The following is a 143,627-nucleotide window of genomic DNA, read 5'->3' as shown; positions in this document are numbered from 1 at the left end:
TGTGCCGCTCCCGTCACTCTGGTTAGGTTGGCATCGAAAAAAACGCTCTCGGGTGCTTTAGAGTGCCGAGTTTATCACCGCGCATGAAGAAATGACCACCTCCAACGTTTGGTTTATGTTTTATAAGCATTTTTAATTTTATTGCTTAAATCGCATTTTCTCGGCGAGCTGAGCGCTTTTTCTGAATTGTGCCGCTCCCGTCACTCTGGTTAGGTTGGCATCGAAAAAAACGCTCTTGGGTGCTTTAGAGTGCCGAGTTTATCACTGCGCATGAAGAAATGACCACCTCCAACGTTTGGTTTATGTTTTATAAGCATGTTTAATTTTATTGCTTAAATCGCATTTTCTCGGCGAGCTGAGCACTTTTTCTGAATTGTGCCGCTCCCGTCACTCCGGTTAGGTTGGCATCAAATAAAACGCTCTCGGGTGCTTTAGAGTGCCGAGTTTATCACTGCGCATGAAGAAATGACCACCTCCAACGTTTGGTTTATGTTTTATAAGCATTTTTAATTTTATTGCTTAAATCGCATTTTCTCGGCGAGCTGAGCACTTTTTCTGAATTGTGCCGCTCCCGTCACTCTGGTTAGGTTGGCATCGAAAAAAACGCTCTCGGGTGCTTTAGAGTGCCGAGTTTATCACTGCGCATGAAGAAATGACCACCTCCAACGTTTGGTTTATGTTTTATAAGCATTTTTAATTTTATTGCTTAAATCGCATTTTCTCGGCGAGCTGAGCACTTTTTCTGAATTGTGCCGCTCCCGTCACTCTGGTTAGGTTGGCATCGAAAAAAACGCTCTCGGGTGCTTTAGAGTGCCGAGTTTATTACTGCGCATTAAGAAATGACCACCTCCAACGTTTGGTTTATGTTTTATAAGCATTTTTAATTTTATTGCTTAAATCGCATTTTCTCGGCGAGCTGAGCACTTTTTCTGAATTGTGCCGCTCCCGTCACTCTGGTTAGGTTGGCATCGAAAAAAACGCTCTCGGGTGCTTTAGAGTGCCGAGTTATTCACTGCGCATGAAGAAATGACCACCTCCAACGTTTGGTTTATGTTTAATAAGCATTTTTAATTTTATTGCTTGAATCGCATTTTCTCGGCGAGCTGAGCACTTTTTCTGAATTGTGCCGCTCCCGTCACTCTGGTTAGGTTGGCATCGAAAAAAACGCTCTCGGGTGCTTTAGAGTGCCGAGTTTATCACTGCGCATGAAGAAATGACCACCTCCAACGTTTGGTTTATGTTTTATAAGCATTTTGAATTTTATTGCTTAAATCGCATTTTCTCGGCGAGCTGAGCACTTTTTCTGAATTGTGCCGCTCCCGTCACTCTGGTTAGGTTGGCATCGAAAAAAACGCTCTCGGGTGCTTTAGAGTGCCGAGTTATTCACTGCGCATGAAGAAATGACCACCTCCAACGTTTGGTTTATGTTTTATAAGCATTTTTAATTTTATTGCTTAAATCGCATTTTCTCGGCGAGCTGAGCACTTTTTCTGAATTGTGCCGCTCCCGTCACTCTGGTTAGGTTGGCATCGAAAAAAACGCTCACGGGTGCTTTAGAGTGCCGAGTTTATTACTGCGCATTAAGAAATGACCACCTCCAACGTTTGGTTTATGTTTTATAAGCATTTTTAATTTTATTGCTTAAATCGCATTTTCTCGGCGAGCTGAGCACTTTTTCTGAATTGTGCCGCTCCCGTCACTCTGGTTAGGTTGGCATCGAAAAAAACGCTCTCGGGTGCTTTAGAGTGCCGAGTTATTCACTGCGCATGAAGAAATGACCACCTCCAACGTTTGGTTTATGTTTTATAAGCATTTTTAATTTTATTGCTTAAATCGCATTTTCTCGGCGAGCTGAGCGCTTTTTCTGAATTGTGCCGCTCCCGTAACTCTGGTTAGGTTGGCATCGAAAAAAACGCTCTCGGGTGCTTTAGAGTGCCGAGTTTATTACTGCGCATTAAGAAATGACCACCTCCAACGTTTGGTTTATGTTTTATAAGCATTTTTAATTTTATTGCTTAAATCGCATTTTCTCGGCGAGCTGAGCACTTTTTCTGAATTGTGCCGCTCCCGTCACTCTGGTTAGGTTGGCATCGAAAAAAACGCTCTCGGGTGCTTTAGAGTGCCGAGTTATTCACTGCGCATGAAGAAATGACCACCTCCAACGTTTGGTTTATGTTTAATAAGCATTTTTAATTTTATTGCTTGAATCGCATTTTCTCGGCGAGCTGAGCACTTTTTCTGAATTGTGCCGCTCCCGTCACTCTGGTTAGGTTGGCATCGAAAAAAACGCTCTCGGGTGCTTTAGAGTGCCGAGTTTATCACTGCGCATGAAGAAATGACCACCTCCAACGTTTGGTTTATGTTTTATAAGCATTTTTAATTTTATTGCTTAAATCGCATTTTCTCGGCGAGCTGAGCACTTTTTCTGAATTGTGCCGCTCCCGTCACTCTGGTTAGGTTGGCATCGAAAAAAACGCTCTCGGGTGCTTTAGAGTGCCGAGTTATTCACTGCGCATGAAGAAATGACCACCTCCAACGTTTGGTTTATGTTTTATAAGCATTTTTAATTTTATTGCTTAAATCGCATTTTCTCGGCGAGCTGAGCACTTTTTCTGAATTGTGCCGCTCCCGTCACTCTGGTTAGGTTGGCATCGAAAAAAACGCTCACGGGTGCTTTAGAGTGCCGAGTTTATTACTGCGCATTAAGAAATGACCACCTCCAACGTTTGGTTTATGTTTTATAAGCATTTTTAATTTTATTGCTTAAATCGCATTTTCTCGGCGAGCTGAGCACTTTTTCTGAATTGTGCCGCTCCCGTCACTCTGGTTAGGTTGGCATCGAAAAAAACGCTCTCGGGTGCTTTAGAGTGCCGAGTTATTCACTGCGCATGAAGAAATGACCACCTCCAACGTTTGGTTTATGTTTTATAAGCATTTTTAATTTTATTGCTTAAATCGCATTTTCTCGGCGAGCTGAGCGCTTTTTCTGAATTGTGCCGCTCCCGTAACTCTGGTTAGGTTGGCATCGAAAAAAACGCTCTCGGGTGCTTTAGAGTGCCGAGTTTATTACTGCGCATTAAGAAATGACCACCTCCAACGTTTGGTTTATGTTTTATAAGCATTTTTAATTTTATTGCTTAAATCGCATTTTCTCGGCGAGCTGAGCACTTTTTCTGAATTGTGCCGCTCCCGTCACTCTGGTTAGGTTGGCATCGAAAAAAACGCTCTCGGGTGCTCTAGAGTGCCGAGTTTATTACTGCGCATTAAGAAATGACCACCTCCAACGTTTGGTTTATGTTTTATAAGCATTTTTAATTTTATTGCTTAAATCGCATTTTCTCGGCGAGCTGAGCACTTTTTCTGAATTGTGCCCCTCCCGTCACTCTGGTTAGGTTGGCATCGAAAAAAACGCTCTCGGGTGCTTTAGAGTGCCGAGTTTATTACTGCGCATTAAGAAATGACCACCTCCAACGTTTGGTTTATGTTTTATAAGCATTTTTAATTTTATTGCTTAAATCGCATTTTCTCGGCGAGCTGAGCACTTTTTCTGAATTGTGCCGCTCCCGTCACTCTGGTTAGGTTGGCATCGAAAAAAACGCTCTCGGGTGCTTTAGAGTGCCGAGTTTATTACTGCGCATTAAGAAATGACCACCTCCAACGTTTGGTTTATGTTTTATAAGCATTTTTAATTTTATTGCTTAAATCGCATTTTCTCGGCGAGCTGAGCACTTTTTCTGAATTGTGCCGCTCCCGTCACTCTGGTTAGGTTGGCATCGAAAAAAACGCTCTCGGGTGCTTTAGAGTGCCGAGTTATTCACTGCGCATGAAGAAATGACCACCTCCAACGTTTGGTTTATGTTTAATAAGCATTTTTAATTTTATTGCTTGAATCGCATTTTCTCGGCGAGCTGAGCACTTTTTCTGAATTGTGCCGCTCCCGTCACTCTGGTTAGGTTGGCATCGAAAAAAACGCTCTCGGGTGCTTTAGAGTGCCGAGTTTATCACTGCGCATGAAGAAATGACCACCTCCAACGTTTGGTTTATGTTTTATAAGCATTTTTAATTTTATTGCTTAAATCGCATTTTCTCGGCGAGCTGAGCACTTTTTCTGAATTGTGCCGCTCCCGTCACTCTGGTTAGGTTGGCATCGAAAAAAACGCTCTCGGGTGCTTTAGAGTGCCGAGTTTATCACTGCGCATGAAGAAATGACCACCTCCAACGTTTGGTTTATGTTTTATAAGCATTTTTAATTTTATTGCTTAAATCGCATTTTCTCGGCGAGCTGAGCGCTTTTTCTGAATTGTGCCGCTCCCGTCACTCTGGTTAGGTTGGCATCGAAAAAAACGCTTTCAGGTGCTTTAGAGTGCCGAGTTATTCACTGCGCATGAAGAAATGACCACCTCCAACGTTTGGTTTATGTTTAATAAGCATTTTTAATTTTATTGCTTAAATCGCATTTTCTCGGCGAGCTGAGCACTTTTTCTGAATTGTGCCGCTCCCGTCACTCTGGTTAGGTTGGCATCGAAAAAAACGCTCTCGGGTGCTTTAGAGTGCCGAGTTTATTACTGCGCATTAAGAAATGACCACCTCCAACGTTTGGTTTATGTTTTATAAGCATTTTTAATTTTATTGCTTAAATCGCATTTTCTCGGCGAGCTGAGCACTTTTTCTGAATTGTGCCGCTCCCGTCACTCTGGTTAGGTTGGCATCGAAAAAAACGCTCTCGGGTGCTTTAGAGTGCCGAGTTTATCACTGCGCATGAAGAAATGACCACCTCCAACGTTTGGTTTATGTTTAATAAGCATTTTTAATTTTATTGCTTAAATCGCATTTTCTCGGCGAGCTGAGCACTTTTTCTGAATTGTGCCGCTCCCGTCACTCTGGTTAGGTTGGCATCGAAAAAAACGCTCTCGGGTGCTTTAGAGTGCCGACTTTATCACTGCGCATGAAGAAATGACCACCTCCAACGTTTGGTTTATGTTTTATAAGCATTTTTAATTTTATTGCTTAAATCGCATTTCCTCGGCGAGCTGAGCACTTTTTCTGAATTGTGCCGCTCCCGTCACTCTGGTTAGGTTGGCATCGAAAAAAACGCTCACGGGTGCTTTAGAGTGCCGAGTTTATTACTGCGCATTAAGAAATGACCACCTCCAACGTTTGGTTTATGTTTTATAAGCATTTTTAATTTTATTGCTTAAATCGCATTTTCTCGGCGAGCTGAGCACTTTTTCTGAATTGTGCCGCTCCCGTCACTCTGGTTAGGTTGGCATCGAAAAAAACGCTCTCGGGTGCTTTAGAGTGCCGAGTTATTCACTGCGCATGAAGAAATGACCACCTCCAACGTTTGGTTTATGTTTTATAAGCATTTTTAATTTTGTTGCTTAAATCGCATTTTCTCGGCGAGCTGAGCACTTTTTCTGAATTGTGCCGCTCCCGTCACTCTGGTTAGGTTGGCATCGAAAAAAACGCTCTCGGGTGCTTTAGAGTGCCGAGTTTATCACTGCGCATGAAGAAATGACCACCTCCAACATTTGGTTTATGTTTTATAAGCATTTTTAATTTTATTGCTTAAATCGCATTTTCTCGGCGAGCTGAGCGCTTTTTCTGAATTGTGCCGCTCCCGTCACTCTGGTTAGGTTGGCATCGAAAAAAACGCTCTCGGGTGCTTTAGAGTGCCGAGTTTATCACTGCGCATGAAGAAATGACCACCTCCAACGTTTGGTTTACGTTTTATAAGCATTTTTAATTTTATTGCTTGAATCGCATTTTCTCGGCGAGCTGAGCGCTTTTTCTGAATTGTGCCGCTCCCGTAACTCTGGTTAGGTTGGCATCGAAAAAAACGCTCTCGGGTGCTTTAGAGTGCCGAGTTTATCACTGCGCATGAAGAAATGACCACTTCCAACGTTTGGTTTATGTTTTATAAGCATTTTTAATTTTATTGCTTAAATCGCATTTTCTCGGCGAGCTGAGCACTTTTTCTGAATTGTGCCGCTCCCGTCACTCTGGTTAGGTTGGCATCGAAAAAAACGCTCTCGGGTGCTCTAGAGTGCCGAGTTTATCACTGCGCATTAAGAAATGACCACCTCCAACGTTTGGTTTATGTTTTATAAGCATTTTTAATTTTATTGCTTAAATCGCATTTTCTCGGCGAGCTGAGCACTTTTTCTGAATTGTGCCGCTCCCGTCACTCTGGTTAGGTTGGCATCGAAAAAAACGCTCTCGGGTGCTTTAGAGTGCCGAGTTTATTACTGCGCATTAAGAAATGACCACCTCCAACGTTTGGTTTATGTTTTATAAGCATTTTTAATTTTATTGCTTAAATCGCATTTTCTCGGCGAGCTGAGCACTTTTTCTGAATTGTGCCGCTCCCGTCACTCTGGTTAGGTTGGCATCGAAAAAAACGCTCTCGGGTGCTTTAGAGTGCCGAGTTATTCACTGCGCATGAAGAAATGACCACCTCCAACGTTTGGTTTATGTTTTATAAGCATTTTTAATTTTATTGCTTAAATCGCATTTTCTCGGCGAGCTGAGCACTTTTTCTGAATTGTGCCGCTCCCGTCACTCTGGTTAGGTTGGCATCGAAAAAAACGCTCTCGGGTGCTTTAGAGTGCCGAGTTTATTACTGCGCATTAAGAAATGACCACCTCCAACGTTTGGTTTATGTTTTATAAGCATTTTTAATTTTATTGCTTAAATCGCATTTTCTCGGCGAGCTGAGCGCTTTTTCTGAATTGTGCCGCTCCCGTCACTCTGGTTAGGTTGGCATCGAAAAAAACGCTCTCGGGTGCTTTAGAGTGCCGAGTTTATCACTGCGCATGAAGAAATGACCACCTCCAACGTTTGGTTTATGTTTTATAAGCATTTTTAATTTTATTGCTTAAATCGCATTTTCTCGGCGAGCTGAGCACTTTTTCTGAATTGTGCCGCTCCCGTCACTCTGGTTAGGTTGGCATCGAAAAAAACGCTCTCGGGTGCTTTAGAGTGCCGAGTTTATCACTGCGCATGAAGAAATGACCACCTCCAACGTTTGGTTTATGTTTTATAAGCATTTTTAATTTTATTGCTTAAATCGCATTTTCTCGGCGAGCTGAGCGCTTTTTCTGAATTGTGCCGCTCCCGTCACTCTGGTTAGGTTGGCATCGAAAAAAACGCTTTCAGGTGCTTTAGAGTGCCGAGTTATTCACTGCGCATGAAGAAATGACCACCTCCAACGTTTGGTTTATGTTTAATAAGCATTTTTAATTTTATTGCTTAAATCGCATTTTCTCGGCGAGCTGAGCACTTTTTCTGAATTGTGCCGCTCCCGTCACTCTGGTTAGGTTGGCATCGAAAAAAACGCTCTCGGGTGCTTTAGAGTGCCGAGTTATTCACTGCGCATGAAGAAATGACCACCTCCAACGTTTGGTTTATGTTTAATAAGCATTTTTAATTTTATTGCTTAAATCGCATTTTCTCGGCGAGCTGAGCACTTTTTCTGAATTGTGCCGCTCCCGTCACTCTGGTTTGGTTGGCATCGAAAAAAACGCTCTCGGGTGCTTTAGAGTGCCGAGTTTATTACTGCGCATTAAGAAATGACCACCTCCAACGTTTGGTTTATGTTTTATAAGCATTTTTAATTTTATTGCTTAAATCGCATTTTCTCGGCGAGCTGAGCACTTTTTCTGAATTGTGCCGCTCCCGTCACTCTGGTTAGGTTGGCATCGAAAAAAACGCTCTCGGGTGCTTTAGAGTGCCGAGTTTATTACTGCGCATTAAGAAATGACCACCTCCAACGTTTGGTTTATGTTTTATAAGCATTTTTAATTTTATTGCTTAAATCGCATTTTCTCGGCGAGCTGAGCACTTTTTCTGAATTGTGCCGCTCCCGTCACTCTGGTTAGGTTGGCATCGAAAAAAACGCTCTCGGGTGCTTTCGAGTGCCGAGTTTATTACTGCGCATTAAGAAATGACCACCTCCAACGTTTGGTTTATGTTTTATAAGCATTTTTAATTTTATTGCTTAAATCGCATTTTCTCGGCGAGCTGAGCACTTTTTCTGAATTGTGCCGCTCCCGTCACTCTGGTTAGGTTGGCATCGAAAAAAACGCTCTCGGGTGCTTTAGAGTGCCGAGTTATTCACTGCGCATGAAGAAATGACCACCTCCAACGTTTGGTTTATGTTTAATAAGCATTTTTAATTTTATTGCTTGAATCGCATTTTCTCGGCGAGCTGAGCACTTTTTCTGAATTGTGCCGCTCCCGTCACTCTGGTTAGGTTGGCATCGAAAAAAACGCTCTCGGGTGCTTTAGAGTGCCGAGTTTATCACTGCGCATGAAGAAATGACCACCTCCAACGTTTGGTTTATGTTTTATAAGCATTTTTAATTTTATTGCTTAAATCGCATTTTCTCGGCGAGCTGAGCACTTTTTCTGAATTGTGCCGCTCCCGTCACTCTGGTTAGGTTGGCATAAAAAAAAACGCTCTCGGGTGCTTTAGAGTGCCGAGTTATTCACTGCGCATGAAGAAATGACCACCTCCAACGTTTGGTTTATGTTTTATAAGCATTTTTAATTTTATTGCTTAAATCGCATTTTCTCGGCGAGCTGAGCACTTTTTCTGAATTGTGCCGCTCCCGTCACTCTGGTTAGGTTGGCATCGAAAAAAACGCTCACGGGTGCTTTAGAGTGCCGAGTTTATTACTGCGCATTAAGAAATGACCACCTCCAACGTTTGGTTTATGTTTTATAAGCATTTTTAATTTTATTGCTTAAATCGCATTTTCTCGGCGAGCTGAGCACTTTTTCTGAATTGTGCCGCTCCCGTCACTCTGGTTAGGTTGGCATCGAAAAAAACGCTCTCGGGTGCTTTAGAGTGCCGAGTTATTCACTGCGCATGAAGAAATGACCACCTCCAACGTTTGGTTTATGTTTTATAAGCATTTTTAATTTTATTGCTTAAATCGCATTTTCTCGGCGAGCTGAGCGCTTTTTCTGAATTGTGCCGCTCCCGTAACTCTGGTTAGGTTGGCATCGAAAAAAACGCTCTCGGGTGCTTTAGAGTGCCGAGTTTATTACTGCGCATTAAGAAATGACCACCTCCAACGTTTGGTTTATGTTTTATAAGCATTTTTAATTTTATTGCTTAAATCGCATTTTCTCGGCGAGCTGAGCACTTTTTCTGAATTGTGCCGCTCCCGTCACTCTGGTTAGGTTGGCATCGAAAAAAACGCTCTCGGGTGCTCTAGAGTGCCGAGTTTATTACTGCGCATTAAGAAATGACCACCTCCAACGTTTGGTTTATGTTTTATAAGCATTTTTAATTTTATTGCTTAAATCGCATTTTCTCGGCGAGCTGAGCACTTTTTCTGAATTGTGCCGCTCCCGTCACTCTGGTTAGGTTGGCATCGAAAAAAACGCTCTCGGGTGCTTTAGAGTGCCGAGTTTATTACTGCGCATTAAGAAATGACCACCTCCAACGTTTGGTTTATGTTTTATAAGCATTTTTAATTTTATTGCTTAAATCGCATTTTCTCGGCGAGCTGAGCACTTTTTCTGAATTGTGCCGCTCCCGTCACTCTGGTTAGGTTGGCATCGAAAAAAACGCTCTCGGGTGCTTTAGAGTGCCGAGTTATTCACTGCGCATGAAGAAATGACCACCTCCAAGGTTTGGTTTATGTTTTATAAGCATTTTTAATTTTATTGCTTAAATCGCATTTTCTCGGCGAGCTGAGCACTTTTTCTGAATTGTGCCGCTCCCGTCACTCTGGTTAGGTTGGCATCGAAAAAAACGCTCTCGGGTGCTTTAGAGTGCCGAGTTTATCACTGCGCATGAAGAAATGACCACCTCCAACGTTTGGTTTATGTTTTATAAGCATTTTTAATTTTATTGCTTAAATCGCATTTTCTCGGCGAGCTGAGCGCTTTTTCTGAATTGTGCCGCTCCCGTCACTCTGGTTAGGTTGGCATCGAAAAAAACGCTCTCGGGTGCTTTAGAGTGCCGAGTTTATTACTGCGCATTAAGAAATGACCACCTCCAACGTTTGGTTTATGTTTTATAAGCATTTTTAATTTTATTGCTTAAATCGCATTTTCTCGGCGAGCTGAGCACTTTTTCTGAATTGTGCCGCTCCCGTCACTCTGGTTAGGTTGGCATCGAAAAAAACGCTCTCGGGTGCTTTAGAGTGCCGAGTTTATTACTGCGCATTGAGAAATGACCACCTCCAACGTTTGGTTTATGTTTTATAAGCATTTTTAATTTTATTGCTTAAACCGCATTTTCTCGGCGAGCTGAGCACTTTTTCTGAATTGTGCCGCTCCCGTCACTCTGGTTAGGTTGGCATCGAAAAAAACGCTCTCGGGTGCTTTAGAGTGCCGAGTTTATTACTGCGCATTAAGAAATGACCACCTCCAACGTTTGGTTTATGTTTTATAAGCATTTTTAATTTTATTGCTTAAATCGCATTTTCTCGGCGAGCTGAGCGCTTTTTCTGAATTGTGCCGCTCCCGTCACTCTGGTTAGGTTGGCATCGAAAAAAACGCTCTCGGGTGCTTTAGAGTGCCGAGTTTATCACTGCGCATGAAGAAATGACCACCTCCAACGTTTGGTTTATGTTTTATAAGCATTTTTAATTTTATTGCTTGAATCGCATTTTCTCGGCGAGCTGAGCGCTTTTTCTGAATTGTGCCGCTCCCGTAACTCTGGTTAGGTTGGCATCGAAAAAAACGCTCTCGGGTGCTTTAGAGTGCCGAGTTTATCACTGCGCATGAAGAAATGACCACTTCCAACGTTTGGTTTATGTTTTATAAGCATTTTTAATTTTATTGCTTAAATCGCATTTTCTCGGCGAGCTGAGCACTTTTTCTGAATTGTGCCGCTCCCGTCACTCTGGTTAGGTTGGCATCGAAAAAAACGCTCTCGGGTGCTCTAGAGTGCCGAGTTTATTACTGCGCATTAAGAAATGACCACCTCCAACGTTTGGTTTATGTTTTATAAGCATTTTTAATTTTATTGCTTAAATCGCATTTTCTCGGCGAGCTGAGCACTTTTTCTGAATTGTGCCGCTCCCGTCACTCTGGTTAGGTTGGCATCGAAAAAAACGCTCTCGGGTGCTTTAGAGTGCCGAGTTTATTACTGCGCATTAAGAAATGACCACCTCCAACGTTTGGTTTATGTTTTATAAGCATTTTTAATTTTATTGCTTAAATCGCATTTTCTCGGCGAGCTGAGCACTTTTTCTGAATTGTGCCGCTCCCGTCACTCTGGTTAGGTTGGCATCGAAAAAAACGCTCTCGGGTGCTTTAGAGTGCCGAGTTATTCACTGCGCATGAAGAAATGACCACCTCCAACGTTTGGTTTATGTTTTATAAGCATTTTTAATTTTATTGCTTAAATCGCATTTTCTCGGCGAGCTGAGCACTTTTTCTGAATTGTGCCGCTCCCGTCACTCTGGTTAGGTTGGCATCGAAAAAAACGCTCTCGGGTGCTTTAGAGTGCCGAGTTTATTACTGCGCATTAAGAAATGACCACCTCCAACGTTTGGTTTATGTTTTATAAGCATTTTTAATTTTATTGCTTAAATCGCATTTTCTCGGCGAGCTGAGCGCTTTTTCTGAATTGTGCCGCTCCCGTCACTCTGGTTAGGTTGGCATCGAAAAAAACGCTCTCGGGTGCTTTAGAGTGCCGAGTTTACCACTGCGCATGAAGAAATGACCACCTCCAACGTTTGGTTTATGTTTTATAAGCATTTTTAATTTTATTGCTTAAATCGAATTTTCTCGGCGAGCTGAGCGCTTTTTCTGAATTGTGCCGCTCCCGTAACTCTGGTTAGGTTGGCATCGAAAAAAACGCTCTCGGGTGCTTTAGAGTGCCGAGTTTATCACTGCGCATGAAGAAATGACCACTTCCAACGTTTGGTTTATGTTTTATAAGCATTTTTAATTTTATTGCTTAAATCGCATTTTCTCGGCGAGCTGAGCACTTTTTCTGAATTGTGCCGCTCCCGTCACTCTGGTTAGGTTGGCATCGAAAAAAACGCTCTCGGGTGCTCTAGAGTGCCGAGTTTATTACTGCGCATTAAGAAATGACCACCTCCAACGTTTGGTTTATGTTTTATAAGCATTTTTAATTTTATTGCTTAAATCGCATTTTCTCGGCGAGCTGAGCACTTTTTCTGAATTGTGCCGCTCCCGTCACTCTGGTTAGGTTGGCATCGAAAAAAACGCTCTCGGGTGCTTTAGAGTGCCGAGTTTATTACTGCGCATTAAGAAATGACCACCTCCAACGTTTGGTTTATGTTTTATAAGCATTTTTAATTTTATTGCTTAAATCGCATTTTCTCGGCGAGCTGAGCACTTTTTCTGAATTGTGCCGCTCCCGTCACTCTGGTTAGGTTGGCATCGAAAAAAACGCTCTCGGGTGCTTTAGAGTGCCGAGTTATTCACCGCGCATGAAGAAATGACCACCTCCAACGTTTGGTTTATGTTTTATAAGCATTTTTAATTTTATTGCTTAAATCGCATTTTCTCGGCGAGCTGAGCACTTTTTCTGAATTGTGCCGCTCCCGTCACTCTGGTTAGGTTGGCATCGAAAAAAACGCTCTCGGGTGCTTTAGAGTGCCGAGTTATTCACTGCGCATGAAGAAATGACCACCTCCAATGTTTGGTTTATGTTTAATAAGCATTTTTAATTTTATTGCTTAAATCGCATTTTCTCGGCGAGCTGAGCGCTTTTTCTGAATTGTGCCGCTCCCGTCACTCTGGTTAGGTTGGCATCGAAAAAAACGCTCTCGGGTGCTTTAGAGTGCCGAGTTATTCACTGCGCATGAAGAAATGACCACCTCCAACGTTTGGTTTATGTTTAATAAGCATTTTTAATTTTATTGCTTAAATCGCATTTTCTCGGCGAGCTGAGCACTTTTTCTGAATTGTGCCGCTCCCGTCACTCTGGTTTGGTTGGCATCGAAAAAAACGCTCTCGGGTGCTTTAGAGTGCCGAGTTTATTACTGCGCATTAAGAAATGACCACCTCCAACGTTTGGTTTATGTTTTATAAGCATTTTTAATTTTATTGCTTAAATCGCATTTTCTCGGCGAGCTGAGCACTTTTTCTGAATTGTGCCGCTCCCGTCACTCTGGTTAGGTTGGCATCGAAAAAAACGCTCTCGGGTGCTTTAGAGTGCCGAGTTTATTACTGCGCATTAAGAAATGACCACCTCCAACGTTTGGTTTATGTTTTATAAGCATTTTTAATTTTATTGCTTAAATCGCATTTTCTCGGCGAGCTGAGCACTTTTTCTGAATTGTGCCGCTCCCGTCACTCTGGTTAGGTTGGCATCGAAAAAAACGCTCTCGGGTGCTTTCGAGTGCCGAGTTTATTACTGCGCATTAAGAAATGACCACCTCCAACGTTTGGTTTATGTTTTATAAGCATTTTTAATTTTATTGCTTAAATCGCATTTTCTCGGCGAGCTGAGCACTTTTTCTGAATTGTGCCGCTCCCGTCACTCTGGTTAGGTTGGCATCGAAAAAAATGCTCTCGGGTGCTTTAGAGTGCCGAGTTATTCACTGCGCATGAAGAAATGACCACCTCCAACGTTTGGTTTATGTTTAATAAGCATTTTTAATTTTATTGCTTGAATCGCATTTTCTCGGCGAGCTGAGCACTTTTTCTGAATTGTGCCGCTCCCGTCACTCTGGTTAGGTTGGCATCGAAAAAAACGCTCTCGGGTGCTTTAGAGTGCCGAGTTTATCACTGCGCATGAAGAAATGACCACCTCCAACGTTTGGTTTATGTTTTATAAGCATTTTTAATTTTATTGCTTAAATCGCATTTTCTCGGCGAGCTGAGCACTTTTTCTGAATTGTGCCGCTCCCGTCACTCTGGTTAGGTTGGCATCGAAAAAAACGCTCTCGGGTGCTTTAGAGTGCCAAGTTTATCACTGCGCATGAAGAAATGACCACCTCCAACGTTTGGTTTATGTTTTATAAGCATTTTTAATTTTATTGCTTAAATCGCATTTTCTCGGCGAGCTGAGCGCTTTTTCTGAATTGTGCCGCTCCCGTCACTCTGGTTAGGTTGGCATCGAAAAAAACGCTCTCGGGTGCTTTAGAGTGCCGAGTTTATTACTGCGCATTAAGAAATGACCACCTCCAACGTTTGGTTTATGTTTTATAAGCATTTTTAATTTTATTGCTTAAATCGCATTTTCTCGGCGAGCTGAGCACTTTTTCTGAATTGTGGCGCTCCCGTCACTCTGGTTAGGTTGGCATCGAAAAAAACGCTCTCGGGTGCTTTAGAGTGCCGAGTTTATTACTGCGCATTAAGAAATGACCACCTCCAACGTTTGGTTTATGTTTTATAAGCATTTTTAATTTTATTGCTTAAATCGCATTTTCTCGGCGAGCTGAGCACTTTTTCTGAATTGTGCCGCTCCCGTCACTCTGGTTAGGTTGGCATCGAAAAAAACGCTATCGGGTGCTTTAGAGTGCCGAGTTATTCACTGCGCATGAAGAAATGACCACCTCCAACGTTTGGTTTATGTTTAATAAGCATTTTTAATTTTATTGCTTAAATCGCATTTTCTCGGCGAGCTGAGCACTTTTTCTGAATTGTGCCGCTCCCGTCACTCTGGTTAGGTTGGCATCGAAAAAAACGCTCTCGGGTGCTTTAGAGTGCCGAGTTTATTACTGCGCATTAAGAAATGACCACCTCCAACGTTTGGTTTATGTTTTATAAGCATTTTTAATTTTATTGCTTAAATCGCATTTTCTCGGCGAGCTGAGCACTTTTTCTGAATTGTGCCGCTCCCGTCACTCTGGTTAGGTTGGCATCGAAAAAAACGCTCTCGGGTGCTTTAGAGTGCCGAGTTATTCACTGCGCATGAAGAAATGACCACCTCCAACGTTTGGTTTATGTTTTATAAGCATTTTTAATTTTATTGCTTAAATCGCATTTTCTCGGCGAGCTGAGCACTTTTTCTGAATTGTGCCGCTCCCTTCACTCTGGTTAGGTTGGCATCGAAAAAAACGCTCTCGGGTGCTTTAGAGTGCCGAGTTATTCACTGCGCATGAAGAAATGACCACCTCCAATGTTTGGTTTATGTTTAATAAGCATTTTTAATTTTATTGCTTAAATCGCATTTTCTCGGCGAGCTGAGCGCTTTTTCTGAATTGTGCCGCTCCCGTCACTCTGGTTAGGTTGGCATCGAAAAAAACGCTCTCGGGTGCTTTAGAGTGCCGAGTTATTCACTGCGCATGAAGAAATGACCACCTCCAACGTTTGGTTTATGTTTAATAAGCATTTTTAATTTTATTGCTTAAATCGCATTTTCTCGGCGAGCTGAGCACTTTTTCTGAATTGTGCCGCTCCCGTCACTCTGGTTTGGTTGGCATCGAAAAAAACGCTCTCGGGTGCTTTAGAGTGCCGAGTTTATTACTGCGCATTAAGAAATGACCACCTCCAACGTTTGGTTTATGTTTTATAAGCATTTTTAATTTTATTGCTTAAATCGCATTTTCTCGGCGAGCTGAGCGCTTTTTCTGAATTGTGCCGCTCCCGTCACTCTGGTTAGGTTGGCATCGAAAAAAACGCTCTCGGGTGCTTTAGAGTGCCGAGTTTATTACTGCGCATTAAGAAATGACCACCTCCAACGTTTGGTTTATGTTTTATAAGCATTTTTAATTTTATTGCTTAAATCGCATTTTCTCGGCGAGCTGAGCACTTTTTCTGAATTGTGCCGCTCCCGTCACTCTGGTTAGGTTGGCATCGAAAAAAACGCTCTCGGGTGCTTTAGAGTGCCGAGTTTATTACTGCGCATTAAGAAATGACCACCTCCAACGTTTGGTTTATGTTTTATAAGCATTTTTAATTTTATTGCTTAAATCGCATTTTCTCGGCGAGCTGAGCACTTTTTCTGAATTGTGCCGCTCCCGTCACTCTGGTTAGGTTGGCATCGAAAAAAACGCTATCGGGTGCTTTAGAGTGCCGAGTTATTCACTGCGCATGAAGAAATGACCACCTCCAACGTTTGGTTTATGTTTAATAAGCATTTTTAATTTTATTGCTTAAATCGCATTTTCTCGGCGAGCTGAGCACTTTTTCTGAATTGTGCCGCTCCCGTCACTCTGGTTAGGTTGGCATCGAAAAAAACGCTCTCGGGTGCTTTAGAGTGCCGAGTTTATTACTGCGCATTAAGAAATGACCACCTCCAACGTTTGGTTTATGTTTTATAAGCATTTTTAATTTTATTGCTTAAATCGCATTTTCTCGGCGAGCTGAGCACTTTTTCTGAATTGTGCCGCTCCCGTCACTCTGGTTAGGTTGGCATCGAAAAAAACGCTCTCGGGTGCTTTAGAGTGCCGAGTTTATTACTGCGCATTAAGAAATGACCACCTCCAACGTTTGGTTTATGTTTTATAAGCATTTTTAATTTTATTGCTTAAATCGCATTTTCTCGGCGAGCTGAGCACTTTTTCTGAATTGTGCCGCTCCCGTCACTCTGGTTAGGTTGGCATCGAAAAAAACGCTCTCGGGTGCTTTCGAGTGCCGAGTTTATTACTGCGCATTAAGAAATGACCACCTCCAACGTTTGGTTTATGTTTTATAAGCATTTTTAATTTTATTGCTTAAATCGCATTTTCTCGGCGAGCTGAGCACTTTTTCTGAATTGTGCCGCTCCCGTCACTCTGGTTAGGTTGGCATCGAAAAAAACGCTCTCGGGTGCTTTAGAGTGCCGAGTTATTCACTGCGCATGAAGAAATGACCACCTCCAACGTTTGGTTTATGTTTAATAAGCATTTTTAATTTTATTGCTTGAATCGCATTTTCTCGGCGAGCTGAGCACTTTTTCTGAATTGTGCCGCTCCCGTCACTCTGGTTAGGTTGGCATCGAAAAAAACGCTCTCGGGTGCTTTAGAGTGCCGAGTTTATCACTGCGCATGAAGAAATGACCACCTCCAACGTTTGGTTTATGTTTTATAAGCATTTTTAATTTTATTGCTTAAATCGCATTTTCTCGGCGAGCTGAGCACTTTTTCTGAATTGTGCCGCTCCCGTCACTCTGGTTAGGTTGGCATCGAAAAAAACGCTCTCGGGTGCTTTAGAGTGCCGAGTTTATCACTGCGCATGAAGAAATGACCACCTCCAACGTTTGGTTTATGTTTTATAAGCATTTTTAATTTTATTGCTTAAATCGCATTTTCTCGGCGAGCTGAGCGCTTTTTCTGAATTGTGCCGCTCCCGTCACTCTGGTTAGGTTGGCATCGAAAAAAACGCTCTCGGGTGCTTTAGAGTGCCGAGTTTATTACTGCGCATTAAGAAATGACCACCTCCAACGTTTGGTTTATGTTTTATAAGCATTTTTAATTTTATTGCTTAAATCGCATTTTCTCGGCGAGCTGAGCACTTTTTCTGAATTGTGCCGCTCCCGTCACTCTGGTTAGGTTGGCATCGAAAAAAACGCTCTCGGGTGCTTTAGAGTGCCGAGTTTATTACTGCGCATTAAGAAATGACCACCTCCAACGTTTGGTTTATGTTTTATAAGCATTTTTAATTTTATTGCTTAAATCGCATTTTCTCGGCGAGCTGAGCACTTTTTCTGAATTGTGCCGCTCCCGTCACTCTGGTTAGGTTGGCATCGAAAAAAACGCTATCGGGTGCTTTAGAGTGCCGAGTTATTCACTGCGCATGAAGAAATGACCACCTCCAACGTTTGGTTTATGTTTAATAAGCATTTTTAATTTTATTGCTTAAATCGCATTTTCTCGGCGAGCTGAGCACTTTTTCTGAATTGTGCCGCTCCCGTCACTCTGGTTAGGTTGGCATCGAAAAAAACGCTCTCGGGTGCTTTAGAGTGCCGAGTTTATTACTGCGCATTAAGAAATGACCACCTCCAACGTTTGGTTTATGTTTTATAAGCATTTTTAATTTTATTGCTTAAATCGCATTTTCTCGGCGAGCTGAGCACTTTTTCTGAATTGTGCCGCTCCCGTCACTCTGGTTAGGTTGGCATCGAAAAAAACGCTCTCGGGTGCTTTAGAGTGCCGAGTTTATTACTGCGCATTAAGAAATGACCACCTCCAACGTTTGGTTTATGTTTTATAAGCATTTTTAATTTTATTGCTTAAATCGCATTTTCTCGGCGAGCTGAGCGCTTTTTCTGAATTGTGCCGCTCCCGTCACTCTGGTTAGGTTGGCATCGAAAAAAACGCTCTCGGGTGCTTTAGAGTGCCGAGTTATTCACTGCGCATGAAGAAATGACCACCTCCAACGTTTGGTTTATGTTTAATAAGCATTTTTAATTTTATTGCTTAAATCGCATTTTCTCGGCGAGCTGAGCACTTTTTCTGAATTGTGCCGCTCCCGTCACTCTGGTTAGGTTGGCATCGAAAAAAACGCCCTCGGGTGCTTTAGAGTGCCGAGTTTATTACTGCGCATTAAGAAATGACCACCTCCAACGTTTGGTTTATGTTTTATAAGCATTTTTAATTTTATTGCTTAAATCGCATTTTCTCGGCGAGCTGAGCGCTTTTTCTGAATTGTGCCGCTCCCGTCACTCTGGTTAGGTTGGCATCGAAAAAAACGCTTTCAGGTGCTTTAGAGTGCCGAGTTATTCACTGCGCATGAAGAAATGACCACCTCCAACGTTTGGTTTATGTTTAATAAGCATTTTTAATTTTATTGCTTAAATCGCATTTTCTCGGCGAGCTGAGCACTTTTTCTGAATTGTGCCGCTCCCGTCACTCTGGTTAGGTTGGCATCGAAAAAAACGCTCTCGGGTGCTTTAGAGTGCCGAGTTTATTACTGCGCATTAAGAAATGACCACCTCCAACGTTTGGTTTATGTTTTATAAGCATTTTTAATTTTATTGCTTAAATCGCATTTTCTCGGCGAGCTGAGCACTTTTTCTGAATTGTGCCGCTCCCGTCACTCTGGTTAGGTTGGCATCGAAAAAAACGCTCTCGGGTGCTTTAGAGTGCCGAGTTTATCACTGCGCATGAAGAAATGACCACCTCCAACGTTTGGTTTATGTTTAATAAGCATTTTTAATTTTATTGCTTAAATCGCATTTTCTCGGCGAGCTGAGCACTTTTTCTGAATTGTGCCGCTCCCGTCACTCTGGTTAGGTTGGCATCGAAAAAAACGCTCTCGGGTGCTTTAGAGTGCCGACTTTATCACTGCGCATGAAGAAATGACCACCTCCAACGTTTGGTTTATGTTTTATAAGCATTTTTAATTTTATTGCTTAAATCGCATTTTCTCGGCGAGCTGAGCACTTTTTCTGAATTGTGCCGCTCCCGTCACTCTGGTTAGGTTGGCATCGAAAAAAACGCTCACGGGTGCTTTAGAGTGCCGAGTTTATTACTGCGCATTAAGAAATGACCACCTCCAACGTTTGGTTTATGTTTTATAAGCATTTTTAATTTTATTGCTTAAATCGCATTTTCTCGGCGAGCTGAGCACTTTTTCTGAATTGTGCCGCTCCCGTCACTCTGGTTAGGTTGGCATCGAAAAAAACGCTCTCGGGTGCTTTAGAGTGCCGAGTTATTCACTGCGCATGAAGAAATGACCACCTCCAACGTTTGGTTTATGTTTTATAAGCATTTTTAATTTTGTTGCTTAAATCGCATTTTCTCGGCGAGCTGAGCACTTTTTCTGAATTGTGCCGCTCCCGTCACTCTGGTTAGGTTGGCATCGAAAAAAACGCTCTCGGGTGCTTTAGAGTGCCGAGTTTATCACTGCGCATGAAGAAATGACCACCTCCAACGTTTGGTTTATGTTTTATAAGCATTTTTAATTTTATTGCTTAAATCGCATTTTCTCGGCGAGCTGAGCACTTTTTCTGAATTGTGCCGCTCCCGTCACTCTGGTTAGGTTGGCATCGAAAAAAACGCTCTCGGGTGCTCTAGAGTGCCGAGTTTATTACTGCGCATTAAGAAATGACCACCTCCAACGTTTGGTTTATGTTTTATAAGCATTTTTAATTTTATTGCTTAAATCGCATTTTCTCGGCGAGCTGAGCACTTTTTCTGAATTGTGCCGCTCCCGTCACTCTGGTTAGGTTGGCATCGAAAAAAACGCTCTCGGGTGCTTTAGAGTGCCGAGTTTATTACTGCGCATTGAGAAATGACCACCTCCAACGTTTGGTTTATGTTTTATAAGCATTTTTAATTTTATTGCTTAAATCGCATTTTCTCGGCGAGCTGAGCACTTTTTCTGAATTGTGCCGCTCCCGTCACTCTGGTTAGGTTGGCATCGAAAAAAACGCTCTCGGGTGCTTTAGAGTGCCGAGTTTATTACTGCGCATTAAGAAATGACCACCTCCAACGTTTGGTTTATGTTTTATAAGCATTTTTAATTTTATTGCTTAAATCGCATTTTCTCGGCGAGCTGAGCGCTTTTTCTGAATTGTGCCGCTCCCGTCACTCTGGTTAGGTTGGCATCGAAAAAAACGCTCTCGGGTGCTTTAGAGTGCCGAGTTTATCACTGCGCATGAAGAAATGACCACCTCCAACGTTTGGTTTATGTTTTATAAGCATTTTTAATTTTATTGCTTAAATCGCATTTTCTCGGCGAGCTGAGCGCTTTTTCTGAATTGTGCCGCTCCCGTAACTCTGGTTAGGTTGGCATCGAAAAAAACGCTCTCGGGTGCTTTAGAGTGCCGAGTTTATCACTGCGCATGAAGAAATGACCACTTCCAACGTTTGGTTTATGTTTTATAAGCATTTTTAATTTTATTGCTTAAATCGCATTTTCTCGGCGAGCTGAGCACTTTTTCTGAATTGTGCCGCTCCCGTCACTCTGGTTAGGTTGGCATCGAAAAAAACGCTCTCGGGTGCTCTAGAGTGCCGAGTTTATTACTGCGCATTAAGAAATGACCACCTCCAACGTTTGGTTTATGTTTTATAAGCATTTTTAATTTTATTGCTTAAATCGCAATTTCTCGGCGAGCTGAGCGCTTTTTCTGAATTGTGCCGCTCCCGTCACTCTGGTTAGGTTGGCATCGAAAAAAACGCTCACGGGTGCTTTAGAGTGCCGAGTTTATTACTGCGCATTAAGAAATGACCACCTCCAACGTTTGGTTTATGTTTTATAAGCATTTTTAATTTTATTGCTTAAATCGCATTTTCTCGGCGAGCTGAGCACTTTTTCTGAATTGTGCCGTCCCGTCACTCTGGTTAGGTTGGCATCGAAAAAAACGCTCACGGGTGCTTTAGAGTGCCGAGTTTATTACTGCGCATTAAGAAATGACCACCTCCAACGTTTGGTTTATGTTTTATAAGCATTTTTAATTTTATTGCTTAAATCGCATTTTCTCGGCGAGCTGAGCACTTTTTCTGAATTGTGCCGCTCCCGTCACTCTGGTTAGGTTGGCATCGAAAAAAACGCTCTCGGGTGCTTTAGAGTGCCGAGTTATTCACTGCGCATGGAGAAATGACCACCTCCAACGTTTGGTTTATGTTTTATAAGCATTTTTAATTTTATTGCTTAAATCGCATTTTCTCGGCGAGCTGAGCACTTTTTCTGAATTGTGCCGCTCCCGTCACTCTGGTTAGGTTGGCATCGAAAAAAACGCTCTCGGGTGCTTTAGAGTGCCGAGTTTATCACTGCGCATGAAGAAATGACCACCTCCAACGTTTGGTTTATGTTTTATAAGCATTTTTAATTTTATTGCTTAAATCGCATTTTCTCGGCGAGCTGAGCGCTTTTTCTGAATTGTGCCGCTCCCGTAACTCTGGTTAGGTTGGCATCGAAAAAAACGCTCTCGGGTGCTTTAGAGTGCCGAGTTTATTACTGCGCATTAGGAAATGACCACCTCCAACGTTTGGTTTATGTTTTATAAGCATTTTTAATTTTATTGCTTAAATCGCATTTTCTCGGCGAGCTGAGCGCTTTTTCTGAATTGTGCCGCTCCCGTCACTCTGGTTAGGTTGGCATCGAAAAAAACGCTCTCGGGTGCTTTAGAGTGCCGAGTTTATTACTGCGCATTAAGAAATGACCACCTCCAACGTTTGGTTTATGTTTTATAAGCATTTTTAATTTTATTGCTTAAATCGCATTTTCTCGGCGAGCTGAGCACTTTTTCTGAATTGTGCCGCTCCCGTCACTCTGGTTAGGTTGGCATCGAAAAAAACGCTCTCGGGTGCTTTAGAGTGCCGAGTTTATCACTGCGCATGAAGAAATGACCACTTCCAACGTTTGGTTTATGTTTTATAAGCATTTTTAATTTTATTGCTTAAATCGCATTTTCTCGGCGAGCTGAGCACTTTTTCTGAATTGTGCCGCTCCCGTCACTCTGGTTAGGTTGGCATCGAAAAAAACGCTCTCGGGTGCTCTAGAGTGCCGAGTTTATTACTGCGCATTAAGAAATGACCACCTCCAACGTTTGGTTTATGTTTTATAAGCATTTTTAATTTTATTGCTTAAATCGCATTTTCTCGGCGAGCTGAGCACTTTTTCTGAATTGTGCCGCTCCCGTCACTCTGGTTAGGTTGGCATCGAAAAAAAACGCTCTCGGGTGCTTTAGAGTGCCGAGTTATTCACTGCGCATGAAGAAATGACCACCTCCAACGTTTGGTTTATGTTTTATAAGCATTTTAAATTTTATTGCTTAAATCGCATTTTCTCGGCGAGCTGAGCACTTTTTCTGAATTGTGCCGCTCCCGTCACTCTGGTTAGGTTGGCATCGAAAAAAACGCTCTCGGGTGCTTTAGAGTGCCGAGTTTATCACTGCGCATGAAGAAATGACCACCTCCAACGTTTGGTTTATGTTTTATAAACATTTTTAATTTTATTGCTTAAATCGCATTTTCTCGGCGAGCTGAGCGCTTTTTCTGAATTGTGCCGCTCCCGTCACTCTGGTTAGGTTGGCATCGAAAAAAACGCTCTCGGGTGCTTTAGAGTGCCGAGTTATTCACTGCGCATGAAGAAATGACCACCTCCAACGTTTGGTTTATGTTTAATAAGCATTTTTAATTTTATTGCTTAAATCGCATTTTCTCGGCGAGCTGAGCGCTTTTTCTGAATTGTGCCGCTCCCGTCACTCTGGTTAGGTTGGCATCGAAAAAAACGCTCTCGGGTGCTTTAGAGTGCCGAGTTATTCACTGCGCATGAAGAAATGACCACCTCCACCGTTTGGTTTATGTTTAATAAGCATTTTTAATTTTATTGCTTAAATCGCATTTTCTCGGCGAGCTGAGCACTTTTTCTGAATTGTGCCGCTCCCGTCACTCTGGTTAGGTTGGCATCGAAAAAAACGCTCTCGGGTGCTTTAGAGTGCCGAGTTTATTACTGCGCATTAAGAAATGACCACCTCCAACGTTTGGTTTATGTTTTATAAGCATTTTTAATTTTATTGCTTAAATCGCATTTTCTCGGCGAGCTGAGCACTTTTTCTGAATTGTGCCGCTCCCGTCACTCTGGTTAGGTTGGCATCGAAAAAAACGCTCTCGGGTGCTTTAGAGTGCCGAGTTTATTACTGCGCATTAAGAAATGACCACCTCCAACGTTTGGTTTATGTTTTATAAGCATTTTTAATTTTATTGCTTAAATCGCATTTTCTCGGCGAGCTGAGCACTTTTTCTGAATTGTGCCGCTCCCGTCACTCTGGTTAGGTTGGCATCGAAAAAAACGCTCTCGGGTGCTTTAGAGTGCCGAGTTTATCACTGCGCATGAAGAAATGACCACTTCCAACGTTTGGTTTATGTTTTATAAGCATTTTTAATTTTATTGCTTAAATCGCATTTTCTCGGCGAGCTGAGCACTTTTTCTGAATTGTGCCGCTCCCGTCACTCTGGTTAGGTTGGCATCGAAAAAAACGCTCTCGGGTGCTCTAGAGTGCCGAGTTTATTACTGCGCATTAAGAAATGACCACCTCCAACGTTTGGTTTATGTTTTATAAGCATTTTTAATTTTATTGCTTAAATCGCATTTTCTCGGCGAGCTGAGCACTTTTTCTGAATTGTGCCGCTCCCGTCACTCTGGTTAGGTTGGCATCGAAAAAAACGCTCTCGGGTGCTTTAGAGTGCCGAGTTATTCACTGCGCATGGAGAAATGACCACCTCCAACGTTTGGTTTATGTTTTATAAGCATTTTTAATTTTATTGCTTAAATCGCATTTTCTCGGCGAGCTGAGCACTTTTTCTGAATTGTGCCGCTCCCGTCACTCTGGTTAGGTTGGCATCGAAAAAAACGCTCTCGGGTGCTTTAGAGTGCCGAGTTTATCACTGCGCATGAAGAAATGACCACCTCCAACGTTTGGTTTATGTTTTATAAGCATTTTTAATTTTATTGCTTAAATCGCATTTTCTCGGCGAGCTGAGCGCTTTTTCTGAATTGTGCCGCTCCCGTAACTCTGGTTAGGTTGGCATCGAAAAAAACGCTCTCGGGTGCTTTAGAGTGCCGAGTTTATTACTGCGCATTAGGAAATGACCACCTCCAACGTTTGGTTTATGTTTTATAAGCATTTTTAATTTTATTGCTTAAATCGCATTTTCTCGGCGGGCTGAGCGCTTTTTCTGAATTGTGCCGCTCCCGTCACTCTGGTTAGGTTGGCATCGAAAAAAACGCTCTCGGGTGCTTTAGAGTGCCGAGTTTATTACTGCGCATTAAGAAATGACCACCTCCAACGTTTGGTTTATGTTTTATAAGCATTTTTAATTTTATTGCTTAAATCGCATTTTCTCGGCGAGCTGAGCACTTTTTCTGAATTGTGCCGCTCCCGTCACTCTGGTTAGGTTGGCATCGAAAAAAACGCTCTCGGGTGCTTTAGAGTGCCGAGTTTATTACTGCGCATTAAGAAATGACCACCTCCAACGTTTGGTTTATGTTTTATAAGCATTTTTAATTTTATTGCTTAAATCGCATTTTCTCGGCGAGCTGAGCACTTTTTCTGAATTGTGCCGCTCCCGTCACTCTGGTTAGGTTGGCATCGAAAAAAACGCTCTCGGGTGCTTTAGAGTGCCGAGTTTATTACTGCGCATTAAGAAATGACCACCTCCAACGTTTGGTTTATGTTTTATAAGCATTTTTAATTTTATTGCTTAAATCGCATTTTCTCGGCGAGCTGAGCACTTTTTCTGAATTGTGCCGCTCCCGTCACTCTGGTTAGGTTGGCATCGAAAAAAACGCTCTCGGGTGCTTTAGAGTGCCGAGTTTATCACTGCGCATGAAGAAATGACCACTTCCAACGTTTGGTTTATGTTTTATAAGCATTTTTAATTTTATTGCTTAAATCGCATTTTCTCGGCGAGCTGAGCACTTTTTCTGAATTGTGCCGCTCCCGTCACTCTGGTTAGGTTGGCATCGAAAAAAACGCTCTCGGGTGCTCTAGAGTGCCGAGTTTATTACTGCGCATTAAGAAATGACCACCTCCAACGTTTGGTTTATGTTTTATAAGCATTTTTAATTTTATTGCTTAAATCGCATTTTCTCGGCGAGCTGAGCACTTTTTCTGAATTGTGCCGCTCCCGTCACTCTGGTTAGGTTGGCATCGAAAAAAACGCTCTCGGGTGCTTTAGAGTGCCGAGTTATTCACTGCGCATGAAGAAATGACCACCTCCAACGTTTGGTTTATGTTTTATAAGCATTTTTAATTTTATTGCTTAAATCGCATTTTCTCGGCGAGCTGAGCACTTTTTCTGAATTGTGCCGCTCCCGTCACTCTGGTTAGGTTGGCATCGAAAAAAACGCTCTCGGGTGCTTTAGAGTGCCGAGTTTATCACTGCGCATGAAGAAATGACCACCTCCAACGTTTGGTTTATGTTTTATAAGCATTTTTAATTTTATTGCTTAAATCGCATTTTCTCGGCGAGCTGAGCGCTTTTTCTGAATTGTGCGGCTCCCGTCACTCTGGTTAGGTTGGCATCGAAAAAAACGCTCTCGGGTGCTTTAGAGTGCCGAGTTATTCACTGCGCATGAAGAAATGACCACCTCCAACGTTTGGTTTATGTTTAATAAGCATTTTTAATTTTATTGCTTAAATCGCATTTTCTCGGCGAGCTGAGCGCTTTTTCTGAATTGTGCCGCTCCCGTAACTCTGGTTAGGTTGGCATCGAAAAAAACGCTCTCGGGTGCTTTAGAGTGCCGAGTTTATCACTGCGCATGAAGAAATGACCACTTCCAACGTTTGGTTTATGTTTTATAAGCATTTTTAATTTTATTGCTTAAATCGCATTTTCTCGGCGAGCTGAGCGCTTTTTCTGAATTGTGCCGCTCCCGTAACTCTGGTTAGGTTGGCATCGAAAAAAACGCTCTCGGGTGCTTTAGAGTGCCGAGTTTATCACTGCGCATGAAGAAATGACCACTTCCAACGTTTGGTTTATGTTTTATAAGCATTTTTAATTTTATTGCTTAAATCGCATTTTCTCGGCGAGCTGAGCACTTTTTCTGAATTGTGCCGCTCCCGTCACTCTGGTTAGGTTGGCATCGAAAAAAACGCTCTCGGGTGCTCTAGAGTGCCGAGTTTATTACTGCGCATTAAGAAATGACCACCTCCAACGTTTGGTTTATGTTTTATAAGCATTTTTAATTTTATTGCTTAAATCGCATTTTCTCGGCGAGCTGAGCACTTTTTCTGAATTTTGCCGCTCCCGTCACTCTGGTTAGGTTGGCATCGAAAAAAACGCTCTCGGGTGCTTTAGAGTGCCGAGTTATTCACTGCGCATGAAGAAATGACCACCTCCAACGTTTGGTTTATGTTTTATAAGCATTTTAAATTTTATTGCTTAAATCGCATTTTCTCGGCGAGCTGAGCACTTTTTCTGAATTGTGCCGCTCCCGTCACTCTGGTTAGGTTGGCATCGAAAAAAACGCTCTCGGGTGCTTTAGAGTGCCGAGTTTATCACTGCGCATGAAGAAATGACCACCTCCAACGTTTGGTTTATGTTTAATAAGCATTTTTAATTTTATTGCTTAAATCGCATTTTCTCGGCGAGCTGAGCACTTTTTCTGAATTGTGCCGCTCCCGTCACTCTGGTTAGGTTGGCATCGAAAAAAACGCTCTCGGGTGCTTTAGAGTGCCGAGTTTATTACTGCGCATTAAGAAATGACCACCTCCAACGTTTGGTTTATGTTTTATAAGCATTTTTAATTTTATTGCTTAAATCGCATTTTCTCGGCGAGCTGAGCACTTTTTCTGAATTGTGCCGCTCCCGTCACTCTGGTTAGGTTGGCATCGAAAAAAACGCTCTCGGGTGCTTTAGAGTGCCGAGTTATTCACTGCGCACGAAGAAATGACCACCTCCAACGTTTGGTTTATGTTTTATAAGCATTTTTAATTTTATTGCTTAAATCGCATTTTCTCGGCGAGCTGAGCACTTTTTCTGAATTGTGCCGCTCCCGTCACTCTGGTTAGGTTGGCATCGAAAAAAACGCTCTCGGGTGCTTTAGAGTGCCGAGTTTATCACTGCGCATGAAGAAATGACCACTTCCAACGTTTGGTTTATGTTTTATAAGCATTTTTAATTTTATTGCTTAAATCGCATTTTCTCGGCGAGCTGAGCACTTTTTCTGAATTGTGCCGCTCCCGTCACTCTGGTTAGGTTGGCATCGAAAAAAACGCTCTCGGGTGCTCTAGAGTGCCGAGTTTATTACTGCGCATTAAGAAATGACCACCTCCAACGTTTGGTTTATGTTTTATAAGCATTTTTAATTTTATTGCTTAAATCGCATTTTCTCGGCGAGCTGAGCACTTTTTCTGAATTGTGCCGCTCCCGTCACTCTGGTTAGGTTGGCATCGAAAAAAACGCTCTCGGGTGCTTTAGAGTGCCGAGTTTATTACTGCGCATTAAGAAATGACCACCTCCAACGTTTGGTTTATGTTTTATAAGCATTTTTAATTTTATTGCTTAAATCGCATTTTCTCGGCGAGCTGAGCACTTTTTCTGAATTGTGCCGCTCCCGTCACTCTGGTTAGGTTGGCATCGAAAAAAACGCTCTCGGGTGCTTTAGAGTGCCGAGTTTATTACTGCGCATTAAGAAATGACCACCTCCAACGTTTGGTTTATGTTTTATAAGCATTTTTAATTTTATTGCTTAAATCGCATTTTCTCGGCGAGCTGAGCGCTTTTTCTGAATTGTGCCGCTCCCGTCACTCTGGTTAGGTTGGCATCGAAAAAAACGCTCTCGGGTGCTTTAGAGTGCCGAGTTTATTACTGCGCATTAAGAAATGACCACCTCCAACGTTTGGTTTATGTTTTATAAGCATTTTTAATTTTATTGCTTAAATCGCATTTTCTCGGCGAGCTGAGCACTTTTTCTGAATTGTGCCGTCCCGTCACTCTGGTTAGGTTGGCATCGAAAAAAACGCTCACGGGTGCTTTCGAGTGCCGAGTTTATTACTGCGCATTAAGAAATGACCACCTCCAACGTTTGGTTTATGTTTTATAAGCATTTTTAATTTTATTGCTTAAATCGCATTTTCTCGGCGAGCTGAGCACTTTTTCTGAATTGTGCCGCTCCCGTCACTCTGGTTAGGTTGGCATCGAAAAAAACGCTCTCGGGTGCTTTAGAGTGCCGAGTTATTCACTGCGCATGGAGAAATGACCACCTCCAACGTTTGGTTTATGTTTTATAAGCATTTTTAATTTTATTGCTTAAATCGCATTTTCTCGGCGAGCTGAGCACTTTTTCTGAATTGTGCCGCTCCCGTCACTCTGGTTAGGTTGGCATCGAAAAAAACGCTCTCGGGTGCTTTAGAGTGCCGAGTTTATCACTGCGCATGAAGAAATGACCACCTCCAACGTTTGGTTTATGTTTTATAAGCATTTTTAATTTTATTGCTTAAATCGCATTTTCTCGGCGAGCTGAGCGCTTTTTCTGAATTGTGCCGCTCCCGTAACTCTGGTTAGGTTGGCATCGAAAAAAACGCTCTCGGGTGCTTTAGAGTGCCGAGTTTATTACTGCGCATTAGGAAATGACCACCTCCAACGTTTGGTTTATGTTTTATAAGCATTTTTAATTTTATTGCTTAAATCGCATTTTCTCGGCGGGCTGAGCGCTTTTTCTGAATTGTGCCGCTCCCGTCACTCTGGTTAGGTTGGCATCGAAAAAAACGCTCTCGGGTGCTTTAGAGTGCCGAGTTTATTACTGCGCATTAAGAAATGACCACCTCCAACGTTTGGTTTATGTTTTATAAGCATTTTTAATTTTATTGCTTAAATCGCATTTTCTCGGCGAGCTGAGCACTTTTTCTGAATTGTGCCGCTCCCGTCACTCTGGTTAGGTTGGCATCGAAAAAAACGCTCTCGGGTGCTTTAGAGTGCCGAGTTTATTACTGCGCATTAAGAAATGACCACCTCCAACGTTTGGTTTATGTTTTATAAGCATTTTTAATTTTATTGCTTAAATCGCATTTTCTCGGCGAGCTGAGCACTTTTTCTGAATTGTGCCGCTCCCGTCACTCTGGTTAGGTTGGCATCGAAAAAAACGCTCTCGGGTGCTTTAGAGTGCCGAGTTTATTACTGCGCATTAAGAAATGACCACCTCCAACGTTTGGTTTATGTTTTATAAGCATTTTTAATTTTATTGCTTAAATCGCATTTTCTCGGCGAGCTGAGCACTTTTTCTGAATTGTGCCGCTCCCGTCACTCTGGTTAGGTTGGCATCGAAAAAAACGCTCTCGGGTGCTTTAGAGTGCCGAGTTTATCACTGCGCATGAAGAAATGACCACTTCCAACGTTTGGTTTATGTTTTATAAGCATTTTTAATTTTATTGCTTAAATCGCATTTTCTCGGCGAGCTGAGCACTTTTTCTGAATTGTGCCGCTCCCGTCACTCTGGTTAGGTTGGCATCGAAAAAAACGCTCTCGGGTGCTCTAGAGTGCCGAGTTTGTTACTGCGCATTAAGAAATGACCACCTCCAACGTTTGGTTTATGTTTTATAAGCATTTTTAATTTTATTGCTTAAATCGCATTTTCTCGGCGAGCTGAGCACTTTTTCTGAATTGTGCCGCTCCCGTCACTCTGGTTAGGTTGGCATCGAAAAAAACGCTCTCGGGTGCTTTAGAGTGCCGAGTTATTCACTGCGCATGAAGAAATGACCACCTCCAACGTTTGGTTTATGTTTTATAAGCATTTTTAATTTTATTGCTTAAATCGCATTTTCTCGGCGAGCTGAGCACTTTTTCTGAATTGTGCCGCTCCCGTCACTCTGGTTAGGTTGGCATCGAAAAAAACGCTCTCGGGTGCTTTAGAGTGCCGAGTTTATCACTGCGCATGAAGAAATGACCACCTCCAACGTTTGGTTTATGTTTTATAAGCATTTTTAATTTTATTGCTTAAATCGCATTTTCTCGGCGAGCTGAGCGCTTTTTCTGAATTGTGCGGCTCCCGTCACTCTGGTTAGGTTGGCATCGAAAAAAACGCTCTCGGGTGCTTTAGAGTGCCGAGTTATTCACTGCGCATGAAGAAATGACCACCTCCAACGTTTGGTTTATGTTTAATAAGCATTTTTAATTTTATTGCTTAAATCGCATTTTCTCGGCGAGCTGAGCGCTTTTTCTGAATTGTGCCGCTCCCGTAACTCTGGTTAGGTTGGCATCGAAAAAAACGCTCTCGGGTGCTTTAGAGTGCCGAGTTTATCACTGCGCATGAAGAAATGACCACTTCCAACGTTTGGTTTATGTTTTATAAGCATTTTTAATTTTATTGCTTAAATCGCATTTTCTCGGCGAGCTGAGCGCTTTTTCTGAATTGTGCCGCTCCCGTAACTCTGGTTAGGTTGGCATCGAAAAAAACGCTCTCGGGTGCTTTAGAGTGCCGAGTTTATCACTGCGCATGAAGAAATGACCACTTCCAACGTTTGGTTTATGTTTTATAAGCATTTTTAATTTTATTGCTTAAATCGCATTTTCTCGGCGAGCTGAGCACTTTTTCTGAATTGTGCCGCTCCCGTCACTCTGGTTAGGTTGGCATCGAAAAAAACGCTCTCGGGTGCTCTAGAGTGCCGAGTTTATTACTGCGCATTAAGAAATGACCACCTCCAACGTTTGGTTTATGTTTTATAAGCATTTTTAATTTTATTGCTTAAATCGCATTTTCTCGGCGAGCTGAGCACTTTTTCTGAATTTTGCCGCTCCCGTCACTCTGGTTAGGTTGGCATCGAAAAAAACGCTCTCGGGTGCTTTAGAGTGCCGAGTTATTCACTGCGCATGAAGAAATGACCACCTCCAACGTTTGGTTTATGTTTTATAAGCATTTTAAATTTTATTGCTTAAATCGCATTTTCTCGGCGAGCTGAGCACTTTTTCTGAATTGTGCCGCTCCCGTCACTCTGGTTAGGTTGGCATCGAAAAAAACGCTCTCGGGTGCTTTAGAGTGCCGAGTTTATCACTGCGCATGAAGAAATGACCACCTCCAACGTTTGGTTTATGTTTAATAAGCATTTTTAATTTTATTGCTTAAATCGCATTTTCTCGGCGAGCTGAGCACTTTTTCTGAATTGTGCCGCTCCCGTCACTCTGGTTAGGTTGGCATCGAAAAAAACGCTCTCGGGTGCTTTAGAGTGCCGAGTTTATTACTGCGCATTAAGAAATGACCACCTCCAACGTTTGGTTTATGTTTTATAAGCATTTTTAATTTTATTGCTTAAATCGCATTTTCTCGGCGAGCTGAGCACTTTTTCTGAATTGTGCCGCTCCCGTCACTCTGGTTAGGTTGGCATCGAAAAAAACGCTCTCGGGTGCTTTAGAGTGCCGAGTTATTCACTGCGCACGAAGAAATGACCACCTCCAACGTTTGGTTTATGTTTTATAAGCATTTTTAATTTTATTGCTTAAATCGCATTTTCTCGGCGAGCTGAGCACTTTTTCTGAATTGTGCCGCTCCCGTCACTCTGGTTAGGTTGGCATCGAAAAAAACGCTCTCGGGTGCTTTAGAGTGCCGAGTTTATTACTGCGCATTAAGAAATGACCACCTCCAACGTTTGGTTTATGTTTTATAAGCATTTTTAATTTTATTGCTTAAATCGCATTTTCTCGGCGAGCTGAGCACTTTTTCTGAATTGTGCCGCTCCCGTCACTCTGGTTAGGTTGGCATCGAAAAAAACGCTATCGGGTGCTTTAGAGTGCCGAGTTATTCACTGCGCATGAAGAAATGACCACCTCCAACGTTTGGTTTATGTTTAATAAGCATTTTTAATTTTATTGCTTAAATCGCATTTTCTCGGCGAGCTGAGCACTTTTTCTGAATTGTGCCGCTCCCGTCACTCTGGTTAGGTTGGCATCGAAAAAAACGCTCTCGGGTGCTTTAGAGTGCCGAGTTTATTACTGCGCATTAAGAAATGACCACCTCCAACGTTTGGTTTATGTTTTATAAGCATTTTTAATTTTATTGCTTAAATCGCATTTTCTCGGCGAGCTGAGCACTTTTTCTGAATTGTGCCGCTCCCGTCACTCTGGTTAGGTTGGCATCGAAAAAAACGCTCTCGGGTGCTTTAGAGTGCCGAGTTTATTACTGCGCATTAAGAAATGACCACCTCCAACGTTTGGTTTATGTTTTATAAGCATTTTTAATTTTATTGCTTAAATCGCATTTTCTCGGCGAGCTGAGCGCTTTTTCTGAATTGTGCCGCTCCCGTCACTCTGGTTAGGTTGGCATCGAAAAAAACGCTCTCGGGTGCTTTAGAGTGCCGAGTTATTCACTGTGCATGAAGAAATGACCACCTCCAACGTTTGGTTTATGTTTAATAAGCATTTTTAATTTTATTGCTTAAATCGCATTTTCTCGGCGAGCTGAGCACTTTTTCTGAATTGTGCCGCTCCCGTCACTCTGGTTAGGTTGGCATCGAAAAAAACGCTCTCGGGTGCTTTAGAGTGCCGAGTTTATTACTGCGCATTAAGAAATGACCACCTCCAACGTTTGGTTTATGTTTTATAAGCATTTTTAATTTTATTTTATTGCTTAAATCGCATTTTCTCGGCGAGCTGAGCACTTTTTCTGAATTGTGCCGCTCCCGTCACTCTGGTTAGGTTGGCATCGAAAAAAACGCTCTCGGGTGCTTTAGAGTGCCGAGTTTATTACTGCGCATTAAGAAATGACCACCTCCAACGTTTGGTTTATGTTTTATAAGCATTTTTAATTTTATTGCTTAAATCGCATTTTCTCGGCGAGCTGAGCACTTTTTCTGAATTGTGCCGCTCCCGTCACTCTGGTTAGGTTGGCATCGAAAAAAACGCTCTCGGGTGCTTTAGAGTGCCGAGTTATTCACTGCGCATGAAGAAATGACCACCTCCAACGTTTGGTTTATGTTTAATAAGCATTTTTAATTTTATTGCTTAAATCGCATTTTCTCGGCGAGCTGAGCGCTTTTTCTGAATTGTGCCGCTCCCGTCACTCTGGTTAGGTTGGCATCGAAAAAAACGCTCTCGGGTGCTTTAGAGTGCCGAGTTATTCACTGCGCATGAAGAAATGACCACCTCCACCGTTTGGTTTATGTTTAATAAGCATTTTTAATTTTATTGCTTAAATCGCATTTTCTCGGCGAGCTGAGCACTTTTTCTGAATTGTGCCGCTCCCGTCACTCTGGTTAGGTTGGCATCGAAAAAAACGCTCTCGGGTGCTTTAGAGTGCCGAGTTTATTACTGCGCATTAAGAAATGACCACCTCCAACGTTTGGTTTATGTTTTATAAGCATTTTTAATTTTATTGCTTAAATCGCATTTTCTCGGCGAGCTGAGCACTTTTTCTGAATTGTGCCGCTCCCGTCACTCTGGTTAGGTTGGCATCGAAAAAAACGCTCTCGGGTGCTTTAGAGTGCCGAGTTATTCACTGCGCACGAAGAAATGACCACCTCCAACGTTTGGTTTATGTTTTATAAGCATTTTTAATTTTATTGCTTAAATCGCATTTTCTCGGCGAGCTGAGCGCTTTTTCTGAATTGTGCCGCTCCCGTCACTCTGGTTAGGTTGGCATCGAAAAAAACGCTCTCGGGTGCTTTCGAGTGCCGAGTTTATTACTGCGCATTAAGAAATGACCACCTCCAACGTTTGGTTTATGTTTTATAAGCATTTTTAATTTTATTGCTTAAATCGCATTTTCTCGGCGAGCTGAGCACTTTTTCTGAATTGTGCCGCTCCCGTCACTCTGGTTAGGTTGGCATCGAAAAAAACGCTCTCGGGTGCTTTAGAGTGCCGAGTTTATTACTGCGCATTAAGAAATGACCACCTCCAACGTTTGGTTTATGTTTTATAAGCATTTTTAATTTTATTGCTTAAATCGCATTTTCTCGGCGAGCTGAGCACTTTTTCTGAATTGTGCCGCTCCCGTCACTCTGGTTAGGTTGGCATCGAAAAAAACGCTCTCGGGTGCTTTAGAGTGCCGAGTTTATTACTGCGCATTAAGAAATGACCACCTCCAACGTTTGGTTTATGTTTTATAAGCATTTTTAATTTTATTGCTTAAATCGCATTTTCTCGGCGAGCTGAGCACTTTTTCTGAATTGTGCCGCTCCCGTCACTCTGGTTAGGTTGGCATCGAAAAAAACGCTCTCGGGTGCTTTAGAGTGCCGAGTTTATTACTGCGCATTAAGAAATGACCACCTCCAACGTTTGGTTTATGTTTTATAAGCATTTTTAATTTTATTGCTTAAATCGCATTTTCTCGGCGAGCTGAGCGCTTTTTCTGAATTGTGCCGCTCCCGTCACTCTGGTTAGGTTGGCATCGAAAAAAACGCTCTCGGGTGCTTTAGAGTGCCGAGTTATTCACTGCGCATGAAGAAATGACCACCTCCAACGTTTGGTTTATGTTTAATAAGCATTTTTAATTTTATTGCTTAAATCGCATTTTCTCGGCGAGCTGAGCACTTTTTCTGAATTGTGCCGCTCCCGTCACTCTGGTTAGGTTGGCATCGAAAAAAACGCTCTCGGGTGCTTTAGAGTGCCGAGTTTATTACTGCGCATTAAGAAATGACCACCTCCAACGTTTGGTTTATGTTTTATAAGCATTTTTAATTTTATTGCTTAAATCGCATTTTCTCGGCGAGCTGAGCGCTTTTTCTGAATTGTGCCGCTCCCGTCACTCTGGTTAGGTTGGCATCGAAAAAAACGCTCTCGGGTGCTTTAGAGTGCCGAGTTATTCACTGCGCATGAAGAAATGACCACCTCCAACGTTTGGTTTATGTTTAATAAGCATTTTTAATTTTATTGCTTAAATCGCATTTTCTCGGCGAGCTGAGCACTTTTTCTGAATTGTGCCGCTCCCGTCACTCTGGTTAGGTTGGCATCGAAAAAAACGCTCTCGGGTGCTTTAGAGTGCCGAGTTTATTACTGCGCATTAAGAAATGACCACCTCCAACGTTTGGTTTATGTTTTATAAGCATTTTTAATTTTATTGCTTAAATCGCATTTTCTCGGCGAGCTGAGCACTTTTTCTGAATTGTGCCGCTCCCGTCACTCTGGTTAGGTTGGCATCGAAAAAAACGCTCTCGGGTGCTTTAGAGTGCCGAGTTATTCACTGCGCATGAAGAAATGACCACCTCCAACGTTTGGTTTATGTTTTATAAGCATTTTTAATTTTATTGCTTAAATCGCATTTTCTCGGCGAGCTGAGCGCTTTTTCTGAATTGTGCCGCTCCCGTAACTCTGGTTAGGTTGGCATCGAAAAAAACGCTCTCGGGTGCTTTAGAGTGCCGAGTTTATTACTGCGCATTAAGAAATGACCACCTCCAACGTTTGGTTTATGTTTTATAAGCATTTTTAATTTTATTGCTTAAATCGCATTTTCTCGGCGAGCTGAGCACTTTTTCTGAATTGTGCCGCTCCCGTCACTCTGGTTAGGTTGGCATCGAAAAAAACGCTCACGGGTGCTTTAGAGTGCCGAGTTTATTACTGCGCATTAAGAAATGACCACCTCCAACGTTTGGTTTATGTTTTATAAGCATTTTTAATTTTATTGCTTAAATCGCATTTTCTCGGCGAGCTGAGCACTTTTTCTGAATTGTGCCGCTCCCGTCACTCTGGTTAGGTTGGCATCGAAAAAAACGCTCTCGGGTGCTTTAGAGTGCCGAGTTATTCACTGCGCATGAAGAAATGACCACCTCCAACGTTTGGTTTATGTTTTATAAGCATTTTTAATTTTGTTGCTTAAATCGCATTTTCTCGGCGAGCTGAGCACTTTTTCTGAATTGTGCCGCTCCCGTCACTCTGGTTAGGTTGGCATCGAAAAAAACGCTCTCGGGTGCTTTAGAGTGCCGAGTTTATCACTGCGCATGAAGAAATGACCACCTTTAACGTTTGGTTTATGTTTTATAAGCATTTTTAATTTTATTGCTTAAATCGCATTTTCTCGGCGAGCTGAGCGCTTTTTCTGAATTGTGCCGCTCCCGTCACTCTGGTTAGGTTGGCATCGAAAAAAACGCTCTCGGGTGCTTTAGAGTGCCGAGTTTATCACTGCGCATGAAGAAATGACCACCTCCAACGTTTGGTTTATGTTTTATAAGCATTTTTAATTTTATTGCTTAAATCGCATTTTCTCGGCGAGCTGAGCGCTTTTTCTGAATTGTGCCGCTCCCGTAACTCTGGTTAGGTTGGCATCGAAAAAAACGCTCTCGGGTGCTTTAGAGTGCCGAGTTTATTACTGCGCATTAGGAAATGACCACCTCCAACGTTTGGTTTATGTTTTATAAGCATTTTTAATTTTATTGCTTAAATCGCATTTTCTCGGCGAGCTGAGCACTTTTTCTGAATTGTGCCGCTCCCGTCACTCTGGTTAGGTTGGCATCGAAAAAAACGCTCTCGGGTGCTTTAGAGTGCCGAGTTTATTACTGCGCATTAAGAAATGACCACCTCCAACGTTTGGTTTATGTTTTATAAGCATTTTTAATTTTATTGCTTAAATCGCATTTTCTCGGCGAGCTGAGCACTTTTTCTGAATTGTGCCGCTCCCGTCACTCTGGTTAGGTTGGCATCGAAAAAAACGCTCTCGGGTGCTTTAGAGTGCCGAGTTTATCACTGCGCATGAAGAAATGACCACTTCCAACGTTTGGTTTATGTTTTATAAGCATTTTTAATTTTATTGCTTAAATCGCATTTTCTCGGCGAGCTGAGCACTTTTTCTGAATTGTGCCGCTCCCGTCACTCTGGTTAGGTTGGCATCGAAAAAAACGCTCTCGGGTGCTCTAGAGTGCCGAGTTTATTACTGCGCATTAAGAAATGACCACCTCCAACGTTTGGTTTATGTTTTATAAGCATTTTTAATTTTATTGCTTAAATCGCATTTTCTCGGCGAGCTGAGCACTTTTTCTGAATTGTGCCGCTCCCGTCACTCTGGTTAGGTTGGCATCGAAAAAAACGCTCTCGGGTGCTTTAGAGTGCCGAGTTATTCACTGCGCATGAAGAAATGACCACCTCCAACGTTTGGTTTATGCTTTATAAGCATTTTTAATTTTATTGCTTAAATCGCATTTTCTCGGCGAGCTGAGCACTTTTTCTGAATTGTGCCGCTCCCGTCACTCTGGTTAGGTTGGCATCGAAAAAAACGCTCTCGGGTGCTTTAGAGTGCCGAGTTTATCACTGCGCATGAAGAAATGACCACCTCCAACGTTTGGTTTATGTTTTATAAGCATTTTTAATTTTATTGCTTAAATCGCATTTTCTCGGCGAGCTGAGCGCTTTTTCTGAATTGTGCGGCTCCCGTCACTCTGGTTAGGTTGGCATCGAAAAAAACGCTCTCGGGTGCTTTAGAGTGCCGAGTTATTCACTGCGCATGAAGAAATGACCACCTCCAACGTTTGGTTTATGTTTAATAAGCATTTTTAATTTTATTGCTTAAATCGCATTTTCTCGGCGAGCTGAGCGCTTTTTCTGAATTGTGCCGCTCCCGTAACTCTGGTTAGGTTGGCATCGAAAAAAACGCTCTCGGGTGCTTTAGAGTGCCGAGTTTATCACTGCGCATGAAGAAATGACCACTTCCAACGTTTGGTTTATGTTTTATAAGCATTTTTAATTTTATTGCTTAAATCGCATATTCTCGGCGAGCTGAGCGCTTTTTCTGAATTGTGCCGCTCCCGTAACTCTGGTTAGGTTGGCATCGAAAAAAACGCTCTCGGGTGCTTTAGAGTGCCGTGTTTATCACTGCGCATGAAGAAATGACAACTTCCAACGTTTGGTTTATGTTTTATAAGCATTTTTAATTTTATTGCTTAAATCGCATTTTCTCGGCGAGCTGAGCACTTTTTCTGAATTGTGCCGCTCCCGTCACTCTGGTTAGGTTGGCATCGAAAAAAACGCTCTCGGGTGCTCTAGAGTGCCGAGTTTATTACTGCGCATTAAGAAATGACCACCTCCAACGTTTGGTTTATGTTTTATAAGCATTTTTAATTTTATTGCTTAAATCGCATTTTCTCGGCGAGCTGAGCACTTTTTCTGAATTTTGTCGCTCCCGTCACTCTGGTTAGGTTGGCATCGAAAAAAACGCTCTCGGGTGCTTTAGAGTGCCGAGTTATTCACTGCGCATGAAGAAATGACCACCTCCAACGTTTGGTTTATGTTTTATAAGCATTTTAAATTTTATTGCTTAAATCGCATTTTCTCGGCGAGCTGAGCACTTTTTCTGAATTGTGCCGCTCCCGTCACTCTGGTTAGGTTGGCATCGAAAAAAACGCTCTCGGGTGCTTTAGAGTGCCGAGTTTATTACTGCGCATTAAGAAATGACCACCTCCAACGTTTGGTTTATGTTTTATAAGCATTTTTAATTTTATTGCTTAAATCGCATTTTCTCGGCGAGCTGAGCGCTTTTTCTGAATTGTGCCGCTCCCGTCACTCTGGTTAGGTTGGCATCGAAAAAAACGCTCTCGGGTGCTTTAGAGTGCCGAGTTATTCACTGCGCATGAAGAAATGACCACCTCCAACGTTTGGTTTATGTTTAATAAGCATTTTTAATTTTATTGCTTAAATCGCATTTTCTCGGCGAGCTGAGCACTTTTTCTGAATTGTGCCGCTCCCGTCACTCTGGTTAGGTTGGCATCGAAAAAAACGCTCACGGGTGCTTTAGAGTGCCGAGTTTATTACTGCGCATTAAGAAATGACCACCTCCAACGTTTGGTTTATGTTTTATAAGCATTTTTAATTTTATTGCTTAAATCGCATTTTCTCGGCGAGCTGAGCACTTTTTCTGAATTGTGCCGCTCCCGTCACTCTGGTTAGGTTGGCATCGAAAAAAACGCTCTCGGGTGCTTTAGAGTGCCGAGTTATTCACTGCGCATGAAGAAATGACCACCTCCAACGTTTGGTTTATGTTTTATAAGCATTTTTAATTTTATTGCTTAAATCGCATTTTCTCGGCGAGCTGAGCGCTTTTTCTGAATTGTGCCGCTCCCGTAACTCTGGTTAGGTTGGCATCGAAAAAAACGCTCTCGGGTGCTTTAGAGTGCCGAGTTTATTACTGCGCATTAAGAAATGACCACCTCCAACGTTTGGTTTATGTTTTATAAGCATTTTTAATTTTATTGCTTAAATCGCATTTTCTCGGCGAGCTGAGCACTTTTTCTGAATTGTGCCGCTCCCGTCACTCTGGTTAGGTTGGCATCGAAAAAAACGCTCTCGGGTGCTTTAGAGTGCCGAGTTTATTACTGCGCATTAAGAAATGACCACCTCCAACGTTTGGTTTATGTTTTATAAGCATTTTTAATTTTATTGCTTAAATCGCATTTTCTCGGCGAGCTGAGCACTTTTTCTGAATTGTGCCGCTCCCGTCACTCTGGTTAGGTTGGCATCGAAAAAAACGCTCACGGGTGCTTTAGAGTGCCGAGTTTATTACTGCGCATTAAGAAATGACCACCTCCAACGTTTGGTTTATGTTTTATAAGCATTTTTAATTTTATTGCTTAAATCGCATTTTCTCGGCGAGCTGAGCACTTTTTCTGAATTGTGCCGCTCCCGTCACTCTGGTTAGGTTGGCATCGAAAAAAACGCTCTCTGGTGCTTTAGAGTGCCGAGTTATTCACTGCGCATGGAGAAATGACCACCTCCAACGTTTGGTTTATGTTTTATAAGCATTTTTAATTTTATTGCTTAAATCGCATTTTCTCGGCGAGCTGAGCACTTTTTCTGAATTGTGCCGCTCCCGTCACTCTGGTTAGGTTGGCATCGAAAAAAACGCTCTCGGGTGCTTTAGAATGCCGAGTTTATCACTGCGCATGAAGAAATGACCACCTCCAACGTTTGGTTTATGTTTTATAAGCATTTTTAATTTTATTGCTTAAATCGCATTTTCTCGGCGAGCTGAGCGCTTTTTCTGAATTGTGCCGCTCCCGTCACTCTGGTTAGGTTGGCATCGAAAAAAACGCTCTCGGGTGCTTTAGAGTGCCGAGTTTATCACTGCGCATGATGAAATGACCACCTCCAACGTTTGGTTTATGTTTTATAAGCATTTTTAATTTTATTGCTTAAATCGCATTTTCTCGGCGAGCTGAGCACTTTTTCTGAATTGTGCCGCTCCCGTCACTCTGGTTAGGTTGGCATCGAAAAAAACGCTCTCGGGTGCTTTAGAGTGCCGAGTTATTCACTGCGCATGAAGAAATGACCACCTCCAACGTTTGGTTTATGTTTAATAAGCATTTTTAATTTTATTGCTTAAATCGCATTTTCTCGGCGAGCTGAGCACTTTTTCTGAATTGTGCCGCTCCCGTCACTCTGGTTAGGTTGGCATCGAAAAAAACGCTCTCGGGTGCTTTAGAGTGCCGACTTTATCACTGCGCATGAAGAAATGACCACCTCCAACGTTTGGTTTATGTTTTATAAGCATTTTTAATTTTATTGCTTAAATCGCATTTTCTCGGCGAGCTGAGCACTTTTTCTGAATTGTGCCGCTCCCGTCACTCTGGTTAGGTTGGCATCGAAAAAAACGCTCACGGGTGCTTTAGAGTGCCGAGTTTATTACTGCGCATTAAGAAATGACCACCTCCAACGTTTGGTTTATGTTTTATAAGCATTTTTAATTTTATTGCTTAAATCGCATTTTCTCGGCGAGCTGAGCACTTTTTCTGAATTGTGCCGCTCCCGTCACTCTGGTTAGGTTGGCATCGAAAAAAACGCTCTCGGGTGCTTTAGAGTGCCGAGTTATTCACTGCGCATGAAGAAATGACCACCTCCAACGTTTGGTTTATGTTTTATAAGCATTTTTAATTTTGTTGCTTAAATCGCATTTTCTCGGCGAGCTGAGCACTTTTTCTGAATTGTGCCGCTCCCGTCACTCTGGTTAGGTTGGCATCGAAAAAAACGCTCTCGGGTGCTTTAGAGTGCCGAGTTTATCACTGCGCATGAAGAAATGACCACCTTTAACGTTTGGTTTATGTTTTATAAGCATTTTTAATTTTATTGCTTAAATCGCATTTTCTCGGCGAGCTGAGCGCTTTTTCTGAATTGTGCCGCTCCCGTCACTCTGGTTAGGTTGGCATCGAAAAAAACGCTCTCGGGTGCTTTAGAGTGCCGAGTTTATCACTGCGCATGAAGAAATGACCACCTCCAACGTTTGGTTTATGTTTTATAAGCATTTTTAATTTTATTGCTTAAATCGCATTTTCTCGGCGAGCTGAGCGCTTTTTCTGAATTGTGCCGCTCCCGTAACTCTGGTTAGGTTGGCATCGAAAAAAACGCTCTCGGGTGCTTTAGAGTGCCGAGTTTATTACTGCGCATTAGGAAATGACCACCTCCAACGTTTGGTTTATGTTTTATAAGCATTTTTAATTTTATTGCTTAAATCGCATTTTCTCGGCGAGCTGAGCGCTTTTTCTGAATTGTGCCGCTCCCGTCACTCTGGTTAGGTTGGCATCGAAAAAAACGCTCTCGGGTGCTTTAGAGTGCCGAGTTTATTACTGCGCATTAAGAAATGACCACCTCCAACGTTTGGTTTATGTTTTATAAGCATTTTTAATTTTATTGCTTAAATCGCATTTTCTCGGCGAGCTGAGCACTTTTTCTGAATTGTGCCGCTCCCGTCACTCTGGTTAGGTTGGCATCGAAAAAAACGCTCTCGGGTGCTTTAGAGTGCCGAGTTTATTACTGCGCATTAAGAAATGACCACCTCCAACGTTTGGTTTATGTTTTATAAGCATTTTTAATTTTATTGCTTAAATCGCATTTTCTCGGCGAGCTGAGCACTTTTTCTGAATTGTGCCGCTCCCGTCACTCTGGTTAGGTTGGCATCGAAAAAAACGCTCTCGGGTGCTTTAGAGTGCCGAGTTTATTACTGCGCATTAAGAAATGACCACCTCCAACGTTTGGTTTATGTTTTATAAGCATTTTTAATTTTATTGCTTAAATCGCATTTTCTCGGCGAGCTGAGCACTTTTTCTGAATTGTGCCGCTCCCGTCACTCTGGTTAGGTTGGCATCGAAAAAAACGCTCTCGGGTGCTTTAGAGTGCCGAGTTTATCACTGCGCATGAAGAAATGACCACTTCCAACGTTTGGTTTATGTTTTATAAGCATTTTTAATTTTATTGCTTAAATCGCATTTTCTCGGCGAGCTGAGCACTTTTTCTGAATTGTGCCGCTCCCGTCACTCTGGTTAGGTTGGCATCGAAAAAAACGCTCTCGGGTGCTCTAGAGTGCCGAGTTTATTACTGCGCATTAAGAAATGACCACCTCCAACGTTTGGTTTATGTTTTATAAGCATTTTTAATTTTATTGCTTAAATCGCATTTTCTCGGCGAGCTGAGCACTTTTTCTGAATTGTGCCGCTCCCGTCACTCTGGTTAGGTTGGCATCGAAAAAAACGCTCTCGGGTGCTTTAGAGTGCCGAGTTATTCACTGCGCATGAAGAAATGACCACCTCCAACGTTTGGTTTATGCTTTATAAGCATTTTTAATTTTATTGCTTAAATCGCATTTTCTCGGCGAGCTGAGCACTTTTTCTGAATTGTGCCGCTCCCGTCACTCTGGTTAGGTTGGCATCGAAAAAAACGCTCTCGGGTGCTTTAGAGTGCCGAGTTTATCACTGCGCATGAAGAAATGACCACCTCCAACGTTTGGTTTATGTTTTATAAGCATTTTTAATTTTATTGCTTAAATCGCATTTTCTCGGCGAGCTGAGCGCTTTTTCTGAATTGTGCCGCTCCCGTCACTCTGGTTAGGTTGGCATCGAAAAAAACGCTTTCAGGTGCTTTAGAGTGCCGAGTTATTCACTGCGCATGAAGAAATGACCACCTCCAACGTTTGGTTTATGTTTAATAAGCATTTTTAATTTTATTGCTTAAATCGCATTTTCTCGGCGAGCTGAGCACTTTTTCTGAATTGTGCCGCTCCCGTCACTCTGGTTAGGTTGGCATCGAAAAAAACGCTCTCGGGTGCTTTAGAGTGCCGAGTTTATTACTGCGCATTAAGAAATGACCACCTCCAACGTTTGGTTTATGTTTTATAAGCATTTTTAATTTTATTGCTTAAATCGCATTTTCTCGGCGAGCTGAGCACTTTTTCTGAATTGTGCCGCTCCCGTCACTCTGGTTAGGTTGGCATCGAAAAAAACGCTCTCGGGTGCTTTAGAGTGCCGAGTTTATCACTGCGCATGAAGAAATGACCACCTCCAACGTTTGGTTTATGTTTAATAAGCATTTTTAATTTTATTGCTTAAATCGCATTTTCTCGGCGAGCTGAGCACTTTCTGAATTGTGCCGCTCCCGTCACTCTGGTTAGGTTGGCATCGAAAAAAACGCTCTCGGGTGCTTTAGAGTGCCGACTTTATCACTGCGCATGAAGAAATGACCACCTCCAACGTTTGGTTTATGTTTTATAAGCATTTTTAATTTTATTGCTTCAATCGCATTTTCTCGGCGAGCTGAGCACTTTTTCTGAATTGTGCCGCTCCCGTCACTCTGGTTAGGTTGGCATCGAAAAAAACGCTCACGGGTGCTTTAGAGTGCCGAGTTTATTACTGCGCATTAAGAAATGACCACCTCCAACGTTTGGTTTATGTTTTATAAGCATTTTTAATTTTATTGCTTAAATCGCATTTTCTCGGCGAGCTGAGCACTTTTTCTGAATTGTGCCGCTCCCGTCACTCTGGTTAGGTTGGCATCGAAAAAAATGCTCTCGGGTGCTTTAGAGTGCCGAGTTATTCACTGCGCATGAAGAAATGACCACCTCCAACGTTTGGTTTATGTTTTATAAGCATTTTTAATTTTGTTGCTTAAATCGCATTTTCTCGGCGAGCTGAGCACTTTTTCTGAATTGTGCCGCTCCCGTCACTCTGGTTAGGTTGGCATCGAAAAAAACGCTCTCGGGTGCTTTAGAGTGCCGAGTTTATCACTGCGCATGAAGAAATGACCACCTTTAACGTTTGGTTTATGTTTTATAAGCATTTTTAATTTTATTGCTTAAATCGCATTTTCTCGGCGAGCTGAGCGCTTTTTCTGAATTGTGCCGCTCCCGTCACTCTGGTTAGGTTGGCATCGAAAAAAACGCTCTCGGGTGCTTTAGAGTGCCGAGTTTATCACTGCGCATGAAGAAATGACCACCTCCAACGTTTGGTTTATGTTTTATAAGCATTTTTAATTTTATTGCTTAAATCGCATTTTCTCGGCGAGCTGAGCGCTTTTTCTGAATTGTGCCGCTCCCGTAACTCTGGTTAGGTTGGCATCGAAAAAAACGCTCTCGGGTGCTTTAGAGTGCCGAGTTTATTACTGCGCATTAGGAAATGACCACCTCCAACGTTTGGTTTATGTTTTATAAGCATTTTTAATTTTATTGCTTAAATCGCATTTTCTCGGCGAGCTGAGCGCTTTTTCTGAATTGTGCCGCTCCCGTCACTCTGGTTAGGTTGGCATCGAAAAAAACGCTCTCGGGTGCTTTAGAGTGCCGAGTTTATTACTGCGCATTAAGAAATGACCACCTCCAACGTTTGGTTTATGTTTTATAAGCATTTTTAATTTTATTGCTTAAATCGCATTTTCTCGGCGAGCTGAGCACTTTTTCTGAATTGTGCCGCTCCCGTCACTCTGGTTAGGTTGGCATCGAAAAAAACGCTCTCGGGTGCTTTAGAGTGCCGAGTTTATTACTGCGCATTAAGAAATGACCACCTCCAACGTTTGGTTTATGTTTTATAAGCATTTTTAATTTTATTGCTTAAATCGCATTTTCTCGGCGAGCTGAGCACTTTTTCTGAATTGTGCCGCTCCCGTCACTCTGGTTAGGTTGGCATCGAAAAAAACGCTCTCGGGTGCTTTAGAGTGCCGAGTTTATTACTGCGCATTAAGAAATGACCACCTCCAACGTTTGGTTTATGTTTTATAAGCATTTTTAATTTTATTGCTTAAATCGCATTTTCTCGGCGAGCTGAGCACTTTTTCTGAATTGTGCCGCTCCCGTCACTCTGGTTAGGTTGGCATCGAAAAAAACGCTCTCGGGTGCTTTAGAGTGCCGAGTTTATCACTGCGCATGAAGAAATGACCACTTCCAACGTTTGGTTTATGTTTTATAAGCATTTTTAATTTTATTGCTTAAATCGCATTTTCTCGGCGAGCTGAGCACTTTTTCTGAATTGTGCCGCTCCCGTCACTCTGGTTAGGTTGGCATCGAAAAAAACGCTCTCGGGTGCTCTAGAGTGCCGAGTTTATTACTGCGCATTAAGAAATGACCACCTCCAACGTTTGGTTTATGTTTTATAAGCATTTTTAATTTTATTGCTTAAATCGCATTTTCTCGGCGAGCTGAGCACTTTTTCTGAATTGTGCCGCTCCCGTCACTCTGGTTAGGTTGGCATCGAAAAAAACGCTCTCGGGTGCTTTAGAGTGCCGAGTTTATTACTGCGCATTAAGAAATGACCACCTCCAACGTTTGGTTTATGTTTTATAAGCATTTTTAATTTTATTGCTTAAATCGCATTTTCTCGGCGAGCTGAGCACTTTTTCTGAATTGTGCCGCTCCCGTCACTCTGGTTAGGTTGGCATCGAAAAAAACGCTCTCGGGTGCTTTAGAGTGCCGAGTTATTCACTGCGCATGAAGAAATGACCACCTCCAACGTTTGGTTTATGTTTTATAAGCATTTTTAATTTTATTGCTTAAATCGCATTTTCTCGGCGAGCTGAGCACTTTTTCTGAATTGTGCCGCTCCCGTCACTCTGGTTAGGTTGGCATCGAAAAAAACGCTCTCGGGTGCTTTAGAGTGCCGAGTTTATCACTGCGCATGAAGAAATGACCACCTCCAACGTTTGGTTTATGTTTTATAAGCATTTTTAATTGTATTGCTTAAATCGCATTTTCTCGGCGAGCTGAGCGCTTTTTCTGAATTGTGCGGCTCCCGTCACTCTGGTTAGGTTGGCATCGAAAAAAACGCTCTCGGGTGCTTTAGAGTGCCGAGTTATTCACTGCGCATGAAGAAATGACCACCTCCAACGTTTGGTTTATGTTTAATAAGCATTTTTAATTTTATTGCTTAAATCGCATTTTCTCGGCGAGCTGAGCGCTTTTTCTGAATTGTGCCGCTCCCGTAACTCTGGTTAGGTTGGCATCGAAAAAAACGCTCTCGGGTGCTTTAGAGTGCCGAGTTTATCACTGCGCATGAAGAAATGACCACTTCCAACGTTTGGTTTATGTTTTATAAGCATTTTTAATTTTATTGCTTAAATCGCATTTTCTCGGCGAGCTGAGCGCTTTTTCTGAATTGTGCCGCTCCCGTAACTCTGGTTAGGTTGGCATCGAAAAAAACGCTCTCGGGTGCTTTAGAGTGCCGAGTTTATCACTGCGCATGAAGAAATGACAACTTCCAACGTTTGGTTTATGTTTTATAAGCATTTTTAATTTTATTGCTTAAATCGCATTTTCTCGGCGAGCTGAGCACTTTTTCTGAATTGTGCCGCTCCCGTCACTCTGGTTAGGTTGGCATCGAAAAAAACGCTCTCGGGTGCTCTAGAGTGCCGAGTTTATTACTGCGCATTAAGAAATGACCACCTCCAACGTTTGGTTTATGTTTTATAAGCATTTTTAATTTTATTGCTTAAATCGCATTTTCTCGGCGAGCTGAGCACTTTTTCTGAATTTTGCCGCTCCCGTCACTCTGGTTAGGTTGGCATCGAAAAAAACGCTCTCGGGTGCTTTAGAGTGCCGAGTTATTCACTGCGCATGAAGAAATGACCACCTCCAACGTTTGGTTTATGTTTTATAAGCATTTTAAATTTTATTGCTTAAATCGCATTTTCTCGGCGAGCTGAGCACTTTTTCTGAATTGTGCCGCTCCCGTCACTCTGGTTAGGTTGGCATCGAAAAAAACGCTCTCGGGTGCTTTAGAGTGCCGAGTTTATCACTGCGCATGAAGAAATGACCACCTCCAACGTTTGGTTTATGTTTTATAAGCATTTTTAATTTTATTGCTTAAATCGCATTTTCTCGGCGAGCTGAGCGCTTTTTCTGAATTGTGCCGCTCCCGTCACTCTGGTTAGGTTGGCATCGAAAAAAACGCTCTCGGGTGCTTTAGAGTGCCGAGTTATTCACTGCGCATGAAGAAATGACCACCTCCAACGTTTGGTTTATGTTTAATAAGCATTTTTAATTTTATTGCTTAAATCGCATTTTCTCGGCGAGCTGAGCGCTTTTTCTGAATTGTGCCGCTCCCGTCACTCTGGTTAGGTTGGCATCGAAAACAACGCTCTCGGGTGCTTTAGAGTGCCGAGTTATTCACTGCGCATGAAGAAATGACCACCTCCACCGTTTGGTTTATGTTTAATAAGCATTTTTAATTTTATTGCTTAAATCGCATTTTCTCGGCGAGCTGAGCACTTTTTCTGAATTGTGCCGCTCCCGTCACTCTGGTTAGGTTGGCATCGAAAAAAACGCTCTCGGGTGCTTTAGAGTGCCGAGTTTATTACTGCGCATTAAGAAATGACCACCTCCAACGTTTGGTTTATGTTTTATAAGCATTTTTAATTTTATTGCTTAAATCGCATTTTCTCGGCGAGCTGAGCACTTTTTCTGAATTGTGCCGCTCCCGTCACTCTGGTTAGGTTGGCATCGAAAAAAACGCTCTCGGGTGCTTTAGAGTGCCGAGTTATTCACTGCGCACGAAGAAATGACCACCTCCAACGTTTGGTTTATGTTTTATAAGCATTTTTAATTTTATTGCTTAAATCGCATTTTCTCGGCGAGCTGAGCGCTTTTTCTGAATTGTGCCGCTCCCGTCACTCTGGTTAGGTTGGCATCGAAAAAAACGCTCTCGGGTGCTTTAGAGTGCCGAGTTTATTACTGCGCATTAAGAAATGACCACCTCCAACGTTTGGTTTATGTTTTATAAGCATTTTTAATTTTATTGCTTAAATCGCATTTTCTCGGCGAGCTGAGCACTTTTTCTGAATTGTGCCGCTCCCGTCACTCTGGTTAGGTTGGCATCGAAAAAAACGCTCTCGGGTGCTTTAGAGTGCCGAGTTTATTACTGCGCATTAAGAAATGACCACCTCCAACGTTTGGTTTATGTTTTATAAGCATTTTTAATTTTATTGCTTAAATCGCATTTTCTCGGCGAGCTGAGCACTTTTTCTGAATTGTGCCGCTCCCGTCACTCTGGTTAGGTTGGCATCGAAAAAAACGCTATCGGGTGCTTTAGAGTGCCGAGTTATTCACTGCGCATGAAGAAATGACCACCTCCAACGTTTGGTTTATGTTTAATAAGCATTTTTAATTTTATTGCTTAAATCGCATTTTCTCGGCGAGCTGAGCACTTTTTCTGAATTGTGCCGCTCCCGTCACTCTGGTTAGGTTGGCATCGAAAAAAACGCTCTCGGGTGCTTTAGAGTGCCGAGTTTATTACTGCGCATTAAGAAATGACCACCTCCAACGTTTGGTTTATGTTTTATAAGCATTTTTAATTTTATTGCTTAAATCGCATTTTCTCGGCGAGCTGAGCACTTTTTCTGAATTGTGCCGCTCCCGTCACTCTGGTTAGGTTGGCATCGAAAAAAACGCTCTCGGGTGCTTTAGAGTGCCGAGTTTATTACTGCGCATTAAGAAATGACCACCTCCAACGTTTGGTTTATGTTTTATAAGCATTTTTAATTTTATTGCTTAAATCGCATTTTCTCGGCGAGCTGAGCGCTTTTTCTGAATTGTGCCGCTCCCGTCACTCTGGTTAGGTTGGCATCGAAAAAAACGCTCTCGGGTGCTTTAGAGTGCCGAGTTATTCACTGCGCATGAAGAAATGACCACCTCCAACGTTTGGTTTATGTTTAATAAGCATTTTTAATTTTATTGCTTAAATCGCATTTTCTCGGCGAGCTGAGCACTTTTTCTGAATTGTGCCGCTCCCGTCACTCTGGTTAGGTTGGTATCGAAAAAAACGCTCTCGGGTGCTTTAGAGTGCCGAGTTTATTACTGCGCATTAAGAAATGACCACCTCCAACGTTTGGTTTATGTTTTATAAGCATTTTTAATTTTATTGCTTAAATCGCATTTTCTCGGCGAGCTGAGCGCTTTTTCTGAATTGTGCCGCTCCCGTCACTCTGGTTAGGTTGGCATCGAAAAAAACGCTCTCGGGTGCTTTAGAGTGCCGAGTTATTCACTGCGCATGAAGAAATGACCACCTCCAACGTTTGGTTTATGTTTAATAAGCATTTTTAATTTTATTGCTTAAATCGCATTTTCTCGGCGAGCTGAGCACTTTTTCTGAATTGTGCCGCTCCCGTCACTCTGGTTAGGTTGGCATCGAAAAAAACGCTCACGGGTGCTTTAGAGTGCCGAGTTTATTACTGCGCATTAAGAAATGACCACCTCCAACGTTTGGTTTATGTTTTATAAGCATTTTTAATTTTATTGCTTAAATCGCATTTTCTCGGCGAGCTGAGCACTTTTTCTGAATTGTGCCGCTCCCGTCACTCTGGTTAGGTTGGCATCGAAAAAAACGCTCTCGGGTGCTTTAGAGTGCCGAGTTATTCACTGCGCATGAAGAAATGACCACCTCCAACGTTTGGTTTATGTTTTATAAGCATTTTTAATTTTATTGCTTAAATCGCATTTTCTCGGCGAGCTGAGCGCTTTTTCTGAATTGTGCCGCTCCCGTAACTCTGGTTAGGTTGGCATCGAAAAAAACGCTCTCGGGTGCTTTAGAGTGCCGAGTTTATTACTGCGCATTAAGAAATGACCACCTCCAACGTTTGGTTTATGTTTTATAAGCATTTTTAATTTTATTGCTTAAATCGCATTTTCTCGGCGAGCTGAGCACTTTTTCTGAATTGTGCCGCTCCCGTCACTCTGGTTAGGTTGGCATCGAAAAAAACGCTCTCGGGTGCTCTAGAGTGCCGAGTTTATTACTGCGCATTAAGAAATGACCACCTCCAACGTTTGGTTTATGTTTTATAAGCATTTTTAATTTTATTGCTTAAATCGCATTTTCTCGGCGAGCTGAGCACTTTTTCTGAATTGTGCCGCTCCCGTCACTCTGGTTAGGTTGGCATCGAAAAAAACGCTCTCGGGTGCTTTAGAGTGCCGAGTTTATTACTGCGCATTAAGAAATGACCACCTCCAACGTTTGGTTTATGTTTTATAAGCATTTTTAATTTTATTGCTTAAATCGCATTTTCTCGGCGAGCTGAGCACTTTTTCTGAATTGTGCCGCTCCCGTCACTCTGGTTAGGTTGGCATCGAAAAAAACGCTCTCGGGTGCTTTAGAGTGCCGAGTTTATTACTGCGCATTGAGAAATGACCACCTCCAACGTTTGGTTTATGTTTTATAAGCATTTTTAATTTTATTGCTTAAACCGCATTTTCTCGGCGAGCTGAGCACTTTTTCTGAATTGTGCCGCTCCCGTCACTCTGGTTAGGTTGGCATCGAAAAAAACGCTCTCGGGTGCTTTAGAGTGCCGAGTTTATTACTGCGCATTAAGAAATGACCACCTCCAACGTTTGGTTTATGTTTTATAAGCATTTTTAATTTTATTGCTTAAATCGCATTTTCTCGGCGAGCTGAGCGCTTTTTCTGAATTGTGCCGCTCCCGTCACTCTGGTTAGGTTGGCATCGAAAAAAACGCTCTCGGGTGCTTTAGAGTGCCGAGTTTATCACTGCGCATGAAGAAATGACCACCTCCAACGTTTGGTTTATGTTTTATAAGCATTTTTAATTTTATTGCTTGAATCGCATTTTCTCGGCGAGCTGAGCGCTTTTTCTGAATTGTGCCGCTCCCGTAACTCTGGTTAGGTTGGCATCGAAAAAAACGCTCTCGGGTGCTTTAGAGTGCCGAGTTTATCACTGCGCATGAAGAAATGACCACTTCCAACGTTTGGTTTATGTTTTATAAGCATTTTTAATTTTATTGCTTAAATCGCATTTTCTCGGCGAGCTGAGCACTTTTTCTGAATTGTGCCGCTCCCGTCACTCTGGTTAGGTTGGCATCGAAAAAAACGCTCTCGGGTGCTCTAGAGTGCCGAGTTTATTACTGCGCATTAAGAAATGACCACCTCCAACGTTTGGTTTATGTTTTATAAGCATTTTTAATTTTATTGCTTAAATCGCATTTTCTCGGCGAGCTGAGCACTTTTTCTGAATTGTGCCGCTCCCGTCACTCTGGTTAGGTTGGCATCGAAAAAAACGTTCTCGGGTGCTTTAGAGTGCCGAGTTTATCACTGCGCATGAAGAAATGACCACTTCCAACGTTTGGTTTATGTTTTATAAGCATTTTTAATTTTATTGCTTAAATCGCATTTTCTCGGCGAGCTGAGCACTTTTTCTTAATTGTGCCGCTCCCGTCACTCTGGTTAGGTTGGCATCGAAAAAAACGCTCTCGGGTGCTCTAGAGTGCCGAGTTTATTACTGCGCATTAAGAAATGACCACCTCCAACGTTTGGTTTATGTTTTATAAGCATTTTTAATTTTATTGCTTAAATCGCATTTTCTCGGCGAGCTGAGCACTTTTTCTGAATTGTGCCGCTCCCGTCACTCTGGTTAGGTTGGCATCGAAAAAAACGCTCTCGGGTGCTTTAGAGTGCCGAGTTATTCACTGCGCATGAAGAAATGACCACCTCCAACGTTTGGTTTATGTTTTATAAGCATTTTTAATTTTATTGCTTAAATCGCATTTTCTCGGCGAGCTGAGCACTTTTTCTGAATTGTGCCGCTCCCGTCACTCTGGTTAGGTTGGCATCGAAAAAAACGCTCTCGGGTGCTTTAGAGTGCCGAGTTTATCACTGCGCATGAAGAAATGACCACCTCCAACGTTTGGTTTATGTTTTATAAGCATTTTTAATTTTATTGCTTAAATCGCATTTTCTCGGCGAGCTGAGCGCTTTTTCTGAATTGTGCGGCTCCCGTCACTCTGGTTAGGTTGGCATCGAAAAAAACGCTCTCGGGTGCTTTAGAGTGCCGAGTTATTCACTGCGCATGAAGAAATGACCACCTCCAACGTTTGGTTTATGTTTAATAAGCATTTTTAATTTTATTGCTTAAATCGCATTTTCTCGGCGAGCTGAGCGCTTTTTCTGAATTGTGCCGCTCCCGTAACTCTGGTTAGGTTGGCATCGAAAAAAACGCTCTCGGGTGCTTTAGAGTGCCGAGTTTATCACTGCGCATGAAGAAATGACCACTTCCAACGTTTGGTTTATGTTTTATAAGCATTTTTAATTTTATTGCTTAAATCGCATTTTCTCGGCGAGCTGAGCGCTTTTTCTGAATTGTGCCGCTCCCGTAACTCTGGTTAGGTTGGCATCGAAAAAAACGCTCTCGGGTGCTTTAGAGTGCCGAGTTTATCACTGCGCATGAAGAAATGACAACTTCCAACGTTTGGTTTATGTTTTATAAGCATTTTTAATTTTATTGCTTAAATCGCATTTTCTCGGCGAGCTGAGCACTTTTTCTGAATTGTGCCGCTCCCGTCACTCTGGTTAGGTTGGCATCGAAAAAAACGCTCTCGGGTGCTCTCGAGTGCCGAGTTTATTACTGCGCATTAAGAAATGACCACCTCCAACGTTTGGTTTATGTTTTATAAGCATTTTTAATTTTATTGCTTAAATCGCATTTTCTCGGCGAGCTGAGCACTTTTTCTGAATTTTGCCGCTCCCGTCACTCTGGTTAGGTTGGCATCGAAAAAAACGCTCTCGGGTGCTTTAGAGTGCCGAGTTATTCACTGCGCATGAAGAAATGACCACCTCCAACGTTTGGTTTATGTTTTATAAGCATTTTAAATTTTATTGCTTAAATCGCATTTTCTCGGCGAGCTGAGCACTTTTTCTGAATTGTGCCGCTCCCGTCACTCTGGTTAGGTTGGCATCGAAAAAAACGCTCTCGGGTGCTTTAGAGTGCCGAGTTTATCACTGCGCATGAAGAAATGACCACCTCCAACGTTTGGTTTATGTTTTATAAGCATTTTTAATTTTATTGCTTAAATCGCATTTTCTCGGCGAGCTGAGCGCTTTTTCTGAATTGTGCCGCTCCCGTCACTCTGGTTAGGTTGGCATCGAAAAAAACGCTCTCGGGTGCTTTAGAGTGCCGAGTTATTCACTGCGCATGAAGAAATGACCACCTCCAACGTTTGGTTTATGTTTAATAAGCATTTTTAATTTTATTGCTTAAATCGCATTTTCTCGGCGAGCTGAGCGCTTTTTCTGAATTGTGCCGCTCCCGTCACTCTGGTTAGGTTGGCATCGAAAAAAACGCTCTCGGGTGCTTTAGAGTGCCGAGTTATTCACTGCGCATGAAGAAATGACCACCTCCACCGTTTGGTTTATGTTTAATAAGCATTTTTAATTTTATTGCTTAAATCGCATTTTCTCGGCGAGCTGAGCACTTTTTCTGAATTGTGCCGCTCCCGTCACTCTGGTTAGGTTGGCATCGAAAAAAACGCTCTCGGGTGCTTTAGAGTGCCGAGTTTATTACTGCGCATTAAGAAATGACCACCTCCAACGTTTGGTTTATGTTTTATAAGCATTTTTAATTTTATTGCTTAAATCGCATTTTCTCGGCGAGCTGAGCACTTTTTCTGAATTGTGCCGCTCCCGTCACTCTGGTTAGGTTGGCATCGAAAAAAACGCTCTCGGGTGCTTTAGAGTGCCGAGTTATTCACTGCGCACGAAGAAATGACCACCTCCAACGTTTGGTTTATGTTTTATAAGCATTTTTAATTTTATTGCTTAAATCGCATTTTCTCGGCGAGCTGAGCGCTTTTTCTGAATTGTGCCGCTCCCGTCACTCTGGTTAGGTTGGCATCGAAAAAAACGCTCTCGGGTGCTTTAGAGTGCCGAGTTTATTACTGCGCATTAAGAAATGACCACCTCCAACGTTTGGTTTATGTTTTATAAGCATTTTTAATTTTATTGCTTAAATCGCATTTTCTCGGCGAGCTGAGCACTTTTTCTGAATTGTGCCGCTCCCGTCACTCTGGTTAGGTTGGCATCGAAAAAAACGCTCTCAGGTGCTTTAGAGTGCCGAGTTTATTACTGCGCATTAAGAAATGACCACCTCCAACGTTTGGTTTATGTTTTATAAGCATTTTTAATTTTATTGCTTAAATCGCATTTTCTCGGCGAGCTGAGCACTTTTTCTGAATTGTGCCGCTCCCGTCACTCTGGTTAGGTTGGCATCGAAAAAAACGCTATCGGGTGCTTTAGAGTGCCGAGTTATTCACTGCGCATGAAGAAATGACCACCTCCAACGTTTGGTTTATGTTTAATAAGCATTTTTAATTTTATTGCTTAAATCGCATTTTCTCGGCGAGCTGAGCACTTTTTCTGAATTGTGCCGCTCCCGTCACTCTGGTTAGGTTGGCATCGAAAAAAACGCTCTCGGGTGCTTTAGAGTGCCGAGTTTATTACTGCGCATTAAGAAATGACCACCTCCAACGTTTGGTTTATGTTTTATAAGCATTTTTAATTTTATTGCTTAAATCGCATTTTCTCGGCGAGCTGAGCACTTTTTCTGAATTGTGCCGCTCCCGTCACTCTGGTTAGGTTGGCATCGAAAAAAACGCTCTCGGGTGCTTTAGAGTGCCGAGTTTATTACTGCGCATTAAGAAATGACCACCTCCAACGTTTGGTTTATGTTTTATAAGCATTTTTAATTTTATTTTTTAAATCGCATTTTCTCGGCGAGCTGAGCGCTTTTTCTGAATTGTGCCGCTCCCGTCACTCTGGTTAGGTTGGCATCGAAAAAAACGCTCTCGGGTGCTTTAGAGTGCCGAGTTATTCACTGCGCATGAAGAAATGACCACCTCCAACGTTTGGTTTATGTTTAATAAGCATTTTTAATTTTATTGCTTAAATCGCATTTTCTCGGCGAGCTGAGCACTTTTTCTGAATTGTGCCGCTCCCGTCACTCTGGTTAGGTTGGTATCGAAAAAAACGCTCTCGGGTGCTTTAGAGTGCCGAGTTTATTACTGCGCATTAAGAAATGACCACCTCCAACGTTTGGTTTATGTTTTATAAGCATTTTTAATTTTATTGCTTAAATCGCATTTTCTCGGCGAGCTGAGCGCTTTTTCTGAATTGTGCCGCTCCCGTCACTCTGGTTAGGTTGGCATCGAAAAAAACGCTCTCGGGTGCTTTAGAGTGCCGAGTTATTCACTGCGCATGAAGAAATGACCACCTCCAACGTTTGGTTTATGTTTAATAAGCATTTTTAATTTTATTGCTTAAATCGCATTTTCTCGGCGAGCTGAGCACTTTTTCTGAATTGTGCCGCTCCCGTCACTCTGGTTAGGTTGGCATCGAAAAAAACGCTCACGGGTGCTTTAGAGTGCCGAGTTTATTACTGCGCATTAAGAAATGACCACCTCCAACGTTTGGTTTATGTTTTATAAGCATTTTTAATTTTATTGCTTAAATCGCATTTTCTCGGCGAGCTGAGCACTTTTTCTGAATTGTGCCGCTCCCGTCACTCTGGTTAGGTTGGCATCGAAAAAAACGCTCTCGGGTGCTTTAGAGTGCCGAGTTATTCACTGCGCATGAAGAAATGACCACCTCCAACGTTTGGTTTATGTTTTATAAGCATTTTTAATTTTATTGCTTAAATCGCATTTTCTCGGCGAGCTGAGCGCTTTTTCTGAATTGTGCCGCTCCCGTAACTCTGGTTAGGTTGGCATCGAAAAAAACGCTCTCGGGTGCTTTAGAGTGCCGAGTTTATTACTGCGCATTAAGAAATGACCACCTCCAACGTTTGGTTTATGTTTTATAAGCATTTTTAATTTTATTGCTTAAATCGCATTTTCTCGGCGAGCTGAGCACTTTTTCTGAATTGTGCCGCTCCCGTCACTCTGGTTAGGTTGGCATCGAAAAAAACGCTCTCGGGTGCTTTAGAGTGCCGAGTTTATTACTGCGCATTAAGAAATGACCACCTCCAACGTTTGGTTTATGTTTTATAAGCATTTTTAATTTTATTGCTTAAATCGCATTTTCTCGGCGAGCTGAGCACTTTTTCTGAATTGTGCCGCTCCCGTCACTCTGGTTAGGTTGGCATCGAAAAAAACGCTCACGGGTGCTTTAGAGTGCCGAGTTTATTACTGCGCATTAAGAAATGACCACCTCCAACGTTTGGTTTATGTTTTATAAGCATTTTTAATTTTATTGCTTAAATCGCATTTTCTCGGCGAGCTGAGCACTTTTTCTGAATTGTGCCGCTCCCGTCACTCTGGTTAGGTTGGCATCGAAAAAAACGCTCTCGGGTGCTTTAGAGTGCCGAGTTATTCACTGCGCATGGAGAAATGACCACCTCCAACGTTTGGTTTATGTTTTATAAGCATTTTTAATTTTATTGCTTAAATCGCATTTTCTCGGCGAGCTGAGCACTTTTTCTGAATTGTGCCGCTCCCGTCACTCTGGTTAGGTTGGCATCGAAAAAAACGCTCTCGGGTGCTTTAGAATGCCGAGTTTATCACTGCGCATGAAGAAATGACCACCTCCAACGTTTGGTTTATGTTTTATAAGCATTTTTAATTTTATTGCTTAAATCGCATTTTCTCGGCGAGCTGAGCGCTTTTTCTGAATTGTGCCGCTCCCGTCACTCTGGTTAGGTTGGCATCGAAAAAAACGCTCTCGGGTGCTTTAGAGTGCCGAGTTTATCACTGCGCATGAAGAAATGACCACCTCCAACGTTTGGTTTATGTTTTATAAGCATTTTTAATTTTATTGCTTAAATCGCATTTTCTCGGCGAGCTGAGCGCTTTTTCTGAATTGTGCCGCTCCCGTAACTCTGGTTAGGTTGGCATCGAAAAAAACGCTCTCGGGTGCTTTAGAGTGCCGAGTTTATCACTGCGCATGAAGAAATGACCACTTCCAACGTTTGGTTTATGTTTTATAAGCATTTTTAATTTTATTGCTTAAATCGCATTTTCTCGGCGAGCTGAGCACTTTTTCTGAATTGTGCCGCTCCCGTCACTCTGGTTAGGTTGGCATCGAAAAAAACGCTCTCGGGTGCTCTAGAGTGCCGAGTTTATTACTGCGCATTAAGAAATGACCACCTCCAACGTTTGGTTTATGTTTTATAAGCATTTTTAATTTTATTGCTTAAATCGCATTTTCTCGGCGAGCTGAGCACTTTTTCTGAATTGTGCCGCTCCCGTCACTCTGGTTAGGTTGGCATCGAAAAAAACGCTCTCGGGTGCTTTAGAGTGCCGAGTTTATTACTGCGCATTAAGAAATGACCACCTCCAACGTTTGGTTTATGTTTTATAAGCATTTTTAATTTTATTGCTTAAATCGCATTTTCTCGGCGAGCTGAGCACTTTTTCTGAATTGTGCCGCTCCCGTCACTCTGGTTAGGTTGGCATCGAAAAAAACGCTCTCGGGTGCTTTAGAGTGCCGAGTTATTCACTGCGCATGAAGAAATGACCACCTCCAACGTTTGGTTTATGTTTTATAAGCATTTTTAATTTTATTGCTTAAATCGCATTTTCTCGGCGAGCTGAGCACTTTTTCTGAATTGTGCCGCTCCCGTCACTCTGGTTAGGTTGGCATCGAAAAAAACGCTCTCGGGTGCTTTAGAGTGCCGAGTTTATTACTGCGCATTAAGAAATGACCACCTCCAACGTTTGGTTTATGTTTTATAAGCATTTTTAATTTTATTGCTTAAATCGCATTTTCTCGGCGAGCTGAGCGCTTTTTCTGAATTGTGCCGCTCCCGTCACTCTGGTTAGGTTGGCATCGAAACAAACGCTCTCGGGTGCTTTACAGTGCCGAGTTTATCACTGCGCATGAAGAAATGACCACCTCCAACGTTTGGTTTATGTTTTATAAGCATTTTTAATTTTATTGCTTGAATCGCATTTTCTCGGCGAGCTGAGCGCTTTTTCTGAATTGTGCCGCTCCCGTAACTCTGGTTAGGTTGGCATCGAAAAAAACGCTCTCGGGTGCTTTAGAGTGCCGAGTTTATCACTGCGCATGAAGAAATGACCACTTCCAACGTTTGGTTTATGTTTTATAAGCATTTTTAATTTTATTGCTTAAATCGCATTTTCTCGGCGAGCTGAGCACTTTTTCTGAATTGTGCCGCTCCCGTCACTCTGGTTAGGTTGGCATCGAAAAAAACGCTCTCGGGTGCTCTAGAGTGCCGAGTTTATTACTGCGCATTAAGAAATGACCACCTCCAACGTTTGGTTTATGTTTTATAAGCATTTTTAATTTTATTGCTTAAATCGCATTTTCTCGGCGAGCTGAGCACTTTTTCTGAATTGTGCCGCTCCCGTCACTCTGGTTAGGTTGGCATCGAAAAAAACGCTCTCGGGTGCTTTAGAGTGCCGAGTTTATTACTGCGCATTAAGAAATGACCACCTCCAACGTTTGGTTTATGTTTTATAAGCATTTTTAATTTTATTGCTTAAATCGCATTTTCTCGGCGAGCTGAGCACTTTTTCTGAATTGTGCCGCTCCCGTCACTCTGGTTAGGTTGGCATCGAAAAAAACGCTCTCGGGTGCTTTAGAGTGCCGAGTTTATCACTGCGCATGAAGAAATGACCACCTCCAACGTTTGGTTTATGTTTTATAAGCATTTTTAATTTTATTGCTTCAATCGCATTTTCTCGGCGAGCTGAGCACTTTTTCTGAATTGTGCCGCTCCCGTCACTCTGGTTAGGTTGGCATCGAAAAAAACGCTCTCGGGTGCTTTAGAGTGCCGAGTTTATTACTGCGCATTAAGAAATGACCACCTCCAACGTTTGGTTTATGTTTTATAAGCATTTTTAATTTTATTGCTTAAATCGCATTTTCTCGGCGAGCTGAGCACTTTTTCTGAATTGTGCCGCTCCCGTCACTCTGGTTAGGTTGGCATCGAAAAAAACGCTCTCGGGTGCTTTAGAGTGCCGAGTTATTCACTGCGCATGAAGAAATGACCACCTCCAACGTTTGGTTTATGTTTTATAAGCATTTTTAATTTTATTGCTTAAATCGCATTTTCTCGGCGAGCTGAGCACTTTTTCTGAATTGTGCCGCTCCCGTCACTCTGGTTAGGTTGGCATCGAAAAAAACGCTCTCGGGTGCTTTAGAGTGCCGAGTTTATCACTGCGCATGAAGAAATGACCACCTCCAACGTTTGGTTTATCTTTTATAAGCATTTTTAATTTTATTGCTTAAATCGCATTTTCTCGGCGAGCTGAGCGCTTTTTCTGAATTGTGCCGCTCCCGTCACTCTGGTTAGGTTGGCATCGAAAAAAACGCTCTCGGGTGCTTTAGAGTGCCGAGTTATTCACTGCGCATGAAGAAATGACCACCTCCAATGTTTGGTTTATGTTTAATAAGCATTTTTAATTTTATTGCTTAAATCGCATTTTCTCGGCGAGCTGAGCGCTTTTTCTGAATTGTGCCGCTCCCGTCACTCTGGTTAGGTTGGCATCGAAAAAAACGCTCTCGGGTGCTTTAGAGTGCCGAGTTATTCACTGCGCATGAAGAAATGACCACCTCCAACGTTTGGTTTATGTTTAATAAGCATTTTTAATTTTATTGCTTAAATCGCATTTTCTCGGCGAGCTGAGCACTTTTTCTGAATTGTGCCGCTCCCGTCACTCTGGTTAGGTTGGCATCGAAAAAAACGCTCTCGGGTGCTTTAGAGTGCCGAGTTTATTACTGCGCATTAAGAAATGACCACCTCCAACGTTTGGTTTATGTTTTATAAGCATTTTTAATTTTATTGCTTAAATCGCATTTTCTCGGCGAGCTGAGCACTTTTTCTGAATTGTGCCGCTCCCGTCACTCTGGTTAGGTTGGCATCGAAAAAAACGCTCTCGGGTGCTTTAGAGTGCCGAGTTTATTACTGCGCATTAAGAAATGACCACCTCCAACGTTTGGTTTATGTTTTATAAGCATTTTTAATTTTATTGCTTAAATCGCATTTTCTCGGCGAGCTGAGCACTTTTTCTGAATTGTGCCGCTCCCGTCACTCTGGTTAGGTTGGCATCGAAAAAAACGCTCTCGGGTGCTTTAGAGTGCCGAGTTTATTACTGCGCATTAAGAAATGACCACCTCCAACGTTTGGTTTATGTTTTATAAGCATTTTTTAATTTTATTGCTTAAATCGCATTTTCTCGGCGAGCTGAGCACTTTTTCTGAATTGTGCCGCTCCCGTCACTCTGGTTAGGTTGGCATCGAAAAAAACGCTCTCGGGTGCTTTAGAGTGCCGAGTTATTCACTGCGCATGAAGAAATGACCACCTCCAACGTTTGGTTTATGTTTAATAAGCATTTTTAATTTTATTGCTTGAGTCGCATTTTCTCGGCGAGCTGAGCACTTTTTCTGAATTGTGCCGCTCCCGTCACTCTGGTTAGGTTGGCATCGAAAAAAACGCTCTCGGGTGCTTTAGAGTGCCGAGTTTATCACTGCGCATGAAGAAATGACCACCTCCAACGTTTGGTTTATGTTTTATAAGCATTTTTAATTTTATTGCTTAAATCGCATTTTCTCGGCGAGCTGAGCACTTTTTCTGAATTGTGCCGCTCCCGTCACTCTGGTTAGGTTGGCATCGAAAAAAACGCTCTCGGGTGCTTTAGAGTGCCGAGTTTATCACTGCGCATGAAGAAATGACCACCTCCAACGTTTGGTTTATGTTTTATAAGCATTTTTAATTTTATTGCTTAAATCGCATTTTCTCGGCGAGCTGAGCGCTTTTTCTGAATTGTGCCGCTCCCGTCACTCTGGTTAGGTTGGCATCGAAAAAAACGCTTTCAGGTGCTTTAGAGTGCCGAGTTATTCACTGCGCATGAAGAAATGACCACCTCCAACGTTTGGTTTATGTTTAATAAGCATTTTTAATTTTATTGCTTAAATCGCATTTTCTCGGCGAGCTGAGCACTTTTTCTGAATTGTGCCGCTCCCGTCACTCTGGTTAGGTTGGCATCGAAAAAAACGCTCTCGGGTGCTTTAGAGTGCCGAGTTTATTACTGCGCATTAAGAAATGACCACCTCCAACGTTTGGTTTATGTTTTATAAGCATTTTTAATTTTATTGCTTAAATCGCATTTTCTCGGCGAGCTGAGCACTTTTTCTGAATTGTGCCGCTCCCGTCACTCTGGTTAGGTTGGCATCGAAAAAAACGTTCTCGGGTGCTTTAGAGTGCCGAGTTTATCACTGCGCATGAAGAAATGACCACCTCCAACGTTTGGTTTATGTTTAATAAGCATTTTTAATTTTATTGCTTAAATCGCATTTTCTCGGCGAGCTGAGCACTTTTTCTGAATTGTGCCGCTCCCGTCACTCTGGTTAGGTTGGCATCGAAAAAAACGCTCTCGGGTGCTTTAGAGTGCCGACTTTATCACTGCGCATGAAGAAATGACCACCTCCAACGTTTGGTTTATGTTTTATAAGCATTTTTAATTTTATTGCTTAAATCGCATTTTCTCGGCGAGCTGAGCACTTTTTCTGAATTGTGCCGCTCCCGTCACTCTGGTTAGGTTGGCATCGAAAAAAACGCTCACGGGTGCTTTAGAGTGCCGAGTTTATTACTGCGCATTAAGAAATGACCACCTCCAACGTTTGGTTTATGTTTTATAAGCATTTTTAATTTTATTGCTTAAATCGCATTTTCTCGGCGAGCTGAGCACTTTTTCTGAATTGTGCCGCTCCCGTCACTCTGGTTAGGTTGGCATCGAAAAAAACGCTCTCGGGTGCTTTAGAGTGCCGAGTTATTCACTGCGCATGAAGAAATGACCACCCTCCAACGTTTGGTTTATGTTTTATAAGCATTTTTAATTTTGTTGCTTAAATCGCATTTTCTCGGCGAGCTGAGCACTTTTTCTGAATTGTGCCGCTCCCGTCACTCTGGTTAGGTTGGCATCGAAAAAAACGCTCTCGGGTGCTTTAGAGTGCCGAGTTTATCACTGCGCATGAAGAAATGACCACCTCCAACGTTTGGTTTATGTTTTATAAGCATTTTTAATTTTATTGCTTAAATCGCATTTTCTCGGCGAGCTGAGCGCTTTTTCTGAATTGTGCCGCTCCCGTCACTCTGGTTAGGTTGGCATCGAAAAAAACGCTCTCGGGTGCTTTAGAGTGCCGAGTTTATCACTGCGCATGAAGAAATGACCACCTCCAACGTTTGGTTTACGTTTTATAAGCATTTTTAATTTTATTGCTTGAATCGCATTTTCTCGGCGAGCTGAGCGCTTTTTCTGAATTGTGCCGCTCCCGTAACTCTGGTTAGGTTGGCATCGAAAAAAACGCTCTCGGGTGCTTTAGAGTGCCGAGCTTATCACTGCGCATGAAGAAATGACCACTTCCAACGTTTGGTTTATGTTTTATAAGCATTTTTAATTTTATTGCTTAAATCGCATTTTCTCGGCGAGCTGAGCACTTTTTCTGAATTGTGCCGCTCCCGTCACTCTGGTTAGGTTGGCATCGAAAAAAACGCTCTCGGGTGCTCTAGAGTGCCGAGTTTATTACTGCGCATTAAGAAATGACCACCTCCAACGTTTGGTTTATGTTTTATAAGCATTTTTAATTTTATTGCTTAAATCGCATTTTCTCGGCGAGCTGAGCACTTTTTCTGAATTGTGCCGCTCCCGTCACTCTGGTTAGGTTGGCATCGAAAAAAACGCTCTCGGGTGCTTTAGAGTGCCGAGTTTATTACTGCGCATTAAGAAATGACCACCTCCAACGTTTGGTTTATGTTTTATAAGCATTTTTAATTTTATTGCTTAAATCGCATTTTCTCGGCGAGCTGAGCACTTTTTCTGAATTGTGCCGCTCCCGTCACTCTGGTTAGGTTGGCATCGAAAAAAACGCTCTCGGGTGCTTTAGAGTGCCGAGTTTATTACTGCGCATTAAGAAATGACCACCTCCAACGTTTGGTTTATGTTTTATAAGCATTTTTAATTTTATTGCTTAAATCGCATTTTCTCGGCGAGCTGAGCGCTTTTTCTGAATTGTGCCGCTCCCGTCACTCTGGTTAGGTTGGCATCGAAAAAAACGCTCTCGGGTGCTTTAGAGTGCCGAGTTTATCACTGCGCATGAAGAAATGACCACCTCCAACGTTTGGTTTATGTTTTATAAGCATTTTTAATTTTATTGCTTAAATCGCATTTTCTCGGCGAGCTGAGCGCTTTTTCTGAATTGTGCCGCTCCCGTAACTCTGGTTAGGTTGGCATCGAAAAAAACGCTCTCGGGTGCTTTAGAGTGCCGAGTTTATCACTGCGCATGAAGAAATGACCACTTCCAACGTTTGGTTTATGTTTTATAAGCATTTTTAATTTTATTGCTTAAATCGCATTTTCTCGGCGAGCTGAGCACTTTTTCTGAATTGTGCCGCTCCCGTCACTCTGGTTAGGTTGGCATCGAAAAAAACGCTCTCGGGTGCTCTAGAGTGCCGAGTTTATTACTGCGCATTAAGAAATGACCACCTCCAACGTTTGGTTTATGTTTTATAAGCATTTTTAATTTTATTGCTTAAATCGCATTTTCTCGGCGAGCTGAGCACTTTTTCTGAATTGTGCCGCTCCCGTCACTCTGGTTAGGTTGGCATCGAAAAAAACGCTCTCGGGTGCTTTAGAGTGCCGAGTTTATTACTGCGCATTAAGAAATGACCACCTCCAACGTTTGGTTTATGTTTAATAAGCATTTTTAATTTTATTGCTTAAATCGCATTTTCTCGGCGAGCTGAGCGCTTTTTCTGAATTGTGCCGCTCCCGTCACTCTGGTTAGGTTGGCATCGAAAAAAACGCTCTCGGGTGCTTTAGAGTGCCGAGTTATTCACTGCGCATGAAGAAATGACCACCTCCAACGTTTGGTTTATGTTTAATAAGCATTTTTAATTTTATTGCTTAAATCGCATTTTCTCGGCGAGCTGAGCACTTTTTCTGAATTGTGCCGCTCCCGTCACTCTGGTTAGGTTGGCATCGAAAAAAACGCTCTCGGGTGCTTTAGAGTGCCGAGTTTATTACTGCGCATTAAGAAATGACCACCTCCAACGTTTGGTTTATGTTTTATAAGCATTTTTAATTTTATTGCTTAAATCGCATTTTCTCGGCGAGCTGAGCACTTTTTCTGAATTGTGCCGCTCCCGTCACTCTGGTTAGGTTGGCATCGAAAAAAACGCTCTCGGGTGCTTTAGAGTGCCGAGTTTATTACTGCGCATTAAGAAATGACCACCTCCAACGTTTGGTTTATGTTTTATAAGCATTTTTAATTTTATTGCTTAAATCGCATTTTCTCGGCGAGCTGAGCACTTTTTCTGAATTGTGCCGCTCCCGTCACTCTGGTTAGGTTGGCATCGAAAAAAACGCTCTCGGGTGCTTTAGAGTGCCGAGTTATTCACTGCGCATGAAGAAATGACCACCTCCAACGTTTGGTTTATGTTTAATAAGCATTTTTAATTTTATTGCTTGAATCGCATTTTCTCGGCGAGCTGAGCACTTTTTCTGAATTGTGCCGCTCCCGTCACTCTGGTTAGGTTGGCATCGAAAAAAACGCTCTCGGGTGCTTTAGAGTGCCGAGTTTATCACTGCGCATGAAGAAATGACCACCTCCAACGTTTGGTTTATGTTTTATAAGCATTTTTAATTTTATTGCTTAAATCGCATTTTCTCGGCGAGCTGAGCACTTTTTCTGAATTGTGCCGCTCCCGTCACTCTGGTTAGGTTGGCATCGAAAAAAACGCTCTCGGGTGCTTTAGAGTGCCGAGTTTATCACTGCGCATGAAGAAATGACCACCTCCAACGTTTGGTTTATGTTTTATAAGCATTTTTAATTTTATTGCTTAAATCGCATTTTCTCGGCGAGCTGAGCGCTTTTTCTGAATTGTGCCGCTCCCGTCACTCTGGTTAGGTTGGCATCGAAAAAAACGCTTTCAGGTGCTTTAGAGTGCCGAGTTATTCACTGCGCATGAAGAAATGACCACCTCCAACGTTTGGTTTATGTTTAATAAGCATTTTTAATTTTATTGCTTAAATCGCATTTTCTCGGCGAGCTGAGCACTTTTTCTGAATTGTGCCGCTCCCGTCACTCTGGTTAGGTTGGCATCGAAAAAAACGCTCTCGGGTGCTTTAGAGTGCCGACTTTATCACTGCGCATGAAGAAATGACCACCTCCAACGTTTGGTTTATGTTTTATAAGCATTCTTAATTTTATTGCTTAAATCGCATTTTCTCGGCGAGCTGAGCACTTTTTCTGAATTGTGCCGCTCCCGTCACTCTGGTTAGGTTGGCATCGAAAAAAACGCTCACGGGTGCTTTAGAGTGCCGAGTTTATTACTGCGCATTAAGAAATGACCACCTCCAACGTTTGGTTTATGTTTTATAAGCATTTTTAATTTTATTGCTTAAATCGCATTTTCTCGGCGAGCTGAGCACTTTTTCTGAATTGTGCCGCTCCCGTCACTCTGGTTAGGTTGGCATCGAAAAAAACGCTCTCGGGTGCTTTAGAGTGCCGAGTTATTCACTGCGCATGAAGAAATGACCACCTCCAACGTTTGGTTTATGTTTTATAAGCATTTTTAATTTTGTTGCTTAAATCGCATTTTCTCGGCGAGCTGAGCACTTTTTCTGAATTGTGCCGCTCCCGTCACTCTGGTTAGGTTGGCATCGAAAAAAACGCTCTCGGGTGCTTTAGAGTGCCGAGTTTATCACTGCGCATGAAGAAATGACCACCTCCAACGTTTGGTTTATGTTTTATAAGCATTTTTAATTTTATTGCTTAAATCGCATTTTCTCGGCGAGCTGAGCGCTTTTTCTGAATTGTGCCGCTCCCGTCACTCTGGTTAGGTTGGCATCGAAAAAAACGCTCTCGGGTGCTTTAGAGTGCCGAGTTTATCACTGCGCATGAAGAAATGACCACCTCCAACGTTTGGTTTACGTTTTATAAGCATTTTTAATTTTATTGCTTGAATCGCATTTTCTCGGCGAGCTGAGCGCTTTTTCTGAATTGTGCCGCTCCCGTAACTCTGGTTAGGTTGGCATCGAAAAAAACGCTCTCGGGTGCTTTAGAGTGCCGAGTTTATCACTGCGCATGAAGAAATGACCACTTCCAACGTTTGGTTTATGTTTTATAAGCATTTTTAATTTTATTGCTTAAATCGCATTTTCTCGGCGAGCTGAGCACTTTTTCTGAATTGTGCCGCTCCCGTCACTCTGGTTAGGTTGGCATCGAAAAAAACGCTCTCGGGTGCTCTAGAGTGCCGAGTTTATTACTGCGCATTAAGAAATGACCACCTCCAACGTTTGGTTTATGTTTTATAAGCATTTTTAATTTTATTGCTTAAATCGCATTTTCTCGGCGAGCTGAGCACTTTTTCTGAATTGTGCCGCTCCCGTCACTCTGGTTAGGTTGGCATCGAAAAAAACGCTCTCGGGTGCTTTAGAGTGCCGAGTTTATTACTGCGCATTAAGAAATGACCACCTCCAACGTTTGGTTTATGTTTTATAAGCATTTTTAATTTTATTGCTTAAATCGCATTTTCTCGGCGAGCTGAGCACTTTTTCTGAATTGTGCCGCTCCCGTCACTCTGGTTAGGTTGGCATCGAAAAAAACGCTCTCGGGTGCTTTAGAGTGCCGAGTTATTCACTGCGCATTAAGAAATGACCACCTCCAACGTTTGGTTTATGTTTTATAAGCATTTTTAATTTTATTGCTTAAATCGCATTTTCTCGTCGAGCTGAGCGCTTTTTCTGAATTGTGCCGCTCCCGTCACTCTGGTTAGGTTGGCATCGAAAAAAACGCTCTCGGGTGCTTTAGAGTGCCGAGTTTATCACTGCGCATGAAGAAATGACCACCTCCAACGTTTGGTTTATGTTTTATAAGCATTTTTAATTTTATTGCTTAAATCGCATTTTCTCGGCGAGCTGAGCGCTTTTTCTGAATTGTGCCGCTCCCGTAACTCTGGTTAGGTTGGCATCGAAAAAAACGCTCTCGGGTGCTTTAGAGTGCCGAGTTTATCACTGCGCATGAAGAAATGACCACTTCCAACGTTTGGTTTATGTTTTATAAGCATTTTTAATTTTATTGCTTAAATCGCATTTTCTCGGCGAGCTGAGCACTTTTTCTGAATTGTGCCGCTCCCGTCACTCTGGTTAGGTTGGCATCGAAAAAAACGCTCTCGGGTGCTCTAGAGTGCCGAGTTTATTACTGCGCATTAAGAAATGACCACCTCCAACGTTTGGTTTATGTTTTATAAGCATTTTTAATTTTATTGCTTAAATCGCATTTTCTCGGCGAGCTGAGCACTTTTTCTGAATTGTGCCGCTCCCGTCACTCTGGTTAGGTTGGCATCGAAAAAAACGCTCTCGGGTGCTTTAGAGTGCCGACTTTATCACTGCGCATGAAGAAATGACCACCTCCAACGTTTGGTTTATGTTTTATAAGCATTTTTAATTTTATTGCTTAAATCGCATTTTCTCGGCGAGCTGAGCACTTTTTCTGAATTGTGCCGCTCCCGTCACTCTGGTTAGGTTGGCATCGAAAAAAACGCTCACGGGTGCTTTAGAGTGCCGAGTTTATTACTGCGCATTAAGAAATGACCACCTCCAACGTTTGGTTTATGTTTTATAAGCATTTTTAATTTTATTGCTTAAATCGCATTTTCTCGGCGAGCTGAGCACTTTTTCTGAATTGTGCCGCTCCCGTCACTCTGGTTAGGTTGGCATCGAAAAAAACGCTCTCGGGTGCTTTAGAGTGCCGAGTTATTCACTGCGCATGAAGAAATGACCACCTCCAACGTTTGGTTTATGTTTTATAAGCATTTTTAATTTTGTTGCTTAAATCGCATTTTCTCGGCGAGCTGAGCACTTTTTCTGAATTGTGCCGCTCCCGTCACTCTGGTTAGGTTGGCATCGAAAAAAACGCTCTCGGGTGCTTTAGAGTGCCGAGTTTATCACTGCGCATGAAGAAATGACCACCTCCAACGTTTGGTTTATGTTTTATAAGCATTTTTAATTTTATTGCTTAAATTGCATTTTCTCGGCGAGCTGAGCGCTTTTTCTGAATTGTGCCGCTCCCGTCACTCTGGTTAGGTTGGCATCGAAAAAAACGCTCTCGGGTGCTTTAGAGTGCCGAGTTTATCACTGCGCATGAAGAAATGACCACCTCCAACGTTTGGTTTACGTTTTATAAGCATTTTTAATTTTATTGCTTAAATCGCATTTTCTCGGCGAGCTGAGCGCTTTTTCTGAATTGTGCCGCTCCCGTAACTCTGGTTAGGTTGGCATCGAAAAAAACGCTCTCGGGAGCTTTAGAGTGCCGAGTTTATCACTGCGCATGAAGAAATGACCACTTCCAACGTTTGGTTTATGTTTTATAAGCATTTTTAATTTTATTGCTTAAATCGCATTTTCTCGGCGAGCTGAGCACTTTTTCTGAATTGTGCCGCTCCCGTCACTCTGGTTAGGTTGGCATCGAAAAAAACGCTCTCGGGTGCTCTAGAGTGCCGAGTTTATTACTGCGCATTAAGAAATGACCACCTCCAACGTTTGGTTTATGTTTTATAAGCATTTTTAATTTTATTGCTTAAATCGCATTTTCTCGGCGAGCTGAGCACTTTTTCTGAATTGTGCCGCTCCCGTCACTCTGGTTAGGTTGGCATCGAAAAAAACGCTCTCGGGTGCTTTAGAGTGCCGAGTTTATTACTGCGCATTGAGAAATGACCACCTCCAACGTTTGGTTTATATTTTATAAGCATTTTTAATTTTATTGCTTAAATCGCATTTTCTCGGCGAGCTGAGCACTTTTTCTGAATTGTGCCGCTCCCGTCACTGTGGTTAGGTTGGCATCGAAAAAAACGCTCTCGGGTGCTTTAGAGTGCCGAGTTTATTACTGCGCATTAAGAAATGACCACCTCCAACGTTTGGTTTATGTTTTATAAGCATTTTTAATTTTATTGCTTAAATCGCATTTTCTCGGCGAGCTGAGCGCTTTTTCTGAATTGTGCCGCTCCCGTCACTCTGGTTAGGTTGGCATCGAAAAAAACGCTCTCGGGTGCTTTAGAGTGCCGAGTTTATCACTGCGCATGAAGAAATGACCACCTCCAACGTTTGGTTTATGTTTTATAAGCATTTTTAATTTTATTGCTTAAATCGCATTTTCTCGGCGAGCTGAGCGCTTTTTCTGAATTGTGCCGCTCCCGTAACTCTGGTTAGGTTGGCATCGAAAAAAACGCTCTCGGGTGCTTTAGAGTGCCGAGTTTATCACTGCGCATGAAGAAATGACCACTTCCAACGTTTGGTTTATGTTTTATAAGCATTTTTAATTTTATTGCTTAAATCGCATTTTCTCGGCGAGCTGAGCACTTTTTCTGAATTGTGCCGCTCCCGTCACTCTGGTTAGGTTGGCATCGAAAAAAACGCTCTCGGGTGCTCTAGAGTGCCGAGTTTATTACTGCGCATTAAGAAATTACCACCTCCAACGTTTGGTTTATGTTTTATAAGCATTTTTAATTTTATTGCTTAAATCGCATTTTCTCGGCGAGCTGAGCACTTTTTCTGAATTGTGCCGCTCCCGTCACTCTGGTTAGGTTGGCATCGAAAAAAACGCTCTCGGGTGCTTTAGAGTGCCGAGTTTATTACTGCGCATTAAGAAATGACCACCTCCAACGTTTGGTTTATGTTTTATAAGCATTTTTAATTTTATTGCTTAAATCGCATTTTCTCGGCGAGCTGAGCACTTTTTCTGAATTGTGCCGCTCCCGTCACTCTGGTTAGGTTGGCATCGAAAAAAACGCTCTCGGGTGCTTTAGAGTGCCGAGTTTATTACTGCGCATTAAGAAATGACCACCTCCAACGTTTGGTTTATGTTTTATAAGCATTTTTAATTTTATTGCTTAAATCGCATTTTCTCGGCGAGCTGAGCGCTTTTTCTGAATTGTGCCGCTCCCGTCACTCTGGTTAGGTTGGCATCGAAAAAAACGCTCTCGGGTGCTTTAGAGTGCCGAGTTTATTACTGCGCATTAAGAAATGACCACCTCCAACGTTTGGTTTATGTTTTATAAGCATTTTTAATTTTATTGCTTAAATCGCATTTTCTCGGCGAGCTGAGCACTTTTTCTGAATTGTGCCGTCCCGTCACTCTGGTTAGGTTGGCATCGAAAAAAACGCTCACGGGTGCTTTAGAGTGCCGAGTTTATTACTGCGCATTAAGAAATGACCACCTCCAACGTTTGGTTTATGTTTTATAAGCATTTTTAATTTTATTGCTTAAATCGCATTTTCTCGGCGAGCTGAGCACTTTTTCTGAATTGTGCCGCTCCCGTCACTCTGGTTAGGTTGGCATCGAAAAAAACGCTCTCGGGTGCTTTAGAGTGCCGAGTTATTCACTGCGCATGGGGAAATGACCACCTCCAACGTTTGGTTTATGTTTTATAAGCATTTTTAATTTTATTGCTTAAATCGCATTTTCTCGGCGAGCTGAGCACTTTTTCTGAATTGTGCCGCTCCCGTCACTCTGGTTAGGTTGGCATCGAAAAAAACGCTCTCGGGTGCTTTAGAGTGCCGAGTTTATCACTGCGCATGAAGAAATGACCACCTCCAACATTTGGTTTATGTTTTATAAGCATTTTTAATTTTATTGCTTAAATCGCATTTTCTCGGCGAGCTGAGCGCTTTTTCTGAATTGTGCCGCTCCCGTAACTCTGGTTAGGTTGGCATCGAAAAAAACGCTCTCGGGTGCTTTAGAGTGCCGAGTTTATTACTGCGCATTAGGAAATGACCACCTCCAACGTTTGGTTTATGTTTTATAAGCATTTTTAATTTTATTGCTTAAATCGCATTTTCTCGGCGAGCTGAGCGCTTTTTCTGAATTGTGCCGCTCCCGTCACTCTGGTTAGGTTGGCATCGAAAAAAACGCTCTCGGGTGCTTTAGAGTGCCGAGTTTATTACTGCGCATTAAGAAATGACCACCTCCAACGTTTGGTTTATGTTTTATAAGCATTTTTAATTTTATTGCTTAAATCGCATTTTCTCGGCGAGCTGAGCACTTTTTCTGAATTGTAACGCTCCCGTCACTCTGGTTAGGTTGGCATCGAAAAAAACGCTCTCGGGTGCTTTAGAGTGCCGAGTTTATCACTGCGCAAGAAGAAATGACCACTTCCAACGTTTGGTTTATGTTTTATAAGCATTTTTAATTTTATTGCTTAAATCGCATTTTCTCGGCGAGCTGAGCACTTTTTCTGAATTGTGCCGCTCCCGTCACTCTGGTTAGGTTGGCATCGAAAAAAACGCTCTCGGGTGCTCTAGAGTGCCGAGTTTATTACTGCGCATCAAGAAATGACCACCTCCAACGTTTGGTTTATGTTTTATAAGCATTTTTAATTTTATTGCTTTAATCGCATTTTCTCGGCGAGCTGAGCACTTTTTCTGAATTGTGCCGCTCCCATCACTCTGGTTAGGTTGGCATCGAAAAAAACGCTCTCGGGTGCTTTAGAGTGCCGAGTTATTCACTGCGCATGAAGAAATGACCACCTCCAACGTTTGGTTTATGTTTTATAAGCATTTTTAATTTTATTGCTTAAATCGCATTTTCTCGGCGAGCTGAGCACTTTTTCTGAATTGTGCCGCTCCCGTCACTCTGGTTAGGTTGGCATCGAAAAAAACGCTCTCGGGTGCTTTAGAGTGCCGAGTTTATCACTGCGCATGAAGAAATGACCACCTCCAACGTTTGGTTTATGTTTTATAAGCATTTTTAATTTTATTGCTTAAATCGCATTTTCTCGGCGAGCTGAGCGCTTTTTCTGAATTGTGCCGCTCCCGTCACTCTGGTTAGGTTGGCATCGAAAAAAACGCTCTCGGGTGCTTTAGAGTGCCGAGTTATTCACTGCGCATGAAGAAATGACCACCTCCAACGTTTGGTTTATGTTTAATAAGCATTTTTAATTTTATTGCTTAAATCGCATTTTCTCGGCGAGCTGAGCGCTTTTTCTGAATTGTGCCGCTCCCGTAACTCTGGTTAGGTTGGCATCGAAAAAAACGCTCTCGGGTGCTTTAGAGTGCCGAGTTTATCACTGCGCATGAAGAAATGACCACTTCCAACGTTTGGTTTATGTTTTATAAGCATTTTTAATTTTATTGCTTAAATCGCATTTTCTCGGCGAGCTGAGCGCTTTTTCTGAATTGTGCCGCTCCCGTAACTCTGGTTAGGTTGGCATCGAAAAAAACGCTCTCGGGTGCTTTAGAGTGCCGAGTTTATCACTGCGCATGAAGAAATGACCACTTCCAACGTTTGGTTTATGTTTTATAAGCATTTTTAATTTTATTGCTTAAATCGCATTTTCTCGGCGAGCTGAGCACTTTTTCTGAATTGTGCCGCTCCCGTCACTCTGGTTAGGTTGGCATCGAAAAAAACGCTCTCGGGTGCTCTAGACTGCCGAGTTTATTACTGCGCATTAAGAAATGACCACCTCCAACGTTTGGTTTATGTTTTATAAGCATTTTTAATTTTATTGCTTAAATCGCATTTTCTCGGCGAGCTGAGCACTTTTTCTGAATTGTGCCGCTCCCGTCACTCTGGTTAGGTTGGCATCGAAAAAAAACGCTCTCGGGTGCTTTAGAGTGCCGAGTTATTCACTGCGCATGAAGAAATGACCACCTCCAACGTTTGGTTTATGTTTTATAAGCATTTTAAATTTTATTGCCTAAATCGCATTTTCTCGGCGAGCTGAGCACTTTTTCTGAATTGTGCCGCTCCCGTCACTCTGGTTAGGTTGGCATCGAAAAAAACGCTCTCGGGTGCTTTAGAGTGCCGAGTTTATCACTGCGCATGAAGAAATGACCACCTCCAACGTTTGGTTTATGTTTTATAAGCATTTTTAATTTTATTGCTTAAATCGCATTTTCTCGGCGAGCTGAGCGCTTTTTCTGAATTGTGCCGCTCCCGTCACTCTGGTTAGGTTGGCATCGAAAAAAACGCTCTCGGGTGCTTTAGAGTGCCGAGTTATTCACTGCGCATGAAGAAATGACCACCTCCAACGTTTGGTTTATGTTTAATAAGCATTTTTAATTTTATTGCTTAAATCGCATTTTCTCGGCGAGCTGAGCGCTTTTTCTGAATTGTGCCGCTCCCGTCACTCTGGTTAGGTTGGCATCGAAAAAAACGCTCTCGGGTGCTTTAGAGTGCCGAGTTATTCACTGCGCATGAAGAAATGACCACCTCCACCGTTTGGTTTATGTTTAATAAGCATTTTTAATTTTATTGCTTAAATCGCATTTTCTCGGCGAGCTGAGCACTTTTTCTGAATTGTGCCGCTCCCGTCACTCTAGTTAGGTTGGCATCGAAAAAAACGCTCTCGGGTGCTTTAGAGTGCCGAGTTTATTACTGCGCATTAAGAAATGACCACCTCCAACGTTTGGTTTATGTTTTATAAGCATTTTTAATTTTATTGCTTAAATCGCATTTTCTCGGCGAGCTGAGCACTTTTTCTGAATTGTGCCGCTCCCGTCACTCTGGTTAGGTTGGCATCGAAAAAAACGCTCTCGGGTGCTTTAGAGTGCCGAGTTTATTACTGCGCATTAAGAAATGACCACCTCCAACGTTTGGTTTATGTTTTATAAGCATTTTTAATTTTATTGCTTAAATCGCATTTTCTCGGCGAGCTGAGCACTTTTTCTGAATTGTGCCGCTCCCGTCACTCTGGTTAGGTTGGCATCGAAAAAAACGCTATCGGGTGCTTTAGAGTGCCGAGTTATTCACTGCGCATGAAGAAATGACCACCTCCAACGTTTGGTTTATGTTTAATAAGCATTTTTAATTTTATTGCTTAAATCGCATTTTCTCGGCGAGCTGAGCACTTTTTCTGAATTGTGCCGCTCCCGTCACTCTGGTTAGGTTGGCATCGAAAAAAACGCTCTCGGGTGCTTTAGAGTGCCGAGTTTATTACTGCGCATTAAGAAATGACCACCTCCAACGTTTGGTTTATGTTTTATAAGCATTTTTAATTTTATTGCTTAAATCGCATTTTCTCGGCGAGCTGAGCACTTTTTCTGAATTGTGCCGCTCCCGTCACTCTGGTTAGGTTGGCATCGAAAAAAACGCTCTCGGGTGCTTTAGAGTGCCGAGTTTATTACTGCGCATTAAGAAATGACCACCTCCAACCACCTCCAACGTTTGGTTTATGTTTTATAAGCATTTTTAATTTTATTGCTTAAATCGCATTTTCTCGGCGAGCTGAGCGCTTTTTCTGAATTGTGCCGCTCCCGTCACTCTGGTTAGGTGGCATCGAAAAAAACGCTCCGGGTGCTTTAGAGTGCCGAGTTTACCACTGCGCATGAAGAAATGACCACCTCCAACGTTTGGTTTATGTTTTATAAGCATTTTAATTTTATTGCTTAAATCGCATTTTCTCGGCGAGCTGAGCGCTTTTTCTGAATTGTGCCGCTCCCGTAACTCTGGTTAGGTTGGCATCGAAAAAAACGCTCTCGGGTGCTTTAGAGTGCCGAGTTTATCACTGCGCATGAAGAAATGACCACTTCCAACGTTTGGTTTATGTTTTATAAGCCATTTTTAATTTTATTGCTTAAATCGCATTTTCTCGGCGAGCTGAGCACTTTTTCTGAATTGTGCCGCTCCGTCACTCTGGTTAGGTTGGCATCGAAAAAAACGCTCTCGGTGCTCTAGAGTGCCGAGTTTATTACTGCGCATTAAGAAATGACCACCTCCAACGTTTGGTTTATGTTTTATAAGCATTTTTAATTTTATTGCTTAAATCGCATTTTCTCGGCGAGCTGAGCACTTTTTCTGAATTGTGCCGCTCCGTCACTCTGGTTAGGTTGGCATCGAAAAAAACGCTCTCGGGTGCTTTAGAGTGCCGAGTTATTACTGCGCATTAAGAAATGACCACCTCCAACGTTTGGTTTATGTTTTATAAGCATTTTTAATTTTATTGCTTAAATCGCATTTCTCGGCGAGCTGAGCACTTTTTCTGAATTGTGCCGCTCCCGTCACTCTGGTTAGGTTGGCATCGAAAAAACGCTCTCGGGTGCTTTAGAGTGCCGAGTTATTCACTGCGCATGAAGAAATGACCACCTCCAACGTTTGGTTTATGTTTTATAAGCATTTTTAATTTTATTGCTTAAATCGCATTTTCTCGGCGAGCTGAGCACTTTTTCTGAATTGTGCCGCTCCGTCACTCTGTTAGGTTGGCATCGAAAAAAAACGCTCTCGGGTGCTTTAGAGTGCCGAGTTTATCACTGCGCATGAAGAAATGACCACCTCCAACGTTTGGTTTATGTTTTATAAGCATTTTTAATTTTATTGCTTAAATCGCATTTTCTTGGCGAGCTGAGCGCTTTTTCTGAATTGTGCCGCTCCCGTCACTCTGGTTAGGTTGGCATCGAAAAAAACGCTCTCGGGTGCTTTAAGTGCCGAGTTATTCACTGCGCATGAAGAAATGACCACCTCCAATGTTTGGTTTATGTTTAATAAGCATTTTTAATTTTATTGCTTAAATCGCATTTTCTCGGCGAGCTGAGCACTTTTTCTGAATTGTGCCGCTCCCGTCACTCTGGTTAGGTTGGCATCGAAAAAAACGCTCTCGGGTGCTTTAGAGTGCCGAGTTTATTACTGCGCAGATAAGAAATGACCACCTCCAACGTTTGGTTTATGTTTTATAAGCATTTTTAATTTTATTGCTTAAATCGCATTTTCTCGGCGAGCTGAGCACTTTTTCTGAATTGTGCCGCTCCGTCACTCTGGTTAGGTGGCATCGAAAAAAACGCTCTCGGTGCTTTCGAGTGCCGAGTTTATTACTGCGCATTAAGAAATGACCACCTCCAACGTTTGGTTTATGTTTTATAAGCATTTTTAATTTTATTGCTTAAATCGCATTTCTCGGCGAGCTGAGCACTTTTTCTGAATTGTGCCGCTCCCGTCACTCTGGTTAGGTTGGCATCGAAAAAAAACGCTCTCGGGTGCTTTAGAGTGCCGAGTTATTCACTGCGCATGAAGAAATGACCACCTCCAACGTTTGGTTTATGTTTAATAAGCATTTTTAATTTTATTGCTTGAATCGCATTTTCTCGGCGAGCTGAGCACTTTTTCTGAATTGTGCCGCTCCCGTCACTCTGGTTAGGTTGGCATCGGAAAAAAACGCTCTCGGGTGCTTTAGAGTGCCGAGTTTATCACTGCGCATGAAGAAATGACCACCTCCACGTTTGGTTTATGTTTTATAAGCATTTTTAATTTTATTGCTTAAATCGCATTTTCTCGGCGAGCTGAGCACTTTTTCTGAATTGTGCCGCTCCCGTCACTCTGGTTAGGTTGGCATCGAAAAAAACGCTCTCGGGTGCTTTAGAGTGCCGAGTTTATCACTGCGCATGAAGAAATGACCACCTCCAACGTTTGGTTTATGTTTTATAAGCATTTTTAATTTTATTGCTTAAATCGCATTTTCTCGGCGAGCTGAGCGTTTTTTCTGAATTGTGCCGCTCCCGTCACTCTGGTTAGGTTGGCATCGAAAAAAACGCTCTCGGGTGCTTTAGAGTGCCGAGTTTATTACTGCGCATTAAGAAATGACCACCTCCAACGTTTGGTTTATGTTTTATAAGCATTTTTAATTTTATTGCTTAAATCGCATTTTCTCGGCGAGCTGAGCACTTTTTCTGAATTGTGCCGCTCCCGTCACTCTGGTTAGGTTGGCATCGAAAAAAACGCTCTCGGGTGCTTTAGAGTGCCGAGTTTATTACTGCGCATTAAGAAATGACCACCTCCAACGTTTGGTTTATGTTTTATAAGCATTTTTAATTTTATTGCTTAAATCGCATTTTCTCGGCGAGCTGAGCACTTTTTCTGAATTGTGCCGCTCCCGTCACTCTGGTTAGGTTGGCATCGAAAAAAACGCTATCGGGTGCTTTAGAGTGCCGAGTTATTCACTGCGCATGAAGAAATGACCACCTCCAACGTTTGGTTCATGTTTAATAAGCATTTTTAATTTTATTGCTTAAATCGCATTTTCTCGGCGAGCTGAGCACTTTTTCTGAATTGTGCCGCTCCCGTCACTCTGGTTAGGTTGGCATCGAAAAAAACGCTCTCGGGTGCTTTAGAGTGCCGAGTTTATTACTGCGCATTAAGAAATGACCACCTCCAACGTTTGGTTTATGTTTTATAAGCATTTTTAATTTTATTGCTTAAATCGCATTTTCTCGGCGAGCTGAGCACTTTTTCTGAATTGTGCCGCTCCCGTCACTCTGGTTAGGTTGGCATCGAAAAAAACGCTCTCGGGTGCTTTAGAGTGCCGAGTTTATTACTGCGCATTAAGAAATGACCACCTCCAACGTTTGGTTTATGTTTTATAAGCATTTTTAATTTTATTGCTTAAATCGCATTTTCTCGGCGAGCTGAGCACTTTTTCTGAATTGTGCCGCTCCCGTCACTCTGGTTAGGTTGGCATCGAAAAAAACGCTCTCGGGTGCTTTAGAGTGCCGAGTTTATCACTGCGCATGAAGAAATGACCACCTCCAACGTTTGGTTTATGTTTAATAAGCATTTTTAATTTTATTGCTTAAATCGCATTTTCTCGGCGAGCTGAGCACTTTTTCTGAATTGTGCCGCTCCCGTCACTCTGGTTAGGTTGGCATCGAAAAAAACGCTCTCGGGTGCTTTAGAGTGCCGACTTTATCACTGCGCATGAAGAAATGACCACCTCCAACGTTTGGTTTATGTTTTATAAGCATTTTTAATTTTATTGCTTAAATCGCATTTTCTCGGCGAGCTGAGCACTTTTTCTGAATTGTGCCGCTCCCGTAACTCTGGTTAGGTTGGCATCGAAAAAAACGCTCTCGGGAGCTTTAGAGTGCCGAGTTTATCACTGCGCATGAAGAAATGACCACTTCCAACGTTTGGTTTATGTTTTATAAGCATTTTTAATTTTATTGCTTAAATCGCATTTTCTCGGCGAGCTGAGCACTTTTTCTGAATTGTGCCGCTCCCGTCACTCTGGTTAGGTTGGCATCGAAAAAAACGCTCTCGGGTGCTCTAGAGTGCCGAGTTTATTACTGCGCATTAAGAAATGACCACCTCCAACGTTTGGTTTATGTTTTATAAGCATTTTTAATTTTATTGCTTAAATCGCATTTTCTCGGCGAGCTGAGCACTTTTTCTGAATTGTGCCGCTCCCGTCACTCTGGTTAGGTTGGCATCGAAAAAAACGCTCTCGGGTGCTTTAGAGTGCCGAGTTTATTACTGCGCATTGAGAAATGACCACCTCCAACGTTTGGTTTATATTTTATAAGCATTTTTAATTTTATTGCTTAAATCGCATTTTCTCGGCGAGCTGAGCACTTTTTCTGAATTGTGCCGCTCCCGTCACTGTGGTTAGGTTGGCATCGAAAAAAACGCTCTCGGGTGCTTTAGAGTGCCGAGTTTATTACTGCGCATTAAGAAATGACCACCTCCAACGTTTGGTTTATGTTTTATAAGCATTTTTAATTTTATTGCTTAAATCGCATTTTCTCGGCGAGCTGAGCGCTTTTTCTGAATTGTGCCGCTCCCGTCACTCTGGTTAGGTTGGCATCGAAAAAAACGCTCTCGGGTGCTTTAGAGTGCCGAGTTTATCACTGCGCATGAAGAAATGACCACCTCCAACGTTTGGTTTATGTTTTATAAGCATTTTTAATTTTATTGCTTAAATCGCATTTTCTCGGCGAGCTGAGCGCTTTTTCTGAATTGTGCCGCTCCCGTAACTCTGGTTAGGTTGGCATCGAAAAAAACGCTCTCGGGTGCTTTAGAGTGCCGAGTTTATCACTGCGCATGAAGAAATGACCACTTCCAACGTTTGGTTTATGTTTTATAAGCATTTTTAATTTTATTGCTTAAATCGCATTTTCTCGGCGAGCTGAGCACTTTTTCTGAATTGTGCCGCTCCCGTCACTCTGGTTAGGTTGGCATCGAAAAAAACGCTCTCGGGTGCTCTAGAGTGCCGAGTTTATTACTGCGCATTAAGAAATGACCACCTCCAACGTTTGGTTTATGTTTTATAAGCATTTTTAATTTTATTGCTTAAATCGCATTTTCTCGGCGAGCTGAGCACTTTTTCTGAATTGTGCCGCTCCCGTCACTCTGGTTAGGTTGGCATCGAAAAAAACGCTCTCGGGTGCTTTAGAGTGCCGAGTTTATTACTGCGCATTAAGAAATGACCACCTCCAACGTTTGGTTTATGTTTTATAAGCATTTTTAATTTTATTGCTTAAATCGCATTTTCTCGGCGAGCTGAGCACTTTTTCTGAATTGTGCCGCTCCCGTCACTCTGGTTAGGTTGGCATCGAAAAAAACGCTCTCGGGTGCTTTAGAGTGCCGAGTTTATTACTGCGCATTAAGAAATGACCACCTCCAACGTTTGGTTTATGTTTTATAAGCATTTTTAATTTTATTGCTTAAATCGCATTTTCTCGGCGAGCTGAGCGCTTTTTCTGAATTGTGCCGCTCCCGTCACTCTGGTTAGGTTGGCATCGAAAAAAACGCTCTCGGGTGCTTTAGAGTGCCGAGTTTATTACTGCGCATTAAGAAATGACCACCTCCAACGTTTGGTTTATGTTTTATAAGCATTTTTAATTTTATTGCTTAAATCGCATTTTCTCGGCGAGCTGAGCACTTTTTCTGAATTGTGCCGTCCCGTCACTCTGGTTAGGTTGGCATCGAAAAAAACGCTCACGGGTGCTTTAGAGTGCCGAGTTTATTACTGCGCATTAAGAAATGACCACCTCCAACGTTTGGTTTATGTTTTATAAGCATTTTTAATTTTATTGCTTAAATCGCATTTTCTCGGCGAGCTGAGCACTTTTTCTGAATTGTGCCGCTCCCGTCACTCTGGTTAGGTTGGCATCGAAAAAAACGCTCTCGGGTGCTTTAGAGTGCCGAGTTATTCACTGCGCATGGGGAAATGACCACCTCCAACGTTTGGTTTATGTTTTATAAGCATTTTTAATTTTATTGCTTAAATCGCATTTTCTCGGCGAGCTGAGCACTTTTTCTGAATTGTGCCGCTCCCGTCACTCTGGTTAGGTTGGCATCGAAAAAAACGCTCTCGGGTGCTTTAGAGTGCCGAGTTTATCACTGCGCATGAAGAAATGACCACCTCCAACGTTTGGTTTATGTTTTATAAGCATTTTTAATTTTATTGCTTAAATCGCATTTTCTCGGCGAGCTGAGCGCTTTTTCTGAATTGTGCCGCTCCCGTAACTCTGGTTAGGTTGGCATCGAAAAAAACGCTCTCGGGTGCTTTAGAGTGCCGAGTTTATTACTGCGCATTAGGAAATGACCACCTCCAACGTTTGGTTTATGTTTTATAAGCATTTTTAATTTTATTGCTTAAATCGCATTTTCTCGGCGAGCTGAGCGCTTTTTCTGAATTGTGCCGCTCCCGTCACTCTGGTTAGGTTGGCATCGAAAAAAACGCTCTCGGGTGCTTTAGAGTGCCGAGTTTATTACTGCGCATTAAGAAATGACCACCTCCAACGTTTGGTTTATGTTTTATAAGCATTTTTAATTTTATTGCTTAAATCGCATTTTCTCGGCGAGCTGAGCACTTTTTCTGAATTGTAACGCTCCCGTCACTCTGGTTAGGTTGGCATCGAAAAAAACGCTCTCGGGTGCTTTAGAGTGCCGAGTTTATCACTGCGCAAGAAGAAATGACCACTTCCAACGTTTGGTTTATGTTTTATAAGCATTTTTAATTTTATTGCTTAAATCGCATTTTCTCGGCGAGCTGAGCACTTTTTCTGAATTGTGCCGCTCCCGTCACTCTGGTTAGGTTGGCATCGAAAAAAACGCTCTCGGGTGCTCTAGAGTGCCGAGTTTATTACTGCGCATCAAGAAATGACCACCTCCAACGTTTGGTTTATGTTTTATAAGCATTTTTAATTTTATTGCTTTAATCGCATTTTCTCGGCGAGCTGAGCACTTTTTCTGAATTGTGCCGCTCCCATCACTCTGGTTAGGTTGGCATCGAAAAAAACGCTCTCGGGTGCTTTAGAGTGCCGAGTTATTCACTGCGCATGAAGAAATGACCACCTCCAACGTTTGGTTTATGTTTTATAAGCATTTTTAATTTTATTGCTTAAATCGCATTTTCTCGGCGAGCTGAGCACTTTTTCTGAATTGTGCCGCTCCCGTCACTCTGGTTAGGTTGGCATCGAAAAAAACGCTCTCGGGTGCTTTAGAGTGCCGAGTTTATCACTGCGCATGAAGAAATGACCACCTCCAACGTTTGGTTTATGTTTTATAAGCATTTTTAATTTTATTGCTTAAATCGCATTTTCTCGGCGAGCTGAGCGCTTTTTCTGAATTGTGCCGCTCCCGTCACTCTGGTTAGGTTGGCATCGAAAAAAACGCTCTCGGGTGCTTTAGAGTGCCGAGTTATTCACTGCGCATGAAGAAATGACCACCTCCAACGTTTGGTTTATGTTTAATAAGCATTTTTAATTTTATTGCTTAAATCGCATTTTCTCGGCGAGCTGAGCGCTTTTTCTGAATTGTGCCGCTCCCGTAACTCTGGTTAGGTTGGCATCGAAAAAAACGCTCTCGGGTGCTTTAGAGTGCCGAGTTTATCACTGCGCATGAAGAAATGACCACTTCCAACGTTTGGTTTATGTTTTATAAGCATTTTTAATTTTATTGCTTAAATCGCATTTTCTCGGCGAGCTGAGCGCTTTTTCTGAATTGTGCCGCTCCCGTAACTCTGGTTAGGTTGGCATCGAAAAAAACGCTCTCGGGTGCTTTAGAGTGCCGAGTTATTCACTGCGCATGAAGAAATGACCACCTCCAACGTTTGGTTTATGTTTAATAAGCATTTTTAATTTTATTGCTTAAATCGCATTTTCTCGGCGAGCTGAGCGCTTTTTCTGAATTGTGCCGCTCCCGTCACTCTGGTTAGGTTGGCATCGAAAAAAACGCTCTCGGGTGCTTTAGAGTGCCGAGTTATTCACTGCGCATGAAGAAATGACCACCTCCACCGTTTGGTTTATGTTTAATAAGCATTTTTAATTTTATTGCTTAAATCGCATTTTCTCGGCGAGCTGAGCACTTTTTCTGAATTGTGCCGCTCCCGTCACTCTAGTTAGGTTGGCATCGAAAAAAACGCTCTCGGGTGCTTTAGAGTGCCGAGTTTATTACTGCGCATTAAGAAATGACCACCTCCAACGTTTGGTTTATGTTTTATAAGCATTTTTAATTTTATTGCTTAAATCGCATTTTCTCGGCGAGCTGAGCACTTTTTCTGAATTGTGCCGCTCCCGTCACTCTGGTTAGGTTGGCATCGAAAAAAACGCTCTCGGGTGCTTTAGAGTGCCGAGTTTATTACTGCGCATTAAGAAATGACCACCTCCAACGTTTGGTTTATGTTTTATAAGCATTTTTAATTTTATTGCTTAAATCGCATTTTCTCGGCGAGCTGAGCACTTTTTCTGAATTGTGCCGCTCCCGTCACTCTGGTTAGGTTGGCATCGAAAAAAACGCTATCGGGTGCTTTAGAGTGCCGAGTTATTCACTGCGCATGAAGAAATGACCACCTCCAACGTTTGGTTTATGTTTAATAAGCATTTTTAATTTTATTGCTTAAATCGCATTTTCTCGGCGAGCTGAGCACTTTTTCTGAATTGTGCCGCTCCCGTCACTCTGGTTAGGTTGGCATCGAAAAAAACGCTCTCGGGTGCTTTAGAGTGCCGAGTTTATTACTGCGCATTAAGAAATGACCACCTCCAACGTTTGGTTTATGTTTTATAAGCATTTTTAATTTTATTGCTTAAATCGCATTTTCTCGGCGAGCTGAGCACTTTTTCTGAATTGTGCCGCTCCCGTCACTCTGGTTAGGTTGGCATCGAAAAAAACGCTCTCGGGTGCTTTAGAGTGCCGAGTTTATTACTGCGCATTAAGAAATGACCACCTCCAACGTTTGGTTTATGTTTTATAAGCATTTTTAATTTTATTGCTTAAATCGCATTTTCTCGGCGAGCTGAGCGCTTTTTCTGAATTGTGCCGCTCCCGTCACTCTGGTTAGGTTGGCATCGAAAAAAACGCTCCGGGTGCTTTAGAGTGCCGAGTTTACCACTGCGCATGAAGAAATGACCACCTCCAACGTTTGGTTTATGTTTTATAAGCATTTTTAATTTTATTGCTTAAATCGCATTTTCTCGGCGAGCTGAGCGCTTTTTCTGAATTGTGCCGCTCCCGTAACTCTGGTTAGGTTGGCATCGAAAAAAACGCTCTCGGGTGCTTTAGAGTGCCGAGTTTATCACTGCGCATGAAGAAATGACCACTTCCAACGTTTGGTTTATGTTTTATAAGCATTTTTAATTTTATTGCTTAAATCGCATTTTCTCGGCGAGCTGAGCACTTTTTCTGAATTGTGCCGCTCCCGTCACTCTGGTTAGGTTGGCATCGAAAAAAACGCTCTCGGGTGCTCTAGAGTGCCGAGTTTATTACTGCGCATTAAGAAATGACCACCTCCAACGTTTGGTTTATGTTTTATAAGCATTTTTAATTTTATTGCTTAAATCGCATTTTCTCGGCGAGCTGAGCACTTTTTCTGAATTGTGCCGCTCCCGTCACTCTGGTTAGGTTGGCATCGAAAAAAACGCTCTCGGGTGCTCTAGAGTGCCGAGTTTATTACTGCGCATTAAGAAATGACCACCTCCAACGTTTGGTTTATGTTTTATAAGCATTTTTAATTTTATTGCTTAAATCGCATTTTCTCGGCGAGCTGAGCACTTTTTCTGAATTGTGCCGCTCCCGTCACTCTGGTTAGGTTGGCATCGAAAAAAACGCTCTCGGGTGCTTTAGAGTGCCGAGTTTATTACTGCGCATGAAGAAATGACCACCTCCAATGTTTGGTTTATGTTTAATAAGCATTTTTAATTTTATTGCTTAAATCGCATTTTCTCGGCGAGCTGAGCGCTTTTTCTGAATTGTGCCGCTCCCGTCACTCTGGTTAGGTTGGCATCGAAAAAAACGCTCTCGGGTGCTTTAGAGTGCCGAGTTTATTACTGCGCATTAAGAAATGACCACCTCCAACGTTTGGTTTATGTTTTATAAGCATTTTTAATTTTATTGCTTAAATCGCATTTTCTCGGCGAGCTGAGCACTTTTTCTGAATTGTGCCGTCCCGTCACTCTGGTTAGGTTGGCATCGAAAAAAACGCTCACGGGTGCTTTAGAGTGCCGAGTTTATTACTGCGCATTAAGAAATGACCACCTCCAACGTTTGGTTTATGTTTTATAAGCATTTTTAATTTTATTGCTTAAATCGCATTTTCTCGGCGAGCTGAGCACTTTTTCTGAATTGTGCCGCTCCCGTCACTCTGGTTAGGTTGGCATCGAAAAAAACGCTCTCGGGTGCTTTAGAGTGCCGAGTTATTCACTGCGCATGGAGAAATGACCACCTCCAACGTTTGGTTTATGTTTTATAAGCATTTTTAATTTTATTGCTTAAATCGCATTTTCTCGGCGAGCTGAGCACTTTTTCTGAATTGTGCCGCTCCCGTCACTCTGGTTAGGTTGGCATCGAAAAAAACGCTCTCGGGTGCTTTAGAGTGCCGAGTTTATCACTGCGCATGAAGAAATGACCACCTCCAACGTTTGGTTTATGTTTTATAAGCATTTTTAATTTTATTGCTTAAATCGCATTTTCTCGGCGAGCTGAGCGCTTTTTCTGAATTGTGCCGCTCCCGTAACTCTGGTTAGGTTGGCATCGAAAAAAACGCTCTCGGGTGCTTTAGAGTGCCGAGTTTATTACTGCGCATTAGGAAATGACCACCTCCAACGTTTGGTTTATGTTTTATAAGCATTTTTAATTTTATTGCTTAAATCGCATTTTCTCGGCGAGCTGAGCGCTTTTTCTGAATTGTGCCGCTCCCGTCACTCTGGTTAGGTTGGCATCGAAAAAAACGCTCTCGGGTGCTTTAGAGTGCCGAGTTTATTACTGCGCATTAAGAAATGACCACCTCCAACGTTTGGTTTATGTTTTATAAGCATTTTTAATTTTATTGCTTAAATCGCATTTTCTCGGCGAGCTGAGCACTTTTTCTGAATTGTGCCGCTCCCGTCACTCTGGTTAGGTTGGCATCGAAAAAAACGCTCTCGGGTGCTTTAGAGTGCCGAGTTTATTACTGCGCATTAAGAAATGACCACCTCCAACGTTTGGTTTATGTTTTATAAGCATTTTTAATTTTATTGCTTAAATCGCATTTTCTCGGCGAGCTGAGCACTTTTTCTGAATTGTGCCGCTCCCGTCACTCTGGTTAGGTTGGCATCGAAAAAAACGCTCTCGGGTGCTTTAGAGTGCCGAGTTTATTACTGCGCATTAAGAAATGACCACCTCCAACGTTTGGTTTATGTTTTATAAGCATTTTTAATTTTATTGCTTAAATCGCATTTTCTCGGCGAGCTGAGCACTTTTTCTGAATTGTGCCGCTCCCGTCACTCTGGTTAGGTTGGCATCGAAAAAAACGCTCTCGGGTGCTTTAGAGTGCCGAGTTTATCACTGCGCATGAAGAAATGACCACTTCCAACGTTTGGTTTATGTTTTATAAGCATTTTTAATTTTATTGCTTAAATCGCATTTTCTCGGCGAGCTGAGCACTTTTTCTGAATTGTGCCGCTCCCGTCACTCTGGTTAGGTTGGCATCGAAAAAAACGCTCTCGGGTGCTCTAGAGTGCCGAGTTTATTACTGCGCATTAAGAAATGACCACCTCCAACGTTTGGTTTATGTTTTATAAGCATTTTTAATTTTATTGCTTAAATCGCATTTTCTCGGCGAGCTGAGCACTTTTTCTGAATTGTGCCGCTCCCGTCACTCTGGTTAGGTTGGCATCGAAAAAAACGCTCTCGGGTGCTTTAGAGTGCCGAGTTATTCACTGCGCATGAAGAAATGACCACCTCCAACGTTTGGTTTATGTTTTATAAGCATTTTTAATTTTATTGCTTAAATCGCATTTTCTCGGCGAGCTGAGCACTTTTTCTGAATTGTGCCGCTCCCGTCACTCTGGTTAGGTTGGCATCGAAAAAAACGCTCTCGGGTGCTTTAGAGTGCCGAGTTTATCACTGCGCATGAAGAAATGAACACCTCCAACGTTTGGTTTATGTTTTATAAGCATTTTTAATTTTATTGCTTAAATCGCATTTTCTCGGCGAGCTGAGCGCTTTTTCTGAATTGTGCGGCTCCCGTCACTCTGGTTAGGTTGGCATCGAAAAAAACGCTCTCGGGTGCTTTAGAGTGCCGAGTTATTCACTGCGCATGAAGAAATGACCACCTCCAACGTTTGGTTTATGTTTAATAAGCATTTTTAATTTTATTGCTTAAATCGCATTTTCTCGGCGAGCTGAGCGCTTTTTCTGAATTGTGCCGCTCCCGTAACTCTGGTTAGGTTGGCATCGAAAAAAACGCTCTCGGGTGCTTTAGAGTGCCGAGTTTATCACTGCGCATGAAGAAATGACCACTTCCAACGTTTGGTTTATGTTTTATAAGCATTTTTAATTTTATTGCTTAAATCGCATTTTCTCGGCGAGCTGAGCACTTTTTCTGAATTGTGCCGCTCCCGTAACTCTGGTTAGGTTGGCATCGAAAAAAACGCTCTCGGGTGCTTTAGAGTGCCGAGTTTATCACTGCGCATGACGAAATGACCACTTCCAACGTTTGGTTTATGTTTTATAAGCATTTTTAATTTTATTGCTTAAATCGCATTTTCTCGGCGAGCTGAGCACTTTTTCTGAATTGTGCCGCTCCCGTTAGGTTGGCATCGAAAAAAACGCTCTCGGGTGCTCTAGAGTGCCGAGTTTATTACTGCGCATTAAGAAATGACCACCTCCAACGTTTGGTTTATGTTTTATAAGCATTTTTAATTTTATTGCTTAAATCGCATTTTCTCGGCGAGCTGAGCACTTTTTCTGAATTTTGCCGCTCCCGTCACTCTGGTTAGGTTGGCATCGAAAAAAACGCTCTCGGGTGCTTTAGAGTGCCGAGTTATTCACTGCGCATGAAGAAATGACCACCTCCAACGTTTGGTTTATGTTTTATAAGCATTTTAAATTTTATTGCTTAAATCGCATTTTCTCGGCGAGCTGAGCACTTTTTCTGAATTGTGCCGCTCCCGTCACTCTGGTTAGGTTGGCATCGAAAAAAACGCTCTCGGGTGCTTTAGAGTGCCGAGTTTATCACTGCGCATGAAGAAATGACCACCTCCAACGTTTGGTTTATGTTTTATAAGCATTTTTAATTTTATTGCTTAAATCGCATTTTCTCGGCGAGCTGAGCGCTTTTTCTGAATTGTGCCGCTCCCGTCACTCTGGTTAGGTTGGCATCGAAAAAAACGCTCTCGGGTGCTTTAGAGTGCCGAGTTATTCACTGCGCATGAAGAAATGACCACCTCCAACGTTTGGTTTATGTTTAATAAGCATTTTTAATTTTATTGCTTAAATCGCATTTTCTCGGCGAGCTGAGCGCTTTTTCTGAATTGTGCCGCTCCCGTCACTCTGGTTAGGTTGGCATCGAAAAAAACGCTCTCGGGTGCTTTAGAGTGCCGAGTTATTCACTGCGCATGAAGAAATGACCACCTCCACCGTTTGGTTTATGTTTAATAAGCATTTTTAATTTTATTGCTTAAATCGCATTTTCTCGGCGAGCTGAGCACTTTTTCTGAATTGTGCCGCTCCCGTCACTCTGGTTAGGTTGGCATCGAAAAAAACGCTCTCGGGTGCTTTAGAGTGCCGAGTTTATTACTGCGCATTAAGAAATGACCACCTCCAACGTTTGGTTTATGTTTTATAAGCATTTTTAATTTTATTGCTTAAATCGCATTTTCTCGGCGAGCTGAGCGCTTTTTCTGAATTGTGCCGCTCCCGTCACTCTGGTTAGGTTGGCATCGAAAAAAACGCTCTCGGGTGCTTTAGAGTGCCGAGTTTATCACTGCGCATGAAGAAATGACCACCTCCAACGTTTGGTTTATGTTTTATAAGCATTTTTAATTTTATTGCTTAAATCGCATTTTCTCGGCGAGCTGAGCGCTTTTTCTGAATTGTGCCGCTCCCGTAACTCTGGTTAGGTTGGCATCGAAAAAAACGCTCTCGGGTGCTTTAGAGTGCCGAGTTTATCACTGCGCATGAAGAAATGACCACTTCCAACGTTTGGTTTATGTTTTATAAGCATTTTTAATTTTATTGCTTAAATCGCATTTTCTCGGCGAGCTGAGCACTTTTTCTGAATTGTGCCGCTCCCGTCACTCTGGTTAGGTTGGCATCGAAAAAAACGCTCTCGGGTGCTCTAGAGTGCCGAGTTTATTACTGCGCATTAAGAAATGACCACCTCCAACGTTTGGTTTATGTTTTATAAGCATTTTTAATTTTATTGCTTAAATCGCATTTTCTCGGCGAGCTGAGCACTTTTTCTGAATTGTGCCGCTCCCGTCACTCTGGTTAGGTTGGCATCGAAAAAAACGCTCTCGGGTGCTTTAGAGTGCCGAGTTATTCACTGCGCAAATGACCACCTCCAACGTTTGGTTTATGTTTAATAAGCATTTTTAATTTTATTGCTTAAATCGCATTTTCTCGGCGAGCTGAGCACTTTTTCTGAATTGTGCCGCTCCCGTAACTCTGGTTAGGTTGGCATCGAAAAAAACGCTCTCGGGTGCTTTAGAGTGCCGAGTTTATCACTGCGCATGAAGAAATGACCACTTCCAACGTTTGGTTTATGTTTTATAAGCATTTTTAATTTTATTGCTTAAATCGCATTTTCTCGGCGAGCTGAGCACTTTTTCTGAATTGTGCCGCTCCCGTCACTCTGGTTAGGTTGGCATCGAAAAAAACGCTCTCGGGTGCTCTAGAGTGCCGAGTTTATTACTGCGCATTAAGAAATGACCACCTCCAACGTTTGGTTTATGTTTTATAAGCATTTTTAATTTTATTGCTTAAATCGCATTTTCTCGGCGAGCTGAGCACTTTTTCTGAATTGTGCCGCTCCCGTCACTCTGGTTAGGTTGGCATCGAAAAAAACGCTCTCGGGTGCTTTAGAGTGCCGAGTTATTCACTGCGCAAATGACCACCTCCAACGTTTGGTTTATGTTTAATAAGCATTTTTAATTTTATTGCTTAAATCGCATTTTCTCGGCGAGCTGAGCACTTTTTCTGAATTGTGCCGCTCCCGTCACTCTGGTTAGGTTGGCATCGAAAAAAACGCTCTCGGGTGCTTTAGAGTGCCGAGTTTATTACTGCGCATTAAGAAATGACCACCTCCAACGTTTGGTTTATGTTTTATAAGCATTTTTAATTTTATTGCTTAAATCGCATTTTCTCGGCGAGCTGAGCACTTTTTCTGAATTGTGCCGCTCCCGTCACTCTGGTTAGGTTGGCATCGAAAAAAACGCTCTCGGGTGCTTTAGAGTGCCGAGTTTATTACTGCGCATTAAGAAATGACCACCTCCAACGTTTGGTTTATGTTTTATAAGCATTTTTAATTTTATTGCTTAAATCGCATTTTCTCGGCGAGCTGAGCACTTTTTCTGAATTGTGCCGCTCCCGTCACTCTGGTTAGGTTGGCATCGAAAAAAACGCTCTCGGGTGCTTTCGAGTGCCGAGTTTATTACTGCGCATTAAGAAATGACCACCTCCAACGTTTGGTTTATGTTTTATAAGCATTTTTAATTTTATTGCTTAAATCGCATTTTCTCGGCGAGCTGAGCACTTTTTCTGAATTGTGCCGCTCCCGTCACTCTGGTTAGGTTGGCATCGAAAAAAACGCTCTCGGGTGCTTTAGAGTGCCGAGTTATTCACTGCGCATGAAGAAATGACCACCTCCAACGTTTGGTTTATGTTTAATAAGCATTTTTAATTTTATTGCTTGAATCGCATTTTCTCGGCGAGCTGAGCACTTTTTCTGAATTGTGCCGCTCCCGTCACTCTGGTTAGGTTGGCATCGAAAAAAACGCTCTCGGGTGCTTTAGAGTGCCGAGTTTATCACTGCGCATGAAGAAATGACCACCTCCAACGTTTGGTTTATGTTTTATAAGCATTTTTAATTTTATTGCTTAAATCGCATTTTCTCGGCGAGCTGAGCACTTTTTCTGAATTGTGCCGCTCCCGTCACTCTGGTTAGGTTGGCATCGAAAAAAACGCTCTCGGGTGCTTTAGAGTGCCGAGTTTATCACTGCGCATGAAGAAATGACCACCTCCAACGTTTGGTTTATGTTTTATAAGCATTTTTAATTTTATTGCTTAAATCGCATTTTCTCGGCGAGCTGAGCGCTTTTTCTGAATTGTGCCGCTCCCGTCACTCTGGTTAGGTTGGCATCGAAAAAAACGCTCTCGGGTGCTTTAGAGTGCCGAGTTTATTACTGCGCATTAAGAAATGACCACCTCCAACGTTTGGTTTATGTTTTATAAGCATTTTTAATTTTATTGCTTAAATCGCATTTTCTCGGCGAGCTGAGCACTTTTTCTGAATTGTGCCGCTCCCGTCACTCTGGTTAGGTTGGCATCGAAAAAAACGCTCTCGGGTGCTTTAGAGTGCCGAGTTTATTACTGCGCATTAAGAAATGACCACCTCCAACGTTTGGTTTATGTTTTATAAGCATTTTTAATTTTATTGCTTAAATCGCATTTTCTCGGCGAGCTGAGCACTTTTTCTGAATTGTGCCGCTCCCGTCACTCTGGTTAGGTTGGCATCGAAAAAAACGCTATCGGGTGCTTTAGAGTGCCGAGTTATTCACTGCGCATGAAGAAATGACCACCTCCAACGTTTGGTTCATGTTTAATAAGCATTTTTAATTTTATTGCTTAAATCGCATTTTCTCGGCGAGCTGAGCACTTTTTCTGAATTGTGCCGCTCCCGTCACTCTGGTTAGGTTGGCATCGAAAAAAACGCTCTCGGGTGCTTTAGAGTGCCGAGTTTATTACTGCGCATTAAGAAATGACCACCTCCAACGTTTGGTTTATGTTTTATAAGCATTTTTAATTTTATTGCTTAAATCGCATTTTCTCGGCGAGCTGAGCACTTTTTCTGAATTGTGCCGCTCCCGTCACTCTGGTTAGGTTGGCATCGAAAAAAACGCTCTCGGGTGCTTTAGAGTGCCGAGTTTATTACTGCGCATTAAGAAATGACCACCTCCAACGTTTGGTTTATGTTTTATAAGCATTTTTAATTTTATTGCTTAAATCGCATTTTCTCGGCGAGCTGAGCACTTTTTCTGAATTGTGCCGCTCCCGTCACTCTGGTTAGGTTGGCATCGAAAAAAACGCTCTCGGGTGCTTTAGAGTGCCGAGTTTATCACTGCGCATGAAGAAATGACCACCTCCAACGTTTGGTTTATGTTTAATAAGCATTTTTAATTTTATTGCTTAAATCGCATTTTCTCGGCGAGCTGAGCACTTTTTCTGAATTGTGCCGCTCCCGTCACTCTGGTTAGGTTGGCATCGAAAAAAACGCTCTCGGGTGCTTTAGAGTGCCGACTTTATCACTGCGCATGAAGAAATGACCACCTCCAACGTTTGGTTTATGTTTTATAAGCATTTTTAATTTTATTGCTTAAATCGCATTTTCTCGGCGAGCTGAGCACTTTTTCTGAATTGTGCCGCTCCCGTCACTCTGGTTAGGTTGGCATCGAAAAAAACGCTCACGGGTGCTTTAGAGTGCCGAGTTTATTACTGCGCATTAAGAAATGACCACCTCCAACGTTTGGTTTATGTTTTATAAGCATTTTTAATTTTATTGCTTAAATCGCATTTTCTCGGCGAGCTGAGCACTTTTTCTGAATTGTGCCGCTCCCGTCACTCTGGTTAGGTTGGCATCGAAAAAAACGCTCTCGGGTGCTTTAGAGTGCCGAGTTTATCACTGCGCATGAAGAAATGACCACCTCCAACGTTTGGTTTATGTTTTATAAGCATTTTTAATTTTATTGCTTAAATTGCATTTTCTCGGCGAGCTGAGCGCTTTTTCTGAATTGTGCCGCTCCCGTCACTCTGGTTAGGTTGGCATCGAAAAAAACGCTCTCGGGTGCTTTAGAGTGCCGAGTTTATCACTGCGCATGAAGAAATGACCACCTCCAACGTTTGGTTTACGTTTTATAAGCATTTTTAATTTTATTGCTTAAATCGCATTTTCTCGGCGAGCTGAGCGCTTTTTCTGAATTGTGCCGCTCCCGTAACTCTGGTTAGGTTGGCATCGAAAAAAACGCTCTCGGGAGCTTTAGAGTGCCGAGTTTATCACTGCGCATGAAGAAATGACCACTTCCAACGTTTGGTTTATGTTTTATAAGCATTTTTAATTTTATTGCTTAAATCGCATTTTCTCGGCGAGCTGAGCACTTTTTCTGAATTGTGCCGCTCCCGTCACTCTGGTTAGGTTGGCATCGAAAAAAACGCTCTCGGGTGCTCTAGAGTGCCGAGTTTATTACTGCGCATTAAGAAATGACCACCTCCAACGTTTGGTTTATGTTTTATAAGCATTTTTAATTTTATTGCTTAAATCGCATTTTCTCGGCGAGCTGAGCACTTTTTCTGAATTGTGCCGCTCCCGTCACTCTGGTTAGGTTGGCATCGAAAAAAACGCTCTCGGGTGCTTTAGAGTGCCGAGTTTATTACTGCGCATTGAGAAATGACCACCTCCAACGTTTGGTTTATATTTTATAAGCATTTTTAATTTTATTGCTTAAATCGCATTTTCTCGGCGAGCTGAGCACTTTTTCTGAATTGTGCCGCTCCCGTCACTGTGGTTAGGTTGGCATCGAAAAAAACGCTCTCGGGTGCTTTAGAGTGCCGAGTTTATTACTGCGCATGAAGAAATGACCACCTCCAACGTTTGGTTTATGTTTTATAAGCATTTTTAATTTTATTGCTTAAATCGCATTTTCTCGGCGAGCTGAGCGCTTTTTCTGAATTGTGCCGCTCCCGTCACTCTGGTTAGGTTGGCATCGAAAAAAACGCTCTAGGGTGCTTTAGAGTGCCGAGTTTATCACTGCGCATGAAGAAATGACCACCTCCAACGTTTGGTTTATGTTTTATAAGCATTTTTAATTTTATTGCTTAAATCGCATTTTCTCGGCGAGCTGAGCGCTTTTTCTGAATTGTGCCGCTCCCGTAACTCTGGTTAGGTTGGCATCGAAAAAAACGCTCTCGGGTGCTTTAGAGTGCCGAGTTTATCACTGCGCATGAAGAAATGACCACTTCCAACGTTTGGTTTATGTTTTATAAGCATTTTTAATTTTATTGCTTAAATCGCATTTTCTCGGCGAGCTGAGCACTTTTTCTGAATTGTGCCGCTCCCGTCACTCTGGTTAGGTTGGCATCGAAAAAAACGCTCTCGGGTGCTCTAGAGTGCCGAGTTTATTACTGCGCATTAAGAAATGACCACCTCCAACGTTTGGTTTATGTTTTATAAGCATTTTTAATTTTATTGCTTAAATCGCATTTTCTCGGCGAGCTGAGCACTTTTTCTGAATTGTGCCGCTCCCGTCACTCTGGTTAGGTTGGCATCGAAAAAAACGCTCTCGGGTGCTTTAGAGTGCCGAGTTTATTACTGCGCATTAAGAAATGGCCACCTCCAACGTTTGGTTTATGTTTTATAAGCATTTTTAATTTTATTGCTTAAATCGCATTTTCTCGGCGAGCTGAGCACTTTTTCTGAATTGTGCCGCTCCCGTCACTCTGGTTAGGTTGGCATCGAAAAAAACGCTCTCGGGTGCTTTAGAGTGCCGAGTTTATTACTGCGCATTAAGAAATGACCACCTCCAACGTTTGGTTTATGTTTTATAAGCATTTTTAATTTTATTGCTTAAATCGCATTTTCTCGGCGAGCTGAGCGCTTTTTCTGAATTGTGCCGCTCCCGTCACTCTGGTTAGGTTGGCATCGAAAAAAACGCTCTCGGGTGCTTTAGAGTGCCGAGTTTATTACTGCGCATTAAGAAATGACCACCTCCAACGTTTGGTTTATGTTTTATAAGCATTTTTAATTTTATTGCTTAAATCGCATTTTCTCGGCGAGCTGAGCACTTTTTCTGAATTGTGCCGTCCCGTCACTCTGGTTAGGTTGGCATCGAAAAAAACGCTCACGGGTGCTTTAGAGTGCCGAGTTTATTACTGCGCATTAAGAAATGACCACCTCCAACGTTTGGTTTATGTTTTATAAGCATTTTTAATTTTATTGCTTAAATCGCATTTTCTCGGCGAGCTGAGCACTTTTTCTGAATTGTGCCGCTCCCGTCACTCTGGTTAGGTTGGCATCGAAAAAAACGCTCTCGGGTGCTTTAGAATGCCGAGTTATTCACTGCGCATGGGGAAATGACCACCTCCAACGTTTGGTTTATGTTTTATAAGCATTTTTAATTTTATTGCTTAAATCGCATTTTCTCGGCGAGCTGAGCACTTTTTCTGAATTGTGCCGCTCCCGTCACTCTGGTTAGGTTGGCATCGAAAAAAACGCTCTCGGGTGCTTTAGAGTGCCGAGTTTATCACTGCGCATGAAGAAATGACCACCTCCAACGTTTGGTTTATGTTTTATAAGCATTTTTAATTTTATTGCTTAAATCGCATTTTCTCGGCGAGCTGAGCGCTTTTTCTGAATTGTGCCGCTCCCGTAACTCTGGTTAGGTTGGCATCGAAAAAAACGCTCTCGGGTGCTTTAGAGTGCCGAGTTTATTACTGCGCATTAGGAAATGACCACCTCCAACGTTTGGTTTATGTTTTATAAGCATTTTTAATTTTATTGCTTAAATCGCATTTTCTCGGCGAGCTGAGCGCTTTTTCTGAATTGTGCCGCTCCCGTCACTCTGGTTAGGTTGGCATCGAAAAAAACGCTCTCGGGTGCTTTAGAGTGCCGAGTTTATTACTGCGCATTAAGAAATGACCACCTCCAACGTTTGGTTTATGTTTTATAAGCATTTTTAATTTTATTGCTTAAATCGCATTTTCTCGGCGAGCTGAGCACTTTTTCTGAATTGTGCCGCTCCCGTCACTCTGGTTAGGTTGGCATCGAAAAAAACGCTCTCGGGTGCTTTAGAGTGCCGAGTTTATCACTGCGCAAGAAGAAATGACCACTTCCAACGTTTGGTTTATGTTTTATAAGCATTTTTAATTTTATTGCTTAAATCGCATTTTCTCGGCGAGCTGAGCACTTTTTCTGAATTGTGCCGCTCCCGTCACTCTGGTTAGGTTGGCATCGAAAAAAACGCTCTCGGGTGCTCTAGAGTGCCGAGTTTATTACTGCGCATCAAGAAATGACCACCTCCAACGTTTGGTTTATGTTTTATAAGCATTTTTAATTTTATTGCTTTAATCGCATTTTCTCGGCGAGCTGAGCACTTTTTCTGAATTGTGCCGCTCCCATCACTCTGGTTAGGTTGGCATCGAAAAAAACGCTCTCGGGTGCTTTAGAGTGCCGAGTTATTCACTGCGCATGAAGAAATGACCACCTCCAACGTTTGGTTTATGTTTTATAAGCATTTTTAATTTTATTGCTTAAATCGCATTTTCTCGGCGAGCTGAGCACTTTTTCTGAATTGTGCCGCTCCCGTCACTCTGGTTAGGTTGGCATCGAAAAAAACGCTCTCGGGTGCTTTAGAGTGCCGAGTTTATCACTGCGCATGAAAAAATGACCACCTCCAACGTTTGGTTTATGTTTTATAAGCATTTTTAATTTTATTGCTTAAATCGCATTTTCTCGGCGAGCTGAGCGCTTTTTCTGAATTGTGCCGCTCCCGTCACTCTGGTTAGGTTGGCATCGAAAAAAACGCTCTCGGGTGCTTTAGAGTGCCGAGTTATTCACTGCGCATGAAGAAATGACCACCTCCAACGTTTGGTTTATGTTTAATAAGCATTTTTAATTTTATTGCTTAAATCGCATTTTCTCGGCGAGCTGAGCGCTTTTTCTGAATTGTGCCGCTCCCGTAACTCTGGTTAGGTTGGCATCGAAAAAAACGCTCTCGGGTGCTTTAGAGTGCCGAGTTTATCACTGCGCATGAAGAAATGACCACTTCCAACGTTTGGTTTATGTTTTATAAGCATTTTTAATTTTATTGCTTAAATCGCATTTTCTCGGCGAGCTGAGCGCTTTTTCTGAATTGTGCCGCTCCCGTAACTCTGGTTAGGTTGGCATCGAAAAAAACGCTCTCGGGTGCTTTAGAGTGCCGAGTTTATCACTGCGCATGAAGAAATGACCACTTCCAACGTTTGGTTTATGTTTTATAAGCATTTTTAATTTTATTGCTTAAATCGCATTTTCTCGGCGAGCTGAGCACTTTTTCTGAATTGTGCCGCTCCCGTCACTCTGGTTAGGTTGGCATCGAAAAAAACGCTCTCGGGTGCTCTAGACTGCCGAGTTTATTACTGCGCATTAAGAAATGACCACCTCCAACGTTTGGTTTATGTTTTATAAGCATTTTTAATTTTATTGCTTAAATCGCATTTTCTCGGCGAGCTGAGCACTTTTTCTGAATTGTGCCGCTCCCGTCACTCTGGTTAGGTTGGCATCGAAAAAAAACGCTCTCGGGTGCTTTAGAGTGCCGAGTTATTCACTGCGCATGAAGAAATGACCACCTCCAACGTTTGGTTTATGTTTTATAAGCATTTTAAATTTTATTGCCTAAATCGCATTTTCTCGGCGAGCTGAGCACTTTTTCTGAATTGTGCCGCTCCCGTCACTCTGGTTAGGTTGGCATCGAAAAAAACGCTCTCGGGTGCTTTAGAGTGCAGAGTTTATCACTGCGCATGAAGAAATGACCACCTCCAACGTTTGGTTTATGTTTTATAAGCATTTTTAATTTTATTGCTTAAATCGCATTTTCTCGGCGAGCTGAGCGCTTTTTCTGAATTGTGCCGCTCCCGTCACTCTGGTTAGGTTGGCATCGAAAAAAACGCTCTCGGGTGCTTTAGAGTGCCGAGTTATTCACTGCGCATGAAGAAATGACCACCTCCAACGTTTGGTTTATGTTTAATAAGCATTTTTAATTTTATTGCTTAAATCGCATTTTCTCGGCGAGCTGAGCGCTTTTTCTGAATTGTGCCGCTCCCGTCACTCTGGTTAGGTTGGCATCGAAAAAAACGCTCTCGGGTGCTTTAGAGTGCCGAGTTATTCACTGCGCATGAAGAAATGACCACCTCCACCGTTTGGTTTATGTTTAATAAGCATTTTTAATTTTATTGCTTAAATCGCATTTTCTCGGCGAGCTGAGCACTTTTTCTGAATTGTGCCGCTCCCGTCACTCTGGTTAGGTTGGCATCGAAAAAAACGCTCTCGGGTGCTTTAGAGTGCCGAGTTTATTACTGCGCATTAAGAAATGACCACCTCCAACGTTTGGTTTATGTTTTATAAGCATTTTTAATTTTATTGCTTAAATCGCATTTTCTCGGCGAGCTGAGCACTTTTTCTGAATTGTGCCGCTCCCGTCACTCTGGTTAGGTTGGCATCGAAAAAAACGCTCTCGGGTGCTTTAGAGTGCCGAGTTTATTACTGCGCATTAAGAAATGACCACCTCCAACGTTTGGTTTATGTTTTATAAGCATTTTTAATTTTATTGCTTAAATCGCATTTTCTCGGCGAGCTGAGCACTTTTTCTGAATTGTGCCGCTCCCGTCACTCTGGTTAGGTTGGCATCGAAAAAAACGCTATCGGGTGCTTTAGAGTGCCGAGTTATTCACTGCGCATGAAGAAATGACCACCTCCAACGTTTGGTTTATGTTTAATAAGCATTTTTAATTTTATTGCTTAAATCGCATTTTCTCGGCGAGCTGAGCACTTTTTCTGAATTGTGCCGCTCCCGTCACTCTGGTTAGGTTGGCATCGAAAAAAAACGCTCTCGGGTGCTTTAGAGTGCCGAGTTTATTACTGCGCATTAAGAAATGACCACCTCCAACGTTTGGTTTATGTTTTATAAGCATTTTTAATTTTATTGCTTAAATCGCATTTTCTCGGCGAGCTGAGCACTTTTTCTGAATTGTGCCGCTCCCGTCACTCTGGTTAGGTTGGCATCGAAAAAAACGCTCTCGGGTGCTTTAGAGTGCCGAGTTTATTACTGCGCATTAAGAAATGACCACCTCCAACGTTTGGTTTATGTTTTATAAGCATTTTTAATTTTATTGCTTAAATCGCATTTTCTCGGCGAGCTGAGCGCTTTTTCTGAATTGTGCCGCTCCCGTCACTCTGGTTAGGTTGGCATCGAAAAAAACGCTCTCGGGTGCTTTAGAGTGCCGAGTTTACCACTGCGCATGAAGAAATGACCACCTCCAACGTTTGGTTTATGTTTTATAAGCATTTTTAATTTTATTGCTTAAATCGCATTTTCTCGGCGAGCTGAGCGCTTTTTCTGAATTGTGCCGCTCCCGTAACTCTGGTTAGGTTGGCATCGAAAAAAACGCTCTCGGGTGCTTTAGAGTGCCGAGTTTATCACTGCGCATGAAGAAATGACCACTTCCAACGTTTGGTTTATGTTTTATAAGCATTTTTAATTTTATTGCTTAAATCGCATTTTCTCGGCGAGCTGAGCACTTTTTCTGAATTGTGCCGTACCCGTCACTCTGGTTAGGTTGGCATCGAAAAAAACGCTCTCGGGTGCTCTAGAGTGCCGAGTTTATTACTGCGCATTAAGAAATGACCACCTCCAACGTTTGGTTTATGTTTTATAAGCATTTTTAATTTTATTGCTTAAATCGCATTTTCTCGGCGAGCTGAGCGCTTTTTCTGAATTGTGCCGCTCCCGTCACTCTGGTTAGGTTGGCATCGAAAAAAACGCTCTCGGGTGCTTTAGAGTGCCGAGTTTATTACTGCGCATTAAGAAATGACCACCTCCAACGTTTGGTTTATGTTTTATAAGCATTTTTAATTTTATTGCTTAAATCGCATTTTCTCGGCGAGCTGAGCACTTTTTCTGAATTGTGCCGCTCCCGTCACTCTGGTTAGGTTGGCATCGAAAAAAACGCTCTCGGGTGCTTTAGAGTGCCGAGTTTATTACTGCGCATTAAGAAATGACCACCTCCAACGTTTGGTTTATGTTTTATAAGCATTTTTAATTTTATTGCTTAAATCGCATTTTCTCGGCGAGCTGAGCGCTTTTTCTGAATTGTGCCGCTCCCGTCACTCTGGTTAGGTTGGCATCGAAAAAAACGCTCTCGGGTGCTTTAGAGTGCCGAGTTTACCACTGCGCATGAAGAAATGACCACCTCCAACGTTTGGTTTATGTTTTATAAGCATTTTTAATTTTATTGCTTAAATCGCATTTTCTCGGCGAGCTGAGCGCTTTTTCTGAATTGTGCCGCTCCCGTAACTCTGGTTAGGTTGGCATCGAAAAAAACGCTCTCGGGTGCTTTAGAGTGCCGAGTTTATCACTGCGCATGAAGAAATGACCACTTCCAACGTTTGGTTTATGTTTTATAAGCATTTTTAATTTTATTGCTTAAATCGCATTTTCTCGGCGAGCTGAGCACTTTTTCTGAATTGTGCCGCTCCCGTCACTCTGGTTAGGTTGGCATCGAAAAAAACGCTCTCGGGTGCTCTAGAGTGCCGAGTTTATTACTGCGCATTAAGAAATGACCACCTCCAACGTTTGGTTTATGTTTTATAAGCATTTTTAATTTTATTGCTTAAATCGCATTTTCTCGGCGAGCTGTTTTTCTGAATTGTGCCGCTCCCGTCACTCTGGTTAGGTTGGCATCGAAAAAAACGCTCTCGGGTGCTCTAGAGTGCCGAGTTTATTACTGCGCATTAAGAAATGACCACCTCCAACGTTTGGTTTATGTTTTATAAGCATTTTTAATTTTATTGCTTAAATCGCATTTTCTCGGCGAGCTGAGCACTTTTTCTGAATTGTGCCGCTCCCGTCACTCTGGTTAGGTTGGCATCGAAAAAAACGCTCTCGGGTGCTTTAGAGTGCCGAGTTTATTACTGCGCATGAAGAAATGACCACCTCCAATGTTTGGTTTATGTTTAATAAGCATTTTTAATTTTATTGCTTAAATCGCATTTTCTCGGCGAGCTGAGCGCTTTTTCTGAATTGTGCCGCTCCCGTCACTCTGGTTAGGTTGGCATCGAAAAAAACGCTCTCGGGTGCTTTAGAGTGCCGAGTTATTCACTGCGCATGAAGAAATGACCACCTCCAACGTTTGGTTTATGTTTAATAAGCATATTTAATTTTATTGCTTAAATCGCATTTTCTCGGCGAGCTGAGCACTTTTTCTGAATTGTGCCACTCCCGTCACTCTGGTTAGGTTGGCATCGAAAAAAACGCTCTCGGGTGCTTTAGAGTGCCGAGTTTATTACTGCGCATTAGGAAATGACCACCTCCAACGTTTGGTTTATGTTTTATAAGCATTTTTAATTTTATTGCTTAAATCGCATTTTCTCGGCGAGCTGAGCGCTTTTTCTGAATTGTGCCGCTCCCGTCACTCTGGTTAGGTTGGCATCGAAAAAAACGCTCTCGGGTGCTTTAGAGTGCCGAGTTTATTACTGCGCATTAAGAAATGACCACCTCCAACGTTTGGTTTATGTTTTATAAGCATTTTTAATTTTATTGCTTAAATCGCATTTTCTCGGCGAGCTGAGCACTTTTTCTGAATTGTGCCGCTCCCGTCACTCTGGTTAGGTTGGCATCGAAAAAAACGCTCTCGGGTGCTTTAGAGTGCCGAGTTTATTACTGCGCATTGAGAAATGACCACCTCCAACGTTTGGTTTATGTTTTATAAGCATTTTTAATTTTATTGCTTAAATCGCATTTTCTCGGCGAGCTGAGCACTTTTTCTGAATTGTGCCGCTCCCGTCACTCTGGTTAGGTTGGCATCGAAAAAAACGCTCTCGGGTGCTTTAGAGTGCCGAGTTTATTACTGCGCATTAAGAAATGACCACCTCCAACGTTTGGTTTATGTTTTATAAGCATTTTTAATTTTATTGCTTAAATCGCATTTTCTCGGCGAGCTGAGCGCTTTTTCTGAATTGTGCCGCTCCCGTCACTCTGGTTAGGTTGGCATCGAAAAAAACGCTCTCGGGTGCTTTAGAGTGCCGAGTTTATTACTGCGCATTAAGAAATGACCACCTCCAACGTTTGGTTTATGTTTTATAAGCATTTTTAATTTTATTGCTTAAATCGCATTTTCTCGGCGAGCTGAGCACTTTTTCTGAATTGTGCCGCTCCCGTCACTCTGGTTAGGTTGGCATCGAAAAAAACGCTCTCGGGTGCTTTAGAGTGCCGAGTTTATCACTGCGCATGAAGAAATGACCACTTCCAACGTTTGGTTTATGTTTTATAAGCATTTTTAATTTTATTGCTTAAATCGCATTTTCTCGGCGAGCTGAGCACTTTTTCTGAATTGTGCCGCTCCCGTCACTCTGGTTAGGTTGGCATCGAAAAAAACGCTCTCGGGTGCTCTAGAGTGCCGAGTTTATTACTGCGCATTAAGAAATGACCACCTCCAACGTTTGGTTTATGTTTTATAAGCATTTTTAATTTTATTGCTTAAATCGCATTTTCTCGGCGAGCTGAGCACTTTTTCTGAATTGTGCCGCTCCCGTCACTCTGGTTAGGTTGGCATCGAAAAAAACGCTCTCGGGTGCTTTAGAGTGCCGAGTTATTCACTGCGCATGAAGAAATGACCACCTCCAACGTTTGGTTTATGTTTTATAAGCATTTTTAATTTTATTGCTTAAATCGCATTTTCTCGGCGAGCTGAGCACTTTTTCTGAATTGTGCCGCTCCCGTCACTCTGGTTAGGTTGGCATCGAAAAAAACGCTCTCGGGTGCTTTAGAGTGCCGAGTTTATCACTGCGCATGAAGAAATGACCACCTCCAACGTTTGGTTTATGTTTTATAAGCATTTTTAATTTTATTGCTTAAATCGCATTTTCTCGGCGAGCTGAGCGCTTTTTCTGAATTGTGCGGCTCCCGTCACTCTGGTTAGGTTGGCATCGAAAAAAACGCTCTCGGGTGCTTTAGAGTGCCGAGTTATTCACTGCGCATGAAGAAATGACCACCTCCAACGTTTGGTTTATGTTTAATAAGCATTTTTAATTTTATTGCTTAAATCGCATTTTCTCGGCGAGCTGAGCGCTTTTTCTGAATTGTGCCGCTCCCGTAACTCTGGTTAGGTTGGCATCGAAAAAAACGCTCTCGGGTGCTTTAGAGTGCCGAGTTTATCACTGCGCATGAAGAAATGACCACTTCCAACGTTTGGTTTATGTTTTATAAGCATTTTTAATTTTATTGCTTAAATCGCATTTTCTCGGCGAGCTGAGCACTTTTTCTGAATTGTGCCGCTCCCGTAACTCTGGTTAGGTTGGCATCGAAAAAAACGCTCTCGGGTGCTTTAGAGTGCCGAGTTTATCACTGCGCATGACGAAATGACCACTTCCAACGTTTGGTTTATGTTTTATAAGCATTTTTAATTTTATTGCTTAAATCGCATTTTCTCGGCGAGCTGAGCACTTTTTCTGAATTGTGCCGCTCCCGTCACTCTGGTTAGGTTGGCATCGAAAAAAACGCTCTCGGGTGCTCTAGAGTGCCGAGTTTATTACTGCGCATTAAGAAATGACCACCTCCAACGTTTGGTTTATGTTTTATAAGCATTTTTAATTTTATTGCTTAAATCGCATTTTCTCGGCGAGCTGAGCACTTTTTCTGAATTTTGCCGCTCCCGTCACTCTGGTTAGGTTGGCATCGAAAAAAACGCTCTCGGGTGCTTTAGAGTGCCGAGTTATTCACTGCGCATGAAGAAATGACCACCTCCAACGTTTGGTTTATGTTTTATAAGCATTTTAAATTTTATTGCTTAAATCGCATTTTCTCGGCGAGCTGAGCACTTTTTCTGAATTGTGCCGCTCCCGTCACTCTGGTTAGGTTGGCATCGAAAAAAACGCTCTCGGGTGCTTTAGAGTGCCGAGTTTATCACTGCGCATGAAGAAATGACCACCTCCAACGTTTGGTTTATGTTTTATAAGCATTTTTAATTTTATTGCTTAAATCGCATTTTCTCGGCGAGCTGAGCGCTTTTTCTGAATTGTGCCGCTCCCGTCACTCTGGTTAGGTTGGCATCGAAAAAAACGCTCTCGGGTGCTTTAGAGTGCCGAGTTATTCACTGCGCATGAAGAAATGACCACCTCCAACGTTTGGTTTATGTTTAATAAGCATTTTTAATTTTATTGCTTAAATCGCGTTTTCTCGGCGAGCTGAGCGCTTTTTCTGAATTGTGCCGCTCCCGTCACTCTGGTTAGGTTGGCATCGAAAAAAACGCTCTCGGGTGCTTTAGAGTGCCGAGTTATTCACTGCGCATGAAGAAATGACCACCTCCACCGTTTGGTTTATGTTTAATAAGCATTTTTAATTTTATTGCTTAAATCGCATTTTCTCGGCGAGCTGAGCACTTTTTCTGAATTGTGCCGCTCCCGTCACTCTGGTTAGGTTGGCATCGAAAAAAACGCTCTCGGGTGCTTTAGAGTGCCGAGTTTATTACTGCGCATTAAGAAATGACCACCTCCAACGTTTGGTTTATATTTTATAAGCATTTTTAATTTTATTGCTTAAATCGCATTTTCTCGGCGAGCTGAGCGCTTTTTCTGAATTGTGCCGCTCCCGTCACTCTGGTTAGGTTGGCATCGAAAAAAACGCTCTCGGGTGCTTTAGAGTGCCGAGTTTATCACTGCGCATGAAGAAATGACCACCTCCAACGTTTGGTTTATGTTTTATAAGCATTTTTAATTTTATTGCTTAAATCGCATTTTCTCGGCGAGCTGAGCGCTTTTTCTGAATTGTGCCGCTCCCGTAACTCTGGTTAGGTTGGCATCGAAAAAAACGCTCTCGGGTGCTTTAGAGTGCCGAGTTTATCACTGCGCATGAAGAAATGACCACTTCCAACGTTTGGTTTATGTTTTATAAGCATTTTTAATTTTATTGCTTAAATCGCATTTTCTCGGCGAGCTGAGCACTTTTTCTGAATTGTGCCGCTCCCGTCACTCTGGTTAGGTTGGCATCGAAAAAAACGCTCTCGGGTGCTCTAGAGTGCCGAGTTTATTACTGCGCATTAAGAAATGACCACCTCCAACGTTTGGTTTATGTTTTATAAGCATTTTTAATTTTATTGCTTAAATCGCATTTTCTCGGCGAGCTGAGCACTTTTTCTGAATTGTGCCGCTCCCGTCACTCTGGTTAGGTTGGCATCGAAAAAAACGCTCTCGGGTGCTTTAGAGTGCCGAGTTTATTACTGCGCATTAAGAAATGACCACCTCCAACGTTTGGTTTATGTTTTATAAGCATTTTTAATTTTATTGCTTAAATCGCATTTTCTCGGCGAGCTGAGCACTTTTTCTGAATTGTGCCGCTCCCGTCACTCTGGTTAGGTTGGCATCGAAAAAAACGCTCTCGGGTGCTTTAGAGTGCCGAGTTTATTACTGCGCATTAAGAAATGACCACCTCCAACGTTTGGTTTATGTTTTATAAGCATTTTTAATTTTATTGCTTAAATCGCATTTTCTCGGCGAGCTGAGCGCTTTTTCTGAATTGTGCCGCTCCCGTCACTCTGGTTAGGTTGGCATCGAAAAAAACGCTCTCGGGTGCTTTAGAGTGCCGAGTTTATCACTGCGCATGAAGAAATGACCACCTCCAACGTTTGGTTTATGTTTTATAAGCATTTTTAATTTTATTGCTTAAATCGCATTTTCTCGGCGAGCTGAGCGCTTTTTCTGAATTGTGCCGCTCCCGTCACTCTGGTTAGGTTGGCATCGAAAAAAACGCTCTCGGGTGCTTTAGAGTGCCGAGTTATTCACTGCGCATGAAGAAATGACCACCTCCAACGTTTGGTTTATGTTTAATAAGCATTTTTAATTTTATTGCTTAAATCGCATTTTCTCGGCGAGCTGAGCGCTTTTTCTGAATTGTGCCGCTCCCGTCACTCTGGTTAGGTTGGCATCGAAAAAAACGCTCTCGGGTGCTTTAGAGTGCCGAGTTATTCACTGCGCATGAAGAAATGACCACCTCCACCGTTTGGTTTATGTTTAATAAGCATTTTTAATTTTATTGCTTAAATCGCATTTTCTCGGCGAGCTGAGCACTTTTTCTGAATTGTGCCGCTCCCGTCACTCTGGTTAGGTTGGCATCGAAAAAAACGCTCTCGGGTGCTTTAGAGTGCCGAGTTTATTACTGCGCATTAAGAAATGACCACCTCCAACGTTTGGTTTATGTTTTATAAGCATTTTTAATTTTATTGCTTAAATCGCATTTTCTCGGCGAGCTGAGCACTTTTTCTGAATTGTGCCGCTCCCGTCACTCTGGTTAGGTTGGCATCGAAAAAAACGCTCTCGGGTGCTTTAGAGTGCCGAGTTATTCACTGCGCACGAAGAAATGACCACCTCCAACGTTTGGTTTATGTTTTATAAGCATTTTTAATTTTATTGCTTAAATCGCATTTTCTCGGCGAGCTGAGCGCTTTTTCTGAATTGTGCCGCTCCCGTCACTCTGGTTAGGTTGGCATCGAAAAAAACGCTCTCGGGTGCTTTAGAGTGCCGAGTTTATTACTGCGCATTAAGAAATGACCACCTCCAACGTTTGGTTTATGTTTTATAAGCATTTTTAATTTTATTGCTTAAATCGCATTTTCTCGGCGAGCTGAGCACTTTTTCTGAATTGTGCCGCTCCCGTCACTCTGGTTAGGTTGGCATCGAAAAAAACGCTCTCGGGTGCTTTAGAGTGCCGAGTTTATTACTGCGCATTAAGAAATGACCACCTCCAACGTTTGGTTTATGTTTTATAAGCATTTTTAATTTTATTGCTTAAATCGCATTTTCTCGGCGAGCTGAGCACTTTTTCTGAATTGTGCCGCTCCCGTCACTCTGGTTAGGTTGGCATCGAAAAAAACGCTATCGGGTGCTTTAGAGTGCCGAGTTATTCACTGCGCATGAAGAAATGACCACCTCCAACGTTTGGTTTATGTTTAATAAGCATTTTTAATTTTATTGCTTAAATCGCATTTTCTCGGCGAGCTGAGCACTTTTTCTGAATTGTGCCGCTCCCGTCACTCTGGTTAGGTTGGCATCGAAAAAAACGCTCTCGGGTGCTTTAGAGTGCCGAGTTTATTACTGCGCATTAAGAAATGACCACCTCCAACGTTTGGTTTATGTTTTATAAGCATTTTTAATTTTATTGCTTAAATCGCATTTTCTCGGCGAGCTGAGCGCTTTTTCTGAATTGTGCCGCTCCCGTCACTCTGGTTAGGTTGGCATCGAAAAAAACGCTCTCGGGTGCTTTAGAGTGCCGAGTTATTCACTGCGCATGAAGAAATGACCACCTCCAACGTTTGGTTTATGTTTAATAAGCATTTTTAATTTTATTGCTTAAATCGCATTTTCTCGGCGAGCTGAGCACTTTTTCTGAATTGTGCCGCTCCCGTCACTCTGGTTAGGTTGGCATCGAAAAAAACGCTCACGGGTGCTTTAGAGTGCCGAGTTTATTACTGCGCATTAAGAAATGACCACCTCCAACGTTTGGTTTATGTTTTATAAGCATTTTTAATTTTATTGCTTAAATCGCATTTTCTCGGCGAGCTGAGCACTTTTTCTGAATTGTGCCGCTCCCGTCACTCTGGTTAGGTTGGCATCGAAAAAAACGCTCTCGGGTGCTTTAGAGTGCCGAGTTTATCACTGCGCATGAAGAAATGACCACCTCCAACGTTTGGTTTATGTTTTATAAGCATTTTTAATTTTATTGCTTAAATCGCATTTTCTCGGCGAGCTGAGCGCTTTTTCTGAATTGTGCGGCTCCCGTCACTCTGGTTAGGTTGGCATCGAAAAAAACGCTCTCGGGTGCTTTAGAGTGCCGAGTTATTCACTGCGCATGAAGAAATGACCACCTCCAACGTTTGGTTTATGTTTAATAAGCATTTTTAATTTTATTGCTTAAATCGCATTTTCTCGGCGAGCTGAGCGCTTTTTCTGAATTGTGCCGCTCCCGTAACTCTGGTTAGGTTGGCATCGAAAAAAACGCTCTCGGGTGCTTTAGAGTGCCGAGTTTATCACTGCGCATGAAGAAATGACCACTTCCAACGTTTGGTTTATGTTTTATAAGCATTTTTAATTTTATTGCTTAAATCGCATTTTCTCGGCGAGCTGAGCGCTTTTTCTGAATTGTGCCGCTCCCGTAACTCTGGTTAGGTTGGCATCGAAAAAAACGCTCTCGGGTGCTTTAGAGTGCCGAGTTTATCACTGCGCATGAAGAAATGACCACTTCCAACGTTTGGTTTATGTTTTATAAGCATTTTTAATTTTATTGCTTAAATCGCATTTTCTCGGCGAGCTGAGCACTTTTTCTGAATTGTGCCGCTCCCGTCACTCTGGTTAGGTTGGCATCGAAAAAAACGCTCTCGGGTGCTCTAGAGTGCCGAGTTTATTACTGCGCATTAAGAAATGACCACCTCCAACGTTTGGTTTATGTTTTATAAGCATTTTTAATTTTATTGCTTAAATCGCATTTTCTCGGCGAGCTGAGCACTTTTTCTGAATTTTGCCGCTCCCGTCACTCTGGTTAGGTTGGCATCGAAAAAAACGCTCTCGGGTGCTTTAGAGTGCCGAGTTATTCACTGCGCATGAAGAAATGACCACCTCCAACGTTTGGTTTATGTTTTATAAGCATTTTAAATTTTATTGCTTAAATCGCATTTTCTCGGCGAGCTGAGCACTTTTTCTGAATTGTGCCGCTCCCGTCACTCTGGTTAGGTTGGCATCGAAAAAAACGCTCTCGGGTGCTTTAGAGTGCCGAGTTTATCACTGCGCATGAAGAAATGACCACCTCCAACGTTTGGTTTATGTTTTATAAGCATTTTTAATTTTATTGCTTAAATCGCATTTTCTCGGCGAGCTGAGCGCTTTTTCTGAATTGTGCCGCTCCCGTCACTCTGGTTAGGTTGGCATCGAAAAAAACGCTCTCGGGTGCTTTAGAGTGCCGAGTTATTCACTGCGCATGAAGAAATGACCACCTCCAACGTTTGGTTTATGTTTTATAAGCATTTTTAATTTTATTGCTTAAATCGCATTTTCTCGGCGAGCTGAGCGCTTTTTCTGAATTGTGCCGCTCCCGTCACTCTGGTTAGGTTGGCATCGAAAAAAACGCTCTCGGGTGCTTTAGAGTGCCGAGTTATTCACTGCGCATGAAGAAATGACCACCTCCAACGTTTGGTTTATGTTTAATAAGCATTTTTAATTTTATTGCTTAAATCGCATTTTCTCGGCGAGCTGAGCACTTTTTCTGAATTGTGCCGCTCCCGTCACTCTGGTTAGGTTGGCATCGAAAAAAACGCTCTCGGGTGCTTTAGAGTGCCGAGTTTATTACTGCGCATTAAGAAATGACCACCTCCAACGTTTGGTTTATGTTTTATAAGCATTTTTAATTTTATTGCTTAAATCGCATTTTCTCGGCGAGCTGAGCGCTTTTTCTGAATTGTGCCGCTCCCGTCACTCTGGTTAGGTTGGCATCGAAAAAAACGCTCTCGGGTGCTTTAGAGTGCCGAGTTATTCACTGCGCATGAAGAAATGACCACCTCCAACGTTTGGTTTATGTTTAATAAGCATTTTTAATTTTATTGCTTAAATCGCATTTTCTCGGCGAGCTGAGCACTTTTTCTGAATTGTGCCGCTCCCGTCACTCTGGTTAGGTTGGCATCGAAAAAAACGCTCTCGGGTGCTTTAGAGTGCCGAGTTATTCACTGCGCATGAAGAAATGACCACCTCCAACGTTTGGTTTATGTTTTATAAGCATTTTTAATTTTATTGCTTAAATCGCATTTTCTCGGCGAGCTGAGCGCTTTTTCTGAATTGTGCGGCTCCCGTCACTCAGGTTAGGTTGGCATCGAAAAAAACGCTCTCGGGTGCTTTAGAGTGCCGAGTTATTCACTGCGCATGAAGAAATGACCACCTCCAACGTTTGGTTTATGTTTTATAAGCATTTTTAATTTTATTGCTTAAATCGCATTTTCTCGGCGAGCTGAGCGCTTTTTCTGAATTGTGCCGCTCCCGTAACTCTGGTTAGGTTGGCATCGAAAAAAACGCTCTCGGGTGCTCTAGACTGCCGAGTTTATTACTGCGCATTAAGAAATGACCACCTCCAACGTTTGGTTTATGTTTTATAAGCATTTTTAATTTTATTGCTTAAATCGCATTTTCTCGGCGAGCTGAGCACTTTTTCTGAATTGTGCCGCTCCCGTCACTCTGGTTAGGTTGGCATCGAAAAAAAACGCTCTCGGGTGCTTTAGAGTGCCGAGTTATTCACTGCGCATGAAGAAATGACCACCTCCAACGTTTGGTTTATGTTTTATAAGCATTTTAAATTTTATTGCCTAAATCGCATTTTCTCGGCGAGCTGAGCACTTTTTCTATATTGTGCCGCTCCCGTCACTCTGGTTAGGTTGGCATCGAAAAAAACGCTCTCGGGTGCTTTAGAGTGCCGAGTTTATCACTGCGCATGAAGAAATGACCACCTCCAACGTTTGGTTTATGTTTTATAAGCATTTTTAATTTTATTGCTTAAATCGCATTTTCTCGGCGAGCTGAGCGCTTTTTCTGAATTGTGCCGCTCCCGTCACTCTGGTTAGGTTGGCATCGAAAAAAACGCTCTCGGGTGCTTTAGAGTGCCGAGTTATTCACTGCGCATGAAGAAATGACCACCTCCAACGTTTGGTTTATGTTTAATAAGCATTTTTAATTTTATTGCTTAAATCGCATTTTCTCGGCGAGCTGAGCGCTTTTTCTGAATTGTGCCGCTCCCGTCACTCTGGTTAGGTTGGCATCGAAAAAAACGCTCTCGGGTGCTTTAGAGTGCCGAGTTATTCACTGCGCATGAAGAAATGACCACCTCCACCGTTTGGTTTATGTTTAATAAGCATTTTTAATTTTATTGCTTAAATCGCATTTTCTCGGCGAGCTGAGCACTTTTTCTGAATTGTGCCGCTCCCGTCACTCTGGTTAGGTTGGCATCGAAAAAAACGCTCTCGGGTGCTTTAGAGTGCCGAGTTTATTACTGCGCATTAAGAAATGACCACCTCCAACGTTTGGTTTATGTTTTATAAGCATTTTTAATTTTATTGCTTAAATCGCATTTTCTCGGCGAGCTGAGCACTTTTTCTGAATTGTGCCGCTCCCGTCACTCTGGTTAGGTTGGCATCGAAAAAAACGCTCTCGGGTGCTTTAGAGTGCCGAGTTTATTACTGCGCATTAAGAAATGACCACCTCCAACGTTTGGTTTATGTTTTATAAGCATTTTTAATTTTATTGCTTAAATCGCATTTTCTCGGCGAGCTGAGCACTTTTTCTGAATTGTGCCGCTCCCGTCACTCTGGTTAGGTTGGCATCGAAAAAAACGCTATCGGGTGCTTTAGAGTGCCGAGTTATTCACTGCGCATGAAGAAATGACCACCTCCAACGTTTGGTTTATGTTTAATAAGCATTTTTAATTTTATTGCTTAAATCGCATTTTCTCGGCGAGCTGAGCACTTTTTCTGAATTGTGCCGCTCCCGTCACTCTGGTTAGGTTGGCATCGAAAAAAACGCTCTCGGGTGCTTTAGAGTGCCGAGTTTATTACTGGGCATTAAGAAATAACCACCTCCAACGTTTGGTTTATGTTTTATAAGCATTTTTAATTTTATTGCTTAAATCGCATTTTCTCGGCGAGCTGAGCACTTTTTCTGAATTGTGCCGCTCCCGTCACTCTGGTTAGGTTGGCATCGAAAAAAACGCTCTCGGGTGCTTTAGAGTGCCGAGTTTATTACTGCGCATTAACAAATGACCACCTCCAACGTTTGGTTTATGTTTTATAAGCATTTTTAATTTTATTGCTTAAATCGCATTTTCTCGGCGAGCTGAGCGCTTTTTCTGAATTGTGCCGCTCCCGTCACTCTGGTTAGGTTGGCATCGAAAAAAACGCTCTCGGGTGCTTTAGAGTGCCGAGTTTACCACTGCGCATGAAGAAATGACCACCTCCAACGTTTGGTTTATGTTTTATAAGCATTTTTAATTTTATTGCTTAAATCGCATTTTCTCGGCGAGCTGAGCGCTTTTTCTGAATTGTGCCGCTCCCGTAACTCTGGTTAGGTTGGCATCGAAAAAAACGCTCTCGGGTGCTTTAGAGTGCCGAGTTTATCACTGCGCATGAAGAAATGACCACTTCCAACGTTTGGTTTATGTTTTATAAGCATTTTTAATTTTATTGCTTAAATCGCATTTTCTCGGCGAGCTGAGCACTTTTTCTGAATTGTGCCGCTCCCGTCACTCTGGTTAGGTTGGCATCGAAAAAAACGCTCTCGGGTGCTTTAGAGTGCCGAGTTTATTACTGCGCATTAAGAAATGACCACCTCCAACGTTTGGTTTATGTTTTATAAGCATTTTTAATTTTATTGCTTAAATCGCATTTTCTCGGCGAGCTGAGCACTTTTTCTGAATTGTGCCGCTCCCGTCACTCTGGTTAGGTTGGCATCGAAAAAAACGCTCTCGGGTGCTCTAGAGTGCCGAGTTTATTACTGCGCATTAAGAAATGACCACCTCCAACGTTTGGTTTATGTTTTATAAGCATTTTTAATTTTATTGCTTAAATCGCATTTTCTCGGCGAGCTGAGCACTTTTTCTGAATTGTGCCGCTCCCGTCACTCTGGTTAGGTTGGCATCGAAAAAAACGCTCTCGGGTGCTTTAGAGTGCCGAGTTTATTACTGCGCATGAAGAAATGACCACCTCCAATGTTTGGTTTATGTTTAATAAGCATTTTTAATTTTATTGCTTAAATCGCATTTTCTCGGCGAGCTGAGCGCTTTTTCTGAATTGTGCCGCTCCCGTCACTCTGGTTAGGTTGGCATCGAAAAAAACGCTCTCGGGTGCTTTAGAGTGCCGAGTTATTCACTGCGCATGAAGAAATGACCACCTCCAACGTTTGGTTTATGTTTAATAAGCATATTTAATTTTATTGCTTAAATCGCATTTTCTCGGCGAGCTGAGCACTTTTTCTGAATTGTGCCGCTCCCGTCACTCTGGTTAGGTTGGCATCGAAAAAAACGCTCTCGGGTGCTTTAGAGTGCCGAGTTTATTACTGCGCATTAGGAAATGACCACCTCCAACGTTTGGTTTATGTTTTATAAGCATTTTTAATTTTATTGCTTAAATCGCATTTTCTCGGCGAGCTGAGCGCTTTTTCTGAATTGTGCCGCTCCCGTCACTCTGGTTAGGTTGGCATCGAAAAAAACGCTCTCGGGTGCTTTAGAGTGCCGAGTTTATTACTGCGCATTAAGAAATGACCACCTCCAACGTTTGGTTTATGTTTAATAAGCATTTTTAATTTTATTGCTTAAATCGCATTTTCTCGGCGAGCTGAGCGCTTTTTCTGAATTGTGCCGCTCCCGTCACTCTGGTTAGGTTGGCATCGAAAAAAACGCTCTCGGGTGCTTTAGAGTGCCGAGTTATTCACTGCGCATGAAGAAATGACCACCTCCACCGTTTGGTTTATGTTTAATAAGCATTTTTAATTTTATTGCTTAAATCGCATTTTCTCGGCGAGCTGAGCACTTTTTCTGAATTGTGCCGCTCCCGTCACTCTGGTTAGGTTGGCATCGAAAAAAACGCTCTCGGGTGCTTTAGAGTGCCGAGTTTATTACTGCGCATTAAGAAATGACCACCTCCAACGTTTGGTTTATGTTTTATAAGCATTTTTAATTTTATTGCTTAAATCGCATTTTCTCGGCGAGCTGAGCACTTTTTCTGAATTGTGCCGCTCCCGTCACTCTGGTTAGGTTGGCATCGAAAAAAACGCTCTCGGGTGCTTTAGAGTGCCGAGTTATTCACTGCGCACGAAGAAATGACCACCTCCAACGTTTGGTTTATGTTTTATAAGCATTTTTAATTTTATTGCTTAAATCGCATTTTCTCGGCGAGCTGAGCACTTTTTCTGAATTGTGCCGCTCCCGTCACTCTGGTTAGGTTGGCATCGAAAAAAACGCTCACGGGTGCTTTAGAGTGCCGAGTTTATTACTGCGCATTAAGAAATGACCACCTCCAACGTTTGGTTTATGTTTTATAAGCATTTTTAATTTTATTGCTTAAATCGCATTTTCTCGGCGAGCTGAGCACTTTTTCTGAATTGTGCCGCTCCCGTCACTCTGGTTAGGTTGGCATCGAAAAAAACGCTATCGGGTGCTTTAGAGTGCCGAGTTATTCACTGCGCATGGAGAAATGACCACCTCCAACGTTTGGTTTATGTTTTATAAGCATTTTTAATTTTATTGCTTAAATCGCATTTTCTCGGCGAGCTGAGCACTTTTTCTGAATTGTGCCGCTCCCGTCACTCTGGTTAGGTTGGCATCGAAAAAAACGCTCTCGGGTGCTTTAGAGTGCCGAGTTTATCACTGCGCATGAAGAAATGACCACTTCCAACGTTTGGTTTATGTTTTATAAGCATTTTTAATTTTATTGCTTAAATCGCATTTTCTCGGCGAGCTGAGCACTTTTTCTGAATTGTGCCGCTCCCGTCACTCTGGTTAGGTTGGCATCGAAAAAAAACGCTCTCGGGTGCTCTAGAGTGCCGAGTTTATTCACTGCGCATGAAGAAATGACCACCTCCAACGTTTGGTTTATGTTTTATAAGCATTTTTAATTTTATTGCTTAAATCGCATTTTCTCGGCGAGCTGAGCACTTTTTCTGAATTGTGCCGCTCCCGTCACTCTGGTTAGGTTGGCATCGAAAAAAACGCTCTCGGGTGCTTTAGAGTGCCGAGTTTATCACTGCGCATGAAGAAATGACCACCTCCAACGTTTGGTTTATGTTTTATAAGCATTTTTAATTTTATTGCTTAAATCGCATTTTCTCGGCGAGCTGAGCGCTTTTTCTGAATTGTGCGGCTCCCGTCACTCTGGTTAGGTTGGCATCGAAAAAAACGCTCTCGGGTGCTTTAGAGTGCCGAGTTATTCACTGCGCATGAAGAAATGACCACCTCCAACGTTTGGTTTATGTTTAATAAGCATTTTTAATTTTATTGCTTAAATCGCATTTTCTCGGCGAGCTGAGCGCTTTTTCTGAATTGTGCCGCTCCCGTAACTCTGGTTAGGTTGGCATCGAAAAAAACGCTCTCGGGTGCTTTAGAGTGCCGAGTTTATCACTGCGCATGAAGAAATGACCACTTCCAACGTTTGGTTTATGTTTTATAAGCATTTTAATTTTATTGCTTAAATCGCATTTTCTCGGCGAGCTGAGCACTTTTTCTGAATTGTGCCGCTCCCGTAACTCTGGTTAGGTTGGCATCGAAAAAAACGCTCTCGGGTGCTTTAGAGTGCCGAGTTTATCACTGCGCATGACGAAATGACCACTTCCAACGTTTGGTTTATGTTTTATAAGCATTTTTAATTTTATTGCTTAAATCGCATTTTCTCGGCGAGCTGAGCACTTTTTCTGAATTGTGCCGCTCCCGTCACTCTGGTTAGGTTGGCATCGAAAAAAACGCTCTCGGGTGCTCTAGAGTGCCGAGTTTATTACTGCGCATTAAGAAATGACCACCTCCAACGTTTGGTTTATGTTTTATAAGCATTTTTAATTTTATTGCTTAAATCGCATTTTCTCGGCGAGCTGAGCACTTTTTCTGAATTTTGCCGCTCCCGTCACTCTGGTTAGGTTGGCATCGAAAAAAACGCTCTCGGGTGCTTTAGAGTGCCGAGTTATTCACTGCGCATGAAGAAATGACCACCTCCAACGTTTGGTTTATGTTTTATAAGCATTTTAAATTTTATTGCTTAAATCGCATTTTCTCGGCGAGCTGAGCACTTTTTCTGAATTGTGCCGCTCCCGTCACTCTGGTTAGGTTGGCATCGAAAAAAACGCTCTCGGGTGCTTTAGAGTGCCGAGTTTATCACTGCGCATGAAGAAATGACCACCTCCAACGTTTGGTTTATGTTTTATAAGCATTTTTAATTTTATTGCTTAAATCGCATTTTCTCGGCGAGCTGAGCGCTTTTTCTGAATTGTGCCGCTCCCGTCACTCTGGTTAGGTTGGCATCGAAAAAAACGCTCTCGGGTGCTTTAGAGTGCCGAGTTATTCACTGCGCATGAAGAAATGACCACCTCCAACGTTTGGTTTATGTTTAATAAGCATTTTTAATTTTATTGCTTAAATCGCATTTTCTCGGCGAGCTGAGCGCTTTTTCTGAATTGTGCCGCTCCCGTCACTCTGGTTAGGTTGGCATCGAAAAAAACGCTCTCGGGTGCTTTAGAGTGCCGAGTTATTCACTGCGCATGAAGAAATGACCACCTCCACCGTTTGGTTTATGTTTAATAAGCATTTTTAATTTTATTGCTTAAATCGCATTTTCTCGGCGAGCTGAGCACTTTTTCTGAATTGTGCCGCTCCCGTCACTCTGGTTAGGTTGGCATCGAAAAAAACGCTCTCGGGTGCTTTAGAGTGCCGAGTTTATTACTGCGCATTAAGAAATGACCACCTCCAACGTTTGGTTTATATTTTATAAGCATTTTTAATTTTATTGCTTAAATCGCATTTTCTCGGCGAGCTGAGCGCTTTTTCTGAATTGTGCCGCTCCCGTCACTCTGGTTAGGTTGGCATCGAAAAAAACGCTCTCGGGTGCTTTAGAGTGCCGAGTTTATCACTGCGCATGAAGAAATGACCACCTCCAACGTTTGGTTTATGTTTTATAAGCATTTTTAATTTTATTGCTTAAATCGCATTTTCTCGGCGAGCTGAGCGCTTTTTCTGAATTGTGCCGCTCCCGTAACTCTGGTTAGGTTGGCATCGAAAAAAACGCTCTCGGGTGCTTTAGAGTGCCGAGTTTATCACTGCGCATGAAGAAATGACCACTTCCAACGTTTGGTTTATGTTTTATAAGCATTTTTAATTTTATTGCTTAAATCGCATTTTCTCGGCGAGCTGAGCACTTTTTCTGAATTGTGCCGCTCCCGTCACTCTGGTTAGGTTGGCATCGAAAAAAACGCTCTCGGGTGCTCTAGAGTGCCGAGTTTATTACTGCGCATTAAGAAATGACCACCTCCAACGTTTGGTTTATGTTTTATAAGCATTTTTAATTTTATTGCTTAAATCGCATTTTCTCGGCGAGCTGAGCACTTTTTCTGAATTGTGCCGCTCCCGTCACTCTGGTTAGGTTGGCATCGAAAAAAACGCTCTCGGGTGCTTTAGAGTGCCGAGTTTATTACTGCGCATTAAGAAATGACCACCTCCAACGTTTGGTTTATGTTTTATAAGCATTTTTAATTTTATTGCTTAAATCGCATTTTCTCGGCGAGCTGAGCACTTTTTCTGAATTGTGCCGCTCCCGTCACTCTGGTTAGGTTGGCATCGAAAAAAACGCTCTCGGGTGCTTTAGAGTGCCGAGTTTATTACTGCGCATTAAGAAATGACCACCTCCAACGTTTGGTTTATGTTTTATAAGCATTTTTAATTTTATTGCTTAAATCGCATTTTCTCGGCGAGCTGAGCGCTTTTTCTGAATTGTGCCGCTCCCGTCACTCTGGTTAGGTTGGCATCGAAAAAAACGCTCTCGGGTGCTTTAGAGTGCCGAGTTTATCACTGCGCATGAAGAAATGACCACCTCCAACGTTTGGTTTATGTTTTATAAGCATTTTTAATTTTATTGCTTAAATCGCATTTTCTCGGCGAGCTGAGCGCTTTTTCTGAATTGTGCCGCTCCCGTCACTCTGGTTAGGTTGGCATCGAAAAAAACGCTCTCGGGTGCTTTAGAGTGCCGAGTTATTCACTGCGCATGAAGAAATGACCACCTCCAACGTTTGGTTTATGTTTAATAAGCATTTTTAATTTTATTGCTTAAATCGCATTTTCTCGGCGAGCTGAGCGCTTTTTCTGAATTGTGCCGCTCCCGTCACTCTGGTTAGGTTGGCATCGAAAAAAACGCTCTCGGGTGCTTTAGAGTGCCGAGTTATTCACTGCGCATGAAGAAATGACCACCTCCACCGTTTGGTTTATGTTTAATAAGCATTTTTAATTTTATTGCTTAAATCGCATTTTCTCGGCGAGCTGAGCACTTTTTCTGAATTGTGCCGCTCCCGTCACTCTGGTTAGGTTGGCATCGAAAAAAACGCTCTCGGGTGCTTTAGAGTGCCGAGTTTATTACTGCGCATTAAGAAATGACCACCTCCAACGTTTGGTTTATGTTTTATAAGCATTTTTAATTTTATTGCTTAAATCGCATTTTCTCGGCGAGCTGAGCACTTTTTCTGAATTGTGCCGCTCCCGTCACTCTGGTTAGGTTGGCATCGAAAAAAACGCTCTCGGGTGCTTTAGAGTGCCGAGTTATTCACTGCGCACGAAGAAATGACCACCTCCAACGTTTGGTTTATGTTTTATAAGCATTTTTAATTTTATTGCTTAAATCGCATTTTCTCAGCGAGCTGAGCGCTTTTTCTGAATTGTGCCGCTCCCGTCACTCTGGTTAGGTTGGCATCGAAAAAAACGCTCTCGGGTGCTTTAGAGTGCCGAGTTTATTACTGCGCATTAAGAAATGACCACCTCCAACGTTTGGTTTATGTTTTATAAGCATTTTTAATTTTATTGCTTAAATCGCATTTTCTCGGCGAGCTGAGCACTTTTTCTGAATTGTGCCGCTCCCGTCACTCTGGTTAGGTTGGCATCGAAAAAAACGCTCTCGGGTGCTTTAGAGTGCCGAGTTTATTACTGCGCATTAAGAAATGACCACCTCCAACGTTTGGTTTATGTTTTATAAGCATTTTTAATTTTATTGCTTAAATCGCATTTTCTCGGCGAGCTGAGCACTTTTTCTGAATTGTGCCGCTCCCGTCACTCTGGTTAGGTTGGCATCGAAAAAAACGCTATCGGGTGCTTTAGAGTGCCGAGTTATTCACTGCGCATGAAGAAATGACCACCTCCAACGTTTGGTTTATGTTTAATAAGCATTTTTAATTTTATTGCTTAAATCGCATTTTCTCGGCGAGCTGAGCACTTTTTCTGAATTGTGCCGCTCCCGTCACTCTGGTTAGGTTGGCATCGAAAAAAACGCTCTCGGGTGCTTTAGAGTGCCGAGTTTATTACTGCGCATTAAGAAATGACCACCTCCAACGTTTGGTTTATGTTTTATAAGCATTTTTAATTTTATTGCTTAAATCGCATTTTCTCGGCGAGCTGAGCACTTTTTCTGAATTGTGCCGCTCCCGTCACTCTGGTTAGGTTGGCATCGAAAAAAACGCTCTCGGGTGCTTTAGAGTGCCGAGTTTATTACTGCGCATTAAGAAATGACCACCTCCAACGTTTGGTTTATGTTTTATAAGCATTTTTAATTTTATTGCTTAAATCGCATTTTCTCGGCGAGCTGAGCGCTTTTTCTGAATTGTGCCGCTCCCGTCACTCTGGTTAGGTTGGCATCGAAAAAAACGCTCTCGGGTGCTTTAGAGTGCCGAGTTATTCACTGCGCATGAAGAAATGACCACCTCCAACGTTTGGTTTATGTTTAATAAGCATTTTTAATTTTATTGCTTAAATCGCATTTTCTCGGCGAGCTGAGCACTTTTTCTGAATTGTGCCGCTCCCGTCACTCTGGTTAGGTTGGCATCGAAAAAAACGCTCTCGGGTGCTTTAGAGTGCCGAGTTTATTACTGCGCATTAAGAAATGACCACCTCCAACGTTTGGTTTATGTTTTATAAGCATTTTTAATTTTATTGCTTAAATCGCATTTTCTCGGCGAGCTGAGCGCTTTTTCTGAATTGTGCCGCTCCCGTCACTCTGGTTAGGTTGGCATCGAAAAAAACGCTCTCGGGTGCTTTAGAGTGCCGAGTTATTCACTGCGCATGAAGAAATGACCACCTCCAACGTTTGGTTTATGTTTAATAAGCATTTTTAATTTTATTGCTTAAATCGCATTTTCTCGGCGAGCTGAGCACTTTTTCTGAATTGTGCCGCTCCCGTCACTCTGGTTAGGTTGGCATCGAAAAAAACGCTCACGGGTGCTTTAGAGTGCCGAGTTTATTACTGCGCATTAAGAAATGACCACCTCCAACGTTTGGTTTATGTTTTATAAGCATTTTTAATTTTATTGCTTAAATCGCATTTTCTCGGCGAGCTGAGCACTTTTTCTGAATTGTGCCGCTCCCGTCACTCTGGTTAGGTTGGCATCGAAAAAAACGCTCTCGGGTGCTTTAGAGTGCCGAGTTATTCACTGCGCATGAAGAAATGACCACCTCCAACGTTTGGTTTATGTTTTATAAGCATTTTTAATTTTATTGCTTAAATCGCATTTTCTCGGCGAGCTGAGCGCTTTTTCTGAATTGTGCCGCTCCCGTAACTCTGGTTAGGTTGGCATCGAAAAAAACGCTCTCGGGTGCTTTAGAGTGCCGAGTTTATTACTGCGCATTAAGAAATGACCACCTCCAACGTTTGGTTTATGTTTTATAAGCATTTTTAATTTTATTGCTTAAATCGCATTTTCTCGGCGAGCTGAGCACTTTTTCTGAATTGTGCCGCTCCCGTCACTCTGGTTAGGTTGGCATCGAAAAAAACGCTCTCGGGTGCTTTAGAGTGCCGAGTTTATTACTGCGCATTAAGAAATGACCACCTCCAACGTTTGGTTTATGTTTTATAAGCATTTTTAATTTTATTGCTTAAATCGCATTTTCTCGGCGAGCTGAGCACTTTTTCTGAATTGTGCCGCTCCCGTCACTCTGGTTAGGTTGGCATCGAAAAAAACGCTCACGGGTGCTTTAGAGTGCCGAGTTTATTACTGCGCATTAAGAAATGACCACCTCCAACGTTTGGTTTATGTTTTATAAGCATTTTTAATTTTATTGCTTAAATCGCATTTTCTCGGCGAGCTGAGCACTTTTTCTGAATTGTGCCGCTCCCGTCACTCTGGTTAGGTTGGCATCGAAAAAAACGCTCTCGGGTGCTTTAGAGTGCCGAGTTATTCACTGCGCATGGAGAAATGACCACCTCCAACGTTTGGTTTATGTTTTATAAGCATTTTTAATTTTATTGCTTAAATCGCATTTTCTCGGCGAGCTGAGCACTTTTTCTGAATTGTGCCGCTCCCGTCACTCTGGTTAGGTTGGCATCGAAAAAAACGCTCTCGGGTGCTTTAGAGTGCCGAGTTTATCACTGCGCATGAAGAAATGACCACCTCCAACGTTTGGTTTATGTTTTATAAGCATTTTTAATTTTATTGCTTAAATCGCATTTTCTCGGCGAGCTGAGCGCTTTTTCTGAATTGTGCGGCTCCCGTCACTCTGGTTAGGTTGGCATCGAAAAAAACGCTCTCGGGTGCTTTAGAGTGCCGAGTTATTCACTGCGCATGAAGAAATGACCACCTCCAACGTTTGGTTTATGTTTAATAAGCATTTTTAATTTTATTGCTTAAATCGCATTTTCTCGGCGAGCTGAGCGCTTTTTCTGAATTGTGCCGCTCCCGTAACTCTGGTTAGGTTGGCATCGAAAAAAACGCTCTCGGGTGCTTTAGAGTGCCGAGTTTATCACTGCGCATGAAGAAATGACCACTTCCAACGTTTGGTTTATGTTTTATAAGCATTTTTAATTTTATTGCTTAAATCGCATTTTCTCGGCGAGCTGAGCGCTTTTTCTGAATTGTGCCGCTCCCGTAACTCTGGTTAGGTTGGCATCGAAAAAAACGCTCTCGGGTGCTTTAGAGTGCCGAGTTTATCACTGCGCATGAAGAAATTACCACTTCCAACGTTTGGTTTATGTTTTATAAGCATTTTTAATTTTATTGCTTAAATCGCATTTTCTCGGCGAGCTGAGCACTTTTTCTGAATTGTGCCGCTCCCGTCACTCTGGTTAGGTTGGCATCGAAAAAAACGCTCTCGGGTGCTCTAGAGTGCCGAGTTTATTACTGCGCATTAAGAAATGACCACCTCCAACGTTTGGTTTATGTTTTATAAGCATTTTTAATTTTATTGCTTAAATCGCATTTTCTCGGCGAGCTGAGCACTTTTTCTGAATTTTGCCGCTCCCGTCACTCTGGTTAGGTTGGCATCGAAAAAAACGCTCTCGGGTGCTTTAGAGTGCCGAGTTATTCACTGCGCATGAAGAAATGACCACCTCCAACGTTTGGTTTATGTTTTATAAGCATTTTAAATTTTATTGCTTAAATCGCATTTTCTCGGCGAGCTGAGCACTTTTTCTGAATTGTGCCGCTCCCGTCACTCTGGTTAGGTTGGCATCGAAAAAAACGCTCTCGGGTGCTTTAGAGTGCCGAGTTTATCACTGCGCATGAAGAAATGACCACCTCCAACGTTTGGTTTATGTTTTATAAGCATTTTTAATTTTATTGCTTAAATCGCATTTTCTCGGCGAGCTGAGCGCTTTTTCTGAATTGTGCCGCTCCCGTCACTCTGGTTAGGTTGGCATCGAAAAAAACGCTCTCGGGTGCTTTAGAGTGCCGAGTTATTCACTGCGCATGAAGAAATGACCACCTCCAACGTTTGGTTTATGTTTAATAAGCATTTTTAATTTTATTGCTTAAATCGCATTTTCTCGGTGAGCTGAGCGCTTTTTCTGAATTGTGCCGCTCCCGTCACTCTGGTTAGGTTGGCATCGAAAAAAACGCTCTCGGGTGCTTTAGAGTGCCGAGTTATTCACTGCGCATGAAGAAATGACCACCTCCACCGTTTGGTTTATGTTTAATAAGCATTTTTAATTTTATTGCTTAAATCGCATTTTCTCGGCGAGCTGAGCACTTTTTCTGAATTGTGCCGCTCCCGTCACTCTGGTTAGGTTGGCATCGAAAAAAACGCTCTCGGGTGCTTTAGAGTGCCGAGTTTATTACTGCGCATTAAGAAATGACCACCTCCAACGTTTGGTTTATGTTTTATAAGCATTTTTAATTTTATTGCTTAAATCGCATTTTCTCGGCGAGCTGAGCACTTTTTCTGAATTGTGCCGCTCCCGTCACTCTGGTTAGGTTGGCATCGAAAAAAACGCTCTCGGGTGCTTTAGAGTGCCGAGTTATTCACTGCGCACGAAGAAATGACCACCTCCAACGTTTGGTTTATGTTTTATAAGCATTTTTAATTTTATTGCTTAAATCGCATTTTCTCGGCGAGCTGAGCGCTTTTTCTGAATTGTGCCGCTCCCGTCACTCTGGTTAGGTTGGCATCGAAAAAAACGCTCTCGGGTGCTTTAGAGTGCCGAGTTTATTACTGCGCATTAAGAAATGACCACCTCCAACGTTTGGTTTATGTTTTATAAGCATTTTTAATTTTATTGCTTAAATCGCATTTTCTCGGCGAGCTGAGCACTTTTTCTGAATTGTGCCGCTCCCGTCACTCTGGTTAGGTTGGCATCGAAAAAAACGCTCTCGGGTGCTTTAGAGTGCCGAGTTTATTACTGCGCATTAAGAAATGACCACCTCCAACGTTTGGTTTATGTTTTATAAGCATTTTTAATTTTATTGCTTAAATCGCATTTTCTCGGCGAGCTGAGCACTTTTTCTGAATTGTGCCGCTCCCGTCACTCTGGTTAGGTTGGCATCGAAAAAAACGCTATCGGGTGCTTTAGAGTGCCGAGTTATTCACTGCGCATGAAGAAATGACCACCTCCAACGTTTGGTTTATGTTTAATAAGCATTTTTAATTTTATTGCTTAAATCGCATTTTCTCGGCGAGCTGAGCACTTTTTCTGAATTGTGCCGCTCCCGTCACTCTGGTTAGGTTGGCATCGAAAAAAACGCTCTCGGGTGCTTTAGAGTGCCGAGTTTATTACTGCGCATTAAGAAATGACCACCTCCAACGTTTGGTTTATGTTTTATAAGCATTTTTAATTTTATTGCTTAAATCGCATTTTCTCGGCGAGCTGAGCACTTTTTCTGAATTGTGCCGCTCCCGTCACTCTGGTTAGGTTGGCATCGAAAAAAACGCTCTCGGGTGCTTTAGAGTGCCGAGTTTATTACTGCGCATTAAGAAATGACCACCTCCAACGTTTGGTTTATGTTTTATAAGCATTTTTAATTTTATTGCTTAAATCGCATTTTCTCGGCGAGCTGAGCGCTTTTTCTGAATTGTGCCGCTCCCGTCACTCTGGTTAGGTTGGCATCGAAAAAAACGCTCTCGGGTGCTTTAGAGTGCCGAGTTATTCACTGCGCATGAAGAAATGACCACCTCCAACGTTTGGTTTATGTTTAATAAGCATTTTTAATTTTATTGCTTAAATCGCATTTTCTCGGCGAGCTGAGCACTTTTTCTGAATTGTGCCGCTCCCGTCACTCTGGTTAGGTTGGCATCGAAAAAAACGCTCTCGGGTGCTTTAGAGTGCCGAGTTTATTACTGCGCATTAAGAAATGACCACCTCCAACGTTTGGTTTATGTTTTATAAGCATTTTTAATTTTATTGCTTAAATCGCATTTTCTCGGCGAGCTGAGCGCTTTTTCTGAATTGTGCCGCTCCCGTCACTCTGGTTAGGTTGGCATCGAAAAAAACGCTCTCGGGTGCTTTAGAGTGCCGAGTTATTCACTGCGCATGAAGAAATGACCACCTCCAACGTTTGGTTTATGTTTAATAAGCATTTTTAATTTTATTGCTTAAATCGCATTTTCTCGGCGAGCTGAGCACTTTTTCTGAATTGTGCCGCTCCCGTCACTCTGGTTAGGTTGGCATCGAAAAAAACGCTCACGGGTGCTTTAGAGTGCCGAGTTTATTACTGCGCATTAAGAAATGACCACCTCCAACGTTTGGTTTATGTTTTATAAGCATTTTTAATTTTATTGCTTAAATCGCATTTTCTCGGCGAGCTGAGCACTTTTTCTGAATTGTGCCGCTCCCGTCACTCTGGTTAGGTTGGCATCGAAAAAAACGCTCTCGGGTGCTTTAGAGTGCCGAGTTATTCACTGCGCATGAAGAAATGACCACCTCCAACGTTTGGTTTATGTTTTATAAGCATTTTTAATTTTATTGCTTAAATCGCATTTTCTCGGCGAGCTGAGCGCTTTTTCTGAATTGTGCCGCTCCCGTAACTCTGGTTAGGTTGGCATCGAAAAAAACGCTCTCGGGTGCTTTAGAGTGCCGAGTTTATTACTGCGCATTAAGAAATGACCACCTCCAACGTTTGGTTTATGTTTTATAAGCATTTTTAATTTTATTGCTTAAATCGCATTTTCTCGGCGAGCTGAGCACTTTTTCTGAATTGTGCCGCTCCCGTCACTCTGGTTAGGTTGGCATCGAAAAAAACGCTCTCGGGTGCTTTAGAGTGCCGAGTTTATTACTGCGCATTAAGAAATGACCACCTCCAACGTTTGGTTTATGTTTTATAAGCATTTTTAATTTTATTGCTTAAATCGCATTTTCTCGGCGAGCTGAGCACTTTTTCTGAATTGTGCCGCTCCCGCACTCTGGTTAGGTTGGCATCGAAAAAAACGCTCACGGGTGCTTTAGAGTGCCGAGTTTATTACTGCGCATGGAGAAATGACCACCTCCAACGTTTGGTTTATGTTTTATAAGCATTTTTAATTTTATTGCTTAAATCGCATTTTCTCGGCGAGCTGAGCACTTTTTCTGAATTGTGCCGCTCCCGTCACTCTGGTTAGGTTGGCATCGAAAAAAACGCTCTCGGGTGCTTTAGAGTGCCGAGTTTATCACTGCGCATGAAGAAATGACCACCTCCAACGTTTGGTTTATGTTTTATAAGCATTTTTAATTTTATTGCTTAAATCGCATTTTCTCGGCGAGCTGAGCGCTTTTTCTGAATTGTGCGGCTCCCGTCACTCAGGTTAGGTTGGCATCGAAAAAAACGCTCTCGGGTGCTTTAGAGTGCCGAGTTATTCACTGCGCATGAAGAAATGACCACCTCCAACGTTTGGTTTATGTTTAATAAGCATTTTTAATTTTATTGCTTAAATCGCATTTTCTCGGCGAGCTGAGCGCTTTTTCTGAATTGTGCCGCTCCCGTAACTCTGGTTAGGTTGGCATCGAAAAAAACGCTCTCGGGTGCTTTAGAGTGCCGAGTTTATCACTGCGCATGAAGAAATGACCACTTCCAACGTTTGGTTTATGTTTTATAAGCATTTTTAATTTTATTGCTTAAATCGCATTTTCTCGGCGAGCTGAGCGCTTTTTCTGAATTGTGCCGCTCCCGTAACTCTGGTTAGGTTGGCATCGAAAAAAACGCTCTCGGGTGCTCTAGACTGCCGAGTTTATTACTGCGCATTAAGAAATGACCACCTCCAACGTTTGGTTTATGTTTTATAAGCATTTTTAATTTTATTGCTTAAATCGCATTTTCTCGGCGAGCTGAGCACTTTTTCTGAATTGTGCCGCTCCCGTCACTCTGGTTAGGTTGGCATCGAAAAAAACCGCTCTCGGGTGCTTTAGAGTGCCGAGTTATTCACTGCGCATGAAGAAATGACCACCTCCAACGTTTGGTTTATGTTTTATAAGCATTTTAAATTTTATTGCCTAAATCGCATTTTCTCGGCGAGCTGAGCACTTTTTCTATATTGTGCCGCTCCCGTCACTCTGGTTAGGTTGGCATCGAAAAAAACGCTCTCGGGTGCTTTAGAGTGCCGAGTTTATCACTGCGCATGAAGAAATGACCACCTCCAACGTTTGGTTTATGTTTTATAAGCATTTTTAATTTTATTGCTTAAATCGCATTTTCTCGGCGAGCTGAGCGCTTTTTCTGAATTGTGCCGCTCCCGTCACTCTGGTTAGGTTGGCATCGAAAAAAACGCTCTCGGGTGCTTTAGAGTGCCGAGTTATTCACTGCGCATGAAGAAATGACCACCTCCAACGTTTGGTTTATGTTTAATAAGCATTTTTAATTTTATTGCTTAAATCGCATTTTCTCGGCGAGCTGAGCGCTTTTTCTGAATTGTGCCGCTCCCGTCACTCTGGTTAGGTTGGCATCGAAAAAAACGCTCTCGGGTGCTTTAGAGTGCCGAGTTATTCACTGCGCATGAAGAAATGACCACCTCCACCGTTTGGTTTATGTTTAATAAGCATTTTTAATTTTATTGCTTAAATCGCATTTTCTCGGCGAGCTGAGCACTTTTTCTGAATTGTGCCGCTCCCGTCACTCTGGTTAGGTTGGCATCGAAAAAAACGCTCTCGGGTGCTTTAGAGTGCCGAGTTTATTACTGCGCATTAAGAAATGACCACCTCCAACGTTTGGTTTATGTTTTATAAGCATTTTTAATTTTATTGCTTAAATCGCATTTTCTCGGCGAGCTGAGCACTTTTTCTGAATTGTGCCGCTCCCGTCACTCTGGTTAGGTTGGCATCGAAAAAAACGCTCTCGGGTGCTTTAGAGTGCCGAGTTTATTACTGCGCATTAAGAAATGACCACCTCCAACGTTTGGTTTATGTTTTATAAGCATTTTTAATTTTATTGCTTAAATCGCATTTTCTCGGCGAGCTGAGCACTTTTTCTGAATTGTGCCGCTCCCGTCACTCTGGTTAGGTTGGCATCGAAAAAAACGCTATCGGGTGCTTTAGAGTGCCGAGTTATTCACTGCGCATGAAGAAATGACCACCTCCAACGTTTGGTTTATGTTTAATAAGCATTTTTAATTTTATTGCTTAAATCGCATTTTCTCGGCGAGCTGAGCACTTTTTCTGAATTGTGCCGCTCCCGTCACTCTGGTTAGGTTGGCATCGAAAAAAACGCTCTCGGGTGCTTTAGAGTGCCGAGTTTATTACTGCGCATTAAGAAATAACCACCTCCAACGTTTGGTTTATGTTTTATAAGCATTTTTAATTTTATTGCTTAAATCGCATTTTCTCGGCGAGCTGAGCACTTTTTCTGAATTGTGCCGCTCCCGTCACTCTGGTTAGGTTGGCATCGAAAAAAACGCTCTCGGGTGCTTTAGAGTGCCGAGTTTATTACTGCGCATTAACAAATGACCACCTCCAACGTTTGGTTTATGTTTTATAAGCATTTTTAATTTTATTGCTTAAATCGCATTTTCTCGGCGAGCTGAGCGCTTTTTCTGAATTGTGCCGCTCCCGTCACTCTGGTTAGGTTGGCATCGAAAAAAACGCTCTCGGGTGCTTTAGAGTGCCGAGTTTACCACTGCGCATGAAGAAATGACCACCTCCAACGTTTGGTTTATGTTTTATAAGCATTTTTAATTTTATTGCTTAAATCGCATTTTCTCGGCGAGCTGAGCGCTTTTTCTGAATTGTGCCGCTCCCGTAACTCTGGTTAGGTTGGCATCGAAAAAAACGCTCTCGGGTGCTTTAGAGTGCCGAGTTTATCACTGCGCATGAAGAAATGACCACTTCCAACGTTTGGTTTATGTTTTATAAGCATTTTTAATTTTATTGCTTAAATCGCATTTTCTCGGCGAGCTGAGCACTTTTTCTGAATTGTGCCGCTCCCGTCACTCTGGTTAGGTTGGCATCGAAAAAAACGCTCTCGGGTGCTTTAGAGTGCCGAGTTTATTACTGCGCATTAAGAAATGACCACCTCCAACGTTTGGTTTATGTTTTATAAGCATTTTTAATTTTATTGCTTAAATCGCATTTTCTCGGCGAGCTGAGCACTTTTTCTGAATTGTGCCGCTCCCGTCACTCTGGTTAGGTTGGCATCGAAAAAAACGCTCTCGGGTGCTCTAGAGTGCCGAGTTTATTACTGCGCATTAAGAAATGACCACCTCCAACGTTTGGTTTATGTTTTATAAGCATTTTTAATTTTATTGCTTAAATCGCATTTTCTCGGCGAGCTGAGCACTTTTTCTGAATTGTGCCGCTCCCGTCACTCTGGTTAGGTTGGCATCGAAAAAAACGCTCTCGGGTGCTTTAGAGTGCCGAGTTTATTACTGCGCATGAAGAAATGACCACCTCCAATGTTTGGTTTATGTTTAATAAGCATTTTTAATTTTATTGCTTAAATCGCATTTTCTCGGCGAGCTGAGCGCTTTTTCTGAATTGTGCCGCTCCCGTCACTCTGGTTAGGTTGGCATCGAAAAAAACGCTCTCGGGTGCTTTAGAGTGCCGAGTTATTCACTGCGCATGAAGAAATGACCACCTCCAACGTTTGGTTTATGTTTAATAAGCATATTTAATTTTATTGCTTAAATCGCATTTTCTCGGCGAGCTGAGCACTTTTTCTGAATTGTGCCGCTCCCGTCACTCTGGTTAGGTTGGCATCGAAAAAAACGCTCTCGGGTGCTTTAGAGTGCCGAGTTTATTACTGCGCATTAGGAAATGACCACCTCCAACGTTTGGTTTATGTTTTATAAGCATTTTTAATTTTATTGCTTAAATCGCATTTTCTCGGCGAGCTGAGCGCTTTTTCTGAATTGTGCCGCTCCCGTCACTCTGGTTAGGTTGGCATCGAAAAAAACGCTCTCGGGTGCTTTAGAGTGCCGAGTTTATTACTGCGCATTAAGAAATGACCACCTCCAACGTTTGGTTTATGTTTAATAAGCATTTTTAATTTTATTGCTTAAATCGCATTTTCTCGGCGAGCTGAGCGCTTTTTCTGAATTGTGCCGCTCCCGTCACTCTGGTTAGGTTGGCATCGAAAAAAACGCTCTCGGGTGCTTTAGAGTGCCGAGTTATTCACTGCGCATGAAGAAATGACCACCTCCACCGTTTGGTTTATGTTTAATAAGCATTTTTAATTTTATTGCTTAAATCGCATTTTCTCGGCGAGCTGAGCACTTTTTCTGAATTGTGCCGCTCCCGTCACTCTGGTTAGGTTGGCATCGAAAAAAACGCTCTCGGGTGCTTTAGAGTGCCGAGTTTATTACTGCGCATTAAGAAATGACCACCTCCAACGTTTGGTTTATGTTTTATAAGCATTTTTAATTTTATTGCTTAAATCGCATTTTCTCGGCGAGCTGAGCACTTTTTCTGAATTGTGCCGCTCCCGTCACTCTGGTTAGGTTGGCATCGAAAAAAACGCTCTCGGGTGCTTTAGAGTGCCGAGTTATTCACTGCGCACGAAGAAATGACCACCTCCAACGTTTGGTTTATGTTTTATAAGCATTTTTAATTTTATTGCTTAAATCGCATTTTCTCGGCGAGCTGAGCACTTTTTCTGAATTGTGCCGCTCCCGTCACTCTGGTTAGGTTGGCATCGAAAAAAACGCTCACGGGTGCTTTAGAGTGCCGAGTTTATTACTGCGCATTAAGAAATGACCACCTCCAACGTTTGGTTTATGTTTTATAAGCATTTTTAATTTTATTGCTTAAATCGCATTTTCTCGGCGAGCTGAGCACTTTTTCTGAATTGTGCCGCTCCCGTCACTCTGGTTAGGTTGGCATCGAAAAAAACGCTATCGGGTGCTTTAGAGTGCCGAGTTATTCACTGCGCATGGAGAAATGACCACCTCCAACGTTTGGTTTATGTTTTATAAGCATTTTTAATTTTATTGCTTAAATCGCATTTTCTCGGCGAGCTGAGCACTTTTTCTGAATTGTGCCGCTCCCGTCACTCTGGTTAGGTTGGCATCGAAAAAAACGCTCTCGGGTGCTTTAGAGTGCCGAGTTTATCACTGCGCATGAAGAAATGACCACCTCCAACGTTTGGTTTATGTTTTATAAGCATTTTTAATTTTATTGCTTAAATCGCATTTTCTCGGCGAGCTGAGCGCTTTTTCTGAATTGTGCGGCTCCCGTCACTCTGGTTAGGTTGGCATCGAAAAAAACGCTCTCGGGTGCTTTAGAGTGCCGAGTTATTCACTGCGCATGAAGAAATGACCACCTCCAACGTTTGGTTTATGTTTAATAAGCATTTTTAATTTTATTGCTTAAATCGCATTTTCTCGGCGAGCTGAGCACTTTTTCTGAATTGTGCCGCTCCCGTAACTCTGGTTAGGTTGGCATCGAAAAAAACGCTCTCGGGTGCTTTAGAGTGCCGAGTTTATCACTGCGCATGAAGAAATGACCACTTCCAACGTTTGGTTTATGTTTTATAAGCATTTTTAATTTGATTGCTTAAATCGCATTTTCTCGGCGAGCTGAGCGCTTTTTCTGAATTGTGCCGCTCCCGTAACTCTGGTTAGGTTGGCATCGAAAAAAACGCTCTCGGGTGCTTTAGAGTGCCGAGTTTATCACTGCGCATGAAGAAATGACCACTTCCAACGTTTGGTTTATGTTTTATAAGCATTTTTAATTTTATTGCTTAAATCGCATTTTCTCGGCGAGCTGAGCACTTTTTCTGAATTGTGCCGCTCCCGTCACTCTGGTTAGGTTGGCATCGAAAAAAACGCTCTCGGGTGCTCTAGAGTGCCGAGTTTATTACTGCGCATTAAGAAATGACCACCTCCAACGTTTGGTTTATGTTTTATAAGCATTTTTAATTTTATTGCTTAAATCGCATTTTCTCGGCGAGCTGAGCACTTTTTCTGAATTTTGCCGCTCCCGTCACTCTGGTTAGGTTGGCATCGAAAAAAACGCTCTCGGGTGCTTTAGAGTGCCGAGTTATTCACTGCGCATGAAGAAATGACCACCTCCAACGTTTGGTTTATGTTTTATAAGCATTTTAAATTTTATTGCTTAAATCGCATTTTCTCGGCGAGCTGAGCACTTTTTCTGAATTGTGCCGCTCCCGTCACTCTGGTTAGGTTGGCATCGAAAAAAACGCTCTCGGGTGCTTTAGAGTGCCGAGTTTATCACTGCGCATGAAGAAATGACCACCTCCAACGTTTGGTTTATGTTTTATAAGCATTTTTAATTTTATTGCTTAAATCGCATTTTCTCGGCGAGCTGAGCGCTTTTTCTGAATTGTGCCGCTCCCGTCACTCTGGTTAGGTTGGCATCGAAAAAAACGCTCTCGGGTGCTTTAGAGTGCCGAGTTATTCACTGCGCATGAAGAAATGACCACCTCCAACGTTTGGTTTATGTTTAATAAGCATTTTTAATTTTATTGCTTAAATCGCATTTTCTCGGCGAGCTGAGCGCTTTTTCTGAATTGTGCCGCTCCCGTCACTCTGGTTAGGTTGGCATCGAAAAAAACGCTCTCGGGTGCTTTAGAGTGCCGAGTTATTCACTGCGCATGAAGAAATGACCACCTCCACCGTTTGGTTTATGTTTAATAAGCATTTTTAATTTTATTGCTTAAATCGCATTTTCTCGGCGAGCTGAGCACTTTTTCTGAATTGTGCCGCTCCCGTCACTCTGGTTAGGTTGGCATCGAAAAAAACGCTCTCGGGTGCTTTAGAGTGCCGAGTTTATTACTGCGCATTAAGAAATGACCACCTCCAACGTTTGGTTTATGTTTTATAAGCATTTTTAATTTTATTGCTTAAATCGCATTTTCTCGGCGAGCTGAGCACTTTTTCTGAATTGTGCCGCTCCCGTCACTCTGGTTAGGTTGGCATCGAAAAAAACGCTCTCGGGTGCTTTAGAGTGCCGAGTTATTCACTGCGCACGAAGAAATGACCACCTCCAACGTTTGGTTTATGTTTTATAAGCATTTTTAATTTTATTGCTTAAATCGCATTTTCTCGGCGAGCTGAGCGCTTTTTCTGAATTGTGCCGCTCCCGTCACTCTGGTTAGGTTGGCATCGAAAAAAACGCTCTCGGGTGCTTTAGAGTGCCGAGTTTATTACTGCGCATTAAGAAATGACCACCTCCAACGTTTGGTTTATGTTTTATAAGCATTTTTAATTTTATTGCTTAAATCGCATTTTCTCGGCGAGCTGAGCACTTTTTCTGAATTGTGCCGCTCCCGTCACTCTGGTTAGGTTGGCATCGAAAAAAACGCTCTCGGGTGCTTTAGAGTGCCGAGTTTATTACTGCGCATTAAGAAATGACCACCTCCAACGTTTGGTTTATGTTTTATAAGCATTTTTAATTTTATTGCTTAAATCGCATTTTCTCGGCGAGCTGAGCACTTTTTCTGAATTGTGCCGCTCCCGTCACTCTGGTTAGGTTGGCATCGAAAAAAACGCTATCGGGTGCTTTAGAGTGCCGAGTTATTCACTGCGCATGAAGAAATGACCACCTCCAACGTTTGGTTTATGTTTAATAAGCATTTTTAATTTTATTGCTTAAATCGCATTTTCTCGGCGAGCTGAGCACTTTTTCTGAATTGTGCCGCTCCCGTCACTCTGGTTAGGTTGGCATCGAAAAAAACGCTCTCGGGTGCTTTAGAGTGCCGAGTTTATTACTGCGCATTAAGAAATGACCACCTCCAACGTTTGGTTTATGTTTTATAAGCATTTTTAATTTTATTGCTTAAATCGCATTTTCTCGGCGAGCTGAGCACTTTTTCTGAATTGTGCCGCTCCCGTCACTCTGGTTAGGTTGGCATCGAAAAAAACGCTCTCGGGTGCTTTAGAGTGCCGAGTTTATTACTGCGCATTAAGAAATGACCACCTCCAACGTTTGGTTTATGTTTTATAAGCATTTTTAATTTTATTGCTTAAATCGCATTTTCTCGGCGAGCTGAGCGCTTTTTCTGAATTGTGCCGCTCCCGTCACTCTGGTTAGGTTGGCATCGAAAAAAACGCTCTCGGGTGCTTTAGAGTGCCGAGTTATTCACTGCGCATGAAGAAATGACCACCTCCAACGTTTGGTTTATGTTTAATAAGCATTTTTAATTTTATTGCTTAAATCGCATTTTCTCGGCGAGCTGAGCACTTTTTCTGAATTGTGCCGCTCCCGTCACTCTGGTTAGGTTGGCATCGAAAAAAACGCTCTCGGGTGCTTTAGAGTGCCGAGTTTATTACTGCGCATTAAGAAATGACCACCTCCAACGTTTGGTTTATGTTTTATAAGCATTTTTAATTTTATTGCTTAAATCGCATTTTCTCGGCGAGCTGAGCGCTTTTTCTGAATTGTGCCGCTCCCGTCACTCTGGTTAGGTTGGCATCGAAAAAAACGCTCTCGGGTGCTTTAGAGTGCCGAGTTATTCACTGCGCATGAAGAAATGACCACCTCCAACGTTTGGTTTATGTTTAATAAGCATTTTTAATTTTATTGCTTAAATCGCATTTTCTCGGCGAGCTGAGCACTTTTTCTGAATTGTGCCGCTCCCGTCACTCTGGTTAGGTTGGCATCGAAAAAAACGCTCACGGGTGCTTTAGAGTGCCGAGTTTATTACTGCGCATTAAGAAATGACCACCTCCAACGTTTGGTTTATGTTTTATAAGCATTTTTAATTTTATTGCTTAAATCGCATTTTCTCGGCGAGCTGAGCACTTTTTCTGAATTGTGCCGCTCCCGTCACTCTGGTTAGGTTGGCATCGAAAAAAACGCTCTCGGGTGCTTTAGAGTGCCGAGTTATTCACTGCGCATGAAGAAATGACCACCTCCAACGTTTGGTTTATGTTTTATAAGCATTTTTAATTTTATTGCTTAAATCGCATTTTCTCGGCGAGCTGAGCGCTTTTTCTGAATTGTGCCGCTCCCGTAACTCTGGTTAGGTTGGCATCGAAAAAAACGCTCTCGGGTGCTTTAGAGTGCCGAGTTTATCACTGCGCATGAAGAAATGACCACTTCCAACGTTTGGTTTATGTTTTATAAGCATTTTTAATTTTATTGCTTAAATCGCATTTTCTCGGCGAGCTGAGCGCTTTTTCTGAATTGTGCCGCTCCCGTAACTCTGGTTAGGTTGGCATCGAAAAAAACGCTCTCGGGTGCTTTAGAGTGCCGAGTTTATCACTGCGCATGAAGAAATTACCACTTCCAACGTTTGGTTTATGTTTTATAAGCATTTTTAATTTTATTGCTTAAATCGCATTTTCTCGGCGAGCTGAGCACTTTTTCTGAATTGTGCCGCTCCCGTCACTCTGGTTAGGTTGGCATCGAAAAAAACGCTCTCGGGTGCTCTAGAGTGCCGAGTTTATTACTGCGCATTAAGAAATGACCACCTCCAACGTTTGGTTTATGTTTTATAAGCATTTTTAATTTTATTGCTTAAATCGCATTTTCTCGGCGAGCTGAGCACTTTTTCTGAATTTTGCCGCTCCCGTCACTCTGGTTAGGTTGGCATCGAAAAAAACGCTCTCGGGTGCTTTAGAGTGCCGAGTTATTCACTGCGCATGAAGAAATGACCACCTCCAACGTTTGGTTTATGTTTTATAAGCATTTTAAATTTTATTGCTTAAATCGCATTTTCTCGGCGAGCTGAGCACTTTTTCTGAATTGTGCCGCTCCCGTCACTCTGGTTAGGTTGGCATCGAAAAAAACGCTCTCGGGTGCTTTAGAGTGCCGAGTTTATCACTGCGCATGAAGAAATGACCACCTCCAACGTTTGGTTTATGTTTTATAAGCATTTTTAATTTTATTGCTTAAATCGCATTTTCTCGGCGAGCTGAGCGCTTTTTCTGAATTGTGCCGCTCCCGTCACTCTGGTTAGGTTGGCATCGAAAAAAACGCTCTCGGGTGCTTTAGAGTGCCGAGTTATTCACTGCGCATGAAGAAATGACCACCTCCAACGTTTGGTTTATGTTTAATAAGCATTTTTAATTTTATTGCTTAAATCGCATTTTCTCGGCGAGCTGAGCGCTTTTTCTGAATTGTGCCGCTCCCGTCACTCTGGTTAGGTTGGCATCGAAAAAAACGCTCTCGGGTGGTTTAGAGTGCCGAGTTATTCACTGCGCATGAAGAAATGACCACCTCCACCGTTTGGTTTATGTTTAATAAGCATTTTTAATTTTATTGCTTAAATCGCATTTTCTCGGCGAGCTGAGCACTTTTTCTGAATTGTGCCGCTCCCGTCACTCTGGTTAGGTTGGCATCGAAAAAAACGCTCTCGGGTGCTTTAGAGTGCCGAGTTTATTACTGCGCATTAAGAAATGACCACCTCCAACGTTTGGTTTATGTTTTATAAGCATTTTTAATTTTATTGCTTAAATCGCATTTTCTCGGCGAGCTGAGCACTTTTTCTGAATTGTGCCGCTCCCGTCACTCTGGTTAGGTTGGCATCGAAAAAAACGCTCTCGGGTGCTTTAGAGTGCCGAGTTATTCACTGCGCACGAAGAAATGACCACCTCCAACGTTTGGTTTATGTTTTATAAGCATTTTTAATTTTATTGCTTAAATCGCATTTTCTCGGCGAGCTGAGCGCTTTTTCTGAATTGTGCCGCTCCCGTCACTCTGGTTAGGTTGGCATCGAAAAAAACGCTCTCGGGTGCTTTAGAGTGCCGAGTTTATTACTGCGCATTAAGAAATGACCACCTCCAACGTTTGGTTTATGTTTTATAAGCATTTTTAATTTTATTGCTTAAATCGCATTTTCTCGGCGAGCTGAGCACTTTTTCTGAATTGTGCCGCTCCCGTCACTCTGGTTAGGTTGGCATCGAAAAAAACGCTCTCGGGTGCTTTAGAGTGCCGAGTTTATTACTGCGCATTAAGAAATGACCACCTCCAACGTTTGGTTTATGTTTATAAGCATTTTTAATTTTATTGCTTAAATCGCATTTTCTCGGCGAGCTGAGCACTTTTTCTGAATTGTGCCGCTCCCGTCACTCTGGTTAGGTTGGCATCGAAAAAAACGCTATCGGGTGCTTTAGAGTGCCGAGTTATTCACTGCGCATGAAGAAATGACCACCTCCAACGTTTGGTTTATGTTTAATAAGCATTTTTAATTTTATTGCTTAAATCGCATTTTCTCGGCGAGCTGAGCACTTTTTCTGAATTGTGCCGCTCCCGTCACTCTGGTTAGGTTGGCATCGAAAAAAACGCTCTCGGGTGCTTTAGAGTGCCGAGTTTATTACTGCGCATTAAGAAATGACCACCTCCAACGTTTGGTTTATGTTTTATAAGCATTTTTAATTTTATTGCTTAAATCGCATTTTCTCGGCGAGCTGAGCACTTTTTCTGAATTGTGCCGCTCCCGTCACTCTGGTTAGGTTGGCATCGAAAAAAACGCTCTCGGGTGCTTTAGAGTGCCGAGTTTATTACTGCGCATTAAGAAATGACCACCTCCAACGTTTGGTTTATGTTTTATAAGCATTTTTAATTTTATTGCTTAAATCGCATTTTCTCGGCGAGCTGAGCGCTTTTTCTGAATTGTGCCGCTCCCGTCACTCTGGTTAGGTTGGCATCGAAAAAAACGCTCTCGGGTGCTTTAGAGTGCCGAGTTATTCACTGCGCATGAAGAAATGACCACCTCCAACGTTTGGTTTATGTTTAATAAGCATTTTTAATTTTATTGCTTAAATCGCATTTTCTCGGCGAGCTGAGCACTTTTTCTGAATTGTGCCGCTCCCGTCACTCTGGTTAGGTTGGCATCGAAAAAAACGCTCTCGGGTGCTTTAGAGTGCCGAGTTTATTACTGCGCATTAAGAAATGACCACCTCCAACGTTTGGTTTATGTTTTATAAGCATTTTTAATTTTATTGCTTAAATCGCATTTTCTCGGCGAGCTGAGCGCTTTTTCTGAATTGTGCCGCTCCCGTCACTCTGGTTAGGTTGGCATCGAAAAAAACGCTCTCGGGTGCTTTAGAGTGCCGAGTTATTCACTGCGCATGAAGAAATGACCACCTCCAACGTTTGGTTTATGTTTAATAAGCATTTTTAATTTTATTGCTTAAATCGCATTTTCTCGGCGAGCTGAGCACTTTTTCTGAATTGTGCCGCTCCCGTCACTCTGGTTAGGTTGGCATCGAAAAAAACGCTCACGGGTGCTTTAGAGTGCCGAGTTTATTACTGCGCATTAAGAAATGACCACCTCCAACGTTTGGTTTATGTTTTATAAGCATTTTTAATTTTATTGCTTAAATCGCATTTTCTCGGCGAGCTGAGCACTTTTTCTGAATTGTGCCGCTCCCGTCACTCTGGTTAGGTTGGCATCGAAAAAAACGCTCTCGGGTGCTTTAGAGTGCCGAGTTATTCACTGCGCATGAAGAAATGACCACCTCCAACGTTTGGTTTATGTTTTATAAGCATTTTTAATTTTATTGCTTAAATCGCATTTTCTCGGCGAGCTGAGCGCTTTTTCTGAATTGTGCCGCTCCCGTAACTCTGGTTAGGTTGGCATCGAAAAAAACGCTCTCGGGTGCTTTAGAGTGCCGAGTTTATTACTGCGCATTAAGAAATGACCACCTCCAACGTTTGGTTTATGTTTTATAAGCATTTTTAATTTTATTGCTTAAATCGCATTTTCTCGGCGAGCTGAACACTTTTTCTGAATTGTGCCGCTCCCGTCACTCTGGTTAGGTTGGCATCGAAAAAAACGCTCTCGGGTGCTTTAGAGTGCCGAGTTTATTACTGCGCATTAAGAAATGACCACCTCCAACGTTTGGTTTATGTTTTATAAGCATTTTTAATTTTATTGCTTAAATCGCATTTTCTCGGCGAGCTGAGCACTTTTTCTGAATTGTGCCGCTCCCGTCACTCTGGTTAGGTTGGCATCGAAAAAAACGCTCACGGGTGCTTTAGAGTGCCGAGTTTATTACTGCGCATTAAGAAATGACCACCTCCAACGTTTGGTTTATGTTTTATAAGCATTTTTAATTTTATTGCTTAAATCGCATTTTCTCGGCGAGCTGAGCACTTTTTCTGAATTGTGCCGCTCCCGTCACTCTGGTTAGGTTGGCATCGAAAAAAACGCTCTCGGGTGCTTTAGAGTGCCGAGTTATTCACTGCGCATGGAGAAATGACCACCTCCAACGTTTGGTTTATGTTTTATAAGCATTTTTAATTTTATTGCTTAAATCGCATTTTCTCGGCGAGCTGAGCACTTTTTCTGAATTGTGCCGCTCCCGTCACTCTGGTTAGGTTGGCATCGAAAAAAACGCTCTCGGGTGCTTTAGAGTGCCGAGTTTATCACTGCGCATGAAGAAATGACCACCTCCAACGTTTGGTTTATGTTTTATAAGCATTTTTAATTTTATTGCTTAAATCGCATTTTCTCGGCGAGCTGAGCGCTTTTTCTGAATTGTGCCGCTCCCGTCACTCTGGTTAGGTTGGCATCGAAAAAAACGCTCTCGGGTGCTTTAGAGTGCCGAGTTTATCACTGCGCATGAAGAAATGACCACCTCCAACGTTTGGTTTATGTTTTATAAGCATTTTTAATTGTATTGCTTAAATCGCATTTTCTCGGCGAGCTGAGCGCTTTTTCTGAATTGTGCCGCTCCCGTAACTCTGGTTAGGTTGGCATCGAAAAAAACGCTCTCGGGTGCTTTAGAGTGCCGAGTTTATCACTGCGCATGAAGAAATGACCACTTCCAACGTTTGGTTTATGTTTTATAAGCATTTTTAATTCTATTGCTTAAATCGCATTTTCTCGGCGAGCTGAGCACTTTTTCTGAATTGTGCCGCTCCCGTCACTCTGGTTAGGTTGGCATCGAAAAAAACGCTCTCGGGTGCTTTAGAGTGCCGAGTTTATTACTGCGCATTAAGAAATGACCACCTCCAACGTTTGGTTTATGTTTTATAAGCATTTTTAATTTTATTGCTTAAATCGCATTTTCTCGGCGAGCTGAGCACTTTTTCTGAATTGTGCCGCTCCCGTCACTCTGGTTAGGTTGGCATCGAAAAAAACGCTCTCGGGTGCTTTAGAGTGCCGAGTTTATCACTGCGCATGAAGAAATGACCACTTCCAACGTTTGGTTTATGTTTTATAAGCATTTTTAATTTTATTGCTTAAATCGCATTTTCTCGGCGAGCTGAGCACTTTTTCTGAATTGTGCCGCTCCCGTCACTCTGGTTAGGTTGGCATCGAAAAAAACGCTCTCGGGTGCTCTAGAGTGCCGAGTTTATTACTGCGCATTAAGAAATGACCACCTCCAACGTTTGGTTTATGTTTTATAAGCATTTTTAATTTTATTGCTTAAATCGCATTTTCTCGGCGAGCTGAGCACTTTTTCTGAATTGTGCCGCTCCCGTCACTCTGGTTAGGTTGGCATCGAAAAAAACGCTCTCGGGTGCTTTAGAGTGCCGAGTTATTCACTGCGCATGAAGAAATGACCACCTCCAACGTTTGGTTTATGTTTTATAAGCATTTTTAATTTTATTGCTTAAATCGCATTTTCTCGGCGAGCTGAGCGCTTTTTCTGAATTGTGCCGCTCCCGTAACTCTGGTTAGGTTGGCATCGAAAAAAACGCTCTCGGGTGCTTTAGAGTGCCGAGTTTATCACTGCGCATGAAGAAATGACCACTTCCAACGTTTGGTTTATGTTTTATAAGCATTTTTAATTTTATTGCTTAAATCGCATTTTCTCGGCGAGCTGAGCACTTTTTCTGAATTGTGCCGCTCCCGTCACTCTGGTTAGGTTGGCATCGAAAAAAACGCTCTCGGGTGCTCTAGAGTGCCGAGTTTATTACTGCGCATTAAGAAATGACCACCTCCAACGTTTGGTTTATGTTTTATAAGCATTTTTAATTTTATTGCTTAAATCGCATTTTCTTGGCGAGCTGAGCACTTTTTCTGAATTTTGCCGCTCCCGTCACTCTGGTTAGGTTGGCATCGAAAAAAACGCTCTCGGGTGCTTTAGAGTGCCGAGTTATTCACTGCGCATGAAGAAATGACCACCTCCAACGTTTGGTTTATGTTTTATAAGCATTTTAAATTTTATTGCTTAAATCGCATTTTCTCGGCGAGCTGAGCACTTTTTCTGAATTGTGCCGCTCCCGTCACTCTGGTTAGGTTGGCATCGAAAAAAACGCTCTCGGGTGCTTTAGAGTGCCGAGTTTATCACTGCGCATGAAGAAATGACCACCTCCAACGTTTGGTTTATGTTTTATAAGCATTTTTAATTTTATTGCTTAAATCGCATTTTCTCGGCGAGCTGAGCGCTTTTTCTGAATTGTGCCGCTCCCGTCACTCTGGTTAGGTTGGCATCGAAAAAAACGCTCTCGGGTGCTTTAGAGTGCCGAGTTATTCACTGCGCACGAAGAAATGACCACCTCCAACGTTTGGTTTATGTTTTATAAGCATTTTTAATTTTATTGCTTAAATCGCATTTTCTCGGCGAGCTGAGCGCTTTTTCTGAATTGTGCCGCTCCCGTCACTCTGGTTAGGTTGGCATCGAAAAAAACGCTCTCGGGTGCTTTAGAGTGCCGAGTTTATTACTGCGCATTAAGAAATGACCACCTCCAACGTTTGGTTTATGTTTTATAAGCATTTTTAATTTTATTGCTTAAATCGCATTTTCTCGGCGAGCTGAGCACTTTTTCTGAATTGTGCCGCTCCCGTCACTCTGGTTAGGTTGGCATCGAAAAAAACGCTCTCGGGTGCTTTAGAGTGCCGAGTTTATTACTGCGCATTAAGAAATGACCACCTCCAACGTTTGGTTTATGTTTTATAAGCATTTATAATTTTATTGCTTAAATCGCATTTTCTCGGCGAGCTGAGCACTTTTTCTGAATTGTGCCGCTCCCGTCACTCTGGTTAGGTTGGCATCGAAAAAAACGCTATCGGGTGCTTTAGAGTGCCGAGTTATTCACTGCGCATGAAGAAATGACCACCTCCAACGTTTGGTTTATGTTTAATAAGCATTTTTAATTTTATTGCTTAAATCGCATTTTCTCGGCGAGCTGAGCACTTTTTCTGAATTGTGCCGCTCCCGTCACTCTGGTTAGGTTGGCATCGAAAAAAACGCTCTCGGGTGCTTTAGAGTGCCGAGTTTATTACTGCGCATTAAGAAATGACCACCTCCAACGTTTGGTTTATGTTTTATAAGCATTTTTAATTTTATTGCTTAAATCGCATTTTCTCGGCGAGCTGAGCACTTTTTCTGAATTGTGCCGCTCCCGTCACTCTGGTTAGGTTGGCATCGAAAAAAACGCTCTCGGGTGCTTTAGAGTGCCGAGTTTATTACTGCGCATTAAGAAATGACCACCTCCAACGTTTGGTTTATGTTTTATAAGCATTTTTAATTTTATTGCTTAAATCGCATTTTCTCGGCGAGCTGAGCGCTTTTTCTGAATTGTGCCGCTCCCGTCACTCTGGTTAGGTTGGCATCGAAAAAAACGCTCTCGGGTGCTCTAGAGTGCCGAGTTTATTACTGCGCATTAAGAAATGACCACCTCCAACGTTTGGTTTATGTTTTATAAGCATTTTTAATTTTATTGCTTAAATCGCATTTTCTCGGCGAGCTGAGCACTTTTTCTGAATTGTGCCGCTCCCGTCACTCTGGTTAGGTTGGCATCGAAAAAAACGCTCTCGGGTGCTTTAGAGTGCCGAGTTTATTACTGCGCATTAAGAAATGACCACCTCCAACGTTTGGTTTATGTTTTATAAGCATTTTTAATTTTATTGCTTAAATCGCATTTTCTCGGCGAGCTGAGCACTTTTTCTGAATTGTGCCGCTCCCGTCACTCTGGTTAGGTTGGCATCGAAAAAAACGCTCTCGGGTGCTTTAGAGTGCCGAGTTATTCACTGCGCATGAAGAAATGACCACCTCCAACGTTTGGTTTATGTTTAATAAGCATTTTTAATTTTATTGCTTAAATCGCATTTTCTCGGCGAGCTGAGCACTTTTTCTGAATTGTGCCGCTCCCGTCACTCTGGTTAGGTTGGCATCGAAAAAAACGCTCTCGGGTGCTTTAGAGTGCCGAGTTTATTACTGCGCATTAAGAAATGACCACCTCCAACGTTTGGTTTATGTTTTATAAGCATTTTTAATTTTATTGCTTAAATCGCATTTTCTCGGCGAGCTGAGCGCTTTTTCTGAATTGTGCCGCTCCCGTCACTCTGGTTAGGTTGGCATCGAAAAAAACGCTCTCGGGTGCTTTAGAGTGCCGAGTTTATCACTGCGCATGAAGAAATGACCACCTCCAACGTTTGGTTTATGTTTTATAAGCATTTTTAATTTTATTGCTTGAATCGCATTTTCTCGGCGAGCTGAGCGCTTTTTCTGAATTGTGCCGCTCCCGTAACTCTGGTTAGGTTGGCATCGAAAAAAACGCTCTCGGGTGCTTTAGAGTGCCGAGTTTATCACTACGCATGAAGAAATGACCACTTCCAACGTTTGGTTTATGTTTTATAAGCATTTTTAATTTTATTGCTTAAATCGCATTTTCTCGGCGAGCTGAGCACTTTTTCTGAATTGTGCCGCTCCCGTCACTCTGGTTAGGTTGGCATCGAAAAAAACGCTCTCGGGTGCTCTAGAGTGCCGGGTTTATTACTGCGCATTAAGAAATGACCACCTCCAACGTTTGGTTTATGTTTTATAAGCATTTTTAATTTTATTGCTTAAATCGCATTTTCTCGGCGAGCTGAGCACTTTTTCTGAATTGTGCCGCTCCCGTCACTCTGGTTAGGTTGGCATCGAAAAAAACGCTCTCGGGTGCTTTAGAGTGCCGAGTTTATTACTGCGCATTAAGAAATGACCACGTCCAACGTTTGGTTTATGTTTTATAAGCATTTTTAATTTTATTGCTTAAATCGCATTTTCTCGGCGAGCTGAGCACTTTTTCTGAATTGTGCCGCTCCCGTCACTCTGGTTAGGTTGGCATCGAAAAAATCGCTCTCGGGTGCTTTAGAGTGCCGAGTTATTCACTGCGCATGAAGAAATGACCACCTCCAACGTTTGGTTTATGTTTTATAAGCATTTTTAATTTTATTGCTTAAATCGCATTTTCTCGGCGAGCTGAGCACTTTTTCTGAATTGTGCCGCTCCCGTCACTCTGGTTAGGTTGGCATCGAAAAAAACGCTCTCGGGTGCTTTAGAGTGCCGAGTTTATTACTGCGCATTAAGAAATGACCACCTCCAACGTTTGGTTTATGTTTTATAAGCATTTTTAATTTTATTGCTTAAATCGCATTTTCTCGGCGAGCTGAGCGCTTTTTCTGAATTGTGCCGCTCCCGTAACTCTGGTTAGGTTGGCATCGAAAAAAACGCTCTCGGGTGCTTTAGAGTGCCGAGTTTATCACTGCGCATGAAGAAATGACCACTTCCAACGTTTGGTTTATGTTTTATAAGCATTTTTAATTTTATTGCTTAAATCGCATTTTCTCGGCGAGCTGAGCACTTTTTCTGAATTGTGCCGCTCCCGTCACTCTGGTTAGGTTGGCATCGAAAAAAACGCTCTCGGGTGCTCTAGAGTGCCGAGTTTATTACTGCGCATTAAGAAATGACCACCTCCAACGTTTGGTTTATGTTTTATAAGCATTTTTAATTTTATTGCTTAAATCGCATTTTCTCGGCGAGCTGAGCACTTTTTCTGAATTGTGCCGCTCCCGTCACTCTGGTTAGGTTGGCATCGAAAAAAACGCTCTCGGGTGCTTTAGAGTGCCGAGTTTATTACTGCGCATTAAGAAATGACCACCTCCAACGTTTGGTTTATGTTTTATAAGCATTTTTAATTTTATTGCTTAAATCGCATTTTCTCGGCGAGCTGAGCACTTTTTCTGAATTGTGCCGCTCCCGTCACTCTGGTTAGGTTGGCATCGAAAAAAACGCTCTCGGGTGCTTTAGAGTGCCGAGTTATTCACTGCGCATGAAGAAATGACCACCTCCAACGTTTGGTTTATGTTTTATAAGCATTTTTAATTTTATTGCTTAAATCGCATTTTCTCGGCGAGCTGAGCACTTTTTCTGAATTGTGCCGCTCCCGTCACTCTGGTTAGGTTGGCATCG

The sequence above is a fragment of the Syngnathus typhle genome, unplaced genomic scaffold, assembly GCF_033458585.1.
Source record: "Syngnathus typhle isolate RoL2023-S1 ecotype Sweden unplaced genomic scaffold, RoL_Styp_1.0 HiC_scaffold_29, whole genome shotgun sequence".
Classification (NCBI taxonomy): Eukaryota; Metazoa; Chordata; class Actinopteri; order Syngnathiformes; family Syngnathidae; genus Syngnathus; species Syngnathus typhle.
The sequence above is the reverse complement of the archived record's forward strand: the minus strand, read 5'-3'. Positions refer to the sequence as shown.